The sequence below is a fragment of the Ceratotherium simum genome, chromosome 38, assembly GCF_057802395.1.
Source record: "Ceratotherium simum simum isolate JZ-2026a chromosome 38, ASM5780239v1, whole genome shotgun sequence".
Lineage (NCBI taxonomy): Eukaryota > Metazoa > Chordata > Mammalia > Perissodactyla > Rhinocerotidae > Ceratotherium > Ceratotherium simum.
The window spans coordinates 16,846,235-16,990,413 of record NC_141937.1 but is presented as its reverse complement, the minus strand read 5'-3'; the positions used below and the strand labels follow the sequence as shown (position 1 = coordinate 16,990,413).

Below are 144,179 nucleotides of genomic sequence, written 5' to 3'. Positions count from 1 at the left end.
GAACCCGGGCCACTGAAGTGGAACATGCTGAGCTGAACACTAGGCCACCAGGGCTGGCCATGGTTGGTATTTTTTATTTTACCTTCCTCTACTCTCTAATCAGGGTGAATATATTGGTGATAGGCCATTTACCAGTTTCAGTGTAAATTAGGAATCTTTAATTCATGATTCAATTCAACTCAACAAAGATTTAGGACCAGGAGAAGGGAGTTAACATTGCAGGACCCCTGCAACGTGTCAACCACAATGCTCCCTTAAGCTCCATAGTGGGAGGGTGGAGCCTGCAAGGGCAGATAGTCTGTCCTCCAGCTCCCTGGCAGCCAGGCAGTGAGCTTGTGGCCTGAGTGAGCTGACCAGATGCTTTCAGGGATCTTGAATTGGAAGGCGAGGGCCCCAGTGCAGGGAGAGTCAAGGATTACTCACAGCAGCAGTGTGGAGCCAGTGCCCAGAGGGGCAGGCATGGCGTCCTAAGCAGAATGTTCCTGTGGGTGATCCTGGCTGGGCCTGGCCTGGTCCCTGTGGTTTGTAAGCCTGGCTCTCCAGCCCTCCCATCGATCCTGAGAGACTCCTTTTCAACAGACTCTTTCTGCTAAATATGGCTTCTGATGTTTGTAGCTGAAAACCCAGCTGATGCAGCCAGTAAGAGGTAGAATCAGGGCTCAAATTGGGTCTCTGAAATACTGCAAATTCATTATTTACTCTTCTATAGCCAAAAGGGAATCTGAATGGCTGCCAGATGCTGTCCAGTTTAAGCCTTCATGGGAAATGGATTTACAAATAGATCAGAGTTCAAATAGATCAACAGTGATCACACACACACACGTATGTATTCACACACACACAGGTTTAAATAGATTGGCAAGTTTCCCCGAAACAACTTGGTTAAGATTTCTGTTGCTGGCTTTTCCAAAGGAGGAGAGCAGATCTAATATTTACTGAGTGGTTGTAAGCTCAAGAGGCATTGGGTGGGCTACAGAATAGAGTGTGTTGTTTAAAAATAGATATGGGAGTCAGATTTGATTTCACTCCTAGGTCTACTGTTTAATAGACCTTTGTGACTTTGGACAAGTTAACTATCTTCTTTGGACCTTAGTTTTCTTATCTGTAGAATGGGGATAATAAGTCCTATTTCATAGACATTTAAAACAGCACACACAAAGTGCCCAGCAGTGTCTGGCACATGGTAAGTGCTTAGCAAATGGAAGTTACTATTTTTATTTAAATACATTGCCTAGTTTAGTTCTACAGCAATGCTGGTAAGTGGGTATTTGACTTTTCTTGAATAAGTTTAGGAATCTTGTTGGCATAACCTCGTACCCCTTCTAGAAGGGAATGTGGGAGTGGGTGAGGAGCAAGTGTGGTGAGGAGGAAGCCAAACATGTCTTTATGAAAGTTCTGTTTGAGCCTAAAATGTCATCTGGGTTATCTGTTTTCAGTTTCGTTATTGAAGTTTTAGTCAACAGTTAACTTGACCTTTTCATTTTACTTGCCATAACACCCAAGACAAATTTAGATTTCAAAGAGGCTGCTATAAACCAAGGGCCCTCAGTACTTCATGACAAACCATAACACAGTTCTCCTGAGCTGGGTTAGCCATGTTACCCCTGGTCTCCTGACACTCAGGTGCAGGATACGCCAGGCGAGGCACAGCTCTGAGCATCCCGCTGTAGGATGCTGCTCCTGCGGTGTAGCAGGGACCACAGGCAGGTTTTGACCAGCACCAGCCAGAACAGCCCACTTCACCAGCAAAGTGCTGATGGCTTTGGAGGAAGCAACCAAATCCACTTAGAAAATAAGTCAATCAAAACATTCATTAATGAATACTTAATAGTCATCCACACTACATTCTATTACACAACGTACCATAGATGAAAAGACTTTGTCAGTGTGCTTAGCAAATAACAGGGATAAGGGAATGTTAAGTTCCCTTCTCCCTTTCTTTTTTTTTTTAAATGATCCTCTTTTATAATTTTATTTATTTATTTTTTCCCCCAAAGCCCCCGCAGATAGTTGTAGGTCATAGCTGCACATCCTTCTAGTTGCTGTATGTGGGACGTGGCCTCAGCATGGCCGGAGAAGCGGTGCATCAGTGCGCGCCCGGGATCCAAACCCCGGGCCCCCAGCAGCGGAGAGCGTGCACTTAACCGCTAAGCCACGGGGCCGGCCCTCCTCCTCCCTTTCTTATACAAACTCTTTTGGTGGCTTGTAAAAAATTTTCATCTGAATTAGTTTATATAATCTTCACAATGATTTTAAGAGATGTGTGTTGTTTTTAATCTCTGCCTCACAGAGGTGGAAATCTGGAATTTGGAAACAATTTTTCCAGGATTACGCTGTCTGGAAATGGTAGAGCAGGGCCTCAGACCCAAATATTTTGACATCAATCTTGTATTCACTCATTCCCCATCTGTGGATCATCTATCATGCCCCTGGACCTGGGCTGGGAACCGGGGACTCGTGTCTCGGCCATGGCCCCTGCCTGCAAGGAACTCACACTGGTTAGGAAGAGCCTTTCCTTTTTGCCATCCTGTCTGAGACAGCACCATTTATTTTTCTGGCCCTAATTAATGACCCATTCATATCCCAAGGCCAGAGGATGAATGGCTATATTCAGCTTTCCAATTTATGATAATTTTCTTTGGAAACCAACCAGTTTGGGTCTCCATTTCCATCTGCCCACACACTTTCCAGTTAAACCTCCTAGTGTGGAACATGGAAACATTTCTCACAAGGCCCCAGAGAGGGGCATTTCAGGAGTCTGTGACACTCTGGCTCTCTTCGGTCTGGGAAACAGAGGGGGAGATGCCCCAGTCAATGCACACCCAACTGTTGGGTTTTTTCTTTCTGTTTTTAGTTTGTTTTATTTCTTTTGTAAGACAAACCTGGGTTTGCTGCTTACCTGGCAAGAGAGACAACTACTTCAACCGACGCTGGTAGCATCTCAGAGGGGTAGGGGTAAAGCTGGATATTTATTGAGACTTTGAAGATGAGTTTAATGTAAGTCTCTAAGTCTTGCACTGCTTTGCTCTGTTAGGATTGTGTTACTGTTTTAAAACTTGAGAAATGTTGCCTTGAGAAGAAAAGTCTTCGAAAACCCTTTTAAGGTTTGGGGCTGTTGTCCAGTTCTTCTTCTGGCCGAGTGGCAACATAATGAGTCCAGAGAAGTCTGGCTGTGGAACATATGGACCAAGACACCAGTGACTGTCTATGAGCATGTGTGGCCACTTTGATTTTTCTTAGTTCACTACTACTTCCCAATTTATTCCAAGGACAAAAACCTCCTTTCCACCCCACTCTTCAGCAGGTGGAACTTCTGGGAGCATCATATACATGACACATTAATAATCATGCCAATCACAGTAATGCCAATAGCCCACATTTATTTACCCCTGACTCTGTGCAGGGAACTGGGCTAAGCACCTCACATGGATTCCTCTCATTAAGCTTCATAACAATGCTGTGAGGGGGGTACTGTTTATTCTTTTTTTGTGTGTGTGAGGAAGATCAGCCCTGTGCTAACATCTGCCAATCCTCCTCTTTTTTTTTTTTTTTTTTGCTGAAGACGACTGGCCCTGTGCTAACATCCGTGCCCATCTTCCTCCATTTTATATGGGACGCCACCACAGCATGGCTTGCCAAGCGGTGCGTCGGTGCGCACGCGGGATCCGAACCGGCGAACCCCGGGCTGCCGCAGCGAGCATGCGCACTTAACCACTTGCGCCACCTGCCGACCCCTCTATTCTTATTTATAAATTGGGATAATGAAACTTACTGAGGTTAGGTACTGGGACAAGGTGTTAAGTACTGCTGGGGCCAGAATTCAAGCCAAGGCTCTCCGAGCCCAAAGCCTTCACTGTTATTCTGTAGAAGCTCTCTTTCCTTTTAAAATATATTGTTCTTACAATTCATTTCTCTAAAGCAATATCCACGTGTTTGCCCACAAGGGAGAAGACTGACTCTCTGGGGACAGAACTCCTCTCTTCTTTCAATCTGGCAGGAGTCTAACTTTCATCCATGTCTAAGTGATTAGGTAGATCCTCCCGCTCCGCGGGGTGGAGGCCGCCCCACTTTTGTGCTGTTCTGCCTGGTTTCCTGATTTGCCTGGGAAGCCTCCCAGGTGAGAACGGTTTCCCCGGTAGCTGACAGCCCACCCACTGGCCCCTCTGCCAGAGTGAATCAATGGTTTTGTGACTCTTGGTTTCTTGAAGGTGTTTCTCTTGGGATATTCCCAACTCCTCTGATGCATATTATGACAAATTAGTGATGAGGAAGACACTTCCTTGGGCTAGAAGGAATGAATATTTAGATAAATAAGAGAAAATTGTCCAGCCGCCCCGTGGCTTACCGGTTAAGTGCGCGCGCTCCGCTACTGGCGGCCCGGGTTCGGATCCCAGGCGCGCACCAACGCAGCGTTTCTCCGGCCATGCTGAGGCCGCGTCCCACATACAGCAACTAGAAGGATGTGCAGCTATGATATACAACTATCTACTGAGGCTTTGGGGAAAAAAAAAAAAGGAGGAGGATTGGCAATAGATGTTAGCTCGAGCCAGTTTTCCTCAGCAAAAAGAGGAGGATTAGCGCGGATGTTAGCTCAGGGCCGATCTTCCTCACAAAAAAAAAAAAAAGAAAACTGTCAACCTAAATGGTGGCTGCCATAGAGTAGGAGGATTTTGAGCAACTCGTTCATTTATTTTCCTGGCTTTAGGCAGACATTGCTAATTGTTCCAGATAGATGAAATTCTACCAGTTTAACAAGATCCTAGAGAAGGAGATTCCACTGTTCCCTGTAACAGCTGGGTGATTATTTCTAATAGCTAATCAAATCCCGCAACTAGGAATCTGGACTTCATTTCTAGTTATTTTTCCTAGGGAGAGATGGAGGAAGGATTACCCACTTGATAGAGGGGGGGTCACACTTGCTCTGCTTTATTGTCCTAGGAACAGGGAATGCAGTGGAGGAAAGGACTCGCTGGCCTTCATGGAATGGTGGAAGGTGAGGGGAGAAGTAAGCCCCAAGTTCAAGCTCAGAAAGTGGGGGGCCAAGTCCCAGAGATCAGGAACCGTGACCATAGAACTTCTGGAATCTCCGTGAATGTTCTGTGTAGCTAGTGCCTGTTTTCCCATGGTGAAAACACTTTATAAAGACAGGCTCTATACACTTGCTTCCTGGGCAGCAAACAAGATGAGGAGGAGGTAGCAGGGTGATGATGGAATTGACTTAGGGGACTGGGGGAGAGACCAGCTCTGGGGGCAGTGTGAGAGGGGGCTGCTCTGTCAGAAGAGGATACAGGCTGAGTCCCGGCCACCTGAACTGACAAAGAGGTGAAAGCGAAGGGAGTGATTCAGGGTCTCAGAAAGAATCCTGACATACACAGTAGAAAGACTCCAGGAGAGCTGCTATGAACCCTAGCAGGGTCTCTAACACACCCGTAAACTGTGAGTTAAGTTCACGGCATCCTGACCTACCCCTGGTAAAGTCACACCTCCTCCTGAATTGTGGCTTTTTCATTCTTTTTGTCTGTTCTAGTCAAAGACTGTTATTTTATAAGGAAAGAAAAAAGCGGGGGGAAGAAGAGGAAACAGAGTTCTTGGAACAGGTGCACCTTAAAGGTGTTGCTTTGGGAACAGAGGCTTTCAATTTAGAAGGAAATTTTCTATAGAGTGTATTCTTTTTGTTCCCTGTTTTTTCTTTGCGATACAACATACAAAAGTACAAATTTTGACACATGTTTATCTCCGTGGAACCACCACCCAGGTTAAAATCAGTGTTTTCAGCAGTCAGAAGGCTTCATCACACCCCTTCCTAGACAATATCCCTCCCCTCCGGGGGTCACCTCTTCCATCACCATTGATTCCTTTTCGCCTCTTCTTTAGCTTCACATGAATAGGATCACACAGTATGTTCTCGTGCACGACTGGTTTCTTTTGTTTTCATAATGATTACAAGAGTCATCCCGTTGTGTGTACCTGTAGCTGGTTCTTTTTTGAAACAGTGAGTAGTATTCCTCTGCATGACTATACTACAATTTTGCCATCTGTACCAACCACCCTACTGTTGATGGATATTTGGGCTGGTTTCCAGCAGAAAAGCTATCAGTAAAGCTGCTATGAACTTTCTTAACTTTTTATTTATTTATTTATTTATTTATTTATTTATTTATTTATTTATTTTAGTGAGGAAGATTGGCCCTGAGCTCACATCTGTTGCCAATCTTCCTCTTTTTTTTTTTTTTTTTTTTTTGCTTGAAGAAGATTGTCCCTGAGCTAACATCTGTGCCAGTCTTCCTCTATTTTATATATGGGGCGCTGACACAGCATGGCTTGATGAGTGGTGCACAGGTCTGCGCCCGGGATCCAAACCCGCAAACCCCAGGCTGCCAAAGCAGAATGCATGAACTTAACCACTACGTCACCAGGCTGGCCCATCTTATCTTTGAATATTGACTTTTCTTATGAAATTTCAGATGTGTTTCCTAGAAAACATTTTGAGCTTGATGAGTCATGTGAAACAGGAAACATTTCACTGAAGGCCTCCACACGTAAAGGGCAATGATAGTTTCAAATCGCATCATTCTTGTAAGTAAATCATAACATTGTAAAGCAGAGCCTCTGCTCTTTGGCACACAGGCAGAAGCGTTCATAGCAGTGTTTTTCATATTGCAGACTGGGAACCATAATGTGCTGTAAAGTAAAAAAACAATTTTTTACAAAACAGAAAACAAGAGAAAAACAAATTTTTTTTAGGACTTCTGTCTCAGTGATATGTACACGTGTTTTCTGGGTTGCGAGGATAAAGGGAAAATTGTGCCAAACCTCGTCAGGGACAGAACCCTGAGTGTGATGGAATTCACAACCTCTTTCCGGGAAGAAATTAGCTTTCCAGATAAAACACTGAAGTGATTTTTTGATGAATTTAATGAGATTAAGAGTTGCTCAAGGAAACTGGTTACCTACCCACCCACTTAACTATCAGTGAATATCGGTCAAGAATCTAATAACCTTTACTCAAACAATTATTTTCTTTTAGTAATTAGTCTAACCATAACCATCTTCTTTTTCTATAAAATATCCCCACTACAAATAAATCTTTGAATGGCCTACCACAGGCCTTTTCCTTTGCAGCAAGATTGTAAAAATAACTTCAAAATGTGTTCATAATTAGATTGATGAAAAGTTTCCTTAAAACTATGTAAAATATGTTTCTTTCTGTAGGTCACGGTCAAAAAAGTCTGAAAGTCATTGATTTAAAGGGGACAGGACAGTGGCTGACTGATGGGACAGAACACATGGGACTCAGTAGTTTTCCAGATTTGATGCCAGATCTCTGCAGTGGTCAGAAGCAGGGTTAGAGTGGCTCTCTCATCCCCAGATGACACCATCAGGAGGCGACACCAGGTGAGGGGCTCACCAAGGGAGTTGCAGCTGGGCACACAGATGAGGCAAACGATGCATGCCAGGATGTCACCTCTGGGACAGGTGGGCTGCGTGGGTGGGCTGAGCAGCCTCAGACAGAGCTGACTGGTGTGGCCAACAGGTGGGGGCAGGGTCTGAAGGGCAGAGAGCGAGAAGCTGGAGTCTACAACAGCCATTGGGGTAATTGTCCGTGGGTCTTGTGTCTTCTCGGATGTCCTGGCCACAGCAAGCAGCATCTTGTGGCCTCACTAGATGGTGAGATCCATGAAGGCAGGAAATTACCTGTCTTGCTATACGATATGTCTCCTAGCACGTAGTGGGTATGCAATAATCACCTGTAGAATGAATGAATGTGACCTTTCTGTCACCCAGGGGTCCTGATGTGTCTCCCTCTACCCAGAAGTCCTCTCTGTGCTTCCTCAGACAAGTCAGGGCCCAGCCCAGAGCTGGCTGGCGATTGATCTCCCTGGTTCCTGGGATTCCACATTACCTGCTTCTTTCCCAAAGGGCCCGGGGCTAGTGTCTGACAGGTGGGCTTTTGACCAGAGCCCCCAAAATATGTGATTACCTGGACCCTATTTCCAGGGACTTTGTGAAAGCTGCTAGCTCTTAGTGTGACCAGTCAGAGGAAGAAGGAAATTAACAGAGAGAAAATGAAAGCATAGATGATTATTATAAACAGGACAGAACATGAAGGAAGAAGAGAGTGCATTTACTGTATCAATGAACAGTGAATGAAATATTAGATGAGAAAATTCCTGAAAATGACTGAAGATACCTTAAAATTCTATAAAAGGGCTCATTAGGTGATATATATTGAATTGCTTGCCTGATATATACATTTTGAAATCATGAATTTTAGAATATAAAATCTAAAATAAACCGTGTTGCATCTCTCTTAGGGTGTTAACTCTGCTGGAAGCAATTTTACCTGGGTTATAAAAATAGGCTAGTACTAAATATTCCAAAAAGTATGTCGTCGTCTTTCCTTTCTCCACATAGTTGAATGTTTAAAAGCGTGTTGATCATTTTGTTTCTTTACGCACTTGTTTCTGTTGTATCTTAGCTTGGTTTCCACAAAAAGCAGAAGCTGAACGAAAGGCTTATGTATGAGGATTTTATCAGGGAGTCTGATCCTGGGGAAAGAGGGAAGGCTGTATTATTGAGTTGCCTGCAGCACTGGTCACAGTCTCTGGATATTGTGGGACCGCCTGACAAGCTATGTGAAATGCATCTCAGGACTGTCCATCAGGGGAAGCAAAGGGAAAAGACTGTCCACCAAATTCTGTTCCCCGTAGATCATAGGCTTGTCCTGTAAGGTGTTAAGTCCCCCGTCTTCCAGGTTGGGCGGGTGCGGGCACCAAGTGGGTCCCCAAGGCATCCCACTCTGTAGCGTCAACAGAGAGGCGCTGGTTTGGGTGGTGAGATCCTCGAGGTGGAGGTCTGGCTGCACCAGGTGACACTGACAGGAGCTGTCCCAGAGCTTGTGTCCAGTGGAGGCTGAAATGAGAGGTAAGGCTGAGGGGACGCAAGTGGTAAATGAGAGATGCCCAGCACAGATGGTGAAGCACTGACACCACACAAGACAATATTTTGGTCAGCGGGATAGAAAATGAGAATATTAGGCATTGGCTTCAGCCTCCCTGGTTTTTTCTAGTAGTGATCTTAGTAAAGTCTTTTTAACATCTCTGCTCAAAGCTAGAAAAAAGAATGCGAAGTCGCAGTCTTGTGAAGATTCACCAACGGACCTCAATTTTGAATGGTATCCAATAATGGTGCCCCACCAGGCACGTGTTCTTCCCAAGAGATCCTATCCATGCCCTGGATATCTGTATGATTCCAACTCCAACTTTCCAGTTCAGCCTCTCTTCTGAGCTAAAGGTCCATTTACTTTATTACCTTGAAGAATCTTCCCTTGGGAACTTTGAATATATCCTATCAAGACAGGAATCAACACGTACATCTTAGAAGCTCTGTCATTTGCCATGTCTCAGTTTATGTGCTGCCAACATTTGGAAGAAGAGTTTAAAATTCAATCATGCAAAGTAAGCAAAAACCAGACAAATGATCGAGTTTGTCTCTCTTTGTTCACGTGTTTCGGCATCACAGAAAAATAGCCAGGAACTAGAAATTCAAGGAAAGGTGCCTTATGAACTTTCAATGAAACTCCAATCAGGTAACATATTTTCTCACCATACTACTTTATGAAAACCAGACAAACAAATACACTGGGTATATTGTGAGCTACAGTTCTAAAATACAATATAGTCCAGAGTTGTTCCTTTGTAGATTTCTTCCCCACAATCAGCTTTCCAGGATGTTATAAAATCTCCTTCTTTTAGTCTTACAAATGGAACCTACAGGGCCAGAACTAGAGGGAGTCATCTCTGACTCTTCCCTTTCCTCTCCCCTTCATTCCTTCCCCACTGCCAACCAGCTGTGAAATCCTGTCACTGCGTCTTCTTAGTGTCTTCAAGTCTGTCCCCTCTTTTGTGTTCCCTGAGATGTCTTAGTTCAGGCCCTCATCTCCTCTTGTCTGGGCTGTGGTCACAAATGGCCTCCCAACTTGTCTCCTTGCCTTCAGTGTTCTCTTCCACCAGTCCTCTGGGAAGACTTCACCGACTGTCCAGAGACTAGAGATGACATGAGGAGTCACACGATGTGGTGATTCTCAACCAACAAAATAAAGAAATCGTCTAGGTGGTGTTTATAACAATTCCCCAGATTGGCTCTTGCTTGTTCTCCAAGTCCACCAGTAAGCATGACGTGATCCCTGCTCCTCTTCCCTACCGTGGTTTATCCACCTGTGACCTCCTGGGAGGGGGGTTCTTGAACACTCGGTACTGATCTCAATCTCCCTTAAGCAAGTGTTTACGACGTGCTGCAGCCGTGACTGGATGTATGTATTTGGTCATGGTTGGAGGTCTGGAGGTGACGTTGGACCTACAACACAGAACATTCTTCACAAACACCGCAGGAAGGCGCACACCAAGAAGACAGTCACTGTCCAGCTGGGCTTCCTGGCTCTTAGCCTGGCCATGATTTCCTGTCTCACTTGCTGGAAGGGAAAAAAAGACGATTTTGAGCAAACTCCCTAGGGAGAGGGAAAAGTTAATTGAGTGACTGTTGGAAAGCATTGTTTGAAAGTTTGAAAACTACTGACCTAGAATAGCCCTGTACTTTACAACATGTAAACTATCCCCTAATGTTGTAGTAATAAGGGTTTCCCATGGGCCAGCTGTGTTCAATCTTGTGAGAGATATAGAACATATAAGACATAGTCCCGTCAACTGCTACTTACACACATGGACCATAAGTATAAGGTCAGAAGACCAAGTGCTGATTTGTATGGGGCAGAGATGGAGTCTGTGAGAGAAGGAGTTTTTATAACATCCTGGAAAGCTCATTGTGGGAAAAAAATCTACAAAGGAACCACTCTGTCCTTATATCGTATTTTAGAACTGTAGCTCACAATATTTCCAGTGCATTTGTTTGTCTGGTTTTCATAAAGTAGTATGGTGAGAAAATATGTTACCTGATTGGAGTTTCATTGAAAGTTCACAAGGCACTTGTAATTCTAATTCCCGCCTATTTTTCTGTGATGCCGAAAAATGTGAACAAAGAGAGACAAACTCAATCATCTGTCTGGTTTTTGCTTACTTTGCATGATTGAATTTTAAACTCTTCTTCCAAATGTTGGCAGCACATAAATGGAGACATGGCAAATGATAGAGGTTCTAATCATGGGTTAATGAAAGCTGTAAGGAAATAATCATGGACATGTTGCTTTCTGCCAGTGTTTACTATATGACACTGAGATTAATGTTATTTTAATTAGAACCATCACTGTGGCCTCAATTTCTTTAATGATTGCCAGGTTCAATCCATTTCCCATTTCACAGCTCTGAATGAGTTCCACTCTTTGTTAATATTTGCATATTTCAGAGGTTGGGTTTTTCTTTCTTTATGCAAGAGGAATTTTTCCTTTTGTTTCATGTTTAAGATATTTAACTTATTGGTTTGATGAAAAACTGAACAGAAATAACATTTATGATCACGCCTCCTTAGGTTGAATGGACTCATTTGACTTAGGGTAAAACTTTCCAATATCTAACAAGAACGATTTATTCTTAAGACAAATCTTTGATGATTTCTTCAGTTAGGTCAAACTCAACACGTCTGTTATGGGCTGAATTGTTTCCCTCCAACACGTACACTGAAGCCCTAACCCCCAGGATCTCAGAATATGACTATCTTTGGAGATAGAGCCTTTAAAGAAGTGACTAAGAAAAAACAAGGCCATTAGGGCTGGCTCTAATTCAAGCTGATTGGTGTCCTTGTAAGAAGAGGAAATTTGGGCACACAAAGAGACACCATGGATGGGCACAGAGGAAACACCAAGTGAAGATACAGCAAAAACGTGTCCATCTGTAAGCCAAGGAGAAAGGTCTCGGGAGAAACCAAACATACGGACACCTTGATCTTGGATTTCTAGCCTCCAGAACTGTGAGGAAATAGATTTCTATTGTGTAAGCCATCCAATCTTTGGTATTTTCTTATGGCTGCCCTAGCAAACTAATACAACATCCAAAATCAAATTTATTATTTCCCTGTCCAAACCCACTCATTCTGTGCAGAGGCATTTGCTGCTCACTGAATATCCATGTAATTCTCCCCGAAAGCCCTGCCCACCTGCAGTGAGGTGGGCCCATGCACTGGTTCTGATCTGTGGGCAACAACAGTCTTATCCCCTGTCACAGTGACCAAGGAGGCTCCTGTCCCCGGGGTGTAGCTCCAACATGGTGGAGCTTTCATCAGGTCCCTGGGAGGCTGAGTGGAGCAAAACCTCCCACCAACCAGTAAGGTACGTCTCCCAGGTGAGAAATAATTCATGACTGTATTAAGCCTGGGATTTGGGGGGTTTAAATTATTTCTTCAGCTTAACCTTCTTTATCATGACCAGCACAATTTCCATCCTCTTAGTTCACCAAGGAGTGTAACTTAGCCATATATCCGGACTCCGCTCACTTCATAATGTCACATCTGACAGGTCATTGGTCCTTTCCATTCGTCCTTTGCAACATTTCACAGATCTGTCCCTACTTTCCAGTCACAGAGCTGCCACAGTTGTCTCCCTAAACAAAAGATGATGACGATGATGATGATGTTCCAGTGCCTCACATATATGAAGTCATTTAATCTCATAACCTACGATCCAGGTACTATTATCATCCCCTTTTTCAGATGAAGAAATTGAGGTACAGAGAGTTTAAGTAACTTGTTCAAGTTCACACAGCTGGTAAGTGGCAGAGCTGCAGCTTGAACCTTGTCAATATGATTTCCATGGTTTCGAATATATTCATGGCATTGACGACCCTTCAAGTTCTAGTCCCAGTGTACCCTCTCAATCTCTTCTCCCATCAAGGACAACGCTCTACCCCTGACCACTTCCAACCTTTCACTATAGTTCCAGTCTAGATTGTTTCTGTTGTCCAAACAATTCCTGCATTTGCCAACCTGTGTTTTATTGCTCAAACTCCTCCACCAGAATTGCTCTATTTCCCATTCCATCTGCCCCTTGGCCCTATCAATCAACATCCTGTGTATCCTGCAATGCCCCACTCATTGGCCACCTCTTCTGGTGGGACACCATTTTGGGTCATATTCATTCAGCACTCCCATAACCCCCTGCGATACTTCCCTGGGGGCACTCATGGTTCACTTATTTGTGTATGTGTCTATCTCTCTCCCTAAAAGATAAGCCCCCTGAGCACTGGGCCCATGATTTCTTTGTCTTTAGATCTCCTCTGAAAGTAATGAGCATAGTGCATTGTGCATAATCATTGGGTTATAAATGTTTTTTTTTTTCTTTATTTCTTTCTTTATTTTTTTTGTGTGTGAGGAAGATCGGCCCTGAGCTAACTTCTGCCAATCCTCCTCCTTTTTTTGCTGAGGAAGACTGATCGTGGGCTAACATCCATGCCCATCTTCCTCCACTTTATATGGGACGCCGCCACAGCATGGCTTGACAAGCCATGTGTTGGTGCGCGCCTGGGATCCGAACCAGCGAACCCCTGGCAGCCACAGCAGAGCGCGTGCACTTAACCGCTTGCACCACCGGGCCGGCCCTGGGTTATAAATGTTGATTGCAATTAATTGAAAGGAAATTTTCTTGACTGCTTTGCTAATTAACAGAAGATAATAATGTTACCCCTTCTCACTTTAGCCACCATGGCTTAGAATTTCCAATCACTCTGTGTGAAAGTGACTTTGTTAACATCAGAACATGTTTTCTTCATTCCTCTATCCGCTCTCATTTCTCTGAGTTTGGTGCTCTCTCTTCTCATCGTTGTCATGTTAGCAAATTGCTCCTTTGGTCTTTATATTAGAACTGAATTTCACTGGATTTCAATTGTTTCTTAGCTTTGATTTATTGATTAAGGGCAGTCTTTTATCCTGGTGGTACTTTCCAGCATGTGGTAATACATGTTCCAGGCAGTTGAAAGCAAAGAGAAGGATGGTGTTCCTGCCTCTCTTCTTCCTGCAAGTCTCACCTTTGAGCATTTCATGAGCACTTAGCCCTCTTCTCTTGGGAATGGGCAGAAAGCTGAAAGGAAAGTGAAGTTCGGTCACTTCTGCCACAAGTATTTCTGGTTCAAATGCAGCATGGATTTGAAACTTGAACAAAATTTGATTTTCTGAGGATTTCACTTGATCATTTTCCCCAAGAACGTATTTGTGTTAATCGTGTTCCTACACAGGCATGCATTTTCCATGGTATGGCAGCCATGCTCCAAGATGGCTTCCAATGATCTTCACCTCTCAGTATTCATGCTTTTGTGTTGTTCCCTCCCACACTAAATAGGGGAGTAATTTTGTGTAAACAGGAGGATATTGCAGCAGTGACAGGGTGTGAGTTCCAAGGCTGGATTATAAAAGACATTGTGGATTCCATTTTGCTGTATTGGATCACTGTCTCTGGGGGAAGCCAGCCTCCAGGTTGGGAGGACCTGGAGCAATCCTACAGAGAGGTCTACATGGCAATGAATTGAGGCCTCCTGCCAACAGCCAGTACCAACTTGACAGTCATGTAAGTGAACCATCTTGGAAGTACATGCTCCATCCCTAGCTAAGCCTTCAGATGATTGTAGCCCAAACTGACATCTTGATTTTAATTCATGAGAGACTGAAGCTGGATCTGCTTGGCCAAGCTGCTTCCAAAATCCTGACCTACAGAATCTGTGTGAGATGATACATGTTATATTTGTTTTAAGTCACTAAGTTTGAGGTAATTTGCTGTGTAGCTATAAATAACTAATAAACATGGCACACGAAGTTTGATTTTACTGGTTCTTTGTAAATCCATAGTCTTGTGTTTTCAGTTCGAACAATATTTTTGGCAATATATAGAGTATGACTCTTTGTATAGTAGAAGTAAAAATCCATGGTACACAAGGAAAAATCACACTGGTTGGTCAGATGCTCAGCGTAGAGAGATTACCTCAGTTTCCCGCCTCAGTTGTGCCGGGATCTCAGGCACTGCCCCAAGACATGTTCCCCTTGCCTCTCCACCCCAAGACTCCTTTGCTCCCCTCCTCAGCCACCCTCACCCCTCTCACAGGTGCACCAGAACTGCCAGCAGGACTCAGAGGCACCCACCAACCTCCAGGTCAACATGGACCTTCACACTTCTGACATTTACCACCGTGCCTGACTGCTCTGATGGGGATGCCGCGACTCTGAAGATATTTGTGAAATATTTTCATCAATTCTAGAAGGAGAGACAAGATGCTGTGAAACTGCTACAAGTGCAAAATCACCAAAGAGGCCAAATCTTCTTTTGGCAACTAAAAGAAGGGACCAACAGCAGCGCAGTCTGTGTTACACTGGGAGGAGAGAACATGAGTCATTCATTACTTTAATAGAATGAACTACCTCCAGACGCAGACAACCCATGTGAGGGACCTCCTTGACACCATTACCTGAAGGAACGGGTGAAACCACCAGAACTAACTTGCAAAGACAGGGTTCCAGATTCTGACCTGGCAGAGTATCTCTTTGACAAGTACTTCTGGAGACAGCCACAACTAGAGTCAGATTGATACCGAACCTCTTAATCTCAAGTTCATGCGCAGTAAACCAATCACTGAGCCATCGGCGCTTGGAGATGGAGAAAGGTTTTATTCCAATTGGCCAAAATGAGAAGGCTTTGAGAAGGCGGGAGGATGGGTTCTCTCAAATCTGCCTTAACAAGAAAAGAAAGCAGGAGGGTCTTATAGAGCTAACGGCTTGGCAGGAAGAGTGTCAGAGAAACAAAGGGGTAATCTGTGCTCCAGAGAAGCCCTTGGGCAATCTCACTTCTGGGCATCAATGGCAGCTGGGGGCTGGTCATCCAGCCAACACAACCTCCCTGAAGGCATTCTCTTTCTTCTGCAAAACAAGCTCACAAATCCTTGCGACCCCTGAGTCACCCCTCAGGTTAAACAAGAAAACTTATCGAATATCTGCAGTAACCCTCAGGCACCTGGCTTCAAGGTCATGGGCTGCTTCCCTCTGGCCTTGAAAATGGTGGCCTCACCCACTCCTTCGTGTTTCAGAAGGTGCCTCTGGCCACCTGGAGAATTCTGCATCACCTGCCTGAGATACTGAATCTTTCCCCTCTCCTCTCCCTCTCTCCGTCATCTACCCTCCTCTTCTACACTCTTACAATTCTAAATAGTGCATTTGAGACACTTAGTTAATTAGTGGAAATTCTGCATTGCTTTATAGGCAAGGAGTATGGAAAACACTGCATAAAAGTCTATAAGGATTAATTCTATTACTTGAGAAAGATAAAAACTGAAATAAATGTATTAAGCGTATACTTGTTTTCTATAAAATGTTTAAGAACATCAGTCATCTCTAACTTAAATATTTGCTGTGGATCTACACCACTTAGAGAGAAATGAAAGGTAAAATCTGCGTGGTTAACATAGTCAGTGTTCAAAACCATACTGGGTAATTTAGGCAAGAAAATATACTTCATCTAGTTTGATTAAATCTGCAAGATACCGTAGCTGCCAAATTTTCACTTGGCTCCATACTACACAGATAGATTTTTTGAAAGATATTATCAATAATTCCAGTACAAAGATACATACAACACCTGCCACTTCCCACCTCAAATCCCTTAGGGCTTTAGCTTACTGACGCTTCTGTCATATGAACAGGTCAGACTTGGCTAAGAGTCCATTGACAGTAGCCTTTGGGGTCTGAAGCAATCCTGGTAACTTGTCTGAGCCCCAGGGTCTAAGGGATGACAGAGGGTTCCAGTCCTTTTAGGTCTTTGTGGAAGCTCAGGTCTTCCCTGATGTTCACAGTCAACTCCAGGCCTACCTATGGGGCAGGTGAGCTGTTTTCCCCCGCAGCTCCTGTCTTGTCTTCCCTGGTCCCTCAGGGCTGGCCCACCCAGACTGGCTCCAGGTAACACAGGACATTCTGGGAAACAATGGTGTCTGACTGCCTTTTCCTATTCAGACCGTCCATCAGGTGTTTTACAAAGTAGTCCCCCAGCCCACCCCACCCATACCGCAACAAGAGCTGTCGTGTTATTGAAACTGCTGTGGGCACTTCCTGGAAACGTGGCATTCATCAAACAGAAACCCACAAGGAGAAGTTTGAACAAATTCTACAAGTGTTTGCTCCTCTTGGGGCTGCCAGGGGTGGAGAGTGCTTTGTGCCTCTTGCCCTTGGAGAGATGCTGGGGGCTGCCCAGCTGGCCGACTCTAACTCACAATCAGGAGTCCCACTGCTCCACAGGGAAGGTCCGGAAGGGAACACCATTCTCCAAGAGGACAATCCCTCAACCAGGGCCGAAAGGCCATAATTGTGACCAGTTCCCTACTGAGGCCTGGACCCCAAGGGACAGCCTTGGGCAAACTCTGAAGTGTGTGGGGGGGCTTGTCTTCTTGGTCTCCCTTCTTGGAGGCCTCTCTCCCCTGGCATACTCTTTCTAGGTTTTCTCCTCCTCTCCTCTCACCATCTCTCTTCCACAGGTCACCCCCTTCTCACTCCTGGTCCCCAATTACCCAGGCCAACTGGCTTCATCCGGGGCCAGCTTCCCCTCTGCCAGTTAAGACCCTCTAGGCTTCACCTTCTCACCTTTTCCTCTAGGCTTGTAATCCAATAAGGTCTTCCCCACCATGTGCCAGTCAAAAAGACCCTGGCACCTCCATGGCCTTTCTGCTTTTGAGGGAGCACAGCCCAAGAGGCTCTGTACGCACATGTTAACAGTCACAGCTTCCTGTAATCCAGTAGTGACTATGGAGGGACAAAGTGCAGCCTTGTGGAGCTGACATCACTGTGGGTCGACTGTGGGAACCATCTCTAGGGCAGGATAGGTCCTGCAGAGGTAACCCTCAGATGAGACAAAGCTGGCACACTGCAGCTCACAAGTAAATAGGGCTTACAAATGTCTTTTGTTTTGCTTGTGTAGTTTTCTTAAATTCTTATTTAGTTGTCAACGTTTTAAAACTGGAAGACTTTGGGGCCAGCCTGGTGGCATAGTTGTTAAGTTCGCACATACCACTTCAGTGGCTTGGGGTTCACAGGTTCAGATCCTGGGTGCAGACCTACGCGCCACTTATCGAGCCATGCTGTGGCAGGCGTCTCACAAATAAAATAGCAGAAGATGGGCACAGATGTTAGCTCAAGGTCAATCTTCCTCAGGAAAAAGAGGAGGATTGGCAACAGATGTTAATTCAGGGCCAATCTTCCTCACCAAAAAAAAAAAAAAAAGTGGGAGATTTCATGTTAAAAAAAATCTGTATTTCTGGATTCTCTTGAAAACCTGAAGAGGTGGCCATGTGGGGCCTGACTAGATCTTGGCAGACTTGAAGAATGTCCCTGTGTTTAATATGCAAATAGGCGAGCTGTACTCCCTTCCTCAGGGGCCTGAGGCCCACAGGCTGGGGATGGCCTTGCTGGTGGAGACAGGGTGTCCCTGGGCCCCTAGGTAACTGGTGCGAGTTTGAAGGAAGTAAGAGTCAGGATTCTCTGCTCAGAACCTACATGCCTGGAGTCAAAAGAAGGTGACAAATGTTTAAGTGACAAACTTACACCTGAATAAACATGGTTTCACAATGAAGCTGATGTCAACACTCCTAAACAACTCAAGGGCTGTATTGCTCAAAGAGGTTCTCAGAGGTCAAGGAAAATCAGTTCTGGGGAGATGGGGGGTGGAGTTCAGGGCAGGCCTCAGGGAAATGTGACCTGTGCAACCTATGCAGTCACACAGGGCCCATCCTTGGACGAATCTCAAGCTTGGTTTAATGCTCTGCTGATGTAGTCTTGAAATTATCGACAATCTTTGAACAAGGGTCCCACTGTTTCATTTTGCACTATGCACCCTCCCCAAATTATGTAGCCAGTCCTGGCAGAGCTTGACAGAAGCAGGACTTCCTACCTCACCAAGGAGATATTTTTGAGATTGGATGCTTTCAAGAGACGTGAAATGCTGATGGATGCCCTGTAGCTCTGGTGCTCTGAGCAGAGAGTAATTTCATGTAATATTGTGCTGATCAGTGAACTTAGAGAATCTGGTTAATTGATGATAGAGCTCCTAGGAGAATGTGGGAACAACTTAACCTATTGTTAAGTGACCAGAAAGCTAGTGCTGTCTCAAGGAGTGTGAAACTAGCACCTTCTCTGCTGTGAGATATTTTGCAGACTGTTGGATGGGCCCACCAGAGCCAGCTAGGACCACGTGTGGAGAAACGCTGGTATGAAGCTGCAGTTCCTCACAGCCTTCACATCAAGTACATGCTTCAGATCCCTCTGGAGAGTAATTTACTCAGGGTTGCTACTTTCATTTCAAAGAAATACAGTCTAAATATCAATCTGCCACAGCTTTAACCCAACCAAATGCTTTGAGAACTTAAACTAGCAAAATGGAATATTTCTGCAGGTGTATTATATTTGAGTCTTTTGCTAAATTTTCTAGTTCCTATATGGTCTTTATAGTAATTAAAAAGTGACTTAGTAGGTTGTTATGGGTTGAATTGAACTGTACCTCAGAATGTGACCTTATTGAGAAATAGGGTCATTGTGGATGTAACGAGTTAAGATGAGGTCATACTGGAAGACAGTGGATGCTTACTCCAAAGTGACAGGTGTCCTTAGAAGAAGAGGGGACACACAGATACCCGTGGGGAGACAGCCATGTGATGATGATGGAGAAAAAGACTGAAGCTCTGCAGGGGTGAGCTGAGCGACGTCAAGGCTTGACAGCCACCCCCAGCAGCTGGGAGAGGCAAGGAAGGATTCTTCCCGCACTCAGAGCAGGTGGGGCTCTGTGGTGCCTTGATTTTGGATTTCTAGCCTCCAAAGCTGTGAGAGAATAAATCTCTAATGTTTTAGGCCGCCTTGTTTGTTACAGCTGCCCTAGGAAACGAACGCATAGGTATTCCTCAAATATATATATTTCTTTTTGGGTAAGTCTAGTTCTTTCTGGATGCCTACATTTAGAATTTTTAAAAAGAAGCACCCTATATTTTTGGATATCTGGATCTCATTTTAAGTAGACATCAGTATTTTTCATGGATACTGTCATACATTGTACTATAGCTCTACACAGTGGTTCTAAAGTAGTCTGTGAGTATTATGTTAAAAAAATAGCTGTCATTAATGAGTGTGTAACTATTACAGTGAATGTGCCAGAACCCTGGAACGTAATCATGGGTAGCATCATTTTTGTCTCTTAAATTTCTCTGCGAGCCGAATCCTGTCCCCTGCTCTAAAGGAAAGAACTAGAAGCTTTTCTGATCATTTTCAGAGTTTTTCTGATCAATTTCAGTTGACCAGGCTCAACCCAGTGATTAATAGGCTCAGATAGGTATAATATCAAAGCTTGAACCTTCTCCAAAGTTTCTTTTCTTCTGTAGGTATGGCCTGCAACAGGCTAAGAATCTGCCAGGCCTGGCCGTGATGCTGGTGGGGAGGATGGGGAGTGTGGGGTGGGCTTTGTCTCCCTCTGTCTCCACTCAGGACTTCTGGACTCCTCCTCAATCAGCTACCTAGATGTTGAGTCCTCCAGGGTTGGAGTTCAGGGCCGGGAGAGGAGGTCTGGGAAGCAGGAAAGTTGGTTTTTCATGATTAAAATGGCAGCCACACCCTTGTTCATGTTCATAGCTATGTTTTCTTCTTAGATCCCATCACCTTCTACCATACTTTATATTTTACTTATTTGCTACATTTATCATTTGTTTTCTGTCTCCTCCCACTAGTATATAAGCTCTGCAAAGACAGAATCTTTGTTTTGTTCACTAACGTACCCCAAGCTCCTAGAAGAGTGTCCATTGGACATTTGCTGAAGGAATGAATGAATGGAACAAAAAGATATGCCTCACCTTTCAGGGCTTGGCAGGTTTGGAAAGCTCATTGTTTTTTCCTTGTGCCTTTTTGTGAGTGGTGGGAGTCTCCCTTCCCCCAGCCCAGTCCCAAACTCCCATCACTAGGGTCTCTCACTTGCAGCTCTTTCATGGGGGTGAAACGGTTCTGTTGACTCTGGTCAGTTGCAGCTCTATGGCCCCCTCACCAGAAAGTGCTTCTTTAGCTGCTTTATGCTGAGATTCCTGAACCCTCCTTGGGGGCCCTTACATCAGGATCCATGACCACCTTTCGCCTCGGCTCTCTCCCAGCCACACCTGGTTCTCACTGGTGCTCCTCTTTTGGCTCATGGGAAATGCTCATGCTTTCTTGACAAACTCTGGGAGAGTGGCCAGTCCCCATGCATCCTCCTCTTCTTGCTTTGCTAGCCCAATGGCCAGCCCAGGGGCTCTGTCAGATTCCCGGGGCCTAAGTCAGGCACTAGCCCACCGTGTTCCCAAGTGCTACGTGAAGCCCAGCCCCTCGGGGATCTAACATCAGGGGCCAAGGACCTTCAACTTGCCCCCTTGGGGATGGGTAAACGGGACTGTCAGCAACCACTCTGCCCCCTAACTCCTCCCAATTAATAAACTTAGTGTGAGAGAGGGGTTTGAGAATTGCGTGATCCCTGCCCCCATTTCCTTTTGGCAGGTCTTACATGCTACATGGTAGTCTAACCCCCTACTTTAGCCTGTGGGATCTATTGTCATTTGGAGTCTCAGTGAAACGTGGTTTGATTCCTGTTACCAGGGCTTACTCTGTACCAGACCTCATGTTAATCTCTCTATAATATAGAATCTAAGGGCATGATCTCATGTAATCCTTACGACATCTCTGTGAGATACATTTATTCTTGTACCCATTTTACTGAGGCTAAGAGAATTTAATATCTTGCCCAGATCAACCAGCTACTAAGTGACGTAGCCCAGATTCAAATCCAGGTCTATCTGACTCTAGGTCCTAATATAGTTACTACGATACTTAAGATTTTTGTCAGTTTTTATTTGTCCAGAAAAGCCCTAAAAACAGAACTTTAAAATATTAACTAAAAGTGTTCCTATAGCCTATATTGTTCAGAATGGTACGTCTTTATTGAAAGTGGGAAATAGGGTTCAGGGTTTATCCACAATCCCACAACTCATTGTGTGGCAGAGACTTCTAATGGCCCATCAAACCCTGTGTTCTCCTTTACTCCCTGGGCACATAGCTCAACTCAATATCCCAGCTCCCCTCGAATTAGGAGTGGCCCATGGGACAGAGTCTTACCCAGCAGAATGTGATGTGTGCCACTTCCTGGCCTGCTCTTTGAAAACCTACCCCATGCTATCTGCCAGGCTTTCCTCCTTCTGAAAACTTGATTTGATTGATCAACACCCAGGACCACCTTGAAATTCATGAGTTGAAGATGGCAGAGGTTTCATGAGCCTGGGTCTCTCTTTTTTTTTCCTCCCAAAAGCCCCAGTGCATGGTTGTATATCCTAGCTGTAAGTCCTTCTAGTTCTTCTATGTGAGCCACAGCCACAGCATGGCAACTGACAGATGCGGGGGGGTGTGGTTCCATGACCGGGAAATGAACCCGGACCACCGAATCGGTGAGAGCACTAAACTTTAACCACTAGGCCATCAGGGCTGGCTCAGCCTGGATCTCTTTTTATTTTTTTTATTTTATTTTATTTTATTTTTTAATTTTATTTATTTATTTATTTTCCCCCCAAAGCCCCAGTAGATAGTTGTATGTCATAGCTGCACGTCCTTCTAGTTGCTGTGTGTGGGACGCAGCCTCAGCATGGCTAGAGAAGCGGCCCGTGGATGCACGCCCAGGATCCGAACCCGGGCCGCCAGCATCGGAGCACACGCACTTAACCGCTAGGCCACGGGGCTGGCCCTGGATCTCTTTTTAAATGACATGGAGGAGGGCTACCATGGAGGAGGGCTGTTCATCTATGCAAAGTTAATAGGTGAGCATAGAATAAACTTCTATAGTGGTGGAGACATTACATATTTTGGGTCTTCACCATAGCTGTTAGCTATTCTTTTTTCTTCTTTTTTTTTTTTTTTAATGAATTGTGTGAATTGTTTTATTTTATTTATTTATTTATTTATTTATTTATTTATTTATTTATTTATTTATTTATTTTGTGAAGAAGACCGGCTCTGAGCCAACATCCATTGCCAATCCTCCTCCTTTTTTCTCCCCAAAGCCCCAGCAGACAGCTGCATGCCACAGTTGCATATCCCTCTAGTCGCTGCACGTGGGATGTGGCCTCAGCATGGCCAGAGAAGCGGTGCGTCGGTGCGTGCTGGGGATCCGAACCCGGGCCGCCAGTAGCAGAGCGCAAGTACCCAACTGCTAAGCCACGGGGCCGGCCCGTTGTTAGCTATTCTAATGAACACATACTGTGTTACTGATACGTAAGCAGACGCATAAGCAAAGCATGTGGCTCGTGGGCCAGATGGAGGTAAGTGTCACATAAAATCCATGCATGATATTTATTCCCAGGAAAATAAATGTATTGATTAAAGTTTTTCTGAATAATTTTAAGGTAAAATTCAATGCCATTTAATGGCACTGGGAGGTGTCCCGGGGGCAGTTTAAGGAGTCCATAAATAAACACGATCCACATATCATCTCGACCACATCAGGTAAATGATCCCCATTAGCAAAACTCTCTCAATCCCATTCTGATTTCTCATGTGCACTCAGAAAATTTACTAACACCTCCAGGAGGTTTGGCAAAAGGAAGTCGTCAGTCTTGATCCTACAAATAGAACCATCGCTGCTGTCCTCTTGTTTCTCCGTTTAAAATTTAATTTCAATTCTGGCCATTCTAACCATGTCCAGGGGGAATGTGGCGTCTGGAGAGATAGCTATTTAAGCAAACAAACAGTTCAACTTTTAATTTTTTTAATTTTTTTATTTATTTTTTGTGTGTGTGAGGAAGACCAGCCCTGAGCTAACATCTGCCAATCCTCCTCTTTTTGCTGAGGAAGACCGGCCCTGAGCTAACATCCGTGCCCATCTTCCTCCACTTTATATGGGACGCCACCACAGCAGGGCCTGACAAGTGGTGCGCTGGTGCGTGCCCGGGATCCGAACCGGCGAACCCCGGGCCGGGAGCACGCACACTTAACCGCTTGCACCACCAGGCCGGCCCCACAGCTTTTTAAATAAGCTAAATTAATTTATTGGCAGACACTAACTGTCCCCCTTAGGAAGACAAGCCGGAATTCTGGGTCCTTCGCAATTACGCTGTGATTCGCACCTTGTTCCTGAGGTGTTACATTGCAAAGGATTCCCTGTACTTGCCTGGCTCAGGGGAGAAGGCATTGAGTAAGTGAGAGCTTGCTGATTCTGAACATCAGCTTTATGAAGGAGGCTGTGGGGTGTCAGAATCACGGGTTTGGAAGAACGTGAGTGGGCCGTGACCAGGAAGAGTTTTTCCTGCTGAAACTCAGTGGTGCCTCTTCGTCTCAGTGCGATGGCCGGATGTGGTACTTGCACACAGTGGGTACTTTATAAACATTTGCTGGAGGAGTGTCTTTTCATGAGACGTGGCATAGCATAGGAGGCTACACTGGCTGGCTCTGTCCCTTACCAGCTGTGTGATTTTAGGCAAGTTACTTAACCTCTCTGTTTCCATTGTCTCATCTACAAAATGATGAGTTGCTGCGAGGATTAAATAGCTAGGAGATGTGAAAGCAGCAATTATGACAGTAGCCGGCATTTACTAGGGTTATATAAGTGACGCTACTGTTATTACAGTAGGAGTATTAATATTCTCCTTGAATACTTTCAGATTGTTGAAGTGATTCCCGATGTTTCTTTCCTAATAAACTGAGTAGAAAAGGATGGAAGAGTTACAGCTTATCACGATGGCATTTTTAGGTTCAAATAGCATTTGGTATTTAAATATCTTTATGTTTTTTAAAAATTAACATATGTAGTCACGTATTTATTCATTAAATCTACTGCCAAACACCATGTTAGGTACTAGGAATACCAACTAATATGACAAGCCAAATCATTCTTTGTTTTTCTTCTGTGATTTTATAATCTAAACCCTGTTGGTTCAAAACCATTTCTTTCACCCCACAAATTTCCTGAAACCACTTTGACTATATAGCTTAAATCGATAAACTTTTATAAGCTCGTCCTTCCTTGCAGGATCCTTTTCTAACATTCTTTGCTCTACTAATTAGGTACTGGGTCCAGTTTCCATTAATTAAATCAACAGACACTCAGTTGCATTGGTATAAGAATGAATAATTCCACTTGTTTTTAAAGATGAGATATATGTGTTTTGTTTGTTTGTTTTTGTGAGGAAGATCAGCCCTGAGCTAACATCTGTGCTAATCCTCCTCTTTTTGCTGAGGAAGACTGGCTCTGAGCTAACATCTATTGCCAATCCTCCTCCTTTTTCTCCCCAAAGCCCCAGTAGATAGTTGTGTGTCATAGTTGCACATCCTTCTAGTTGCTGTATGTGGGACGTGGCCTCAGCATGGCCAGAGAAGCGGTGCGTCAGTGCGCACCCAGGATTGAACCCGGGCAGCCAGTAGCGGAGCGCTCGCACCTAACCACTAAGCCTAGGGGCCGGCCCAAAGATCAGATTTATTTGAAAAAAACATTTGAACAATATTACTCCTAATTCTAAGTGTGCTATTTTGTATTCATTTCTTTTTTTCTCCTAGAAAATGAAAAACAGGAAACATTGCAACATGATAGCATAGTTCACCCTTTATCATGGTAGGATAATTCAACACTTCAACACTGCACAGTAGCAGTGATTGTGGGAGCCACTGACTAGAATGTGGGTGCTGAGGCTATGAGCCCTGGACGTGCCTCCAGCGGGGCTGGCAGTAGGTGGCAGACAACTCTAGTGCCCGGTGGCATTCTGCCTTGCGGAGACTGTGCATTGCCTCAGAGCCCAACTCCAGAGTGCGAAGTGGCACCTGTGAAGCAACATGATGAGCGGCCATTTGAGATGAAACTTCCTTTCCACGCCAATTCTACAGGAGACCACACTTAGCAGCCAGTACCCACTTACCTTTCAAGACTCTGTATTAGTTTCTAGGGCTGGTGTGACAAAGTACCACAAACTGAGTGGCTGAAAACAGCAGAAATTTATTCTCCCGGGGCGGCCCCGTGGCTTAGCAGTTAAGTGCGCGCGCTCCGCTACTGGCGGCCTGGGTTCGGATCCCGGGCGCGCACCGACGCACCGCTTCCGTCATGCTGAGGCCGCGTCCCACATACAGCAACTAGAAGGACATGCAGCTATGACCTACAACTATCCGCTGGGGCTTTGGGGGAAAAAAAGGAGGAGGATTGGCAATAGATGTTAGCTCAGAGCCAGTCTTCCTCAGCAAAAAGAGAAGGATAAGCACGGATGTTAGCTCAGGGCTGATCTTCCTCACAAAAAAAAAAAAAAAAAAGAAATTTATTCTCCCACAGTTCTGGAGGCTCAAAGCCCCAAAATCAAGGTGTGGCAGGGCCACACTCTCTCTGAAGGCTCCAGACAAGGATCTTTCCTTGCCTCTTCTAGCTTGTGATGGCAGCCACCAATCCCTGGCATTCCTTGGCTTGTAGACGCATCACTCCAATCTCTGCCTCCGTCACCACACAGAGTTCTCCCTGTCTCTTCACGCTGTCTTCCTCTGTGCATGTCTGCGTCCCTGTGTCTCTTTTCTTCTTACCAGTCATGTTGGATTAAGAGCCCACTCTACCTCATCCTATGACCTCCTCTTAACTAATTACACCTGCAGTGATCCTATTTCCAAACACAGCCACATTCTGAGGTTCCAGGAAGGACATGAATTTTGGAGGGTGAGGACACTATTCAACCCAGTACAGACTCTTTGCCTTCTGTCATTGTCATACAACTGGTTTATCCCAGTCAACAGCTGTCACCTTGGTCCTAGGGAGAGAAAGAGGGCTGGCAGTGTGGAGAGAGAGGGTAGGAGCCATGTACCAGGGGAAAGGCTTGTCAGAAGCTCTGCCAGCAAAGGGCAGTGAGGGAGGCCAGGGCACTGGGAGCGTGCACCTGGGGGAGACAGGGGCCCTGGAGATTAGGAAGAGGACACACATCACCCACTCACAGCTTGGCTCACAGCCTGGAACCAACCCACAACTGCATTCCAGGATTACAACCACAGACAGCCCAGCTCACCTCCCTATGTGTGGGGTCTGGCTTGTTCCTTGCCCAGCCTGACTGATTTTTGAGGACAAAACAGGGGACCCCCAGTACAGTAGGTAAATTAGATTCCTACCCCATGTCCCCGAAAGACTCCACATTTTCTGGTTCACTAGAATCATGAATTTACCAGAACTTTTATTTTCTGAAATAACGGCTGTGAACACAATCACAGTCCTACGATATGTGCAGTGACAGGTTTGGAAGTACCTTGAGGCTTCTCTTCATTCATTATGATCACAGCATTTCTGGGCTTTTCTCTACACAACCTCGTTCTAAGTGTTCAGACAGCCAAAGGGCATCTGTGGAATTTTTAATAATTTTCTCCCTCTGGGTTGCGCAGTTGGGGCAGAGGAGGTTAATGCCATTTATTGCTTATTCTACAGCTCATTGCTTTGCTGTCTACACTGAGGATGTTATGGACACTTACTGCTGGATTTATTTCCTGGCTGTAGCATTATTATTGTACCACGACATGCAATGTTATAATTTGGTCTGTTTTTCCAATAGTTATGTATGTAGCATAGTACAGTTTATTTTTCTGTTTTCTTAAATAGGAAAGCTGGAAAGAAATACCATTCTCTACTTTCTCAACATATTCTAATTCCTAAGATCAACGTAATTCCCTACACAAAGATCTGACAGACTATATTCTTAAGTTTGAGTTTTTTCTAATTAGGTAATTAGCTTTCTTGGTAGTATGATCTATTTACTTATTTATACAATTACATAACCATAGCTGATCTCTTTATTACTCTATAATCGAGGTGTTTTTGTCTGTCCACAAAGATCTACTGGTTTTATATTTCAAAACAGTTGCCAAATTGCTTCAGCAGTTTCAAATTGGACAATGAAATTCACACTGTGATTGAATAGCACATTTCTACAGAAAATGACATATTTGATGAAGCATTTATGGGGCAGTAGATGATGATGATTCTGAGGTTTTTGTGGAGGAAAGCCACAGAGGAGACAATAGTTAGTGGGAAAGAAGGCTGAGAAGAGAGGGCAGTGTTTGGGGAGTACTTTTGTCACACAAAAGATTGTCCCCAAATGGTCTGGGACGATGGTCCTCAACCCTAGCAGCATGGCAGAATCAAACCACGAATTTTAAACAGCACCAATGCCCAGGTCTGGCCCCCAGAGACTTTGACTTCATTGATGTGGGGTGGGCCCAGTGTCAGATGTGCATCCCGTGTGGCAGGGAACATGGAACTGAACATCTAGCAGATGTCATATATAATTGCCAGCTGATTTCAGAAGCTCTCAGTTCTCAAAGTAGAGAAGGGGAAAGGAAAAAGTGTCTTCATCAGTAAAACAAACCTTGGCTACTCCAAATTTGGAGCTGGAGATCCTTGTGAGGGGTGGGCTCAAGGTCCTCTGAGGCTGACTGTCCCCTGAGGCTCTCTCACAATGACCCCAGGCTTCACCAAGAAAAGCTAGAATGGAATGAGAAGGGAGGCTGTGAACCCCAAACCCTGCAGCCCCTGCCCTAAACACACAGCCCTGCCTTGAAGGCCCTGTGTAGAACTGAGAGGAGGCTGGGACATTCTAATAAGATTTCACTTAACAACTAGGCCAACAGACAAAAAATAAGATCCCAGCTTCACTGCCCATAAAACCTCAAGGTGGAGGAAAGGGTCCCTTAGCTTCTCCGGAGCTTGGTTTCCTTATCTTTCAAATGAGCATAATAATGAACCTGATAGCAAGATTATCATGCAGGGTGGTGAGAAAATTTAATGAAATAGCATTTAAAATAAAGTATCTGACACATAACAAGCATCAGGGATGGGTAGCTTTTGGTATTCATAGACCCGAACTATTATAAATGGGTCATCTACTCCATATAAGACTAGGTCAGAACCTGCCAGCCCTTGCTGTGGGTCCACTTCCCCGTGAGGACACCTACAAGCACCGTTAGGCCTAGACATCACCTCAGAGTCTAATCATCAGGCCAAAGAAAAATTGCTTCTCTCACCTCCCCTGGCAGTGCCTAAGGAGTTCGGCTTCTGGAAGAACCTTCCAGTTCTCCAGATAATGGACACTGAGAATGTCAGGCCCTTCATGGATACCCAGCCCTCTGAAAACTGGGATGGAGTCCGTTGTAACACAATGCAACACACTCAACACAATGCAATGGTCCCACCAGTCATGAGAGACACATACAAAAACAGGGAGGTGGATTTTTAAGGAAGAATTCTCGCGCCATCCTCCATAGCACAGGGTGTGCAAATAGTGTGTCAGCTACGCTGCCTCGTCAGAAGGTGAACATCTTTCTGGGTCATTAGGATGGGCTCTATGTTTATCAAAGACTTCCAGAAGGGGAAATTAAAACCAGTGCCTCACTCTCTCAAGCTGGAGGGCAATGCCCAATTATTATTGCTATTATTATCGCTACTAAATTTATAAGCCATTCATAATTACAAAATGGTACCTGCAGCACTGTGCTTTGCAGAGTGTGGTTCCTGAACCGGCGCCAGTTGGTGAGCTGTTTGTTTCTGGGCCATGGCGAGGTAAGCACAGAACTCGAGAGGAAATGATCAGAAAGTTGTAGAGACATTTGGCATTGTCATGGGACCAGTGGTAGAGACTAGTGTCAGAGGACAGAGTTTAGACCAGCCTGCCTGTTGTCAGACTCGCTTGGTGTGACAAAGGTGGCACAAGCTACAGACCAGTTGTGCACCACAGGGCCGTGCCAGGTTCACAACGATCTGGGGAAAAACAAAGCTGGTGCCTCTTCCCCGGTGGCTGGAGGTGGTGGCCTTCAGAATCATTCCTACTTTTGCAGATGCAAAAAAATGGCAGAGGTGGGGTGAGATGATGACCTTCTGATGGCAGAGACGGGTAAGAGTAGAGATACAGCAACAATTTGATTTTACACCCAGTTCCTCAGCCACTGTTTCATAACAGCCTCAAACACACAAGGTGTTGAAAAGCTGAAACTAAGTACTGGAGGCAAAGATGATTAGAGAGCCAGCTCATGTGTGGGACTTTGGAGAACTGGGTAGCAATTGTTTCTTTTGTTTACTATGGAAACAGTAAAAACCCACGGAGCGTCTCAGTAGAGGGAAGAAGTGTGACTTCCTATGATTTAAAAGAACAACCACCACCAGATTGGGCCCACACTGAGGAGAGCTGAAGGAGATTTGTATTTTTATATATTCGCATTGGAAAATCCAGAAAAGAAATGTGTCCAGCCAGAGTGGAGAAGTTTCACTCATTCACTATTTTGGGGCACCTCCACGTGGTAAGCACTCTTCTTGGTCCTCAGAATACAAACTCCAGTTGGCCACGTCCTCGTCTTCAAGAGTTTACAGACTAGTGGGAGGGACAGATGACCTACAAGACTCCTCTGTCGACAACGAGATGCCTTGTGCTGCTGTTTAGGAAGTGGAGACACCAAGATGAATGGGGTCCTCGCCTTCATAAAGCTTGCGTTCTGATGGGAGAGTGAGACAGTTACAAATACATATATCATTTTCAAGTGAGGTGAGGGATAGAGGATACAGAGAGAAGGCCTGTCTGAGGAGGTGACATTTGAGTAGAGACTTGATCACAGAAAGGCTTGACAGGTGATGTGATGGCGAGAGAAATGGTGGCCAATGGGCAAACATGAGAATGACACCTAGGTAGGAAACTGGGAAGAGCTTAGTCAGGGAGGCGAGCCCCTGAGCTGATCCTGGAGGGGTGTGACAGGTTAGCCTGACACCACAGGGAACTGGGAGGGGAGGTTGTAGGCACAGGAACAGGCAAAAGGAGACGGGGAATGTTCCATATTGGGGAACTCTAAGTTCAGTAAGATGTTGGGCAGAGTGATGTGGGTGCGTGAATGGAGGTGGGAGGGGAGCGTTTGAGGCCAGATTCAATCCAGGCAGTTGGATTCGGGGTTTGTGTTGGTAACCACCATAATATACTTGTCCTCAAGCTGGAGACTCTACCAGTCCCTAATGGGCTTCTGATCTTCATGCTCTAGGCACCCCACCATTTCCTGAGGGAGCGTAGAGGTCCAGCAAAGGAGCTTCTCAATGTCCAAAATATTCTACTTTTTTAGTTCTTTTGTGGCACTTACAGAAGGATCGTACACATGACATATGTCAGCCATTTTGGGTCAAAATTGTTTACCAGAACACCTAATAACTTAGTAATGACAGAAAGAGAGTGCCAGGGAAATAAATAACCAGCCTGAAGTGTGCCATTAAGACTCAGGAGAGCCAGGATTGGCACTCAGAGGCTCAATTCTGGCTGACAGCAGTGTTTTTCAAACTCTGGGTTGCAACCTTTAGTGCATTGGGAAATCAATTTAGTAGATTGTGAGCAGCATTCTTTAAAAATAATGAAACAGAACAGAAGAGAATAGAACATGTCAGAGTGTATCACGTGTAATGTGGGTGAGTTATGTGTGTGGATATATATTTGGGTCATGACATAAAATGTATTTCTTATTGTGGTTTGTGCTAAAAAATGTTTGAAAAATACTCAGCGAGAGCCTCATTTACTGTGCTGACCATACACGGCCAAAAAAATATCCACTGTACCATTTTGTTCTCTAATGAATTGACATAGGTGTGCATTTGTGGACTTTAAACATATTTGCAAAGGGCACTGGCACTAAACGTGGGCTACCTGTAGATTGGACGCTTGGACCTGAAATCTGCTCTGGCTCATAATTGGAAGAGTCTGTGGCAGGTAGACGGTAGGTTTCAAAGTGGAGGCTTCAGCAGGAGACAAAATCACCTGGCGAGAGTCTGTGAATGAGCAAAGAGCAGAGGGTAGAACCTGGGAAACCATTTACCTGTAAGGCAGGGATGTAGGAAAAGGAGCTCACAAAACCCACTGCGATGGAATAGACAAAGAGATGGGAGGAAAACCAGGAGGGTATTGGCGTGGGAGCCAAGAGAGGAGAGAGTCTGAAGAGCAGGGAAGGTTCGAGACTGCCAAATGTGGCAAGAGGTCAAGTTAGATAAGAGCTGAAAAGCGCACATTGAATTGAACTACGTGGAGCTCGCTGGAGACCTTGGTTGGTGCCTCCAGTCAAGTGGTGACAGCTGGACTGCAGAGGGCTGAGTGGAGAGAGGAGAAGACAGAGATGGGGGAATGGGCAACTCTTCCAAAATGTTTGGCAGTGAAAGTGGGAGGGCAAGATGCCATCGACTGGACAGGGGATAACTGGCTCCTTTAGAAACAAATTCGACCCTAGTTTTACAGAAAAAGACAGAATATTCCACTTGCTAAGCTTATGGGAAGGCACAGGAATATTTAATCTTTGTTAGAAGGGATGGGGTGAAGCTATGGATTTCCCCCCGAATTTTCATCATCTTTGAACAGTCAGGTAAGAATTTCTGTTAATCGTTGAAACAAAATTTGAGATTTGTGACAATGACTGCTGTTGCTCTGGTTCTGTATGCAAGTAATGGCTAAGCCTATTTTGGGATTATGATTCCAAGTTGTAGTGTATGATACAATTGAAGGCCCAACATTAGGAGGAGAAAAAAAAGAGAATGAAACAGTAGCCAAAAGAAAAACTACATGGATAGCCTGTTAGCAACACCGCTGCCAACACTCTAGAAAGAATAATGCAAGAATGGACTGTATTCTGACAACTGAAAATGCTGTGGGTAACTGATAGAATCACAAAGGACAGATTAAATTACTTCTTCTGATAGGATGACAACCAGCCTTGAAATTGATTTTGATTTGTCTTTTTGATTTATCAAATCTTTGAGAGAATTTGGATGTAGGCTCCTTATCACTGACATGTATTACTCAAGATACAAATTCTGTGTTGAGGATTGTGGGCCTTGGGGACTGTAATTATCACAGTCTTGAGGTAGATTACCAGATATTGCATAATTATTGCGACATCTAGTCTTTAAGGAGTAAGGAAATTTGCATCTGGGTATAAACATTTGTATTTGATCCTTGTTTCCCTGGGGAGTGGAGAAAGTCTTGGGACCCCTGATTAAGTCACCTTGTCTAACAACCTTTGGGCATAAAGATTGTTTTCAGAGATGAAGGACCTATATAATTCTTAAAACTGGCCCCAAATCAAAGAGCAAGTAGAAAATGTCCACGTTAAGAAAACACAAAGCTAGGTAGAAAGGATATTGACAAATGAAACTTCCTTAGGCTGCTCTCTCATCAGGGAGCAATTGCCTTAAGGTAAAAGTTCATCTCTTGTGTTCTAGAAAATTCTTAGACCATTCAATTCACTAAAAACTATTCATGTTTGTGATTAACCAGTATTTTAAAATACTTGTCTAGGGCCTGGACCCGTGGCGTAGAGGTTAGGTTCGCGCACTCCACTTTGGCGGCCCGGGGTTCGCAGGTTCAGATCCTGGGTGTGCACTGATGTACCGCTTTTCAAGCCATGCTGTGGCGGCATCCCATATAAAGCAGAGGAAGATGGGCACGGATGTCAGCCCAGGGCTGATCTTCCTCACACAAAAAAAAACAACATGTCTAAATGAGTTAGATATGAAAGTGTTTTGCTTTGAACAAATATAAACATTGGTCTTGTGGATAAGAAATATCATTGGGAGCCAGCTCTGATGGCCTAGTGGTTAAAGTTGAGCATGCTCCACTTCAGTGGCCCAGGTTCATTTCCCGGTCACAGAATCACACCACCCATCTGTCAGTAGCCATGCTGTGGTGGCGGCTCACATAGAAGAACTAGAAGGTCTTACGAGTATATACAACCATGTACTGGGGTTTTGGGGAGAAAAAAAATAAAAAAAAGAGGAAGATTGACAACAGATGTTAGCTCAGGGTGAATCCTGCCCTGCAAAAAAAAAAAAAGAAATATCATTGGTTTTGCTGAATTTAAATAGTCATCTATGTGAAAGGGCCTCTGGCCTGGGGAGAATTCCCTTTTCCTCAAATATTTTGTCTCCAGTTTTTAAAATCTACAATGACAGTATTTCTACTGTTTGTCGAGATTTGAACTTGCGTTTTAATTATTCAAACATGGAGTTAAGTGTGTGTGTGTGTGTTTGTGGTGGGGTTGGGGGCTATGGAGTTCATTTCAAATGTAAATTATGTCCTGGGTGGAACAAGGAGATTTAGAGGAAGAGGAACTCTCCTTACAATTCAACTCCTAAATGTAAGGCAAGGTAACGAAGCATTTGGGCATCTGAATGTCAGTGTACCTGTGGAAAGAGACCGAAGCCTCATTGGCTATTTTTCTACAAGTTAAGATGCCTAAAATCCTAAATTTCTTCTTAATGTCTCTTAGTACTTGTCATTTTTGAAGTCGTAAGTGAAAGCTGAGTTTTAAGCACGAAGGAAAAAGCATCCTATGCAGTGAGAAAAAATTGACACAAGAATTTCTCAGAGAGAACTTAGTGAATTTTTATAAATCCTTTGAAGTTATTCTTGAATGACTGAATTCATTGTCCAAAGACTCAAAGGAAGGAGCTGGAATTTCGCACTTTTTGCTATGCTCCTGGATCACAGGCACTATTTTCAAAATAATTGGTATAGCCAGGTCCCAGTGCCAGAATGAGGCAGAGATTTTATATAGTTTCTCCTTTGTTATCCAAAATTTTAGTTGTTTTTATTATTATTGATTGAAACCCTCCTGATTAGTTCAGTTGGTTAAAACTGGTGCTGGCTAACTTGGATATGTGCCCCATGTCTGGAAAAGGACAAGCTTACCCTGTGGGGGAAGACTATTGTTAACCGCCCCCCACCCCCCTCCTCCTGGACTACAGAGTCCCATCTTTTTTTTTTTTTTTTAATAATTTTATTTATTTATTTATTTTCCCCCCAAAGCCCCATTAGATAGCTGTATGTCATAGCTGCACATTCTTCTAGTTGCTGTATGTGGGACGCGGCCTCAGCATGGCCGGAGAAGCGGTGCGTCGGTGCGCGCCCGGGATCCGAGCCCGGGCCGCCAGCAGTGGAGCGCGGGCACTTAACCGCTAAGCCACGGGGCCGGCCCCACAGAGTCCCATCTTGTTGCTGCACAAAAATGGGGTTCTCCTACCGGATGCACATAAACAAGTCAATTAAAGAAGTTAGCTTTATTCTGCGAGATCGACCTGCAGGGAAACAGCGAGTGTGTGCCCTCAGATCTGTCTCCCGAATTCAGGATTTGGGGTGAAATTTAAGAGGTTGGGGAGAACAGGCTTGCATGTGGAAACACGGTGGACAGGTTTTGGTTGGTGGGCTTCAAGCATTTATGGTAAAGTTCCAAACATTTATGATAAGGTTCAAAACATTTATGATAAGGTTCTAAACATTTATGGTAAGGTGAGGTTGGAAGTTTAACACCAGATCTTCCTGAATGATGGACCCCTCACTTCTGATAAGAGTGACTTTTAAGTGCCAGTCACGTCCTAGTCCTTTGGTTCCATGGGGAGGAGAATATTTTCAGGTCAAGATTTCTTCTTCTGCACATGCTCTGGCTATGCGACTTTGCACATTTTCTGAAAGAGTTTCTCAATCACTCTGTTGATAAGAGATGGGGTCAGTTGAACTGGCTCTAAATGGGTCTGTGATTACAATCTTGCTGAGGCGCTGACCCTCTTGGCTATGTGTTCCACTGACCCTCTTGGCTATGTGTTCCGAGTTTAAAATGATCTATGATGCCCCAAGGCAGGAGTGGGTGGAAGTGATGTGGAGAATGGTCATCAATCTCTAGGGGCCAATCATGGTAGTTGTATCTTCCTCCTGTCTGTGAAAGGCTGGTGAGAAATCTACCTTTTTAAGGACAGCTGGCCTCTTCCACCGGGCAGAGATGTTTTAGCCTTGATCCTCTTCTTATTACGACAGAGGTCCAAGGCCCACACCAGCCACCCTATTTCGCACAATCCCCACTAGATCCTTTCCTTTCCCACTTCAAGGCTGAACCTGTCCTGACGACGGGCTTCAGGCATGCAACACTTTGGGAAAATCCCTCCTCAGTTGCTGGAAAACCCCAAATGAAGGAACAAAGCCAGCCATAAATCTGGGTGGAGCAGACTTGGGCACCGGTTGATTTGCAGAGCCGGAAGAGTCAGGAGACAGCTACTGAGTACTTCATTTATTTTCCCTGTCTTTATAGCTGTGGGTCTAGAATCCCACCCAGAATCCTCTCCACCATAGAAAGTGTTCAGAGGAAATTGACTTGATTATCTACTTCATCTCTGAGAAACTTCTTTGAGTAGCTGCCAGTAACCTTTACCAGCTTTTTAAAAAGAAGTTCATAAAAGCTAACTGTGTTTGAGCATCTTTGTGGTTTCTTTCAGTTGCCTGAACAGAAATACATTATGTACAACAGAAATATATTAATGTCTCTCTATAATTTTATACACATACACATGCAGTTTTCCGTGTGTAACTGCCTTCCCCATCTCTTTGCCCTAAATAATAAGCGCATTCATTTGTAATTCTTCTTGGCTGCATGATATTTTTAAACTAGAGTCAGTCAATGCAGTCGTTTTCCCGGTAAAAAGAGGTTGTTTGGAAACGTTATTGAGAGAGGAAAGCGGGCTAGGCACGGAATGCTGTACTAGAAATAGAAGACCAGTAAACCGGCACCGACCCTCTTAGAGAAATGTTTGCTGTCTGGATGTCCCCAGCCCTTTAGCCCAGCGATGATCAAGCGTTCTGCCCTTTAGATACAAAGATATCTTAATGCTCTGCCTATGAATAAACAGACACTTTGTAAGGAGAGGAAAACTGGTCTGAAGAGAATTTCTCAGGCGCGGTGATTGCCTGATTGCCCAAACATCGCCTCATCAATTTCTCTCACAATCCTAGAGAGGAAGTGGCAGGAATAGAAACGTGGTTTTGGAGCGGTGGGGTGGTGCCGGGTGGGGAGGAGACACTTCCTCGCTATCCGAGGAGACTGTAGGGCGAGGAAAACCTTCGTGAGGAACCTGCGGAGTGGTCCCTCCCCGTCCCCTTCCCGGCGGTCCCCTGTCCCCAGCGTCGCCGAGCCGTGGCCGCGGGAGGCGGCGGGTTCAGTGCGCTTCGGGACTGCGAGAGGAAACGCGATTCCTCGTCTCCGGAGGAGAGGACACGGTCCCCGGCGCAGAGGACCACCCCTGGCACCAGACCCACGCCAGTCCTCTCTGGTGTATGCACGCTGGCAACCGCGCGTGTGTACGCGCACACATTCCTGCCTCCGCGCGCAACTCCCACGCCCGGGGCCGCCTGTCTGCCAGGCGCCAGACCCGCCTCTCTTGGGCTGGAACGAGAGGGTCCTCCGCTGCGTCCTTAAGGCTGCGGTCCCCGCCCCTCCCTTCTCCCCGCCCTCCCCGGCCCGCCCTCCTCGGTGTCGCGGCGGCTCCTCCCGACCTCCCCAAGAGGCGGGCGGCCGGGCGTGCGCGGCGCGCGGAGCAGGTGCCGGCGAGCCCGTCGCATGCCGCTGCCGGGCCCGAGGTGGTAGCGGCGCCGGGCGCGCTCCGCCCGCCCCTCCTCCGGGCCGCATCGGGCTCCGGCGCGCGCGGGGACATGTCGGTGGCGACGGGCAGCAGCGAGGCGGCCGGTGGGGCCGGCGGCGGCGGCGCGCGGGTTTTCTTCCAGAGCCCCCGGGGCGGCGCCGGCGGCAGCCCGGGTTCGAGCAGCGGCTCAGGCTCCTCCCGGGAGGACTCGGCGCCCGTGGCCACGGCGGCCGCTGCCGGGCAGGTTCAGCCGCAGCCGCAGCAGCAGCGGCGCCACCAGCAGGGAAAAGTGACAGTGAAATACGATCGTAAGGAGCTTCGGAAGCGGCTGGTGCTGGAGGAATGGATCGTGGAGCAGCTGGGTCAGCTATACGGCTGCGAGGTACCTGGGCGCGGGGCGGGTGGGTCGGGGGCACCCTTCGCGGCTCTGTGCTCACACCGGAATTCTCCAGGGTTCCAGCGCCCGGGTGCGCACCACCCTGACTCCTGGGGACTCAGCGCTGGGAGCGAGGCGCGGCGCGTTCTCTCTCCACGGTGCCCTCTGGCGCCGGGGCGCAGAGATTGGGACGCCCCTGCCTGGGTTCCCCTGCCGGGTGCCCGGAGAGCGGCGGGCCCCCTTGATGGCCCTGGGGAGAGTTAGGTCTTTCTACGCGCAGTGCTTTTCTCGAAGCCCCGGGCGCCTCTAGGCTCCAGCTGCAGCTACACCAAGCGGGGCCCGGAGGGGCTCAGCCAGCTGCACTTAACCCGACGAGAACAGCACTCACTGCTGGGCTCCTGGCAGCCCCGATTTTTGTGGCGAGGGAGCAGGGAAGGGACCTGAAAGCTGCTTAACGGAGAGGAGAGGTTCTAGGAATCTCAGAGGCCCCCTCGGTTCCTGAGATTCTACATCAGTATCATGAGATGAACGCTTTCCCCTTTCCAGCCAGCCCCGACGCGTGCCCCCATCATTCGTCCTTGCATTTACCAAAGCTGCACGCGTGGGGCTTTGTTGAAGCAGCTTGCTTTTTTCCTGCCCAGCCTCAGTTACTCCCTTTGATGGGCGCAGAAGAGAACCTTGGGCAACCTCCAAGGGTGCCGGGGTGGAAGGAAGAAGGAAGGTAGCGCGAGTGGTGTGCGGGATGCCCAGAATCCACCAGCTCTCCCTCCGCCACGACACTGTGACTTCCCACAGTTCAGGGGCTAGGGTTGTACACAAGTCTGACTGACGTGTGTACATTTGATGTAAGGAGCAATATTTAGAATAAGCTGTAACAAATGTATGCTAGAAAAATGACCGAAGCCAACATATCACTTATGAGAGTCTTTAATAACAGTAATTCTAAATGAACTATTCTATTTCTCTTAACGGAGTGGAGTTTGGAAAGGGTGGAAGACTGAAGAGGATTAATAATTAAGAACATGGCTTCTAAGTCGAAGCTAGGTTGTATCCATACAACTGTTGCGCTCTTCAGCAAAAATGAAAGCCAGATGAACTCACTGGCTTGGGGTGTTCTGTATTTCACACGTTTTATGGCCTATTATGAATACATGTTTTCCTTAACATTCTCATCTCGCAAGGCAAGAGCATGCTCATTATGGGCTACTGGTGAATGATTATGATACAATGAAGCTTGACTATGTGACTAATGGCCTTGTAAAAATATATTGTTTCTCCAGCCCTTATAAAAAGCCATTTTAATTGCATAAATAAAAACTGGCCAAATTAGGAAGTGTTCATGGGATTTTTTTAATAGAAAGTTGGTGAAACTCGTTAAAGAAGCAATGTATTTGATTTAGATGGGATTACTGTTGGATGGATGGCTGTGTTTAGTCTTGCCTCTGTAGAAGCCAATTAATTTTTGTTTATTTCATACTGACCTTTATACTCCATTTTGCATTTGGAGAAGATTTGAGTTAATAGAAAAACTATTGTGGAAATTAACAATGCTTTAGGAATGCTCCTTTTCTGGAAGGCTAATTAGATGTAGCTTGAGAAACTAGAAAAGATCCAGCCCCTCAGCAAGTTGGCAAATCACATATTTTAAAAATTGTTCAGAATACTTGGGGGAAAAAGGGAAGGCTGAATCCTCTCTGTATTGAACATGTAGATTAGGTACATCTTTTAAACAGTAAACATGAGCTTGAATTTTTTCCTTGTACTTCTCTCATTTTAGAATTTCTAAGGTATAGCAACAGCTATAATTAGAGATTTGGAAGAAAGGTTTTATGGTGAAATGATACAAGATGCTATAGGCTGCCCGCCTGTCATTAAAATGTGGCAAGTATTTCTCTTCAAGTTGTCTGTTCTGTCATTTTAGGTTGAAGGAATATAAATCATGGACAAGGTTGTTGGAAATTTGTAATTGCTAGGCTGATGGTACACCACGTAATAATAAAAAGCATGTCTACTAACAAGTAGCCATATAAAGGATTGTCTTCTTCCCTGTATTTCTCCACTGGTAGGCTCTATTTTTAGCTTGGGTTCTCTGGTCTGATAGCTTCAAGTATTTCAGCCTCTCGTTTGTAAATCGAGAAGGACCCACCCTGGCTTATGGGTCTGAAACTCATGAATATAAAGGTTAGGAAATGTCCTTTATTCACTTAAAATTGATAATGTTTTCAAATGTTTGTTGCATGAAATTGACACAGAAAGCTGGTTTGCCAGACTCCAAACCAGCCGGAGTCCGGAGCTATCTGCCAAGTTAGGAGAGAAGATGAGCAATGTATTTAATTTCAGAACTTGTGTCAGGCAGGTCAGCATTTGGATGACCAGTCCTTTTCGGAATAGAAAGTGATCTTTTGGAGTGGCCTGACGCATGATATTTATTTATTTATTTATTTATTTTTGCGCGCCGGGGCTCCGAACCCGGGCTGCAAGCAGCGGAGTGCGTGCACTTAACCGCTAAGCCACGGGCCGGCCCTGAAGCATGATATTTAAAATTAGAAAGGAGTGGAAAGAAATTCACAGAATAACCTCCCGACTGTGGTCTTATCTAGAAATTTGCTGTGACCAATCAGTTTTGCAGGGAGAATAAGATGAAGACAGCACTTGTGGAGTACTTACTATATACCATGTGCTGTTCTAGAAACTATGTGTGCACGAATTCATTTTTCTCTACAACAACCCTATGAAGAGGGTGCTGTTATTATCTCTGTTTTACAGATGTTGAAACTGAGACCCAGAGAGATTAAGAGGCTTTCTCAGGTTCATATAGCTGGTGAATGGCAGGGTGGGGGGAAGGGGTATAAACCCAGAGAATGTGGCTCTCTGCACGTTCTAACCACCAGGCCTGCCTTTAGCTTTGCCGAGTCTCATGCAACAGAACAGATGGAGGCCCTCACAGCATATGTCTAAATATTTAAAAATAATGAATTTAGCTAACGAGCATTTCTATAAAATTTATTCTACCCGCTTACCTTGGCAACGATGTCTTCACAATGGCCTTGGAGGCTAGGTTTGAATTTTGAATTGTCAGACTTCCCAGGGCTCAGAGCTGGATTTCTGTTGGGAGAATCTTCCCCTGGCCCAGGGCCTGCTTCCCATCGCTCCCCACTCGTGTGTGGTACAGCCCCACCTGGTGAAGGGCAGTGTGTCCACTTGCATGTCCAATCTCTGCCCACACTCTCTGCCACCCTTTAATCATGCCTCTGGCTCAGACCAGTGGGAGGACAGATCTGGGAGGAGCCTGTTCATACTCTGGAAGCGGCTTGGTATTTGATCACAGAATTCTGGGGACCTGGAGCGTAGCCTGAAACCAGACGGAGGGGGGCCGGTTCTGGATGGGTGGATCCACTTTGTCCCAGGATCTCTGCAGGAAGACGGGTGTGGCAGGAGTGGGGCCCAGGCCTGTGGTTCCTCTTAGTCTAAGACTAGTATCCTTACACACCACATCATACAGCCTTTTGGATACACAGATAAATGTTTTTATAGCTTCTAAAATGATTAGTTGGGTTTATAGTTATTTTCCATTCATCTTCTTGTACAGGTAGTTAAATTTTCAGCTAGGAATTTGGTTATAATGGAGCTGTTAGTTCCATCTACATCCACATTTAAAATTTTCTGTTAAGACATTTTCATATCTCTTCCAAACCCTGACAGTTTTAAGAGCATTTGAAATCTGGCATAGTGTCAACTTTGACAAGTATTGCAAGATGATTTACTGGATAAGTCATATCAATTTTTACCATCTTTCCCGGCATCAAGATAACATCTGTACTTTCAGTTTTGCAATTTGATTTGCTTTGGAAAGAAAAGCCTGTTGTTAACCTCAAGTCATTGAAACGCCCATAGCAGCCTGGCCATAAACAGACTTGTGCACCAGTGGTGTTTCCTGGTTATCCTGAATGTCCATTTAGGAGGGCTTTCCCTTTGCTGCAGCTATCTGCATTTTAAAAAGTAGTGTCTGGCATATTATACATTTTCATGTTTCCTGACTCCCTATCGTCCTCATTCTGTACATCAGTATTTTAAAAAATTTTTTGATGGTGACCCTGGAAAGAAATACCCTTGAGACTGCTGCCTGATACCTACACAGACACGTGGATATTTGAAAACAGAGATTCACATAGCACCACTTAACACTACTAGGTATGCGAAAGAAAAAATTACCAAGGTAATATAAAATATGACTTTATTAAAGTTTAAATACAATATTCTGTTCTATTTCATATTCCAAAATTGCTGGTTGTGACCTTCTAAGTTGATTTTATAACACATTTTGGATTATGACCTGCAATTTAAAAAATACTGCTCCCTGAAATATGTCAAAGACAAATACTGTATGATCTCACTTACATGTGGAATCTAAAAAAAAAAACAACCAGGCTCATAGATACAGAAAACAGATTGGTGGTTGCCAGAGGTGGGAGCTGGAGGGGTGGACGAAATGGATGAAGGGGGTCCAAAGGTACAAACTTCCCAGTTATAAGATAAATAAGTCCCAGGGGTGTAATGTACAGCATGGTGACTACAGGTGATAATAGTGTATTTGAATGTTGCTAAGAGAGTGAATCTTAAAAGTTCTCATCACAAGAAAAAAATTCAGTAACTATGTATGGTGATGGATGTTAATTAGACTTATTTTGGTGGTCATTTCACAATATATACAAATACCGAATCATTATGTTGTACGCCTGAAACTATCATAATGTTGTATGTTAATTATATATCAATTAAAAAAATGCTGTTCCAGAAAGGGAAAAGCCTAAACATATGTAATAGAATTAGCTGACACGTATCTAGTGCTTTCTATGTATCAGGCACGGTTTGTGTAATCCTAGTAACAACCTCTGATAGTCCCATTTTGTGGATGTGGAAACTGAGGTACAGAGAAGTCAAGAAGTTGCCCAGGGCCCTCAGGTGGGCCGTGGCAGAGTAGGGCTATGTCCAGGAGGTCAGATGCACCTTAACCACTGCACTGTACTGCTTCCCGACAAGGGACAGAGCCTGGCACCGTCTATGAGCCCCCATGTAACAAAACCAGTGGGTTTGTTCTTGTACCTGGATCAGGCCTCTTGTTTTAAGTTCAGGTCCTTGCTTTGTCTATAGATTCTCCCTCTGCAGCATCAAATGACCCCATGTACCTACTTTGTTAGTATCTTGCCTGGAAGGTAGAAACTACTGCTTAGAACTCAGTTTGTGGATTATGCGGTGAATCCCCATTTGTTTAGGAATTTGAGCATGAATAGGCTTTTGAATAAAACTGCTCTTTATTTTTTTAAATCTCCATCAACTCAATCTGTAAAATATTAAGGGGTAAATTAAACGTGTTAAAAGTCTATGAGGGGCCTGCCCGTGGCTTAGCGGTTAAGTGCGCGCGCTCCGCTGCTGGCGGCCCGGGATCCCGGGCGCGCACCCACGCCACGGCTTCTCCGGCCATGCTGAGGCCGCGTCCCACATGCGGCAACTAGAAAGATGTGCGGCTATGACATGCAACTCTCTACTGGGGCTTTGGGGGGAAAAAATAAATAAATAAAATCTTAAAAAAAAAAAAGTCTATGAATAAAAGAATTCTAAATTGCCAAAGGAAATTCTAAACTGTACTCAACACATTTCCCTTTGGAACAAGAGGTAGGGAAATTTGGTAGGGGGACAGTGGGTAAAGAAGAAAGACTGTGAGGCCAGAAGAAGCTGAAGTCAGATCGCGGCCCCAGCATTTAGCAGTAGTTGGAGATTAGGCAATTTCCTTAACCTCTCCGAGCCTGCCTTTCTCCCTGTGTTTAAGGGCATCCTCCGGACCTCTTTGCAAGGTTGTTACCAGGACCGAATGGGTAAGACACAGAAAGTGGTAGGTGGTACACAGTGGGTGTGGATATTGTTCAACAGCGTTGTAATTTGAACCATAACCAGCCACTAACTGTTGGTCATTCTCCACGATGTGGGGAGAGGACAGGAGAGGGAAGAAAACAAGGTATTCACATCTATTTGGTGGTAGAATTTGGAGAAGGATGTGTGGGTACTTTGAGGTCAGAGATGTTGCTGTGTGTTTGAACTTGAACAAGGGTAAATATTCTCTCTATCATTCCCCTTTTTCCTAGTGCCTTCCTTATTCAGGAACTTCCTGTGGATTTTCATATATGTGTAGTGAAGTTAATCTTCAACAATTTGAATGCAAGACTGTCTTACTTTTCTTTGTGTATGTCGTAGTAGAGCACAGTTCTTCACCCACTAAGCATTTGTTTGAATGGATGAAAAATGGGTCAGTCTTCAGAAAACCTTTTAAAAGTCATCTGTGTTTTAGATGGAATTAGTTGGTGGTGTTTCTTTATTTTAGTCATGGCTAGGAAAAAAATTGATCTATAGTTTTGTTACAATAATCCATGTCATACTCTTGCATCATTACTATTTTATTTCAACATTGTTGAAAAATACACCCACCTTCATTGACTTATTTGCTCCAAACAGGAATTTGAAGACAGTAGTGGCAGCTAATCGATTTTTAAGCTTAGAGTGAGGGACTTCTTTAGAAGATTTAATCTTCTCTGAGTCTCCTGTCCTCTCTTTTTTTCTTTTGTGCCTGCTGACACACTAGTTCTGCCTCTGTCGTCTCTGACATGAGTTTGCTTCCCATGTCTTCTGTTTTTTTTTTTTTTTTTTTTTGCTGAGGAAGACTCGCCCTGAGCTAACATCTGTTGCCAATCTTCCTCTTTTTTTTGCTTGAGGAAGATTCAAAGACTCACCCTGAGCTAACATCTGTGCCAGTCTTCCTCTATTTTGTATGTGGGTCACTGCCACAGGATGGCTGACAAGTGGTGTAGGTCCGCGCCTGGGATCTGAACCTGTGTACCTGGGCTGCCGAAGCAGAACGTTCTGAACTTTAACCATTATGCCACAGGGCCAGCCCACGGTGTCTTCTGTTTTTCTCCCACCTTTGAAACAACCTGGCTCCATGTGGCATGCCTTGCCTAGCTCCCAGCTCTCCTCCAGGAGCGTCTCTTTCTAGATGGAGGGAAGAATGAAGTTTGAAATGTTTTGTTTTCCATGTGGCACGTGCACTGTGGTCGTGATTTCATTTTCTAGTTCACTCTCTGTCTCTTGTTTCCTGCACCTCCCTATTTCAAATCTTCACTTGTCTTTTTAAGGCACTTTGTCTGTTATCTCCCCTCCCCCCTCAGCCAGTGTCCTTGCAGCCGCCTCCTGTTCAGGCCACCTCCCAGGCACTTCTTCCCTTAATTCCCCTCCTGTCTTGGCTGCGTTTTCAACCTGTCCCCTGCACCCCACATATACACGAGTTGAAGTCTTTCTGTTCTCTTAACAACAATCCCCTACCACAAAAACGCTTCCGTTTCTTAATCCTGTATCCCCTCTGGTTGCCACTCTTTCTCCTTCCCTCATAGTCTGTTTCTCCAGAACGTTCTCGACCCATCTCACACACTGTCCACCACAGTGTGATGTCCACTCCACCAGGGCTTCCCTGAGGACCTTGTTGTTTCTCAATCCAGTGGATTTGTTGGGTCTTTATTTTGCTTGGCCTTCTGCGGTATTAGATGCCCTTCACCATTTCCTTGGGAAGCCTTTGGCTTCTGAGGCGGTCCTCTCTCCGGTTCTCATCCTGTTCTCTGCTCTCCCAGCCTCCCTTCTGGATTTTCTTTCTCTGCCCACCTCTTCAGTGCTGATGGTGCACAGGGTCTGCCTTTGGGCTCCTGCTCTGTCTTTTGGTTTTTTTCACTCCTGCATGGTCCGTCTGGGTGATAGGAATATCCACGTGCCTTCAGTTGCTATCCATATGCTGACAATTCTGCAATCTATATTTTTAGCCCAGATCTGTTTTCTGAGCATCAGACACATTCAGAGAGTTTTGAAACTGACAACTCCACTTAGATGCCCCATGGCAACCTCATATTCAACTGGTCTGAAAATGAGTTTCTTATCTTCCTCTGCAAACCTACTCCTCTTCCTCAGTCCCTCCCTGAATGGCAGACGAAGCTCTCCACAGATGTCCCCGCCGAAGATTACGCTAGCACCTTCTCTCTTGCCTCTCCCTGGCTGGTCACACCCAGTAGTCACGAAGTCTTGTTGATGCTTGCTCCTTATAGCTCTGGAATCCTATTACTTTACTTCTCACCACCTCTGCTCTAGTCCAGTGCCTTATAATTTCTCACCTGTATTGTAGCAACAGACACTTTAGTCTCCTTTCCCTCACATTACTCCCACTCCTAGTACTAGTGCTCCTGTGACTACTACCAGCCTCGACTCTTGCTGCTGTTATTACTATGACCTCTGTCACTAACAGAGCTCCCAGGTGAGGGCTAGGTGGTTTATACATTTTATCTCCTACACTCAGTCCTCACAGTACCTTTATGAGGTGGGTGGTATTATCTTCATTTCTTCGTGTTATAGAAGAAGAAACTGAGATCAGAGGAGTTATTACTTGTCCTTGTCCAAGGTCATGCTGACTCCAAAGTCAGGTAGCCACGATGCTACCATTGCTCCTGGCAGCCACATTTATTAAGTTCTTACTGCATACTCCGTCCTTCTTGAGCTCTCATTTAATCTTTGCAGGGATTAATTAACTCGGCAAGTAGGTGAAGAAAGTGAGGTACAGAGAGCTTGAGCGACAGGCCCTGGTCTGAGGCCACTTCACTGTCAAGTGGCAGAGTCAGGAGTGGACCCCTGTCTCTGGTTCTGGGCTGGGCTCCTCTGAGCCCTCCCCTCCAGATCTCCCCCACCACAGTGCTTCAGAGCCACCTCCACACTGCCCGAGTGATTCTAAAATCCAGACCGGGTCTTGGTATTCCCCCAGCCTTCAGGATGAAGCATGAGCATTTTAGCCCGAAACAAGGCTCAGGGGCTTGCCCTGCCCACCTTTCTAGTCTTATCTCTTATCACTGCCCCCCATCCCTGCTGCTTCAGTTATCAACCGAGATCCTAATGCAGGGCGGGCAGGAACCCATTCGTTCTTACTTCTCCCTCTGCCAGATCATCTCTCCCTCCCTCGCCCACCTGTCTCCCTGTTCTTCAGTCTCACCTTGTGGTACCTCCTCCAGGAAGGCTCTCAGACACAGGAGTCACCGGCAGGCTGGCCGACAGGTCTTTCCTGGCTTGTGCTTACCCCGTTCTTGGCACCCTGTCTGTAGTCCTGTCTCCCACCCTTGCTGCAGCTTCCAGAGGGCAGAATCTGTGATCTCTGCAGCCCCAGCGCCTCTCGGGCTCCTGGCCTCACTCAGGCGTCCCGTACCTGGCTGTGGAGTGAGTGAGACAGATTCTGGCCCTCAAGGGCAGTTGGCAGCATCTCCTTGTGCTCTGCTTTCAGAAACACACACCCCAGATTAACTGCATTGATGTAATTTGGCTCTGCCTGTATTAAAACCTGCTCTTGCATCCGTGACTTGAAGTTTTGGTTTTTTTTCATGGCTATGAATTCTACCTTTGTAGTCCTTTGAATCTGTGAACTAAAAGGAAGTTGTCATGGAATAAAGCAGAGAGGCACCGGTGATGAAAATCTTCAAAGGAAGTCATCAGAGGTGACTGCCATTCTTCTCTGTCATTTTAATTTTTAGTATGTACAGGAATCCTATTTTATTTGCATAGTAATTGTTCATTTCTTTGGGAGTGAAAATGTGTGCTGGGCTAGGACGTGGTGAGTGCTTTTTCATCAGCAGATAAGATTTAGAGCAACAGGCTCACACAAGTCTTGATAGAACAAGGAATGAAAGCCAGGATTACTGCCTCTGCTTAAAAGTCTGGGCCAATAAATTCGCACCAGCACTTAGTCAGCACTGGCAGTCTGGAAATCTGTTCCACTGTGTAAAAATTTAGAAAAAAGAAGAGACCAGACGGTAGACAAGTTTCTAAAGCATCACTTTATGGTTGAGGAAAAAATGATCAAAGAAGAGTTTTTCCTTTTTGAAAGAATCCTTTTTGAAAGCTGTGGAAGGAACTGTGGAGGGCAGGAATATTCATTCATTCATTCATTCAGTAGGTATTTACATAGATAAGAAAAGGGGAACAAGAAGACTTCGTCCTTTTAAACTGTGTAAGAGACAAAGTACAAAAGTAAAGGAGCCCTTTCCATTCTAGAAGAATGGAAGTGTCCATAGGATTGAAAGCCTTTGAGGCCAAGACTGTCTCCTGTTCACAGTTGTGTTAGTGTATTCAATACATTGATTACTACGGAGTGTTGGTATATCTCTTGCATTACTCAAAGCCTGTTTTCGGGAAAGGCTATGATACATTCATTGACTTTATAATGTAAATGACTAAAAACCCTTGAATTATCTTTTCTTTTAGTAGGAAGTAAGGTCTTAAGTAAGAGAAAGTAATCTCTTAACAGCTGCACTTTGGGAATTAATAAAACCAGGACAGGCTGCATGATTTGTGGGCAGTGGGACCTTGTTGGCAGCTATGAAATCTACGAAATCAAAACCTGTGCATTGCTTCCAGTAGGATGTTGTGGGGAGGGCCCTGGCCTGACAAACTGTTCTAGCCGGCGGCTGCTTAACCAGCTACGTGACCTTGGCAAGTCGTATTCACTAGAGACAGAGACTTTCGTTTTTGGGGTTTCTTTCCTCATCTGAAAAAAATGAGGGAGGCATAGGGCTTTCAAGCTCCAGCCTTTAGAGATCCTATGATAAAGCTGGCCGTGCACTGGAGAAAGTGAGATTCATCAAGAGAGGGTGACATTGAAAGTGCTAATAGAAGGGTCTTTCCCTCTCAACACAAACCTGAGACTAGAATTAGACTAGTTCACCAACAGATCATCTGATTTACATAGCTAATTTCCTGTAGCTAAAGTGGGAGTGTATCCATCCTCTCCTTGGCATCATCTCTTGTGCGATGTGATTTGGTGGGAATGTAAGGATCCGACAGAGAAGACTTTTTTTTAAAAAATTATTTTATTGAGGTCATGTTGGCTTATAACATTGTGTAAATTTCAGGTGTACATTATTATATTTCAGTTTCTGTGTAGACTGCGTCGTGTTCACCACCAATAGTCTAGTTTCTATCCACCACCAAACACATGTGCCCCTTTACCACTTTCCCCCTCCCCCCACCCCCTTCCCCTCTGGTAAACTTTTTTTTAAATCCTCCTTACACCCTCCAGCACGTCCTCCCCACTGTTGGCTTCCAAGTTAAATTTGAAATTTGACAGTACAGATATTCATAGCTACTGTATCTGCTTTTTTTTTTTTTGCATTTAATTGGGTTAACCTTTAAGAAGAGCTGGCATATTTGATTTAAACATTTTAGGCATATAATTGTTGGAGGGCCTTTCCTATTCTTATTTTGCATCCTTTATCCTGGCAGCTCATAATTAACTAATGCTGGTATTTATTTAACTTGAGGCAGGTTTGTTTTGAGATATAAAACGAGGATCTGAGAAGGAAAATTGCAGCAGCTTTAGGAAATAAAATTTTAAAAAGGTGAAGGGTACAAATTAGCCTAAATAAGAGGCTGAATAAATTTGGATTAAACAAATTAATTTTCCCTGAGGAATTTATTCCCAGAATGTCACTTTATAGTTAGTTTTAGAACTAACATGACAGGACAGAAAAAAGAAATTAAGATTTTTCATGGACTGTTCTAGTCAGAAGTAGAAAGCAGAATTTATTGCTCTTTATAATATTTGTTTATTTTGTATGATGATAGAATCCATAAAGAGATCCATTAGATAATCCCATTCAATCCACCCAAAAGCTCTGTGATGTAAGTACTTATCTCATTTTTACAAGGAGAAAACTGAGGCTCAGATGCCCAAATTTAAATTGCCAGTAAGAAGAGGAGGAAACTCCGACTTGGAAACAGTCAGTTTCACGTCCCTCCCCTAGATCATTTCCATGTGTTCTAACATGTTTGATCCATACACCGGGCAAGGGTTTTCTGCTTAATACATTTTCAAATATGTTTCATCTTAGTTGAACAATTTACAGGATTCCATTACAGTTTTTTCCATTATTTCTTGGATGAACCTTTACAGGATTCAGCTATTTCTTTACAAAAATTCAAATCCATTGGTTCTCAAGTGTGTATATCACAGCAAATGTGCCACTTATTTCTTTGATTTGCACAAGTAGTTAGTATTGGAGCACTTACTCTCCATCTACCCACTTAAATGAAATTTTGAGGTTAAAAGTTAGAAACTCACTTTAAATAAGCCATAGCATACAGAGTGGCTAATTCATCCTACATATTTGAAAGTACCAGATAGTACCGTTGACGTGATAGAAGTAAAGAAATGTTGCTTCTTATAAATAAAATATGAAAAACCCTTAGCAACTTCTTATGCTTCTGCTAAAGGATGTTTTTATCCAGAGCTGCTGTAGTTGCTCATCTGTTAATATCTTTTATATTTTATATGTCAGTCGTACAACTGACATACCTGCTTCATTTGTTTCTGCAAATATTAACTGAATCAAGTCTGTTTCAAGCCAAGTAGGTAAGGTGTTGTGTTTTCAGATTGGTAAAGATGGCTTTTCTGCTTAGTTCTTGGAAGCAAATCCTCTCCATAACAATCCTAATTAGTCAACCGGTTTTTCTCCTGTGTGTGATGGGGCGTGGCAGCTCTCTGACAAGTCAAAAGAAAATGAGTCATTGATTTGGTGCTAAAACATGATTATGCTTGCTTGAATGAAAACACCCTACAAACATTACAACTGAAGAAATAACATGTACCATCTCTGGTAGACAAGTGCCTTTTGTTAAGCAAAAATATTCCATTTCTTCGTCAAACCCCAGATGGTTCAGCATTTAGTAATCTTTATGCCAGAAGCATCTAGGTAAACAGACAGACCATCACCTAACCTAGCCTGAGGCTTTAAAAGCATTTAGCTGCCAGTCGTGTCTCAGACCTCTGGGATAGTCTTATGTTAAACTTTGGAGAGAGAGTGGGCTGCGTTTAATAAGTGATAGCTCCGGAGGTTGAGTTAACTCATGACTCTAAAGAAGAAGAAAATGAGGAACTAGTTTATCATTGACACCTTACTATAAATTGACTTGCATGAAACAATTTAAAACTGTGAAGGAGGGCAAAGAAGAAGATGCAGAGAATGTATAAAACATTTAGTAACATGAAATTCAGTCTCAAGCCAGCCTTATGACTAAGACACTGACCCCACCCCCGCACCCCACCCCCTCTCCTCCGCAGGTGCAAGGCTGTGCACTCTGAGCCGGGAAGTTGGGTGTGGGCCAGAACCTCACCTTCTCAAGGAATTCAGGCTCCCATCTTTCTCCCTCTGGCCCCGCTTTACAAAATGAAAACAAACTGAAAAGTTCCTAGATAGGGCTTCTTACTGGTGGTAGGAAATAGATTGTCTCCTTTCAGAGATCCCTATTGGTTGTGACCACGTGTTCTTTTTACATCCTTCATGCCTTGCATTATAAGACAGACCCTCCCTTCTCCCTGGGGTAGGAGTGGGCTTGGTCTGCTGGATTGGATGAGGCAGCCCCCCCACCTGCATTCATTCACAGAGTGGTTATGAGTTGTCATCCTTGGCTGCCTTTAATTTTCCCTTTTAAATGATACAGCCCTCTCAGGGATGTTTTCAAGATTAATAATGTTAAAAATCATCCCAAGGAAAGCCTAGGATATTTATGAAAGCACCATTAGCAACATCTATAATCTTTTTGCCATAATTAATTCTACCTTGTTAATATATATATTCAAATTAAAGGTACATTCTTTGAGCAAAAAGAGATCAGAGGCTTTTGGAGTTTTTTTATTTTAGATTTTTTTTTTTTTGGTGGGGTTTAGGCTAGGCTTTGAAAATTTTGGTCATGCACACGCCAGGTTTTATGAATACAGAATAATGTAGTCAGTACCTCAGAATGAAAAATCTACTTGGGTTGCTTCAAGAGAATTACCAACTTGGAACATGACCTATATCACATTTGAGTTAAGTAATAACAGATAAAATGCATTCTGGATAAAAATCTTTTTCATAGGATATCTATTATATGTGCTTAGAAATAAGACTGCAAAGATACATAATAAATATTAATAGTGCTTCTTTAGTATCATTATGTGTAATTTATATTTTATTGATCTGTTTTGTACGATGAATATGTATTCCTTTTATCAGAGAAGAACTCTAAAGTTATGTTTAAAAACAGGTGGGCGAAGTACCCACTCTGTTTGTTCCATTAAGGAAAGGGCTCCCCTCCTCTGCAATGACATGATCTCTTGCCCGTCACAGGCTTTACAATGTTAAGAGCAGCTTTCGTAGTGTTTTGCCTTCTCTTCTTTTTGAGGTAGCCAGGCAGTTTTTATTTTTAATCGCAAATAATTAAGGGGAAAAAAGAAGCCAACAAGTTTGCTCACAGTAGATTCTTTACATTTTCAGAAAAAATAGTGATAATGCTTTTGGAAATTAGGGTGTCTTTATCTTTTTGAGTGGAAAGACCATCTCCAGTGAGGATGGTCCCACCATCCACAAGACAGAAGCAAAGTTAGAAGGAAGATGGGGTCATCCTTTACCTTCTCTCAGCAGCCCATCCCTTCCGGCTGCTCAGGAAGGGACTTGCTTCTTCTGCATCTTCAGCCTTTCCTTCCTTTCAAAAAAGTTATAGAGCTGTTCACTTAAGATCTGTGCGTTTCATGGTATGTAAATTACACCTCAATAAAGGACCAGAACACACATACGCAGAACTTGCCCTCTCTCTCCTCCTCTCTTTGGCCAGATTTGACAGAGAGCTTGTCTATACTCTTTATCCTCATTGTGTCACCTTCTGCTCCCCTCTCAGCCCACTGCTGTGTTGCTCGTCTCTCCTCCCCGCCAAGAGGGCTTACGCCCTCCATGTTGCTCAGCCCCAGAGGCTCAGCTTAGTCCTTGCCTTTAGTGCCCTCAGCAGTGCTGGACTGCCCTGCTTTCCAGAGGCGCTCTGTCTATCATCCATCCGTCAGCATCGTGCCATCCATCTGTCCCTCCTTCCAATATCCATCCACCAGACCCTCCATCCACCTTCTGCCAGGTCCACTTTCTTTTCTTTTCTTTTTTTTTTTTTAACAAATAAACTATTTTTTAGATGGTTTTAGATTTACAGGAAAATTACAAAGATAGTAGAGATCCCATATACTTCTCAACCAGTTTCACCCGTTAGTAACATTGTAAACTAGCATGGTACGTTTGTTACAATTAATGAGCCAGTATTCATACATTATTAACTAAAATCCACACTTTCTTCAGATTCCTTAGTTTTCACCTAGTGTCCTTTTTTTGTTCCAGGATTCCATCCAGGAGACCACATTACGTTTAGTGGTCACGTCTCCTTAGACGCCTCTGGGCTGTGACGGTTTCTCAGACTCTCCTTGTTTTGAATGATCTTGACAATTGTGTGGAGTTCTGTTTGTGTATTTTGTAGAATGTCCCTCAAATGGGATTTGTCGATGTTTTTCTCGTGATTAGATTGGGTTTATGGGCTTTGGGGAGGAAGACCACAGAGAGGCCCCTCTTATCACATCCTGTCAAGGAGCATGCTCTCAACATGACTTATCACTGTTGATGATAGCCTTGACCACTGACTGAGGTAGTGTCTGTCAGCTTTATCCATTGTAAAGTTAATCCCGCTCCCTCTTTCCAAACTGTGTTCTTTGGAAGGAAATCTCGATGTGCAGTCCATACCTAAGGGAGGGAGAGTTATGTTCTACCTCCTTGTGACTCTACGTAATTTATGTGGAATTCTTCTGCGTGAGAGATTTGTCTCTTCTCCCCATTTGTTTATTTAGTCAATAATTTAGTTACATCAGTATGGACTTGTGTGATATTTATTATGTACTTTGGGTTATAATTCAATTCTTCTGTATTTACTTTGTTGCTCAAATTATTCCAACTTTGGCCATTGGGAGCTGTTTCAATTGGTCCTTTGTCCATTTGACATACTCCCATCACTCTGTGTGTGTTTATGTGTTTAACACTTCCTTACTTTCTGGCACTACAAGATGTTCCAGGTTCATCTTGTTTATTTCTTGTCCCGGGTCTAGAATCAGCCATTTCTCCAAGGAGCCTTGGTTCCTTTTATTGTAGAATGGTGTTAGAAACCAAGACATGGAGGCTTGGTGTGCTGGTTGCTACTGGGATGTCATTGTTTCTAGGGTTTCTCAGCTGACAGCTAGGAAATATATGTGTGTATGTTAACCTGTGTGTATACACATATCTAGAAATATTTCTATCTGTAACCACCAGTATCTATATTAAGAGAAACGTTGAGTTCAAGGTGATGTCTCCAACTATAATCCATTACCACATTGTTCATTGCAGCCTCCTTCCTTTGCCCATCTGTAGACTCTCACTCCAGTAGCCAAAAACCTGTGGTTCCTACCACCTGCCATCCATTCACTTAATCATTCAATTGTAGTATACATGTATAGCAGTATCAGAATCGTTAACCCATACCCCTGTGGAAAACAACTTTATCAGTTAGAGTGCAGTGCTTCTGTGCAGTTCCTTTTACATTTAGTCTTACAGACTCCACTCATTTCTAGACTTAGGTCAACACCTTTTCCACATACCTCCTCAGTGAGGTTGTTTCATACATTTGTAATATAGTTAGATTGTTTTGTCACATTCTACATTCCATCTTGGGATCCTGCAGTCTCCTAAATGACTTTTTAAAAAATTGCATACATAAGGTTTATTCTTTGTGCTGTCAAGTTCTATGGATTTTGACAAATGCATAGTGTCACATATCCACGCTTATGGTATCATGTAGAATTCATTACCCTAAAGAATCTCCTGTACTTCACTCGTTCAACCCTCCCCGCTTCCCGCCGAGCCCCTGACAACCACTGATCTTTTTACCATTGCCATAGTTCTGCCTTTTCTAGAAACTATGGAACCATATAGTATGTAACCTTTTCAGACTGGCTTCTTTTACTAGCAATATGCGTTTAAGATTCATCTATGTCTTTTTGTGACTTGATAGCTCATTTCTTTTTACAGCTGAATAATATTCCATTGCATAAATGTGTCACAGTTTGTTTGGCCATTTGGCTATTGAAGGACATCTTGGTTGCTTCCAGTTTTTGGCAATTATGAATAAAGCTGGTATAAACATTTGCAGGCAGGTGCTTGTATGGATATAAGTTTCCAATCAGTTGGGTCAATGTACCAGGTGCACTTTTAAGTACTGGAGATACAGCAGTGAGCCAGAGAAGCAAAATCCCTCTGCTCTAAAAACAAACACATGAGTAAACCCAAATGGTTTCAGCTCCTGAGAAATGCTATGAAAGAAATAAAACACGCAATGGCATAAAGACGGAATGACTGTGGCCAGGTGGGTGGGACCAGGAAGGGCCTCTCTGAGGAAGTTTGTCACGTTCGAACCTGGACCTTCGTGATGAGAGATGACAGCAGCTGTGCAAAGACCCAGGAAGATGAGCTTTCCCACAGTGGGCTCAGTTAATGCTAAGACCCTGAGGGAGGATGGACCTTGACATGGTCGAGGGACTAAGGACAGCAGGAAATGTGAGGTGAGATCATGAATGAGAGTATTTTTTTAAACACTTTTTCTTGTAGTATAACATAGAAAGTACACAAATCCTAAGTGTACAGGTTGATAAATGTTCTCAAATTGAACCCACCATGTAACCACCATCCAGATCAAGAAATGGAATAGCACTACAGGAGTCCCTGCCATGCCCTCTTTCCATCATCATTAGCCTCCCACCCCACTCCAGGGTAATCTGATTGACTTTGCTTCTTTTAGAATTTTTATGTCTGTTTCTTTTGTTCAACATTAAGTGTGTGAGATGCATCCAATTGAAGTTCGTTTTACTTGCTATATAGTATTCCATGTGTGAATGCGTAACAATTGTTTTTTATCCATTCTGCTTTTGATGGGCATTTGGGAGGTTTCCATTTGGGGACTATTCTGAACTGAGCTGCTAGGAACATTATTATCCGTGTGTTTTGGTGAACATATGTCTGCATTTCTCTTGGGTTATATTCATAGCGGTGAAATTGCTGGCTTATACTTCGCTAGATATTCTCATATGATTTTCCTAAGTAGTTATACTGACCTACATTCCCACTGCAATACGCGAAGTTTCCAGTTGTTTCACATTCTCGCCAACATTCGGTATTTTCTTTTTCATTTTAACCATCTGTTAGGTATACGGTGGTATTGCACTGTGGTTTTAATTTGCATATATGAGGACTAATGAAGTCTGGCCCCTTTTCATATGTTTATTGGCCCTTCGGGAATCCTCTTTTTGAAGTGCTTGTTCAACTCTTCTGTCCGCTAAAAAATCAAAGGAAATTTCAGGTTGGGTTGTCTGTCTTCTTCTCACTGATTTTTATATATCCTGGATACTAAACTTTATATATCCTAGATATTAGTCTTTTGTCAGAAATACATGTTGGAAGTATTTTCTCCCACTTTGTGAGCTGACTTTTTCGTTCTCTTAATGGTATCTTTTGATGAACAGAAGTTCTTATTCTTAATATTGTCCAATTTATCAGTTTTTTTCCTTTATAGTTAGTGCATTTTGCATCCTGTTTAAGAAATATTCATCTGCTCCAAGGTCATGAAGATGTTCTCTTATGTTATCTTTTGGATCCTTCCTTGTTTTACCTTTTATATTTAGATGTCATCTATCTGAAATTGATTTTTGTGTCTGGTATAATGTAGGGATCAAGATTCATTTTTTCCACTTGGACATCCAGTTGACCCAGCACCATTCAATGAAAAAATCATCCTCTCCCCACCGCACTGTAATCACAAACCAGAGGACCTTGTGTGGTGGGTCTATTATAGATTCTGGTGAGCGTGTTTTAATGTTGGATGGGGCCTTCCCGTCGTGCTCACTCTCCTCCATCTCTGTTTCCTGGCACAATGGCCCGTGCGCTGTAAATGGTCAATAAATATCAGCTAGTTGATGGACAGGTCTGAACTTGCCTGTAGGAAAGAGAATTTGAAATCCCTAGGCTCGGGCTCAAAGAAAAGATACTCAGATTTCATTGTAGAGAAGACTTTGAGTAGTTAATTATATTTCTTCAACAGCCCCAAATATGGTTTTGGACTAGTCCTGCTGGCCAGAGTCCTAGGGAAGGCCCGTCAAGTTCAGATGCCCCACTTAGTAGTACTCCATCTATTCAACCTGCCAGCTAGCCACCCAACAAATATTTGTTATGGGCCTACTATGTGCCAGGCATAAAGTAGAAGAACTATGAAATAATGAAATTCTTTGCAGAGTTTCTATTTTTAGTTTTAGAACATTTGTTGTTTCTTTCTTTGCAAGTTAAACGCTCAGTGCAAGGAGGGTAATTTTTGGGATTTTCTTCTATTTCTGGGATAGCTTTGTTGTTCTATTATAGTTATTTAAAATTTTTTGTGTGACAGTTCTGGGTAAACAAGCAACAGGCCTAAGAATTAGAGCTTTTATGTTGCTATCAGAATATTTTAAAACAAACAAAACCCTACAAAAGAAAAGAGATTTTAAAAAAAACAATTTTTAAAAACACATTATTTCATCCAGCAGATTCAGCGAGAGGTTAAATACTTTTCTTGTTTTCAGAATTTGGTGCCAGCCCAAAGACCACATTCAGAGAAATAGAGACATGCATTTTCAGGAGGTTGGTGTTGTGCTCAGGAGGGGCCCGTCACTGTTGTCACATGAAATTCCATTCAAGTGAGTCATGTGCCGAGCGCTGCTATTGCTCTTGGTACCTGTCCACTGGAGGACCTGTCCATTGATGGCTTCTCCCCAACCGCCAGCTTGCTCGGTTATACCAGAGCCCCGGTTCATGTCACAAGGCCTCTCTGCTCCTTGTCACCCTCTGGGATGTGAATGAAGAGAGGTGGGGTGGGCAGATGCCCTGAGCTAGGGCCAGCCCCCAGTGTCAGCTGCTGGAGGTGGGGCTGCCTCCACCAGCACTTCCTTGTCCACTGCTGCCTGTTTCTGGTGGTTTCCAGTTCCAGCTGCTCAGAGCCCTTTGTGGACACTGGGAGCAACAGCCATGGAGCTGGGCCGTGGCCAGCTCTGCCCTCTGTCTCAGGGAAAGGAAATAGACTGGCAAGAGATCAGACTGTCTGTGCTACCAACTATCACTTACATGACAGACCTACATGATTTGCTTTCTTATTTAGTCGGTGTTGGCTCTGTCTTCTTTATTGTTCAGTTTGTCTCAAGTGACTGTTTGATATATTTAGTGAAACCTCACCTGTCTGGAGGCCGCTAATTCTGCCACCTCAGCCATTTGGAACATAGCAAAGAACCTAAAAGAAAGCATAATGGGTAACTTGGAGAAGCTAGGGAGCTGTCCTGGAGTTTATGTTCATTCTTTGTTGGAGAGAGCCTTCGGCTGTTCCTAGAGCTTGTTGGCTCTTATTTTAGCCACAATTCTAACAAGTTTGGTTTTCTGACTTCTTAGTTCACTGTGAGCTAGAAGCAACAAACGAAGCTGCTAGATATAAGTACTGGGAGAACATGTAGAAGCGACAGCTGACAGCCTGACACTGAGAGGGTTGACAGAGAAGCTATAAAAAGCTCAGAGGACTGAGCCATCTTATATAAGGCACAGGGAGCTCTACGCTCAGCAGTAGAGCGGCTGATCACAGGGCTGACCTGAGTCATTAAGAAAATATTTAATTATATTGGTAACCTCTGCTTCAGAAGGCAGGAGTATTACAGTGTAATACATGAGTAATACATTTGGAGAGATTTTCAGAGAAAGAGTTTAAATGTTGGTTATCTGAAATAATTTGCTTATATAGAGCCATTATTTTCAGGATACTAAATAAATAATTCTCCCTTTCTCTCTCCTTGTCTTCCCTTCTCTCTTCCTCTTTCTCTCTTCTTCCTCTGTCCTTCCTCTTACTTTCTTCCTTCCCTTTCTCTACCCGCTTCCCCTCCACACTCCCCTGTCCCCCACTTCCTTTCTCACCTTGCTTTCTCATCTTACTGCTTTCTCTTCCCGCTTCACTTTCTCTCCTCTCTCCCTCTGCCTTCACCTCCCAACGCATTCTCCTTTGTCTTTGTCTTTGAAGGACACAAATACCCAGTGGGTTGCTGGTGAATGTTTAACAACTGGCTTTCGGGGAGAAAACCCCTGTGACTTATAGCATCTTCCCATTTCCTTGGTGAGGTAAACACTCCCTCCTGCTTGATTTCAGGCTAGCCTTGTGAAGTCACTGCACGTGGAGCAGGAAATAGTATTTCCTCCATAGGGATATGATAGATGAAAGCAACCTCGAGAGCGTAGATAAGAGTGAAATGTAATAAACTTATTAGAAAGTGATGAGTTTTGAGTATTCATTAACTTTGTTTTAATTATTATTAATTTACTTGTATGTTTATATAGTTTAATTTTGAATAATGACTGTGTTTAACAGCTGGTTTGTAAAATTCCTGAAAACTTAATGGTCATCTCTCGTTAGCTGGTATAAGCTGGCTGCAATACAGCATCGCACGTACCTACCACCTATAGCTGAGGGATGCTCTGTAATTTTATTTGCACTCTCAACATTCTAAACTCTTTAAGAGAATCCCAGAAGCTCACAGTTAAAAGATACCCTAGAGATCATCTATTCTGACCTCTCTGCCTTACACATTAATTCCATTTATAGCCTGGTAAAAGAATATTCCAGGGCTTCTGCTGGTCAGATTTCTCGTGTCCCCATACACCATCCATGATTGACGCACACAGTTGAAAGTTAACGGACTTTCCTCATGCTCCAAACCAGGAGTGGAATTTAATCTCTTTCTCCTGTTGCCCTCTAATTTCACTCTCATGAAAACAACCCGATGCCTGATTTCGTCATTTAGCGCAAGACGTATTTTATTTGTAGGGATTGATTTAAAGGCCACTAAACCATGTCATTAAGTAAAATCAACAAATGTTTATTAGCACTTATTATGTAGTCATTATTCAGAATCTCTTCTATTTTTGGCTGAAGAACTTATTTTACTTATTCATCACCCGTCTATAAAGGACATTCATTATATAGGTTTTATTTAACCAGTATATGTTCATTATCTGGTATATTCATCCATAGGTATATATATATAACATATAAATGTATATATATTCATTATATGGTACTTTTGACATTCAGAACTAACCGTTCAAGTTACTATAGATAGGAAATATTTGATTCCCTTAGTAGACTAGACAGCTTTCTAGAAGATCTCTCTCACCCTGGGTGTTGGTGCTTTAAGTAAAGCACCAACACTGTATTTTTGTGTGTGTTTGTTAATGCAGCAGACCACACCCGGCCTGCTATGCTAGGCCCCATGGGATGGTGGGAAGAACACAGCCAGCAGAGCAAGGCAGACTGAAGCCTAAAGCCCAGCTCTGCTGCTCACTAGCTCGTGATTATTCTTCATTTGCACTGTTGAGAACTGATGTTATGGGTATTTTTTTCTTTCCTTAGGAAGCCTTGGTTTATTATGGGCCTCAAAATAGAAGCTCCTTAGTCTGAAGATAAAGTTCTTTGGAAATGCCCTCTGACACCTCTCCTGGTGGGCAAAGTTGCTGTAAGAGGGGGCAGTGGGAGTGTGGGGGACTGTAACTGGGGTGGGGAGATGGGCTCATGACAGGGAATGTGAGCATGTAACTTGAGCGGATAGCGCAGCCACTCCATGTCCCTAAGAGGCGAGATTTGTCCAGATTCATCACATGGCTGGATGTGGGCACGAGGTCATGCTCTCACCTGTCAGGTTTGGGCCCCTCCTCGGTCTTCCCATCAACCATATTGCTGTCTAGGTTACTCCATCAGCTCATCGCCTTAGTTCCAAACCAGTACTTGCCCTGGCTTCCCTCCTTTTATTGATGATGTGATCTGTCGGCCAAAAAGATCTGGAGTTTTAGGTTTTTTTTAAATTTTGAAATAATTTTAGATTTATGGAAGAGTTGCAAAGATAATGCTGAGTTTTCCCATAACCCCTTCACCCGGCTTCCCCTAATGTTAACATCTTATAACCTGGTACATTTATCAAAACTAAGAAATCAACATCGGTACAACACTAATAGCTAAATACAGTCTTTATTCAGATTTCGCTGGTTTTCTCACTAATGTCCCTTTTCTATTCCAGGACCTGAGCCAGGATATCACTTTGCATTTAGTGGAATTTGTTTTTGGCTCCTTCTCTCATATCTCATATCCCTCCCACTCTTCCAGCCACCTAATCCAGTCCCTTACACCTGCCCTTCTTTTCCATTCCTGTGACAAGTGCTGGGACCCAGCCCCTTGCCACTCCCAGGAGGACCCTGGCACATTATTATTGGACTTCTGTCCCCAGATTCTCTCACTTTCTTGCGAGCTGCCCGGAGCTGCCCAGATGAATCATCATAAAAATGACTCCTCTCAGGTGGCTCAAATCTCTCCCTGAATAAAAGCTGAGCTCCCTACAGCCCCCTTTCTAACCTTTCAGCGTCATCTTGCACCACTTTTCAACTTCAACTCTCTTCTGCAGACAGATGGATCTCCTGTCTCCTTTTCACTGCTTAATATCTCACAACTGCTAACGTTGAGTCCTGCTGTGTGCAGGAACTGTGTTAAGCAACTTACATGCTTTATCTTAGTCTTCAGGACCGTACCTATAAGGGGGACCAAGTAGGAAACAGAGGCACAAAGAGGGTTAGGTAATTGGCCACAGGTACACAGCTAGCATGTGGTTGAACAAGGATTGAGACTGAGGCCATCTGACTGCAGACCTTAGGTTCTTAAACCCCCCTGTCTCATCTTAAATTCAAGATGGCCCCATGAGTTTTGCTCATGCCATTCCCAATATTCTCCTTCCCCAAACCCTCCCTCTCTGTCAGTTAGGATCCTATCCATTCTCCAAAGCCCAACTCAGATCTCATCTCCATGACGTTTTTCATTTTCGGCTAAAATCAATCTGCTTACTCAGCAATTCTTAGTATTTATAAATCAATTAAAAATAAATGCTATAGCATCACTCAGCTGGCACTTTATCTATGCTGCCTGTGGTGTGGTTTCTTATGCATATACATCTTATCTTCCTAATTCGACTATAACCTCCCTGAGGGTAGGAACTTTGGTTTATCATATATTATGTCCTCCAAAAAGTCCAACAGATATTCAATAAATGTGTTTTAAATAAGTGTGATTTCCTGGAGTACCGTTTGATAATAAATAGTGAAGGGAGTGTTTCTTTTTTGGTCTCATTCTATCTGAGACATACTACCAATAGCTTGAACGTTGCTTTTGGTGCTGCTATGGCATTTAATCCCTGTTGAGCAAATAATAATACCAAAAACAATAAGAATAGTAACTCACACGGTGCTTACTACATGCTGGGCTCTATTCTCAGGCCTTCCCCACATCAACTCTTCATCTTCTTAACAGACCTTTGAGGTGGGTGCAGTCACTAGGCCCATTTTAAAAGGCTGGATGGAAACCAGGCACAGAGAGGTTCAGTAACTCACCGAGAACCACAAGTAGCTGGTGGGACTGAAAGGATTGACCCTTTGCTTCAATGGGGTCTTTGAAGCAGCAGAGGTCACAGGTGGACACAGAACTCACCTTCTCTTTTTTGTGAAGTCAGAGTGGTCATTTACTAAGGATACAGAACTTTGATGTGTTAAGTATATTTTGGGGCATGTGAGTTCATTAATATTGTGAGCCTTCATAAATATTTAACTCCTTGCTCTTTATGACTGCTTAGTAATTTCCTTGTAAAGTATTACTTCAACAATCAAAAGCACAAATAAAGACAAGCTCTGAGCGTGGAGCTTGTGAGAGCATCTCTAACTGCAAGGAAGTTGCTCTGACGTTTCCTGGGTGGTGGTTTGGCACCCCCAGGACGGGGGGTAGGTAATTACCAGATGCTTACTTTGTGTGCTTTCCCTGTTCAGTGCTTAATCATTTTACAGCATAACGTAATCATGACGTATGGCTTTTGACTCTGCTAGGTTGAAGGCTGTGTTTTTCTTAGCAGGATTAGTTAAAATGAAACCTGGATGTCATACCGCTGGATTGTTTGGGCAAGTACAGTTCAAACCACAAGCACGGCATAACCTGTGATATTTGTAACTGCTATTTGGTTTGCCCAGCTTAATTGTTGCAATGGTTCTAGGACTTTCTGAAGTTCTCTTTCCTGTAACAAGATCTCTAAACCTGCCACACCTAAGTCACGAGTTACTCTACTAAAGAAGAATTCAGCACTCCACTGGGGGTATTTAGAACACGGGCCCGACATGGCCTGTGTTCTTTTTCTTTTCTTGATTGATTACCTGGCTTTTTTGGAGGAAGGGGTTCTCATGATTGGGTGAACAGGAGGGACCCTGTCCGGTCCCACTAGGTGAGGGAGTGTGGGTGTAGGGGGTAGACCCTATGGGATGCTTGCAGTCTGGCTAGTCTGGACAGGCCAGCCCCGGAGGCCATCTCCATCTCTACAGGGGTGCCCGTGGCCTCCTTGTATTACCAAGCTAGAAATGCTCCTAAATATCAATCTTGAGGCAGGATGCCCACGGTACAATTTGTGTCTGGCTCCATTGGCAACTCCCTCTTGTCTTGTTTCCTGCTTTGAGACAGTATCTTTCGTTTTAAACTGAACTTTCCCCTTGATTGTGTGTCTTAGTGCCAAAGGGACAACAGAAAAACAACACCCTGCTTCTGTCTATGCTGTCTTATTTAAAATGCCCGTCAGTTCAGGGATCAATAAATGTGAGAACTTTGAGGTTCATTTGAAAGAATTTTTCTTTGTCTAATTCGCCATCTACTTCTTTCTACTGATATTTTGGTGAATTGGTGGATTGGTGTCTCAGGAGCTGGTAGAGCTTTTGTGATCATCTTCAACAAGTCCACATCCAAACACATCCCTTTCAGATCATAGATGTGAGAGTTTTCTTTTACGCTGTTGTTGGGAGTGAGGCCCACGAAAGGGTAGGTCCCTGTCATCACCACAGGTGTCTGGGTGTAGCGGAGGACGTGAAGGAGTGGCTGAATCAGAATGCTGGGCGCTGTGTGGGGGACCCCGCGGGCAAGGCGTTGGGTTTTATGTTGACTGCTGAGGCCGCCTAGGGAAGTGGGAAGAAAGATCCGGAAGAACAGCCAGTTATTTGAGGCAAGTCTCCCCGAGCAAGTGATCTGGCCGCCTCCAGTGTGTCAGCTAGCCTGTCTCCCTCTACCTTCTGGCTTCCTGTGTTCCTGACTCCATGTCCTGTTTGCTGCCTTCCTTTTACCAGAAATTCTAATATCCATGTTTTCCCAGCCTGCAAACTTGACCCTAGTTCCTGACAGCTATCTTGCTGGATAGTCTTGTTGTAGATGTTTTTGATGCTTTGTTGCCCTCTGAACAGGATTAAGCTAGTCTTAACACTCAGCAGAAAGGGCGCAGGCCTTTCCCCCTACGCGGTGTGTTGGTCAGAAAGGGAATGAGCTTCTGCTTCAAGAGATACATCTCGACGGTTCCAGAAGAAATAAGATATACTGCTTCTCTACCTGTTGTCTCTGTAAAGCGATCTGGGGAGAAGAGGGAAAATGAAGTGATAGTTTGGTTCCAAATATTGGTCTTACTTAATGGAGCTTTGGGCCAGGTTTATATCGGGAAGGGAACTATCTTGGTAGATAAGAAGTGACAGTTCTGGCCAGTGTGACCGAGGACTGAACCTTGTCTGTTGACAGCAGGGCGGGTAGACACAGGGTCGTGTGTGGAGTGTCTGAGGGCTGTGGAGCTTTCGCGAAGGGGCCGTGGTTTCATGCTGAGCCGTGCCTTCTCTCTCCTTTCCCTGCTGCATTCCTGTCCTTCTTGTCTGGGTAGAGGGAGGTAGAGGGCAGGTAGGTGAGAGTTACTGTAATTGGGCCAATGGGACCTGAACAACCACAGCGGCTGGAGCTGCCCAGTGACTCTCCAGTGAGTAGATGGGGGACAGGCCTCACCGCGAGGCCCTGTCTGTAGGCGAGGAAGATGGGCTTCTCTTTGCTGTCTATGTCTTCCCTCTTTGCTGTGTAGTTAGCCCTGGCTGTGGTATAAACATTGTCCAGTTGCTCATTGGTCTGTCTTACATCACTCGTGAACGTGCTTTCCCCACACAGCTGAGTGCTGGGAACATAATCTCCTAGAGGGCTTTGTGTGTGTCTCCTGGCACCTGGGTGGCCCCTCACCACCACCTGCAGATACCATGGGGCTTTTGTGCAGAGGCTTTGCGCCCTCCTAGTCTATCTGCATCCTGTGATCAGGAGCTGGCACCATGTTGGAAAGGTTTACAGCGACCAGTCTTTGGCCCACCCGGGAGCTGTGACTGGAGGTCTGCATCTAAGGGTCCAGCTGGTCTGTCTGATAACCCAGCCCATGTGGGAGGCTTGAGGAAACTGAGTGTGGGCAGAGGAGCATGTTGGGGGTCACAGGGACAATGGAAGCCCTCTGTGGGCTGACGGGGAGGGGCAAGACCAGCTGGAGAATCTGGAGACTCTGGGCTACAGTTGGAGGGTACGGGGGTTACAGCAGGTGGACATTTGGTATTCTCTTAAGCTGCACGACCAGCCTGGGAAGTTCAGTTCTTCAATTTAAGTAAAGCCAAGATGATTGATTTATAGACCTAAGTATCTCCACCGAAGAGGTGACTGTGTGTGTGTCTGACTGAAGCACAGTCACAGATGCATTATCTTGACTGGTTTGTTTCCTCTTTCGTTTTCTGGAATCATTAAAGATAAAATTGCTCCTGGCTTTCAAGATTATCACGGTGATACAAAATGCTGTATCAGAAATACTGAAGAAGGTCTTTATGCTATCGGTTATTGTGTTGCTATGAGTGGAAGTGATAATCTAAGATGAGGAGATAGCTGCCTTTGGTTTGCCTCCAGTATCCTGACCTTGAGGAGATGTGGAGGCATCAGCTATGCTCTCTGATAGCAGATTTTCAAATCTCACAGGTGACTCACTTCTTCATCCACGGGGAAGGAAGAAAATGAGATCCGTGTACCACTTGGATGACTGGCTCACAAAGAAGGATGCTGTAGGCGAAGCAGGCTCTCCAGGGAGAGTCAGCCAGCTGTGCTCGTTAGCTTTCTTGACTCTCTCTGGTACTATGAGTACAGCAGTCCTTTTCAAAGCTCTGCTCTACTTCCTGAAATACCCTCCCAGCCCACTTCCTCCTGGGAGGAAGGGAGGCCTGAGAGTAGAGCTAGTGTGGGGAGGTGTGGGCAGGGGTACAAGGAGGAAAAACACTGCCGGCCGCGGAGGCCTTTATCCTCACAGTGTGGGGAACAGACTGCCCAGGTGCGGAGAATCCCAGGAGGTGTCTAGACTTGGGGGCCTGGCCACACAGCCCTGTCGTTTTAGATGGAAACTAACTGCAAATTTGCCCTTTGTCAGCATCTGAATCCTTAAATATGCATGTCATGTTAAACCTCTGTCATTGGTTCATGGGCTATTAAAAATAATTGGTATTATTCATGATGATGCTTTTATATATGTGAAATGAAACAACCTTATTATTTTTTAGTGTGGTTGTGATGAACCTCAGGAGTAACACCTGCATAGACTAAGTGAGAAAGAAGAAAGTTTGAGTCCTAACGGTGCCACATACTGAATGTGTGACCTTGGGGAAATTACTTAGCCTCTCTGTTCTTCAGATTCCTCATCTGTAGAATCGGGGATTCCTCATCTGTAGCAAAAGGGATAATGTGAGAATTAACTGAGGTGATCCATGTAAGAAGGTGTTTAGCACAGTATTTGGTAGATAGAAAAGCTCTCAGTCAATGTTAGCTATGATTATATTTGAGACAAAGTAGGATAGACTGATACAAGTCATGGCTTCCCCTCTAGCTGTGTTACTGTGGGCGAATAACTGAACCTCTCTCTCTCTCTCGGAGCCTCAGTTTCTTCATCTGTAAAATGGGGATATTAGTCCCACCTACGTGAAAGGGTTGTCATGAGAGCTACACATGATAGTGTTTGGGGAAAGTGCTTGATTGAAATATAAGTACTTCAGAGTGTAAGACAGGGTAGTTTTATATTTCATCCAGCATTGCACAAGGAACTCTAGATGTGTCGATAAATCTCATGAGCTCTCAGTTTGGCTTGGGCTGTTTTCTCTGATGTAAATGTTGTCACAGCCGTGCAAGCCCTTCTTGGAAGAGTTGTGTTAGGCGTGTGTCTGGAAGACCTCCGTCTGGTCACTTCTGTAGGTGACACAGGAGAAGCAGTCTGAGCAAGCTCTTTGAGAACATGTGGCATGGACATAAGAGTGACACCAGGATGATTTTGCAGAGATGTAGGATTGTCGCCATTGTGGCTGGGGGCAGGTTGATGAAGTGTGAAAGCCTGAGGTTTGCATTTGAAGGAAGCCTGAATGCAGAGCCTGGATGTAGAGCTGTTCTTTTGGAGAGAGGCGTTTTCCCTGCTGAATGGTGGTCCTGGCCCGTATCATCAGATCTAAGAGGGGCTGTGCTTGAAATAAGAGATGACTCAGTGCCAATCTGCATCATCCCCAGAAAAATTAGTCCATGTTCACATTCTTCTCACAGTGCATGGGGAATAAGGGCAGAATGTCGAAGTTTAGGTTTAGTTGGGTGAGAGGAAGTTAGAGAAACTATAGCTTCTCCTTTAGGAACTAATGATCAGATTTAAATTAAGTAGTAATGATATACATATATATATATTTTTTTTTTTTTCCTTTTTTTGCCAAGGAAGATTTGCTCTGAGCTAACATCTGTGCCAATCTTCCTCTATTTTGTATGTGGCTTGCCACCACAGCATGGCTGACAAGTGGTGTAGGTCCGTGCCTGGGATCTGAACCCTTGAACTCGGGCCACCAAAGCAGATCACGCCAAACTTAACCACGACACCATGGGGCCGGCCCCAGTGATACATTTTTTAAAAAAGTGAAATCAAGTTGGCCTGCGTTCAGAAGTGCAATTTTTATTCCACCTCCTTTCACATATTTATCGTTAAACAGCTGACTGCTTCCGGGGTGGCTGGCATTTTAGGAGATATTCTTGTTCAGGATTGCCTCGCCTGGTGTGGAACTGAGCCCCGCTCTGGGAGTTATTAGTCTAGGGTGCTTCTCAGGGAGGGGAGCAGTGGTGGGCATTTTCCCTTTCCTCCTGCTTTAGGATCCGGGTTGTCCTGAGAAGAGAAATGTTAACAGTACAGTAGAACATTTTTAAAATCCTGTCTTGAATATTTAACTGTTCATTGTCAGTGTTCTCTTCACTTAGACTCTGTTTCCTGTTTCCCTGGGTATCTGACTCTCAAATTAAAAAATGGTTTCTTGCACATAATGGTTTTCTTGCTTATACCTTAATTAGGAAAAATGTCACATTTGAGCCTAGCCTTCTTGTTGGTGGCGATAATAGGATGCTTTGTCCTCCGCCTTAACGGTGCCATGCTGGAGAGCTGGGCTACCGAGGTTTGCGCATTCTGTGGGAGCCGTCTTTCTGACAAACAGCACACTTTGTGTGCATCTTTGTTAAGATTTTTCATTAACATGACTTGATTTGTTTTTGATTAGGGGCTATGACCGGTTTTCTTTTTCATTGCTTCTCTAATTTGAGACTTGAAATAAAATCACTTTGTGCAGTGAACGGTTGGCAGTATGTTGATCCCTTTCTTCTTCCAAAGCGAGAGGACGTGGGAAATAGGGTGCGGGATAGACTAAGAATTAGTTGTTTGGCAATGCTGAATGTGACATGGGCTCTACAGCTAACTAGCTTGGTGTAAACAATATTAAAGAAAAAGAAAACTTAATCTTGTCATTTCACTAAAGTCAGCCGTTTTCACCTGATTGGTTTGGGTGTATAGATCTTCTATGGTAAGCAATAGAACAATTTTAGTTAGCATGGTGGCCAAGGGCACGCATTCTACGTCCAGACCTGCTGGATTTGAAGCTGGCTCCATCACTTCCAAGCTGTTTACCTTGGGGCAAGTTATTCCGCTTCTCTATTTGCCCAACTGTAAAATGGGGATAATAAAGGTGTGTACCTACCTTATAGGGTCATTGTGAGGATTAGATGAGATGATTCTTGTAAGGTGTACAGCATAGAGCCTGTCACTAGTAAGCACTCTATCCTTGTAAAGCTTCATAAATACTCATTGAAAACCACAAATATTCTGTTGGTTTGCAGATTATATCTTTCATGATTATTGCGGTGTTTAGATGTTTCACATTTGAAAGAGAGTGATTTTTTTTTCTTAATGAGTTATCCTGGACTATTACCAAGCAACTCTGGCTAATGTTAGTCGTAAATTTCACTTGAATTTTCTGTACTAGTTAATCCTAAAATTATAAAAAGGAAAATGAGTTGGTGCAAACGGGTTTATAAATTCAACTTTCTCGACTGTGACAGAAAGGAAATAGAATGAAAAATAAAATACATTTTGTCTTAGGAAGTCAGGGAAGTTCAGTATTCAGAAAAATGCTTCCGAGGGCTGGCCCCGTGGCATAGCGGTTAAGCGCGTGCATTCCGCTGTTGGCGGCCCGGGTTCGGATCCCTGGCACGCGCCGACGCACCGCTGTCAGGCCACGCCGTGGCGGCGTCCCATATAAAGTGGAGGAGGATGGGCACAGATGTTAGCCCAGGGCCAGTCTTCCTCAGCAAAAAGAGGAGGATTGGCATGGATGTTAGCTCAGGGCTGATCTTCCTCACAAAAAAAAGAAAAATGCTTCCAAATGTTGCAGTACATGGAGAGTTATTACAAACCTACCGAGTATTGGTTTTGTAGGGGAGGAAGAACTATTCCTTTACCCTCTAGGTCCTTCTGGCTGGTGTAAGAATTAAATTGACATGAGACAGAATAACAGGAGAGAATCAAACAAATTTAATAACATGTATACGTGGGAGAAACCCAGGAAAACTGAGTGCTTGCCAAAAGGGTCAAAACCACCACCTTAAATACCATCTTTAGTTAAAGACAAAGGAGGATGTTAGGGGTAGTGGTTTGGGGCTGCAAAGGGGAGGAAGGCAATTTACATGGAGATGGAAAAGCGAATGTTTGGTAAAGAAGTGTTTGCTGGGCCATCTATAGACAATGAGACCCGAGACAGAATTTTGATAAAAATGGGTCTAGCAAGGTTCTTCCCAGTCTGTTGCACCTGGAGTTATCTATGGTGATAGCTCTTTCCTGGGACAGGCCTGCTATCTTCAATTCTTTTAGGCAATTAGAGAAAACGTAACTTGACAAAAAAGTTTCTTTCTGAGTCTTTTTTTTCCTTAAAAACAATCAAGACAAACAGACACATTTTGGGGTGGCCAATTCGGATGCCTATAGTTTCTACCTGAATCACTAAACTGAAATTTCTTGAGATGAGTAAGTAAAACACAGAAAAGTTTCAAGGACTTATGTCAAATCTCACATTGATGCAAACATTTATCAGCCAATATTTTAAACATCTGAGAAAAGTGGAAGAGACTTGCTAGGGTGCAATGCTCACTTTGTGACTGTTCACATATTTTGCAAGTTTTGAGTGGTCTCCTTTGATGTCAGCCCAGTGATTCTTCTGGCTTTTTCAAAGCAGGATTAGTTGTCAGAACTTGTTGAGCTGAATTGGGCAGGTTAAATATCATTTTCTTCTTTGACATAGATGGACTCAGAAGTTAATGTCTGGGCTCTCTGGTGACTACTTTGCAGGTGTAGTCACACGTCCCAGAGCAGGAAACACTGCACCTGGTGAACAGGTATCCCACATCGAGTGTGATGTTCACACAGGAGGGGCTCGGTATTTTCCCTGTCATGTCTTTGGGTTGAGGCAGCCCTTATGTGGCGTATGGAAGGGCTGTCCCACTCACTGACACCTCCTGATTTCTCTTGGATGGGCACATCTGGCCACCTCCTGGTGAACATGGATGCCCATCCCTTTGTCCCCTCCCCCACTGTACCCTCTTTATGACCATATGCTGAGATTTGCCATTACTTACATTTTGGGGACAGCACTTTTTTTTTTTTTTTTTTTTTTGGTGAGGAAGATTGGCCCTGAGCTAATATCTGTGCCAATCTTCTGCTATTTTTTATCTACACTGTGTGTGGGTTGCTGCCTCAGCATGGCTTGATGAGGGGTGTAGGTCTGTGTCCAGGATCTGAACCTGTGAACCTGGGCCGCCAAAGTGGAGTGCGTGAACTTAACCACTATGCCACCAGGCCGGCCCTGGGACGGCACTTTTAAAGTGTATTTTGAGCTTCTTTCTACCAGAGCTGTGGATAAGTGACCCCTGTTTTGCCCCCCGGGGGACCCTCTCTCCCAGTTCATGTCTGTTTTCTCTACTCGGAATGAAAGGCTCCTTGGGAGCAGCCGAGGCATCCATTTATTAACTGTTGTATCCCAGAGCGTACAACAGTACCTTGCACATGGCAGCCGCCTCAAAAGATTTGTGAAAGAGTTAAAGAATGAGTGAGTTTATGTCATTGAGCAAACCAAAGCTGGGTGTGCATGGCACAGCTGAGATGCGCACCATTGTGAGTTTATGTCTTGACTCATCCATTGGGGGTGGGCATGACTAATTCCCCCTCATAACCTTGTTACTCGTGGCTGGGCAGCCATACCATCTATTGTTGGATCTTGGCTATCACATTCTGTTACAGATCTTTCCTTCTTTTAATTCCAGATTATTATTAACCGTACCTAATTTCTAATGTACGTATTCTCATTTCCCCCTCTCAGCTTAGCTGGGTTGCTTTGGGCAAGTTAGTCAGCTTCTTTCTGTATCGCTTTCCTTGTCTATAAAATGACAGCGATGGTACTGTCTATCCTGCAGGGTGGTTGTGAGGAGGAAAGGAGTTAATGTACGTGAAGCACTTAGAGAAAAGTGCCTATCAGTAGTCAGCTCTGATCACTAATAGTCACTGTAGTGTCACATGCACATGCAGAGCTGCTCCTGAGGCCTCGTGCCATCTCTCCTTTACTCTTGGCCTTTCCAACTTCCTCACTGATCTCCTGACTTTGCTCACCTTGCCACGGGGACTTTCCCCACAGCAACCATAGGAATTTTCTAGCAACGGTCCACTGTATCCCTAGCACGTAGCCCAGTGGCTGACAATTCATATCAACAAGGAACTGCTGATTGCAAGATGCTGGGGTTCCCTGCCTAGCCCTGCTGGTAGGTATGGGGCTCAGGGCTCCAGAGACTGAAGGCTACTATTGCATAATCCTTCTGCAGCCTCCTAATCTGTCATAGGAACTTGATGATCATTTATAATTCCGATGATCAGTGATGAATTAGCTCAGTGTATCCGACAAGACAGGCTAGGTCACGTTGTGGTCAAGAGCCAAAATTTCAGTGGCTGAAAACAACAAAGTTGTATTTCTCACTCCTGCCTATGTATCAGATGTTGGCTGACATGGGAGTTGTGCTTCTCCTTGTCACTCGGGGACCCAGGCCCATGAGGCTCCGTCTAGACACGTGCTTCCATGATTAGCAAGGTCAAAGGCCTCGTGAGGCACCCTTTGGCTCTTAAAGCTCCCACCAGGAAGGGCATACGTCACTTCCACCTCCCAGATTATTGGCCAAAGCAAGTCAGACTCCACGTCCAACTTCAGAGGGAGCAGCAAAGCACAGACCTACCCTTTACCAGGAAGGAGCCACCAGAGTATTTGTGACCAGGGAGAGAGATTTTGCTGATAAATGGAGTACTACCTAATTATTAGTCACTCCTCAAAAGGATTATTCCTTGCCGCATCTCCACCTTCATTTTAAATAATCATTTTATTTACTCAAGGAGAAAAGACATTAATCCCAGGAAGCCTAACAAAAGGGGTTTTTCTTTGTGACGGCCTTCCAAAGCCCTCAGAGGTCATTTTTCCTCCACTTGAAGGCAATGACTCTGCTGTCTGTCTGAAGAGCAAATGTCCTATGTAATGTGGAGCCAGGCCTCAAAGAGGAATGTTTCACATGAAAAGCCCCTCAGTGAGTTCGATTATTTTATTGGACTTTTGCTCGGCCCTTCATGTGTTCAGGGTTTCTGCGGCCTTTCATCCTGGCTCATACGTGGGCTTGTCCTTGTATGGATAAACTCCACGTCAAGCACACCTGCTTTGATAATCTAAGTAGGAAGCGTAACCCCCCTGTGCTCAGCACTGAGCTAGGAGCTGGGGTTCTCTGGTTGTATGGTAGAGTGGTTCATAGACAAAAAGATGGTGGCTTGAGAGAAGGAGAAGCAAAGGGGAGTGTTGTGCTTGAGAATAAGGGGAGAGTTAGGCCACCTGAGACAGCACAGAGCGGGGGGCCTCTCCCAGGCGAGGACTGGAAGGTACGAGAAGGTGGCTAGCCTGAGGTGAAAAGGAGGGGTATGGTCAGGAAGTGGTTACAGGCCAGCATGGCTGCCCCGAGGCATGAGGCGAAGCTGGAGGCATTGGTGGGGTCAGACCATGAGAACCTTGTGAGCCAAGACAGAATTTCGAGTTTAGTCAGGAGCCATTGAAGCCGGGGAGTGAGGTGGTCAGATTTGTGATTTCTTTTTGACTATTACAGCGTTTATTTAACCAAAAAAGTTCAATATGAAATCTGCGTGGCCTGATTTTCATATCACAGTAAAACAGGTGCTGTGGAGAGGGGACGTGTGGAAGCAAGAGACTTCTGTGGCGAGCACAGACGTTGTTTATACTGGTTCCAAGGCTTCTCACACGGGGACACTATCCCTTCGTCTTCCACCATCCAATGTTGTTCTGTTGCCCTCTTGCTGCCATCTCCACGCATTCATCTATTGAAAGATTGGCAAAGGGATCAAATCTCCACAATATTCCGTGCGCGTGTAGGCCACCATTTAATTTCAGTGTTAACTTCTTGTCCATAAGTTTTTTCATCTTGAGGGGGTAAGCTTTGCTCCTTGTGTCTACTTGGCGAACTTAAAGAAGGCTTGAAATGAAATTTCTTGAATTTGTTTTTAAGTTATACTTGATTTATTCATTATTTTTTATTTTTTACATGCTTTACTTCTTGGTATTGAAGCTGGGTACCTGAAGGTTACTGTAAATATTCCATAAGAACATGATTACCCTTCGACTTTGTTCTCAAAACAGACACAGATGAAAAGAAGTTAAATCTTGTTAATTTGCTGTTTTCTTGTTTAACCTGAGGGGTGACAGCAGGGTTGCAAGGATTTATGAGCTTGTTTTGCAGAAGAAAAAGAATGACTTTAAGGAAGTTACCATCAACCAGATAACCAGCCCCCAGCTGCCATTGATGCTGTTGATGCCCAGCAGTCTGGTTGCCCAAGGGCTTATCTAGTGTGAAAGAAACACAGATTTCCCCTTTGTTTCTCTGAAACTCCTCCTCCCAAGCCCCTTAGCTCTATAAAGACACCCCCCCCCCCCCGGGCTTTCTTCTCTTGCTGAGGTGGATTTGAGAGAGCCTATCCTCCTGCCTTCCCATTTGGCAAATTTGAATACACCTTTCTCCGTCTCCAAGCACAGTGTCTCAGTGATTGGCCTATTGCACATCGGGCGCATGAACTTGAGATTAAGAGGTTTGGTATCAGAATGATTTATAGTTCCAGAAATAATGACTCTGCAATATTTCTGTTTTAAACCTAAAGTTATATTTTACCCTGAATAACCACATTTAAATCTGATCCTTTCCAATATTTTTCACGTACATGGAAAATTCAACAATGTGAGAAAACCAAAGTAGAATATTATACTCTAACATAAATCAGTCACTATGGAGAGAGATCTGTTTATTATCAAGGTTTGTTTATATCATTAGGTGATCACTACAGTTTGTTGTCTTATCAAAATTTAACTTTGCATGTATGCACTTAAAGCATTATGGGTTTCTAATTTAGAGCAGATTAATCTACTTCAGATTTTGCTGGCTTTATGGTGAAATAATATATTTACTTGAATCTGTCTTCTTTTGGTAATAGCTTAATTAGATGGTCAGACAAATGTTTATACAACACATTCTAAAACTATAAATTTTCTTCCTTAATGGTTGAAGGCAGATGAGAATTTTGAAAAGACCCATGTGGCTGCTGCGTGGGGAGGGGGCTGGGGAGGCATGCCCAAGGTCAGGAGAGAGTTAGGAGGCAAGAGGGGGCATACAGCCTGGACCAAGGTGTGGGCTGCAGGGATGAGAGGGGAGGACTTGCCATTGGATGGGTGTGCTGTCCAGCAAGAAGGCAACAGTGTTCCTTTACTCAGGGCCCACTGTCCTGGTGGGTAAGAGAACCTGGGAAGTGAGAAGAGAGACATCAGAAGCATGATTGGTGGTGAACAGAATAAAGGGAGCTACCTTCAATTGAGGTGTTTTAATTACCCTTTGTTAGCTCACTAAATTCCCCTTCTTCTGAGTCATTTTCCCTGGGTATAACTGAAATCAATCCTTGAGGGTCTGTGCAATCCCATTTCCCCCAAAGTGCCAGATGAAGAGTGATACTTTTAAACTGTTTGAATCTACTCTGCATCCCCCACCATGTGCTTCTTAATAAATTTCTTTCTGTTGACACAGAGCCAGCTCAGACAGAGGTCATAATGCAATAGAGCAGATTGCAGTGTTCTTTGATGACTTAATTGACATCCTCATCCCATTTTTCGTGGTCACTTTTATTAGATTTGAGAGAGACTCTGGTCTCTTGATTGGATAAGGAAGACACTTGGGTGTCCCTGATTGAATTCAGCAAACGTTCTGGTACCCTTATGGAGGACTGGGGAAATACTTGCCTCTCATCTGCAATATATTATCAAACCATCTTTTATGTTAGAGGCATTTCTGGTGACGGCTAAGCTCATCATGTTGATGTTCATTGTTTTAGCTTTTCTTTTAGTAGGAACATTTTCTGACCTCACATTTTAGGGATGCTCCCATTTGGAACCTTTAAAACCTTTCTTCAGACCAAGATAGAGTGTTTTATTATCAAGTGCACGTCTGGGTAGGGTTTGAAAGCCATAGACACTTCAACAACAACAAACACAGTTTGGAATCTTAATCCTGGTGTTACCAAACCAGGCTCATTTTGCCCGCAGCACAATATAGCAATCACTGAGACAAGGTGTTTGCAGCAGAGAAAGGGTTTATTCACAAGTCAGCCAAGTGAGGAGATGGGAGAACAAATCTGCCTTCTCGAAAACGGGGCTTAGGGATATTTATGGGATAAAGGGGCAGGATGGTCTGAAGTGTGGGAGTAGATAATTGGAGGTGAGGAATCGATGATCTGTGCAAGTGTAATCAAGCTTCATGGCTCTTCGTAGGATGCATACTGACAAAATGGTGGTGTGAGCATGAGCTGAGGTTGGAGTTTTCAGCCCCGATGTCAAAGGATCACCTTTCATTCATCCATGCAGGCCCAGTTGATGAGTCAGTAGTCTTTACCAGCCTGACCTGGACAAGGAGTCGACTCCCAGTTCCTGAAAAACTTAAGCATCTGTTACCATGGTGACCAAGGTGTCAGAGATGCTCTCTATAGGGCGGGCTTTAGTAATGCATTATCTAACTACTTTTACAAACAATTAACTGAGTATAGTTAAAGCAAGTTGGCCCCTGGTTTCACTGGCTGCTTCTATACCAAATCCAACAGCTACCACCCCCTTCCTCCTAGTTGTTTGAATTGAGTCACACAGAACTGTTCTGGGTTGTAACTCCCTACTCCCCTCAACACAGAACACCTCCAGGAATCTACTGGAAGGCAAAGGCTGAGATGGTTACTGTTCAGCAAGGCCTTCCAGGCTCTTAGCCTGGCCTTGATTCCCCATCTCACTTGCAGGTTAAAGGGGGAAAAAGATGGTTTTGGTCAGACTACCTTTGGGTCAAGCTGCCTGACCCAGGACAAATCATGGAACCTCTCGAAGTCTTCATTTCCTCACTTGTAATAATAGCACTCACTACGAGGGTTGAGATGAGAAGTAATTCAACTCTTGGTTGCAAAAGTTACAGGCACAGTGCCTGGCACAGTAAAAAGTCAATGGACATAATAGTCTCTATTCTGGGGCTTTACTGATCCTCAGAGGGTGTAGATCAGGTGGTTGCTGAGCAGTCTTCTGGACAGAGGCCAGTAACCCTTAAAACTGTGTAATGAAACTTATATTTTGAGCTCTGTAAACAAAGGCATCACCCAGGTACGGTAAAGAATTTGAATCAGCAGTAATCTTTTCTCTGGGCTGGGTCCACTATTGACTTCCTCAGACTCCCCCTCTCGTTGGTGAAGCACTTACTATAATGCAGGCACTGTGTTAGGCAAAGGACGTGCTATTTAATCCTTGAGACAGCCCAGTGAGGTAGGTTCTGTTATTATGTATTCCCATTTGTGGATGAGGAAATTGAGGTGCAGAGAGGTTAGATCACAGAGCTGGGACATTGGCAGAACTGGGACCAGAACTCTGGTCTGCTCAGCTTAAAGTCTGTGTTCTGAAATACTGTTCCTGCTTGAAAGAAAAGGTGGTGTTGGGTTTGAGAAATATTCCTTTGAGAGCAAATATTTCATGGTGTGTCAACAGTGTGCAAGGTGATGGGTGAGGTCCACTGAAAAGGGACCTGCTTTAACTGTCCCCAGTGATGCTGTTACTTATTTTGGAGGAAAAGAGAGAGCTAGCCAAACTTTTTTTATCTAAGATGCTGGTTTCCTGATCTCTTGCAAAAGACTTCTGCATTCACTTGTTCGTTCTTCCCACCCTTCCTGGACCCACTATGCAGTCATGCCGACTAACTACATATGGGCCCTACCACTTACACTACGTTTGTCTGGTCCATCCATACTCCCATTTTCCCGGATGATAAGTTCATTCTCCAGCACCTCCTCCACTAGCCTCATCTCAGCTGATGACCTTGCTCCTGTTTCATTGAGAAAAGAGACCATTGGAGGGAGCTTCTGCAAGTTCCCCCGTGCCCCGGCCTGCATCTGCACCCATGCGCCCAGGGACACCGCTCCTCTCTTACAGTGGATGAACTGCCTGCGTCCCAAGCAAGGGACTCTCACTTGTGCAATGGACTCCATCCTTCTTGTCCACTCAGGGGTATTGCTCTGGTAATTTCTCCTCACTCTCATGCATCTCCATAATTTCCCTCTCTGTCTCTGCTGGATCATTCTCATCAGAGTATAGACATGCTATTATTTCTTCATTCTTAAAAAAATCCTAAAATCCCTTCTTGACCGCACTTCCTCCTCTAGTTAGCACTCCTTTTCCTTTTCTTCGAAACAAAACTCCTTGAAAAAGTTTTCTGTGTCCTTGAACACCAAACCCAGTCCCAACCCCCCTTTGTCTCTTGAACAGACTCTGGGTTTCTGCTCCAACACTGCACCAACGCTGTTCTTGTTAGTGACTGTGACTTCCGTGTTGCTTGATCCAACGACCCATTCTCAGTCCTCATCTCACTTGGAGGATGTGACACAGTGGATCCGTTCCACCTCCTTAAAACATATTCTTCTTCCTCTGGCTTCCCAGGCACCAAACTCTTCCCATTCTCTTTGCTGGTTCTCCCATGTCTTTCTAATTTCTACACATTGGAGGCCTCGGGGTTTTGCCCTCACACCTCTGCCATCTCTCGGGGTTCTTATTTAGTCTCATGGCTTAAAATGCCATATATAGACTTGTGAATCCCAAATTCAAATTTCAAGTCTGGACCCCTCTGCCGGACTTCAACATCTCCACTTGGATGCCCAGGAGGGAGCTCAGCCCTAATATGTTCAAAACCAAGCTATGATCTTGAGCTCTGTCTTTCTGCTAACTGCTCTTCCTACCCATCGTGCTCATCTCAGCAGTGGTAGCTCCATCCTAACAGTTACTCAAGGCAGAAACCTTGGAGTCATCCTATCCCTGCATCCTATATTCAGTTAGTCAGCAAATCCCCTTGGCTCTCCCTTCAAAATAGACCCAGAGTCTGCCTTCCTCTACCATGGTCCGTACCACCAGCTTCTCTTGCCTGGATTATTTTAGTAGCTTCCACCTGCTCTCCCTTCTTCCTCCTTCGTCCCTACCACTTTATTCACACACAACCTAGAGTGATCCTATTAATGCAAGTCAAATTATATATGTGTCTTTACATTATCTATAAGGTCCGCATGGTCTGACCACCCCCCCATTGTCTCTCTGATCTTCCTCCTCTTGCCCCTTCACTCACTCTGCCCCCCCCACTAGACTCCTCGCTCTTGAATATGCCATATGTGTTTCCTCCTCAGGGCTTTGCAACTTGCTGTTCCCTCTGCCTGGAACATCCTTCCCCTGGGTATCTGCGTGGCTCACTCCCTCACCTCCTTCAGGGCTTTACTCACAATGAACTTCCCACGATCCACTTTTTTTGGAATTGCAACACCCTCAACACTTCCTATCTCCCTTCTCTGCTTTCATTTTCCTTATGGCACTTATCTCTCTCTAATGTTATTTTGCATGTCTACATTCCAGGGGGGCAAGGATGTTGTCTATTTTATTTCCTACTCTATCCCCAGTACCTGGAACAATGCCTGGTGTTTAGAAGGCACTCAATAAATATCTGTGGAATGAATTTATCCACCAAGCGTTTGTTTATTTTAACTAGGTGCAAAGAACAGTACTTAGAACTGGGAGGCACACAAAATAAATCAGATGTGTGTAATGTTCTCAGAGTGTTCTCAATAGTATGACAGAAAAGATGTGTGCGGAACACCTACCTTTAGAATCATTAAGTGCCGTAGCAATATGAGACTTTACAAGAGAGAGACCGTACCCTTCCAGCTGTTCCAGAAGGAAATGGTTTCAGGCATTAGAGTGGTCTTGAGCTGGGATGTGAGGTGTAGATGGGGGCAGAAGAGCATTCCAGGTGTGGACGGCCACGTGCACGGAGGTGTGGACGGCCACGTGCATGGAGGCGAGAGCTTTCAGACTCTCTGTGGGGAGTGAGTCACTTGGTTTGGCACTTCCATTTGTTTGTTTCTAAGTGTTCTGTTTGTGAAGTGCAGTGTCTCCCAGAGGGGTACTGATTGCCCTACCTGGGGTCCTCACAAGGCGTAGAAATTTAGTGCTTGAGATTCGATGGGCTGCAGGTTTAGGCTGATCCATTTTGACTTTTCTCATGCATTTTGTGGACTTGATTTGGATACTGGCTGCTCTGTGTAGTTATTTAATTGTCTCTAAGACCGGGCCCAGATTATTCATATTGTTCTTGAGTGTGCTACAGGATGACGTGGACACAGTGGCACTCTCGGTCGGCCTTTTAGTGGAAAGGAGATGGACCCGGAAATATTCTGAGTGCTCAGTTCTCTCTTTCTGCACGTCTCTTTTCTTAGTCTCTTCTTTATCTGTGTAGACTGCCCCTGGCAGATATGGGCCAGGCTTTGATTCATGGCGAGAAGGAACCTTAGCAGTAACCAAGTCCTGTGTTTCCCAAACTTGCTGCTTATCACAGTCATCTGGGGAGCTTTTAAAAGCCACTCCAGGCCCGCTTAATCAGCATCTCCAGAGACAGGCCCAGGAATCAATATTTAAAAAAAAAAAAAAAAAAAAAAAGAGCAGACTCTGATCTGGAGGAGAGAGGACACTCTCCATCAGCCTCTGCTGGGTCATTCGGATCTGGAATGTCCTTCCAAGGCTCTGATTTTGAACAGCAGTTCTTGATAATAGTTCGCTCCCCATTTCCTTCAACTGCCATTCCTGTGATGTGGCTCCTCACCCCACTGTGCCAACCCTCCTTACCCTGGCTCTCATCCAGTTCTTCCACGGACATTTATTGAATGCCTGATGTGGGCATGGTTTGTTTTTTTTTTTTTTTGGTGGGGAAGATCAGCTCTGAGCTAACGTCCATGCCAATCCTCCTCTTTTTGCTGAGGAAGACCGGCCCTGAGCTAACATCTATTGCCAATCCTCCTCCTTTTTTTTTTTTTTAAATGTTATCTTTTCTTTTTTTCTTTCTTTTTTTTTTTTTTTGTGAGGAAGATCAGCCCTGAGCTAACATCCACGCTAATCCTCCTCTTTTTTTTTTTTTTTTGCTGAGGAAGATCAGCTCTGAGCTAACATCTATTGCCAATCCTCCTCCTTTTTTTTTTTTCTGCCCAAAGCCCCAGTGGATAGTTGTATGTTATAGTTGCACATCCCTCTAGTTGCTGTATGTGGGACATGGCCTCAGCATGGCCAGAGAAGCGGTGCGTTGGTGCGCGCCCGGGATCCGAACCTGGGCCGCCAGTAGCGGAGCGTGCGCACTTAACCGCTAAGCCATGGGGCCAGCCCCCTCCTCCTTTTTTTCCCCCCTTTTTCTCCCCAAAGCCCCAGTAGATAGTTGTATGTCATAGTTGCACATCCTTCTAGTTGCTGTATGTGGAACGCCGCCTCAGCATGGCTGAACAAGCGGCATGTTGGTGTGCGCTCAGGATCCGAACCTGGCCCGCCAGCAGCAGAGCGCATGCACTCAACCGCTAAGCCACGGGGCCGGCATGGTTTTCTTATCTCCTCTTTTCCTCCAAATCCCTCTACCATTTCAACTCCCGTTCCATTATCCCAGGGAATGGTTACTCAACCAATTCATAATCCTTCTGAGGATCTAGCACAGCCTGAGCCGGGATTTATCTTTGTATTGCACGCCACTGTTTGTTTTCTGTTTAAAGAATGTGTACAAAATGTACCATCAGCAGGATCTTTAAGTGGTGTGTGCAACTTAGTGAAGGGACCCAAATAATGTTCGGACACAATTTGTATGTCAATTACAAATCATTCTTTTCCATTAATTAAAGGAAGAACTCTCCAATTGTCTACCAGGCAACAGTTTATTATCCTAGGACGGTTTTTTGAATATTGCTTTAAAATGATGAAATAACTTTTCATTTAAAATATTTTACATTTCATTAAATTACCTTGGCCTCTCCTCACTCTGAAATTACTAACCCTTTTACCCGGAAGGAGGCTGGCTACTCTTGCCTCAGCTCACCTTTAGCACAAACGGTTCTGCCATTTGTTAACCTGATAAAATGCCTGGCTTGGCTGGCCGTGAGATGTAAAAGATGCTCTTATAATTTGTTCCATAATTTAAGACCCTGTTTTGTTTACTTAAATTGCTGGTGATAGATGTTGGCTATTCTTTAGCATCTCAATGAGTCAAGGGGAAGTCCGCTTAAGTAGTTATGCAGGTTGAATGCAGTTATTGACATGCAATTTAAAGGTGAGATTGAGCCAGTTCATAAATATAACAGTTGATCAAAGAGGCTCTCTGTCTGGGATGAATCGATCAATGAAGGCAAGCGTTATAAAAAGAATATATGTCCACTTTTCCTCTGGACTTCCTTTACTTACATATCTAGGGCAGTTGCTATTTATAGCCTTTCTTATATGAACTGGCATGACTATCTTATCTGCAATTCTGGGTTAATTGCAAGAGGAAATTAAGTACCCATGCAATTATATGAGTTCCTCTTACTCTTAACTTGAATATTCTAGAAAATGTGTTTAATGGTAGTTTTAGGCCTAAACGTTTTATTTGGGAGAGAGCTTCAATTTATTCACTCAATAAAAAATTTCACTCTGCATGTATGTGGGTTGGATACCATGCTATCAATGGGGGTTATAAAAATAAATGAAACACAGTCCCTGTCCTCAAGGAGCTCTCAGTGTGCCAGTGGAGACAACAGATACACGTCTTGATGGGTTTTAACGTGCTAGTGACCATGATGAAATTTAATGTGCCCATGACCACAGAGCTGTGGGAGGCCAGAGGATGGGAGATCCAGGTGCTGATGCAGTGTGAGGTTGTGGGCAGTGGTCAGCCCGAGTGGCCTTCCCTCCATCTCCTGATGTGCATTGGATACCGAGAATGGAAGGCCTGAGACCCTTCAGCCTGGTCATTGTCTGGGCTGAAGAACCTGTCTCAGTGAGTGGAAAAGTGGGTTCTCCTGTCCTGTGTCATAGACACTGAGAATTATAGTGCTAGTAGACCCTCCATTTCTAACTAGGAGTACCACCAGAGCCTTCAGAAGGAAATCCTCACAACATACTGTCGTTATGCCTGCCGAACTACAAACTGGGCTGCTTGGAACAGCCTAGAGGCTGGCAACGATTTATGGTCATCGGGGACAGCTGGGCAGTCATAAATCTTCAACCTTGCTTGCCTTTAAAACAACTGAGTTAGCTTGCTAGAGCAAAGGGCCATTGGGACTCAAAATAAATGAGTCAGTCACTCAACAGATAATTCTGGAGTGCCCACTAGGTGTGAAGCATTCTGTTTCCTCTTTCATTTATGTCAATATTTAGCAGAATAGGAACAAGGCCTCAGATTCTTGAATCTAATTTCCGTTCTAAGGACTTTTTTTGTTTTTAAAACTGCAAGGTTGTTTTGAGTATGTCATCTTCAATCCACACTATTGCCTGCTCAGGAGAAAATAAATAAAGCTTTGGGGGAAAGATTCAACCATTCAGCACCTCTTTCTGGGAATAAAAACATAGATTGGCATAAGGAACTGCCCTCTTGTTATTTGCCGTGAATTTTTTTCTTTGAAAAAGAAAGTAGTTCAGTCAATTCATTGGTTGGAATTAAAGGTCAAGCATGGCACCCCCTTCTCTGTTTCCATCTGCCGTTACTGTTGATCTCAAATGAGTGTCTGTTCCAGGAGCAAAAGTAACAGATGTTGGTGAGATAATAATTTGCTGTCTTACTAGTTGAAGCTTACTTTGTGACTGTATCAGAATAACAAAATTGGAGTTTTTGGAATTATTGGAATTTTATCATATGCCACTTGCCTGGAGTCTAAGGTGAAAGTCTATCATAATCAGGTTGACAGCATTTTGGAAGACAGAGGAGAACTTCCGGGTAGAAGGAAGGCCTGGGTACCCTTCCCTCCCCACCCCTGCACATACACCTAGCCTTCCACCCACCACTGACGAAGCCTTGAACTTCTGCTACTTGCTTCCTCCCTTTAGTTTCCAGACACATAACCTTGGGGAATGACTCAAATCTCAATCCTTGAAGGACTACAGAAGGGTTACAAGGATTATCAGCCAAACTTGCCTTCCTCTGGCCTCAGAGGGATAGAGGGTGGGGAGTATTTTTGTGGGAGAAGAGAAAGCTAGGGGAGGAGCCCTGTGTAAGAGGCTCAGCTCCAGCCTGATGAATTTAAACTGGACCTTCTGCAGGTCCACACCCCGTGAAGCTGACCGTCTAGTTCCTGGTGTTGTCTAGGAAGTTACACCGTGGGCCTCGTACTCTTCAGCAGTCACTCCCAGAGGACGCACTGGTGGGTCTCTGCCTCCACAAGGCACTGGACTTGCACGTAGAAGACACCAAGTGTTTGAATGGAATTTCATGTTCATCGCTTGCCTGGGATCTGTGAGATTAGCGAGAAAGGGGCAGGTGGCCTGAAAGTTAAAGGGCTGTTTGAATAGGTTGGCAAATTGCTGGTTTCCTGACTGTTCTGGGATGTCTGGTGGTGAGTAGCCGGGTGGCTGAAGCCTTGCTTTCCATTGTGGAGGCAATCTGTCTCTGACGTCTGTCCTCTGATTGCCACAGTCGATGAAGAGGAGGACTGGGTTAGGGGTCTTGTGTGCCCCTGTTCTGGCTGCACCATTGTCAGATGATCTCCCTCCCCAGGGAGAGGGGGCTGCTCCTTGGTACAGGGTGTGTGAATGACTCAGTGCCCCGGCCAGAACTTCCTTTACCTTTGGCCTTTTCACTCATCTTGTTTCATCCTGTGTTTAAGACCTGTACAATTACAAAAGCTGTGGAAGATGGGTTTTTTGACTCATTTTCAAAATGGAGGCCCCAGCAGGAGCTGAGAAACACTCAGTTGAGCTCAGCAATGCCATGTGTTCGCAGAGGGTCTCAGGAGAAGCAAAGACGAGCAGAGGCAGAGCAACGGTGGCCTGGGGCGGGGAGAGACCCTCTGGGGCCCCTGATTTAGTCAGGACAGCACAGCTGGCTCTCACTTATGCCACAGAGCTTCCACAGCCAAGCAGCCGTGTTCCATCTGCCTCTGTCAGCGTTATCTGGGTACAGTTTTGTCTTAGCCCCAACTGCAGGTGGGCATCTTATGTCTTGTCGATCCTTGAATCCTCAGTACCCAGGACAGTGCCCAGCCTGCAGTAGGCAACCAATACCGAAGAATGAAGGTTCTAAAAGGGGCATGGAAATCAGGGACCACACATAAGGAGTAGCTTTTCCTTTTCTTGTAGTCACTATTTGTAATGGAATGGCTTTCCTTACTTAAAAGACACTCAAAGAACATGAAAACACTAATTTGAAAAGATATATGTATCCCTATGATTATTACACCAATATTCACAGTAGCCCAGGTGTGGAAGCAACCCAAGTGCCCATCAACGGATGAATGGATAAAGAAGATGTAGTATATATCCACAATGGAATACTACTGAGCCATAAAGAAGAGGAAATCATGCCATTTGCGACAACATGGATGGACCTTGAGGGTATTATGCTAAGCAAAATAAGTCAGACGGAGAAAGACAAATACCATATGATTTCACTCATATGTGGAAGATAAACAAACAAACACATAGATACAGAGAACAGATTGGTGGTTACCAGAGGGGAAGGAGGTGGGGGGAAGGCAAAAGGGGTAGAGGGGCCCATATGTACGGTGACGGATGGAAACTAGACTATTGGTGGTGAACACGATGCAGTCTATACGGTAGCCGAAATATAATGATGTACACCTGAAACTTACACAGTGTTATAAACCAGTGTGACCTCAATAAAATAAATAAATGAAAGACACTCAAACCTGCTGAGGCAGTGGTTTGCGCACTTTACTTGGCTTGCGAATCCCCTGTGGCTCCCGTTACAGATGGAGACTCCTGAGCTCCTCCCTACATATTAGGGTCCAGTGGTGCCGAGGGGTGTGGCCAAGAACCTGCATTTTCACGGGGGGCTTCTGGGGCAGTTATTTTTGAATCATGACTTGAGGAAAAGCACGCCAAACTTCTGGCTAAGAAGTGCTCTGGAAAGAGGCTCTCCGAGTGGAGAACCAGCAGTTGGAGAGGGAACTCTGGCTCATTCCGCTGCTTCTGTCAAACACTTAGGGCTTTTCACAGTTTGATTCCTTTTGTACCACTCACGTCCCCCAGGTACACTTTAAAATTCTCTCCAAGTCCCCTTTAAATATTCAGTGACATGACTGAAACCAGTTGACATTTTAACAATTGAGTACTTTTATAGGAGAACCACAAAAAACTCCTGGACATACATTTAGAAACCAGCTAAGTTTCCAAAGTATCAGATCTTCAATAAACTCTATTTTGGCCTCAGGAGACTGGCGATGCATCACAGCCACCCCTCATGGCTTCAGGATCCTACTTACTTGCTTCTATGAACAGCTGCATTTTTTCCCTCCCCTGTAATCTGGAACCCTTCCCTACCCAAGTCTATAGACTTCGCCTTATCCTTTGCACCCTAAGGTATCTGTCCAGTTCCTGTTTCCAGTCTGGGGAGCCCTCCCTTCCCACTGTGAGTGGTGGGTAGTGGTGACCGGTCTCTTGGTCCAGCCCCTGGCTCCCCGCCCCTTTGGACCATCCCCTCAGGTGCAGACGTGGCAGCCTCTGTAACAGCCCAGAGAACAGCAATATTTAAATCAACCATCTCCACCATATTTGCAACAGGTGAAGCCCATGCCTCCAGCTGGGGGTTTAGCACTTCCTCAGAAATGATTCGTTATTCCCAGTCTTGCCCTAAAACCCTGAGTCTATTCAAGTATACCTCACAAAGGGTTGTGGTCCACGGAAACGAAGAGTTGCCTCGTGGGTTTCCGATCGCTCTGGGTGCCTTGGCTGCTTCTGATGTGTCGGGTGCCTGGAGCCATGGCGGTGCTGGAGGGCTCCCTGGCTGCCACCCCCACACTCCTGAGAGGGCTGCTCCCAAAGTCACTGACATCAAAGGGGAGAAATCTTTGCCCCAGCAGTGCTGCGTCCTGAAAGGCACAGAGCACACGTTGGCATAGTCCATACGTGTTAGGGTTGGATTGTCTGGGTTTGAAACTAAGCCATCAATACTCCAACGCTCCTTCTGTAAAATAGAGATAATAATAATACCCCACTCAGTGAATTGTTCATTCTTTAATTCAAAAAATGATTATCAAGGGCTTATGATGTGCCAGCACTGCTCTATGGACTTACAGTTTAGGGAGGGAGACCAACAAATGTGAAATTTTGTCTGTGTGGTAAATGCAACAAAGGAGAGGTGCATGGTGTTAGGAATGCATTTTCAGGGATGGAGAGGTCGACCCTCTCACAAGGGAGACCAAGGAAGGTTTTCCTTAGGAAGTGATTGCTGACATGAGATAGTGAGAAGAGCATATGCAGCATGTGCAAAGGCCCTGTGGAGGCCTGAGTGGGGAGCGTGATGAGGGATTGCAAAGAGGCCAGGGGCCTGGCACCCAGAGCCATGTAGGATGTGTTAAGAATTTTGGTCTTGAGAGCAGTAGGAAGCCACTGAAGAGTTCTCAGCGGGCAATGACAGATTTGCGTTCTTAAAGTTGCTACCCTGGCTGCAGGGTGGAAACGGGGTTAGAGAGGCAGTGAGAGTGGATGTGTGGAAGCCGTTAGGAGATTCCAGTAATGACTTAGGCAAGAGATGATTTAGTTTAGACTTGAGAGAAGTGGCAGTGGTAAAAGTGCAGATCCAGGAGACAGTTAAGCCATAGAATTGATAGACTTAGTGATGGATTAGATGGTGGGGACAGAGGAGGAGTCAAGTGGTGAGGTGTCCTCGGGTAGTCGCCTTGCCTGCACGGAGTAAGCAATCATTAAATGTAAATTATTATGATAATTATTTACAAAGCAGCACTTTCTTTGGTCTGCACATTTCACATGGAAGCTCTGGTGAAATTCCTTTTTGTGGCTGGCCTGTCTCCCTAAGACTGGAATTTGACCAAAGGCAGTTGGGCCCACGTGCCTGGGGTCCTGTCCTCTGACCCCAGTGTGGCCCTTGGACCAAGCATGAGCTCCTCTCTCCCTTCCCATTGGATGTTGTGAGGGAGGTAATGAACGGAACATCCAGCAAGTTCTCCTCCTCAGGCAGAACATCCCTGGTAGGGGACCCCAAGCCCTCACCTGTGCCCCGACTCTGGCCGCGCAGGGAGAGGGGCTGTCTGGCTCCTGCCTGCTTCCCCAGACTGGGCCCACACCTCCATGCTCCAGGCTTTCTTGGGCCTTAGCTTTGCTTCTCTCTCTCGTTTGCTTTCTCCACTGTTCTCAGGGTTGGCACATGCTGTGGTCTTGTCAGTGGTACCCCTGGCTTCTTTCAACACAGGGTTGGACTCTCCACTCGGGCAGAGCGGGCTTTCCTGAGTCAGCAGCTCCTTTCCTGCTGGACAGCCACCAGCATCCCCCACTCCGGGAGCTTCCCCCTGGTGCCCTCCCACACACGCCCTAATTTCGAGGTGGAGCTCAGGGCCCGGATGTTCAGTTGGCTGAACGTCCAGCTGACGCACACTGGGGACTTTTTACACATCTCTACATTGTAATAAGGATCAGCACGGCCGTTAGCAGGAGGGTCAGCCTCCCACATTACTGTATGTTGTCACCACCAAAACAATAGTCTTTTAAAAAAATTATTAACGGACTTTATTTTTTAGAACAGTTTTAGGTTTATGGAAAAATTAGGCAGAAAGTACAGAGTTCCCATAAACCCACTCACTGTCCCCACCCCTCCCCCTGTTTCTCCTGTGATTAACTTCTAGTATTAGTCTGGTGTATTTATTACAATTGGTGAGCCAATATTGATACATTATTATTAACCGAAGTCCATAGTTTACATCAGGGTTCACTCTTGGTGTTGGACCTTCTGTGGGATTTGATAATAATGACATGTGTCCACCACTACAGTGTCATACAGAATAATTTCAGTGCCCTAAAAATGCCATGTGGCCTGCTATTCATTCTTCCTTTCCCCAAACCCTTGGACAACCACTTATCTTTTTACTGTCTCCATAGTTTTGCCTTTTCCAGAATGTTCTATAGTTGGAATCATACAGTATGTAGCCTTTTCAGAGGGGCTTCTTTCAAGGTTTCCCCATGTCTTTTCGTGGCTTGATAGCTCATTTCAACAGTAGTCTTTCAAATTGCAAGGGCGCCGTGCCTGCTGGTCTGCACCTGGAGGTCTCCGTATGGGAATCAGTTTGTCTCTTCCAAGTGGCATTTCCACATCATCTTCTCAGCCTTCTGTGCACCTGTCAATCCTCAGCACATTTGGCCAGAGCCGATTTAGGAGACTTCCCAAGACAGGAGGTGGAAAATGTCTGGATTCAGTGCTCTGTGTTCAGGAAATCTAACACCAGGCTGACCCCGGATGCCCATCAGAGTGAGTCAGCCCTGAGCAGTGTGGTAAAGGTGGTGTGGAAGAACTGCCTAGAAGGCAGAACTGGGCTGTGACAGACTTCGAGCTATTGTTCCCTTTGTGACACCATGTGGATACATTGAGGATTTCTAGCCTAAAGAGTTCTGCTTGGCCCCTAAGCAGTTTTACTAAAAAAGGTGGCTGTGGACCATCTTCTGTCAGAGGTCAGCTCTGGCCAGATCAGTAAATGGATGAGAAGCAGGACATAGCCAAGTGTGACTTCTTAGAGACCGGCTGGATGGCCGTTGTCTCTTGCTTTCCTTGGGTGACACCAGCTCTCTCCTTTGGGACACTCCTTTATTCCTTCTTCCCCGGTGTCCTTATCCGTTGCCTGCAGCCCGGGACCAATTGGAGCTCATTGCCTGGTTTCCTCGTCCATATTCTTGAGCTACCTGGTCTCTCCTGGCTTTTTATGATGTACATCCTAATGTCTGTGTCCACCAGCTCCCTCGGTACCCGCTTGGGCGCTTGCGCACGGTGTTCATTGTGACACGGGTGCTGCCGTGAGAGCTGAGGGTCTGGAGGGGAGACACTGCTGTATTCAGCACAGGGGCCATGACGATGGTGGCGGCCGGTGGCCACTGTAGCCAGAGCCTTTAGGACATCCTCACTGTCCTCGATTATGCCATGGCTAAGAAGCTGTCCTTGCCGTCTTGATGAACTGCCTCAGCCATCACTTATCTTCAGATACCTTATTAGGGGCAACCTCTTGCTTTTCTCGTCCCTTCGGCACTGTTAACGACCAGCTGTGCGTGTTTAGTGTTCGTAGGCAGAAATGCAGAGCCAAGTGTTATTGTTTCCAGAAAGCACTGCGTCTGGAGATTTTTGCTTACATTTTCTTTTCTTTTTTTTTTTTCCTTTTAATCCTTGTGGTTTTGAACAAGTTGGTAACGTGTTAGGTCTTTACTTGCAATTTTCAGGCATCAGGAGTGAAAGATTCCCTGGAGGAGATATTTGCGTTGAATTTTTTTTTTTTTAAGAGGAATCAACTGATCAGACGTGCCCAGTCCAGTTGGCACTTTGAGGTCATGCTAACATGTGTTGAGTTTGTCCTGCATGCCCAGCCACCATCATGCCAGCTTTTTATCCAGCCCCGAGAATTAGATATTTGTCCGCATTTCACAGGCATGGGAAATCAGGGTTAGGAGGGGGCATTACCCTGCCCCAGCTCACACAGGTTGTAAGTGGCGGAGATGGATTTCAGCCTGGGCCTGTCTCTCTCCAAACTCAGTGCCCGGGCGCATCACCACCCAGCCCCCGGCCCACGGGGTCTCATCTGTGCTGAGAAGCGGGGCAGCCTAGGGCAAATGCCGGGAGGACTGAGGGTTTGGTCGCTGGATTCCCATTCTGCATCCTGTTCACCCAAACTTCCTGGGGTTCTACTATCACAGAAGGAAGTGGCCTCCTGAGCCATTGAGACCGAGGGTGGGACATATAACACCACTTCTGCCCTGAGTCTGAGTCTTTTTTTTTTCTTGCCTGAGGAAGCTAAGCCCTGAGCTAACATCTGTTGCCAATCTTCCTCTTTTTCCTTGAGGAAGATTCGCCCTGAGCTAACATCTGTGCCAATCCTCCTCTATTTTGTTAATTTGTTAATTTGTTTGTTTATTTATTTTTCCCCCAAAGCCCCACTAGATAGTTGTATGTCATAACTGCACATCCTTCTAGTTGCTGTATGTGGGACGTGGCCTCAGCATGGCCGGAGAAGCGGTGCGTCAGTGCGCGCCTGGGATCTGAACCCGGGCCGCCAGTAGCGGAGCACGCGCACTTAACTGCTAAGCCACGGGGCCGGCCCACCTCCTCTATTTTGTATGTGGGTCGCCGCCACAGCATGGTTGACCAATGGTGTAGATCTGCTTCAGATATCTGAACCCTTGAACCTGGGCCACCGAAGCGGAGCAGGCTGAACTTAACCACTACGCCATGGGGCCAGTTTTTTTTTTAAACCATGTCAGAAGAGCTATGATTATCTCTCCAGAGATATTCATTTGTTAAAACGAGTTGCTAATGTCGGGTTTTAGGAAGGGCAGGGAATTGAGGGGTGGAGGCTCACACCCGTCTTCACACCCACCTGCTGCTTCTGCTCAGTAGGTGTATGCTTGATACCTGCACCTTGCAACATGCTCTAGCTCAGCCAGCCTCACTAACTGATTCAGCTACAGATATATCATCTATATCTGCATCATTTATGCATATGTAAATATGCAGATATTTGAGAACTGGACCAGCAGTGACCCAAATAAGAACAGAATATACTTTGTGCTGCCGCCGCCCCAGTCTATAAACCACTGTCATCTCTTACCAGGTTATTTCTGTGGCCTCATAAGTTCTCCTGCTTATGCGCTCGCCTCCCACAGCCCATGCTTCACAGAGCAGCCAGGGTGACCCTTTTTAAAAGATAATCAGATTACGCCACCCCTGTGCTCAAACCCCGGTGGCTTTCTCTCACCCAGGGGACAAGCCAGAGTCTTTACAGGGGCCCCACCCCAACTCCACTGTAGTGACCCTGGGATCCTTGTAGCTTCTTAGACGCACCTGGGCACCTGCTGCTCCCTCTCAGTGTTCTTCCCTCAGATATGGACGTGGCTTCTGCCCTCACCTTCCTCAAGTCTTTTATTCAGATATTTCTCTCACCACTCCAACCACCCCATTTAAAATGCCAGCCCTCCTATTATTCCCTGTCTCTCTCTTCTGCCTATTTTTTCTCTAAAATATTTATCACTATTTGCTGCACAATTTATTAGTTATGTCTTTATTGTGTCTTCCCTATTGGGGTTTAATCTCCACCAGAGCAAGGATTTTTGTCAGTTGTTTATTCTTTATCCTTGGTGTCTAGAAAGTGCCTGGAAGATAGGGGGACTCAGTAAATAGCTGTGGCATGGATTTGCCTGGTGCCCCTGATGTAGATGTGCCTAGTTCTAGAATACTCTCACATGACTAGTAATGTGAATCTTTATATCTTGTTTTATATTGTTGATGGTTAGGGCAGTGGTTCTCAGCTGGGCTGCTGTGACACGAGGAGGTGTCACAAGTAATTTGTTTATTGACAAGAGTGCAAGTACCAAAAAAGCTAGTGAACTATCAAAAGATGAAAACATATTCTAGGGGGTTTGTCAAATGATGTCCGTCTTGCTCACTCATGTCACAGTGTGTTTTCTTGAATAGGAGGAAAGGGTGGCACTCCGTGGGGGGGTGATGGGGGACGGCAACGTGTCCTGTGGCTTTTGTCTTCCCTGCTATGGCTGTCGTTTGTGTGTGCCCTGAGTGTTCCAGAAATGAGTCTTAGCTGTGGGGTGTGCAGGACAAGGGAGGGCCAGACCTCTCTCCTGGGTGGGAAAGACAGCAGCCTCTGTGGATATTATTTAAAACATCCCTTCACTTTACCGTGGGATCAAGTTCGGTCAGGCTGTTTTGATTTTTTTAAAGGAGGATTTTGGGGGATTTTGCTGTTTGGCTCTGAACAAGCTTCAGCCATTGGAGGTTGTGTTAACTTTTAAAACAAGTGTGTATCAGGGACATGGGATCATACCATTTGTGAAGGGTGTTGAAACTGGAGTGACCTACGCTTGTTTACCCCATTTTAGTTCTGTTTGAGGCCTTAGTTGAGGTGATCCCACCCCAGCCCCTCTGAATGGCCGGGTCGCCTGTGCAGATGTGTGCCCGTCAGGCACTGCGCCTGTGCCCTTATTAAAATAGGCTCATCTCCACTCCTTTCACTCAGCTTCCCAGCTCTTTGCTCTTCACTTCCTGGCCTCCCAGGTACCCTCCTCACTCTTGATTTTAGTAGAGGCGTACCTCAGAGCTATTGTGGGTTTGGTTCCAGACCACTGCAATAAAGCAAATATTACGTTAGAGCAAGTCTCATAATTGTTTTGGTTTCCCAGTGCATATAAAAGTTATGTTTACATTATACTGTAGTGTATTAAGTGTGCAATAGCATTATGTCTAAAAAAACAATGTACATACCTCAATTAAAAAATACTTCATTGCTAAATAATGCTAACCATCATTCTGAGCCTTTAGCAAGTTGTAATCTTTTTGCTGGTGGAGGGTCTTGCCCTCCACACAATATCTATTATGCGCAATAAAGCAAAGTGCAATAAAATGAGGCATGCCCATACATGCCCTCTGGCCTTCATGATCCACACCTACAGGTGACATTCCTACTTTATTTCTTTGTTTTGCTGGAGCACTTCTTCCTGAAATGGGAGGTAAATATATTAAGACATAAGACCTGATGCGTCTTAAAATGCCTGTGGTTTTTCTCTGAGTTGACAGTTTGCAGGGCACATAGGCATCCAGGTTGGAAATCGTTTCGCCTCAGGATTTTGGAATCATTGCTCTCTTGGCTTCCAGCTCATAGCACTGCTGTTGGATGCCTGATAACACTGATTCTCTGACCTTCTGTGTGTGGCCTGTTTCTGTCTGAGAACTTCCAGGATCTCTCCTCCGTCCCCGAGGTTCTGATGTTCCACAGTGATGTGCTGTAGGGTAGGCTGGGCTCCTTCGTAAGTGGGAAAAATTTCTTGCAGATTCCAGGGCTGATTTAAACATTTACTATTATAATATTACCACTTAATTACCACTCCTAATATGTACCACTTAAAACCAAGTATAAACTCCTTAGGCTTATGGTTCTTCCAATTATAAAACCAAATCAAAATTGCAAATTAAACATAAAGTACCCAACCAACAGAGCTTACACGTGCAGCATGAGTTTACTGTGATGGGTGACGTCATTCCCTTTGTGACAGGAAGAAGGTATAGATTGCCGCAGCTCAGTGTCCCTTGAGTGATGGCTTCTGGCTTCACCTGGTGTGAATAAGCCACTTATGTATTAAATCCACCCTCTGGCCTTTTTCTCATTAGCCCATAACAGTTAACATAATTCTGCTTGATGCCAGTGTGTAACTACAGAGCCAACTTGTTATAGGATGATCATCTAGACGATTCTTAGAATGAATATGCTTGCTTACAGAAATTTTTTGGATTGTCATTAAAATGAAAGCATGAAATGTAAATATTTTCATGGCAAACTCACATAATCCCTAGGATTCAATTTGCCTCTAGTCTTTTTATGTTCTTCCCAGGCCAGTTTCCCCCGCAGGCTCATAGAAAGGTGAGCTCTCAGGCCGTCCCCCCTCCCGGTCCTCCTGCTGCCCCACACTCCTCCCCCGGCTGCCACAAGGTTCACGGTACCCTAGTCCCATGGCAGTTCACATCCCTATTTCGAGATGGAGGCTACAGAGAACTGTGAGCCCCTGTCACTTTCAGGGAGCTGTTAAGCTGTGTCATAGAACGTGAAAACCACAATCCATTTTCAAGCTGATTTAGCTTGAGCATTCCTGCCGCCTTCACTGTTGTGGAGAGAGACGTGTTTGTATTTTTTAAAGGCTGACACCACACTTGACAGCGTTCATGGGTACATTTTCTGGCTAGTTAGAAGTGTGCGTGCCTGTGATATGCCGTGAGTGTGCGCGCGCGCACGTGTGTGGTGTGTGTTTTCACCACAGAGCGACTGTGTTTCGGGCACCTGCCTCAGTTGCGTTACTGCATCCTGGTGCCTGAGCTGGTTGTAGGCCCGGGCTGCAGGTTCTGCCTGCACGAGAGGGCAGTGTGTCCCTGTGCGGTGGCAGAGTGGGGATGTAGCTTCTGCTCACAGGTTGGGGGGAGGGACGCTGGAGGTGGCTTAACTCTGAACTGCTGGTTAGTTTGTGAAATGGCGTCAAGGTCCCCAGGTGTGTTCGCTAATATAGCATCTTTCTCCAAAACCTCTCGGGGCTCGAAGCCTGCATCGTCCCTTTACCTTCTCCTTTCCCTCATCCCACATCCAGTTCATCTCCAGATTCCATCTGTTTTTCCCTCCCTATTTATCACTTTTTGTTCCTGCCACAACTTGTATTCAAGCCCTGTTACCTCACACAGGATGAGCATATTCGCCTCTCAGCAGCCTCCTCCCCTTCTCCCTGCCTCCCCCTTGCCCGGGGCCCTGCAGCTGGCCCAGCTTTCTCTTCTGGCATTTCCAATCCTTGCTCTGAAGCCCTCAGTGGCTACAGTCTCTGCAGGATGAGAAGACACTGGCAGCCCACGGGCAAATGGGTTTTATTTGTCCTTCATAATATTTTAAAGAATTTTTAACCAACTTAAAAAAATTGGGATATCTTTACATTAAAAATCTGTATTTTCAACTTTTCCTGAAAACGTGGAAAATCTGGCAGCACCGAGCACATATTCCTAAAAGGTTACAATACATGGGAGTGTTACCACACAAAATTAGGGTTCTCCTGCCCAATGCGCATAAATGGCCAATTAACTACCGGATCAGCCTTTGGGAAAAGAGATCAGCTTTATTCTGCGAGATTGCCCTGCAGGGAGACAGGGGGCATGTGCTCTCAGATCTGTGTCCCTGATTCAGGATTTGGGGTGAAATCTAAGAGGTTAGGGAGAACAGGCTGACACGTGGAAATGCTGGCAGGACAGGTTTTGATTGGTGGGCTTCAGGCATTCGTGGTAAGGTTCTAAACATTTATGACAGGGTTCTAAACATTTTTGATGAGGTGGTGACTTCATCAAAAGGAAGGAATTTTAACACCAGATCTTCCTAAATGACAGACCCCTCGCTTCTGATAAGGTTCCGACTTTCAAGTTCTGGTCGTGTCCTGGTTCCTGGGTTCCACGGGGAGGAGGATCTTTGGTTCCACAGTCATTTCAGGTCAACATTCCCTCTTCTGCGCATGCTCTGGCTATGTGACTTTACAGATTTTCTGAAAGACAGTTCTTAATTACTCTGTTGATAAGAGATGAGGTCAGCTGAACTGGTCCTGAAGGGCCTGCAGTTACAGGAATAGAGTGTTCTCTGCTGCCTTTCCTTGGAGCTTGTTTTCTCCAATTTGCCACACTCCCCACTACTCCTTATAGCATACCAGGTGCCTCAGCTCTCATTTCTGTTACCTGTCTGGCCTCCATAGGCATTAATATTTGCAGCCCAGAGCTGTCTGACTCCCAGGCCAAGGACCTTTCTATACCCCATGTTTAGAATACACCTGTATTTTTGCCTCCTGTGTACCGTTTTGCCTCTTGTGCGTGCTCTCCCTCCTGCTCCCTCCCACTGTAAACCTGTCCAAATCCTGCCATCCCACAAAGCCAGATTACCTTCCCTCTCCTCTGTGAAACCCTTCCTGCCTGACCCAGGTGGGAGTTCTCCCTCTCCTTAACTACTAAAGCACTTTGGGTTTCTTTCTCTCTTTGGTGCCGTTGTGTGTTGTTTCTGTGCTTAGACTGACAGCCCATCCAGTTCAGGACGCACGGTGTCTGACATGCAATGCCTTGTATACAGTGGGTTCTCAGCAGATGTACCACCAGAAAGACGCATAGAAATGATCAAGGGCCTCGTTCTGTGGGTACCAACAGGAGGGCCTCTGACTAAATGTGGGATCATGTTAGGTGGTGCCTCACAAGAGATTGTTTCACTTCTTGTCACCAGAGCCAATATCGGGATCTATCTTTAGTGTCGGGAAAATTCCCCAACAACTCAACTCTGGTACACCACAGCGGGCCGTGGGTATAGTCACTTCCTTGTAAGTGATTTGATCTCTCACTGAGGTTATTCAGTGATGGTGTTTGAAGACCAACATAGAGAAGAAAGAGCTAAAGAGAACTTCAGTTGAATTTAGAATATTTCCATACCCCTCATTAAAAATATTAAATACTATATATACACAGGATTCTTTGCTTCCCAGGACTCTCCCACGTGCACCTCCATGGCCTGTATCTCTGTGTCCTTCTCATCTGGGCTTTGGTTTCAGCATCACCCGCATTCAGAACATACCCCTGCTCCACTCCCAGCATGCACCCTGAGCTCCTCGGAGCCCCTGATAGGTACGGGTGGGGGTAATGAGAAATGTCATAGGTTGGTAGAAAGTGCTAGAAAGTGCAGACACCTAAGGACTGTTAGAATTACTCAGTCGGGGAATCCTTAGTTTGCATCAGTTTTCCCACTTGGAAAGCCAAGCCCAGGGTTTCCCAGCCACACGCCCTTGGGGAGTGGCAGTGACTTTGCGATGATGCTGGGCCTTTTCTTTACTTCTGTCAAGCTCCTTTGAGGGGGGAGGGGGCTTTGCCTCCCAGCGTCTCATCCAGAGGATGAGTGGACTCGAGCGCAGCCCTGTCAATAGGATGAAAGATTCTGCATCTGTGCTGTCCCGTGCAGTAGCCACTCACCACAGGTGGCTATTGAGCGCTTGAAATGTGGCTAATGTGACTGAGGAACTGAATTCTTAATTGTATTTCACTTCAGTGAATTTAAATTGAAATACCTCATGTGGTTACCACATTGCACCAGGCAGATCTCCAGGGTCCAGGAAAATAGGTCAAATGCAGTCAGAGCCTGAGGGAGAGGAGAGCCCTGTGCAGTGGTAATGAGAGTTTACCTAATTGCTGATGCCTTCTGCGTGGGTGGGACTCTGCATCGCTTCCTACACAAGTCAAAGCCCCTTTCACCAAATTTGGCAGGAATTCAAAGCTGAATAATGTTTGCAGGGAAACCTATTGTGCTGTTCTGGGGAAAGCATTATTTACTTATGACTCTCTTATTTCCTTTAAAAATAGCAGGCACGGGAGCTCCCCTTGGCTGTGATTCCTTGAGCAGTTTCTAGTACAGCCTGCTTCCTCTGCTAGATTTCATTAACCCAACACAAATATATGCTGGTGTCCACACCCAGTATAAATACTGAACCCAAATGATGGTTTCAGGGGAAGAGTGGGGAAACTTACATAGCAGGAGGCTGTGTTGACTATTACACAGATTGAAACTTGTGGGTTTATCTCTTGGTTTTTCTTGAAAAGTGGCAGCTGAAACTATGAGTGTTTTTATTTAAAGACCTTGTATTTAACCTTTTATTTAAAGGTTATTAAAAACACACCGTGCTGTGGACCTCGATGAATTAATCTCAAGCCACATTGGCCAGAACCTGCGCGCAGCGTTCTCCCAGCTCTGCTCTAGAGGCCAGATAGCCATCGCTCCAACATCCACTGGCCTGGGGAGGGTCCGTGCATGATTCATCCACTGTGGCTTCCCAGCTCCCTTATGTGTTCCTGTTCCTGGGTCCCAATGGTTTTGTAATCTAGTGACTTTCTTTGTTGGTGTTTCGGTCCCCGCCAGTCTTTTCACTGTGCAGTCTGGCAAGCCCTTGAAAGACGTACAGCTGTTTGTGGTTCCCTAAATGACACCCATTCTCTCACCATAGTCTCCTTGCTTCTGGGATTTCAAATACACACAAACAGAGGAAGTCAGGCCCAGGCAGCGTCCGGGGAGAGAGAACGCCAGCACGGCGGAGGGGAAGCGGTGGTGGGGGAGGCTGGTACTATGGAGGGAAGTGGCACACACATCCAGTGTGGTCTTTCCCAGCGTCCTGACGGCAGGGTGCAGCTGTGGGATCCTCCCAGCATCCTTTGCCCCATGGAGGCCGAATCTGTACCCACCTCCCTGCTCTGCCCCCAGAGGGGCTTAAAAATGGCATCTCATGTGAAACAGCAGCTCAGGACCAGTCTGAGGACAGACTGACTGGATGAAAGCATGGGAAGGATGGATTCTAGTGAAAAAACAGCAGCCCAGTCACATCTAATCGGAGGGCAGTGGTACCTGTGTTCATTGCCTCTTGTAGATTGAGTCTCCAAGGCCTGGCAGATGCCATCGAATATTCTCATAGCCAGATACACACCCCCACCCCTGTATTGCTTTTCTGACGTCCTGAGAACCTAGGTGATCACGTTTTAATTTTATTCCTGTCACTATGCTCCAGCAAGGAGCAGTCACTCCCAGTTCTGAGGTCATTAGAATTTTCTAAGGAGATACGCTTTTTTCATCTCTTGTTAGTATTATTATTAAATTTTTTAAAAGAGATTTTAACCTTAATAAGACTAAGGATGTTAAAATTTCCCATCTGTGTTAGGTTCAATTTTCCTTCTGTTTTATCTGAGCTTTTCAATATGGATTGCATATCTTACAATAATAAAGAAATAATAATCGGTACTCTAGCAATCTTAGCCATGTACCAGGTACTATTCTAAGAATTTGATATAAATTAGCTAATTTGAACCACATACCAACCTTATGAGGTAGTTGTTGTTTACTCTCCCATTCTTATAGGTGAGGACACTGAGATCAGAGAGGTTAAGAAACTTGCCCAGAGTCACACAGCGAGTTAGTGGCAGAGCTAGCCTGTGACCCAGGCTGCCCAGCTTGAGAGCCCGCACTCCAAGTAGAAGAAAGTCAGCCTTCAGCCTTATTCTCGTCAAACAGTTGAACTTCCAATTTCTATATCATCGGGTTTGTTAATAGGTAAATTATAATTAAGTATAAATGTAAAAATCATATTGATGAATATAAAGCTCTTCCATCGAGTAGAACTTCCCAGAAGAGACATAAAACACCCACATTGATAAATACTGGTTTTGGAGTCGATTATCCCACTGAACACCCGATCAAAGGATCTAAACAGAAATTCTCTGCAGGAGCAGGAATACACCACTCGGGGTTCACCAGAGAGTTGTTCTGGAACTCTTTGTGCCCATCGAGGACCTGCCCTCGGGAGCTACTGTTACTGAGGGTGGTTGAGAAGGAAAGTCACACTCCTGTGTTTCTCCTTTATTCTCACACTATTACCACACTCACAACACGGCAACACCAGATGTGTGGGTTTTCCACACATCAAGCAGTTCTCTTGGGCACCAGCTGGGTGTCCTATAATTCAGCTCAATTCCTCCTGAAATTAGTGGATGCCACAAGTTAAGGCTCAGTCCCACCAGACTGCCCTCACTTCAGATGCCATCACAAGTCCCGGGTTGTCACCTGTATTTCTGATCTATCAGCTATAATCAGGGTTCCCATGACCCTTTCCATGGGTTTGACGCTTTGCTAGAATAGCTCACAGAACTTAGGGAAATACTTACTTATGTTTATTAGTTTATTACAAAGGATATAGTAAAGGATGCAGATGAACAGCAGATGAAGAGATACGTGGGGTGAGGTCCGGAAGGGTCCCAAGCACAGGAGCTTCTGTCCCTGTGGAGTTGGGGTGCGCCACGCTCCCGGCATATAGATGTGTTCACCAACCCGGAAGCTCCCTGAACCCCATACTATTGGGATTTTTATGGAGGCTTCCTCACATAGGCTTGATTGACCAGTGACTCCATTTCTAGCTCCTCTCCCCTTCTGGGAGGATAGGGGGTGGGGTGGAAAGTTCCAAGCTTCTAATTGTGGCTTGGTCTTTCTGGTGACCAGCCCCCATCCAGGAACCCACCCAGAGTCACCTGATTAGAACAAGAGACGCTCCTATGACCCAGGAAATTCTAAGGGCCTTAGGAGCTCTGTGTCAGGAATGAGGGGCAGAGACCAATATATATATTTCTTATTATTTCACAGTCATGTATCATATTCCTCAGTTACCTCAAAACATTTGAGTCCTCTTTTGTGTTGGAACTGGAAAAAAAAATGATTGAGCACTATTACTTAGTAAATGCATTTTACTAGAAAGGAAATACTCGCAAAGTCAGCCTTGCCCCTGAAGACCAGACGACACAGCTGGCACAGAGAGGCTAAGCCCAGGTGAGCGCACAGGTGCGGCCCCCAGGGATCTCTCTCCAGCTTTTGCAGACACTCCTCACTGTCCTGAGGCTCAGAGGACTGGAGAGCAGGTGACTCCTGATGGGAAGGCGAATGCAAAACTACAGCGCTCTCTTACATTGTCTTTTTATTTCCACGTACTCAGAAGTATGGGGAAGGTCAGATAACAGGAGAAACGAGAGGAAGCCGAGGTTGGAGGTACAGATTCCAAATTAGCGAGGTCTTGCACCACATTCCATCTGGACTTTCTTGCCTTTCTTTTCTGGATTGGGTGTCTTTGGCTGCAGGAATTTAAACTCAGCTTACGCTGGCTGAAACAATAAAAGAGGTTTACTTGAGGGTAGGGGGCTTCAGAGATGGTTTGACTCAGTGACGTTTTCCAGAACTCTCTTTTCTTATTTCTCCCTACTCTGCCCACCCTGAGTCAGACTCGCTCCCTTCATGGTTGCATGACGGCTGCCAGCAGTTTCCAGGCTAAGAGCTTCCTCAGCCGCTCTCAGTCCAGAGGGAGTGAGCAGGCATGCTTCTGTTGCAAGAGCTTCTTTTCCCAGAGCCCCCACTGGTCTCAGTTGGATCACAGGTCTTCTCTTGAGTTAGTAACCGGGGCTGGAGCTGGGGCGATGCTGACCCAGTGCCCCCTCTCAGAAACCCACAGTGGAATCAGATTTTCCTCAGATGCAGAGCCCGGAGGGGAGGTGCCCAAACCGCCAGATACAGATTGGGTAGATAATGGGTAGGAAATTGCAACTCTCACTGCTCTTTCTAGAATCTACCAGTCCCCCATTGTATACCCAGAATTGCAGTTTTCTGCCAGAAAACAGAAAATTGTCATTTTTGAAAATATTACTTTTTACTGCTTTGTGACTCTTAAATCTCCTTTGCTCCCCATTCTGTCTCCCTTCCTTCCCCCTCCCTCCTCCTCTTCCTTTTTCTTCTGTTTTCCCCTTTTTTTTCTTTCTCCTTCCTTCTCCTCCTTTCCCCCTCTTCCTCCTAATTCCTCCCTCTCTTTCCGCCCTTAATTGTCAACACCCCTTAATTGATGATCTAGTCATTTATTTAATTCAACTAAATTAGTTTGCTACAATGTGGTTTCTCACTAAATAGAATGCCTTCACGTTTGCCCCCCAGGAAGAAGAAATGCCAGAGGTAGAAATTGACATTGATGATCTTCTTGATGCAGACAGTGAAGAAGAGAGAGCTTTAAAATTACGGGTAAGCAGCTTTCAAAATCTAGAACCCTCCGCTCATGGATGCTTGAATCCACTTGGGTCTCCAGAACTTGGCATACACAGATTCTGCTCTATGGCTGTGTTGGCACCAAGACTTGGGCAATGGCAGTTTGCAGAGAGGAAAGCAATGAGACGCTAAGTATTCACCCTCATAAACTACATCTCTGATGATAAAGCCGTTCTTGACTATAGTCAGTTCTCGAAGCCCCTTATGAATATGAGTTTTCTCCAGCCTCATCTTCTTGGGAGAGAGAGCTGGTTCTCTCTCCAGAGATCCACTTGCCAGAGGAGGAAAGATGTCCCACAGTAGTCTGAGAAGGAGAGGGGCCAAGCTAGAGCGGAATGGATGCCAGCAATTTCAGGGCTAAGAGTATCCTCAGCCCAAGGACAATCTAAGCCTAGGACTCTGGTCTCCCAGTTGTGGATTATATCATTCATGAAATTAATTTCTAGAAAGATTGTTTACAACATAATTCTGTTTAATAAAATATCTTTTACAAGAGTATGCTCAACTGATAAGCATTCTAGTACAACAGTGGATGTTGCAGTGTCTCATGTTTCCTTAGTCCAGAGTAATAAAATATTTATTTCCCTTCCCACAAGAGGCCAAATTTATCATCTTAAAATCTGCATTTGGGAGTTTCTAAAACCAATTAATCTTTGACCTACCATTGTTCTTAATGTTCGCTGATAATTACTGTTAATGGCTATTGGTTATCACCAATGGCAAATGATCGCTAAAGGCAATTAAAAGGCACATTTTAATGTATTAATGTGTTTAATGTGTTAATAATTACTAGCGTCCTTTGCGTGGTGAACAGTCTTAGTGTAATGATTCTCTCTTGGTGGTGAATTTAGTTGGGAGATGATAGCATCCTAGTTATGAAAGTTACAAAAAAAATAAAGCAGGCACCAGTTCTACAGAAAATGTGATGACATAAAAGTTTTATTGAAATTGAGAATTTGAAAGTGGCTTTAGCTGCCATGAGCTCACTCCCTCTGGTTCTCAGGTGAGGACACTGAAGCCTGCAGAGGTGTGACAAGCTGGTTTGTGGCTGAATCACAGCCCGGCTCCTCACTCTCCATGCTAGTGTGATTGTCACCATCTCTCACAGGCTGTCTCCATTTAAGTATATCCAGAGTATTATTAACAGTTGGCAACCCAAAGGAAAGGGGTGTGTGTGCGCGCACGTGCATGTGTGTGTTCTGAAGAGTGCAAGGCATTCCTGCGCATGAAATGTACAACCTTTTGTATCTTCAGATGACCAACAAACACTGAAATAAAGTGTGGTTCTAGACAGTCAGTATGAAATCTTGATTTACCATTTTAGAATAATACTCTAAAGATGAAATGATTTTTAACTTCACTTTTAAAATGATATTGAATTTTAAAATAATGAAACGTCTGTGTATTTCATTCCAGGAAGCTCTCGTAGACTGCTACAAACCAACAGAGGTAAACAAATCACTTTTCCTAAGTGTTGTGTTTGAATTGGTTTTTATTAAGTCAATTTGTCTATTTTTAAAGCCAAACCACAATAAGTGGGTTTGATTATATACATACTAAGTAGCAATTATTATTCGTAAGTGAAGCACATATGTTTGAACAGTACTAACTTCCTTTTTTGTAAGTCTAAACGTGTCTGTTTCTGGAAGGCTTAAACCTAATGGAATTGAGTGTGTTGCTTGCTTTTATATAAAAGCCAAACTTCAAACATAATTGTGAGAGAGTTTGGAATCATTTTAATAAAAGTTTTACATTTATAACTGGAGACTACATTCTATTAGTGTATAGGTATGTATTTTTAAAAAGCTTAAAGCCAATTCTGTTGTTCAGAATTGAACGATTGCCTTTATTGGAAGAAGAAATTTTATGCTTTGTTTGGATATTTAGCAAGTGTGTAAATATTAATGTAAAAAACAGTGGATATTAGTTTGATTAGACCAAAGCATTTAATGTTTACTCTAATGACCGAAAGCACAAAGTGTAGAAATTATTTGGATCAGTTATGAAAATGTTGGTAGAAGAGGTACTTTCAGTTTGTTCCTGTGATAAATCAGAGAAATTAGAAGATCTGTCAGATGTTTTGAAGTCTATTTGCAACATCAAAGCAATGGTGGTAGGACTTCTGTTTTTTGAAGTGATATAATTACAAAGTGAGAGGAAAGCATGCTTTTAAAAAAGTGTGTAGGGCCGGCCCCGTGGCTTAGCGGTTAAGTGCGCGCGCTCCGCTGCTGGCGGCCTGGGTTCGGATCCCGGGCGCGCACCGCCGCACCGCTTCTCCAGCCATGCTGAGGCCGCGTCCCACATACGGCAACTGGAAGGATGTGCAGCTGTGACATACAACTATCTACTGGGGCTTTGGGGGGAAAAATAAATAAATAAAATCTTTAAAAAAGTGTGTAAAATTTAAATGACTAGGGTGTTTTATGATCGTTTGGTCTGAGGCCAGTTGCTTCTTTGAGCTTTATTCTTACAATCTCCAGTTTTCCTTTATATTGATTACGTCTTGCAGTCACAGAGACTTTTAATTTTAATTTTAGTTATTAAAATATATTTTTTAATCAATGTAATACATTTTCATAGTTTTGAAAGCTCAAAATACTGTTAGGTTTATAAAGAAAAAGTAGCAGTGCCTTCCCCCCACCTCCCCGAGGTGCTCCTCCCTTGAGGTATATATTTTATATTTATATATTATGTTTATGTATTTTTATACAACAACACTTTGGGCTGTTTCCTTGCTATTTACTCTTGTATTCCTAAATATGCATTTACTACTCTTTTTTTGTCATTTATTGACTTGAGGGAAAATATGATAGCTCTCTTATTCTCCACACAATTCATTCCCCTACATCCCCTCAATGAAGTGATTTAATAGTGTTTTAACCTTAGTCAAGGTTAATAATATTATGATTTAAACAAGTATTTTTCACTGCCTAGCCAAACAGTGAAATATGACCATGCCTTCCTTCTTGTATAGCCCTTTGTTTTTCTTGGAGTTGATGACTACCTTGTCATTTATTTTATCTAGTACCTATTGATATTTCTTGTGGAACTCTCCAGTATCTTTGTCAAACATGTAATATATTTTCTGTATGCTCAAACACATCATTACCATCCCCCCATCCCAGACTTTCCTCCTGGAGCCCCTATGCAACAATCTGGAGAAGTTATTCTCTGGGTCTACTGAGTAGCTACTGTCCTGAGAGTTCTGTTCGCTGCTGTCCTATGTTAGATACTTTGTTTCTTAAATCCCAGTCCTCCTCATTTTAGTTAGAGTACATCATCCAGTAGCTTTTTGGTAATTGAGGCATAGAACTTTTGAATCCTTGCATTTCTGAAAATGTATCTTGATCAATAGTTTGGATGATGTGGAATTCTAGGATAAAATTCATTGTTAAAACTCAATTTTAAAGGCATTATTCTATTGTATTACTTCTATTGTTAAGAAGTCTGATGCCATTTCCATTCTCAGACCTTTGCATGTGACCTATTTTTTTCCCTTCCATTAACTTTTAGGATTATCTCCATATTTTGAAATTTTACAATGATATGCTCTAGTGTGGATTTTTTTCTTTTCTTATGCTGGGTACTTTGTATTTAGTCTGAAGATTTATATCCTTCAGTTTTTCAAAAAAATATCTTTTATTATTTTTATTGATTTCTTCTTCGGTATTGTATATTTCTGGCTCTCCTGTTATTTAGACGTTACTTCTTCTGGATGGAGCCTCTAATTTCTTGTCTTTTCCCTTTTGTTTTCCATCCCCTTGATCTTTTATTCTGCTTTCTGAAAGATTTCTTTGACTTTATCTTCTAGACTTTTTACTGATATTTTTAAATTTCATCTGTCTTATTTTTAATATCCAAGAGCCCTTTTTAAATCTCTGTTCACTTTGTTTTAATATTTCTTCTTATTTCCCAGATGCATTTGATTCTTTTCTCTCTTTGAGGATGTTAATCAAATTTTTATTGTCTTTATTTTTGTTTTTAAGATTATTCTGCTTTCTGCATTGTCTCTGTTTTCTCTGAATCCCACCTTTTTTCTGTCTATTTTGGTCTGTCTTTACTGATTTTTGGCAGTGTACCCATATTTGAGTGTTAGGAGCCAGTAAGCTGATTGGGATCTGTGTGTGTGAGCACAGCTTGTCCATTGCTGGGTCTCACTATGGAGTGACCAGGTTGCAAATCTGATTTTTTTTGTGTTGTGTGTGTATGGAGCAGGGGGACTCCTCAAACTGTCACTGTTTGGATGTCTTCGTCTTCTTCTCTGGGGAGATGTGTGTTTTTTTAAGAGTTTGACCCTCTGAACTCCTACCTGAGCATTGATAGGCTGACTTCAGGCTTTCTGGAAGCAAGGATAGGAAGGAGGCAGGAAACCTCCCCATTTAGTTCTTTTAGCAATAGTTAAATAGTTAGTTTGGAAATTAATATGAGTTAAAACAATTAGATATTTGGCGAGCAAAGTCAAATTGTTGTGAAGGGTTAGACAAGAATAGTAGGATTGTAGTGAAGAAAGGTGGTGGATGACCGGCCCTGTGGCTTAGCAGTTAAGTGTGCACGCTCCGCTGCTGGCGGCCCGGGTTCGGATCCCGGGCGCACACCGATGCACCGCTTGTCCGGCCATGCTGAGGCTGCGTCCCACATACAGCAACTAGAAGGATGTGCAACTATGACATACAACTATCAACTGGGGCTTTGGGGGCGGAAAATAAATAAATAAAATCTTTAAAAAAAAAAAAAGAAAGGTGGTGGATTATGCCAATGAATTAACACATGATATGGGAGTGGGAGGGTTGCTCCTGAGAGTAGATCCGGACTGGTAGGTATAGACGTGCCGTTTATTCACGTCATCATTCCCATTTCTTCAGTTCTCCTCCTAGGTGGAGAAATTTATGTTTTGGTTATTTAGGTGGGGAAGATTAGATCTGCATGAGTCTTCTTCTCCTCCCAGTCTTTACAGTATCCAGGGAGCAAAATATTTACACTTGTTAACAGCCATGTAGTTAAATAAATATGGTGGGTCTTGCCTCCCTGGAATAAAATATTCCTCATGTGGTTTCTGTAAGGAGGCTTATGAGATGAAAGGATATAGAATTTGAATGTTCTTCAGAGTTCCAAAGGAAGAAAGAAGGAACAGACACTGGAGTTTACAAGGGAACATCTCCGTGTTCTTTGTTTAGCTCATAGTTTCTACGAATGGAAATGGTGTAAAATGCTGAGGAATTTCAGTCAAGTTCATATCTATTAAAGGATCATTTCAGAAATGGTTGGATAGTTTTGCCTTTGAGCTTATTATGTCAATAAGAAACAGATTTTACTGGCTCCTGGATTATGATGATAAAAATAGTAGCTTATATTTTTCCAGAGTTCTATCGTTCACATGCAGTAACAAGCATTGTCTTATTTAACCCTCACAATCATCTCTTGGCTAGCTGTGAGCAGAGGGACCAGGACTCAGCCCTGAGTTTCTGACATCTGATCTTGTCCTCTTTCTCTCCATCCTGCCAGTCTTCCTAAGCTACTTGGCTCTGCAAGACATTTAGGACACCAAAGGACTTTGTCCTATCTTAATGAAATGCCTAAAAATTAATGATGTTCTTTTTTAAGTAGCCTTCTCTGGAGGTGCTATTTTTTGATCAGAAGACTTTTACATACAATTATTATTCCACTTTGAAGTTAAAAATGTAAAGAAGACGTCTTTGCTGATTCAGGTGCGTTTATTTATGGTTTCATTGCAGAGGCAGGGTGGGCGTTGGAAAGAGTGGACTTTGAGTCCAGAGTCTTATGCCAGCACCAGCACTAAATGTGTGTGACTTTAAGCAATTTTCTCAACCTCTTTGAGCCTCCATTTCCTCCTCTATAAAATGGAGGTAAATAATAACCACCTCTCTGGGTTTTAGTAACGATTATTTGCAATGATAGTAATTTTAGTGAAAGTAACAATAATAATAATAGATCAGTAATTACTAAGCACATGCCAGGCACCAATCTAAGTACATCACATGTATTAACTTGTTTCATCTTCACAACAAAGTTATGAGGTTGACGCTACAGTCATGTGTTGCTTAACGACGGGGATACATTCCGAGCAATGAGTCATTAAGTGATTTCGTAGTTGTGCGAACATCATAGAGTGTGCTTACACAAACCTAGATGGTACAGCCTACTACACACCTAGGCTATATGGTACTAACCTTATGGGATCACTTGTCATATATGTGGTCCATCCATCGCTGACCGAAACATCATTACGTGGCACATGACTATATTTTTACCAGTTAATGAATTTGAGACATAGAAAGGCTATGTAATTTGCCTAAGGTGACATGGTTAATAAGTGGAGAAGTCAGGGCATGTATGAAAGCACATAACATAAAGCTTGGCACATGCTAGTCGAGTCTGTTTCTATATAAGGTAATGCTTCTCCATTACATATTAACTATGCAAAATGCCCAAATTCACCAATGATGATATTCTTGAATTATGCAATATGAAGAGTAGATTTTAAAGAATCTGCTAATTTCGTAGAAGTGATGTTGGTTTTGGGGTGTCACATACTTCAGGTCCATGGTTTCATCCTATGTGGATCCCTGGCTAATAAGAAAAGGACTGTGTTTCCCCATTTTGATTCATATTCCAAACTGTGGACCCTTGACATGTAAATCTTTCCTGACTTGGACCCTTCAAAACACAGCAATATAATTACGGTCACCACACTAATGTCTGAGTGATTGGTCAGTAAGAATGGTGTTTTAATTTTTTCCCCTGGAGTAAATTTCTGATGTAATTGATATTAAAATAGAGATGATTTTAGGGTAGAAAAAGAATGTTTCTGTGTAATCCCAGAAGGAAAGGAGTAATTTTCTTTTGGCTGCCACTTGGATTTGAGTGACCAGTAGTGACAGCCTAGGGGACATTGTAGAAATCAGAGGTGGGGTATTGGGGCCAGTTAGCCATGCTAGGGAGGAGCTTCGTTTCCTATTTCTCACTCTTACTTTGCATGGTTTTCAAATATTAAGATCACACACTGGGACGTACTGGAATGGTGGGCAGAAAATGCATTTAATATGGGCTCGAGGGCATCTGTCTTGCCATCTGTTAGGGGAGTCCAATCAATGGACTTTTTAGAATCTCTTTTTATAGTGGAAGGTGGCTGTGCCATTGCTTTCTGATAAACATCAGATTTTTCTTCCTGTGCATTTATTTCATTTTTGTGAAATAGAGGTTGTAGTATTACTTATCATTTTGGCAATCAAAGCCTGTAAGTTGATATGCCTCAGGGTTCATGCCGGATGACGAAGCCTGCAAGTAGGTGGTGAGAGAGGCATTTCCGTGTCTCAGTAATCTGCTGGGTCATGGCAATGTCGTGGCCACGTGATGGTACAGGAAAGGGATGTCTGATCGTGGTTTGCAAAGAAAAATTGACCAGTGTTTTGGGAAAGGTAGGCCTGTTTTGTTGTTCCTTTTGTGTTGACGGTAGAAAGGCAGAATCTTCTCTTGCTGCCGTGTCGTGGAGCTGCATCTCACTTTTCCGGCAGGCTGTGGTGGTGGCCGTTGTCAACTCATCCTGCTCCCGTCAGCAATCTATCCATTTAGCATTTTAACCTGTTGTTGAAAATATTGTTCAGTTTATGTATACATGGAAGTACTCAGGGCCCCTGTTCATTGAGCTGACTGCAGTGGAGTGAAAATATAAACTGGATATTTACAACACAGAGAGGCTGTGTCGGCAGTGGGAAGAGACATGGCTTGGCATTTTGCTATTGGTTTTTTATTCATTTGCCCAACAAATGTTTATTGAACATCTGTGTGCCTGTAACTAGTCTAGGGACTTAGATAAAGCAGTGAAGCTGTATGTACATCCATTTTAAAATCTGTTACAAAGCCAAGGTTAACTGTGATGAGAATTTAAGTGCTCAAAGAATATTAAAATAGGAATAAAAGAACAGAAATGCCAGGGTGTCAGCTTATCCCATGGTTCTCTAAGTTAGGAACCAAATTGCTTAATGGATTGTGATGTTAGGGGATCTGTACTTGCTAGAGAAAGCCGAGGAAGCCACCATTTCACTCCAGTTTAATGGATCTGAGTGTCTGCACGCAGGGGAACCTTTTCATCTGGTCTCTCATGGGGTTTCCTCAAAAAAGACTGCAATTTGGGGGTGGGATGAGGAATGGAGCTTGAATGCTAGATTAAGCAGTTGAAAGGCACCCTTTCAAAGCTGTCATGTTCAGAACAGTGTTTCTGAGTAGTGAGAGAATTGTGAGCTTTCAAAGAAACACCAGAATTGCTGAAAATGACATTTTAGTGCTTGTAGCCGTTGGCTATGAAAGCCTTCTTATGTTTCAGTGTAATTAGGCAAGTAAGTAATAAAGGATTGGGATTTATGAACCAGAAAGATGAGTGACTTTATCAAAAGGATTTTGGTCTGGTATACCAGTTGCTCAGACACTTTCCTGAGGGTTCTCTATGTACCAGGCCACCTCTGCCCAGGACAAAAGAGCCAGGATGCACTAGAGCTGGTATTGGAACCCACATGTGAGTCCAGATCCTGTGCCCTGTCTACTTCTCACTGCCTCGCTCTGACTTCTTACTAGGTGAGCGTGAGCTCCACTGTGGAATATTTATAAATCTGATTAAGATGGTCTTCATTGGGGAAAATCAACCCAGAAATGTTAGGTAAGCTTGCGAAAGATGTGCAGTCACGCAGCAAAACTCTGCACTGATTTTCTGGTCTTTATTCAGCACTCTTTGCAAAGTTAGGGAACAGTCCACAAGACCGTCCTCACTTCTGACACCAGTTACAAGTTCAGGGATCCCCAAGACCATACTCATGTTTGATAATTTGCGAGAAAGACCCTCAGAGCTCACTGAAAGTTGTTGTACCCGTGGTTTTGGTTTATTACGGTCAAAGGCTACAGACTAAAATCAGCCAAGGGAAGGGATGCGTGGGACAGAGTCCAGGAAAGTTCCAAGTGCAGAGCCTCCAGCTGCCCTTCCCAGTGGAGCCCTGGACGGGAGCCCTGGACGGGAGCCCTGGACGGGAGCCCTGGACCGTGTTGATTCTCTCATCTATGGTATGTGACAATATGCATACAGGGAAGCTCACCTGAGCCTGGATGTCCAGAGTTTTTACTGGGACTCGGTCACATAGACATGGTTGACTGCCCACATGGCTGATCTCAGTCTCCAGCCCCTTGGGGTATTGAAATGATACCACATGATACAAAGCCCCCACCCTAAATCACATTGCGAGACTCTCTGGCCTGGCCCAAGGCCCCCAGGTAAACAAAGATATTTTTCTTTTTTTTTTTTTGGTGAGGAAGATTAGCCCTGAGCTAACATCCATGGCCAATCCTCCTCTTTTTGCTGAGGAAGATTGGCCGTGGGCTAACATCTGTGCCCATCTCCCTCTACTTTACATGTGGGACGCCTGCCACAGCATGGCTTGATAAGTGGTGCGTAGGTCCGCGCCCAGGATCTGAACCTGCGAACCCTGGGCTGCCAAAGCGTAGTGCACAAACTTAACCACTACACCACCAGGCCGGCCCCCAAAGATACTTTTACCAAGCAGGACTTTCCAAAAGCTTAGAGCTCACCTCCCAGGAGCTGAGGGCAAAGACCAGACCTCTTTTTGGGCAAGGTTAAATTCCTTACTACACACTCTTGGAGGCAAGATAACCATGAGAATAGCGATAACGATGATGACAACGATAATCGTGATGCAGTATAAGGAAGGAAGAAGGAGATGCTGTTATAGGAAGAGCCACGTAGGTCTTGCCTGAGGATACTTTTTCCCTCCGTAATTAATGATTATTATTTTTTTAAAAGATGTGATAGAGGAGGTACCAGCTTTAATGGGGAGTGGACCTTTAAGTGGTTGGCATTTTCGAATGATTGATTGTGACTTTATGCCCTTTTCTTTTTTCATTAAATTCAGAAGGAATGATCATGTTTTAAAAGCTGATCAAACTTGCGTTATAAACAGCTCCACATTCTCTTCTTATGTTTAGACTTATCTGGACAGAAGAAAGACTATGAGCTCAAGGCCACTTGACACATGACTTTAGGATTTCTAGATCTTTAGCAAAGGGAGTCACAACCACAAACGAATCTCAGATAGCTTGGAAAGGGTTTCCTTTCACTTCAACAAGATTCAGGTGTTTGTAGCAAATAATACTCTCCCTCATGGATAATGGGACCTTTGATGAAATGACTTTAGTTTTCTTAGTGATTATAAAGTGGGAGATTATAACTATGCTGAATTTACTCCACTGATTATTATTTACTGTGGTTGGATTATTTATATGGATTTTATTTTACGTTGAATTGTTAAGTGTACAGATTCTGAGAAACCTATTAGTAATGAAAGAAGAATTAAATGCCGGTAAAGCTGCATAGGGTGAGGGTAAATGACCTGCTCTGCTGCATACAAATAAAGGTGAGAATTTGAGTACAAAATAAGTCTAAAAGCAGTGGTCTGAATCTCTAAAATAGATTCTTGGGACTGCTCTCACCAGCAGAACAAATTAATCTTTAAAGGCAGATAGTCAAGAAAATAAATGGACAAAGTAATGTCAGTGGTTTTAAGTTAAAGGAGAGAGAGGAAAAAAAACAACCAGGATGCAGTTAAGACCTTCAGGAATTTATGTTGGCAGAAGTGATTATAACAACAGTAGGCACAAACCTTCACCCATAACAGATTCATAAGCCTCTTTTCAGATAGTGACAAATAGGATCTGTTCCTGTGTGCCCTGCCAGCAAATGAACCTCTCTAAAGATAAACAACACTGCTCCACCCCCTAAAAAAAGAGCAGGGAAATTACATATTTTAGTGATGAGTGATGTTGGTGCTTGTGGTATGGAATAATGCCTGTGGCTGCAGGGAGCAAATTTCAGTGTCACACAGGGCTGGGGGGACACTGAAGCTGTCCATCAGTGCTGATTCACTGCCTGCATACAAATGTCTGGCCTCTTGTGTGACTTGAATATTTAAGCCAATAGAAGGTTACAGTGTGATTTTTAAATTCTTAGCTGGTTGTTTGGGTGAGGACATTTCGCCATTTGGAACTGTTCTCAGGTGTTGCCATCATGTTCTAAAAGAGACACATATGACCCTTCCATTGCCCTCACTTATCTAAACTTCGGTGGATCTGGAAGTTCTTCTTGCCATCCACCTGATCACACCTTGCCTGAATCCCACGTCATCTGTCAAATATCAGGCTTTTTGGAACAAGTGTCAGGTAGCTATGTAAAACTTGTGCAAGTTGACGTGGTTTGCTGTCATCTGGCAGTGAGACTCAGAACCGGGATCAGATGGCCCCTGCGAATATGCATTTTTAAGGAAATGATTGGTGCATTGATTGGGGTGACAGAGGAGACAACATACAGGAGAGTGTGTTGTCAACAACACACTGACCCGTGTGGATCCCAGCCTTCAGAATCCTCACCTGCTGTTTCTCTCTTCACCCTGCCCTGCGTAAGGGGTTGATGATATTTTGGGGGAAAGCAGGCTGAGCATCCAGAGTTCTGCTGGGCCCCCTTTATTGGAGCTTGCATGGTCTTCATAATTACACCTACTATGATTGGTGATGCCATTTTTAAACATTACTTTCAAAAGTCCTTTTGTCAGGAAATACTTCTAATCAGAGGGCTACTGCGTAACATCCATTTATCTTATTTCTCTTTTTAAATGACTCGAAATGCTTGAAAGAATGCCAGAAGGGCAGTTTATGCACAAAGCAGCGATTTGCAATAACACTGTGGTTTCTCCTTTTCCTACTTTCTGATGGATCCACCTTGGTTAAAGCAGCACAGTATCATCAATGAGCGTCACAGATGGATCACTTTGAGTGACCAGGGAGGGGCCCCAGACACCTGGCTATGGTGATGATTACAAAATGTGTGTCCATCTGCTGCCTCTGGCGCAGGCCAGAGCAGGTGGGAGGGAGTGGAAGCTGAAAGCCACGGGGCCCAGGAGGGATCAGGGGGACGAGAACTCAGAGTCGAGCGTGGCCACCGCAAAGCCATGCCCCGTGACAGTGCCACACGGCTGAAACTCCAGAGCGAGGAAGGACCTTCTGTTTTCATGGCTGTTGCCGGATCCCCTCAGAAACGTGCTTTCCCTTTTCTCTTGCTAGACGTCTCTCATAAATCAGGTGGCTGCGTGTTATATAAAGTCAAGTCTGCAAAGTCACTGGGAATGTTTCTTTTCTTTCTATTGCTTCTTTGATCCCTTTCTCCCATATGTGTGTGCGTGTGTGTGCATGTGTGTATGAGCATCCTAGGCTCCACCCTTCCCCAAATGCTTCTTGTCTTCCCTACCTCCCCGAGGTCTGCTAGATTTCCAGTGCTTGAAGGAGAACGTCTGGAACCTCCTCCATGGTAGCAGGGGCCAATTGATACTTTGTACAATGCCGCCCTCCCCCATGCAATTGATACACGAAGATTCCAGTGTCTCCTCTCTCTGCCCCTTCACTTTAACGCCACAGTTGTATGAATTAATTGGTTCCTGTGCGTCCTCCTTTACTTTGTAAACCTTTGCTGAGCACCTCCTGTACAGTAAGCGCTGTCCTAGGAAAACAAAGAGGAATAGGACTTTTGCAACCAAGTAGGAGTGACAAATATGCACATGGATTATCTTTTTTGTGTGTGTGTGAGGAAGATCAGCCCTGAGCTAACATCCATGCCAATCCTCCTCTTTTTGCTGAGGAAGACTGGCTCTGAGCTAACATCTATTGCCAATCCTCCTCCCTTTTTCCCCTTTTTCTCTCCAAAGCCCCAGTAGATAGTTGCATGTCATAGTTGCATGTCCTTCTAGTTGCTGTATGTGGGACGCGGCCTCAGCATGGCTGGCACCCAACCACTAAGCCACGGGGCCAGCCCCCTGCACATGGATTATCTTGCATGCTTTATACCTATCTAAATAATATTTTGCAAGTTTTCTTCTTTAGCTTGCTTATTGTGTCCAACATTAGATTTCTGAGATTTGTCCGTGTTGATACAGGAGGCTCGAGTTCATTCATTTTCATTGCTGTATAGCATTCCTGAGTATTAATATACTGTAATATATTTATCCATTCTTCTGTTGATACTCACTTAGGTTGTGTCCAGTTTTTTTATTATTATGAACAGTGATGCAGTAAAATAACTTCTTGACCTATTGCCTGTGTACAAGAGTTTCTCCAAGAAATATACCAAGAAATGGAATTGCTCTTAAGTGGTTACACCAGCTTGCATGCCCCCCAGCAAGAGTTAAGAATTCCCTTTTAACCTCATCATCTCCACACCTGGTATTGCCAACCTTTAAAATTTTTGCTTATCTGATGACATCTCATTGTTTTAATATACCTTTTCCTGACTGCTAGCTAGTAAGGTTGAGGAGGTTTTTTTCCCTATGTGCTTATTGGCTGTTCATGTTTACTTCTCTGGGAATTTCCATTTCAAATCCTTCGTCCAGGGGCCAGCCCGGTGGCGCAAGCAGTTAAGTGCGTGCGTGCCGCTTTGACTGCCCGGGGTTCACGGGTTCGGATCCTGGGCACGCACCGATGCACTGCTTGTCATGCCATGCTGTGGCGGCGTCCCATATAAGGTAGAGGAAGATGGGCACGGATGTTAGCTCAGGGCTGATCTTCCTCATACACACACAAAAAAATCCTTTGTCCACTTTTCTTTTGACTTGTTTGTGTTTTCCTTGTTGATTTGCCAGAGTTATTTACATATTGTGGATGACAATCCTTGGACGTTTATGTGGTTGCAAATGTATTTTCACAAACTCTGGAGCTTATTTTCACTTGTGTTGTCTTTTGTGTACAGAAGTCTTCAATTTTAATGAAGTCAAATTTATCAGTGACATCTTTGATGACGTGCTTTTTAAAAAATCCCATCTAAGAAACCTTTTACTATTCCAGTGTCTTAAAGATGGTCTCCTTACATTTTGCTTTAAAACTTTTCACTTTTACTTTTTATACCCAGGTATTCAAACCGCGTTGAATTTATTTCTGTGTATGGTATGAAATAGGGATCTAATTTTATGTTTTGCCATATTGTCCAGTACCATTTTTTGAGCAATCAGTCCCTCCTTACTGCACTGATATGTAATCGTCTTGGGTTTTATGTCAAATTTCCCTAATACGTAGGACCTGCTTCTGGCTATTTGTCTATCCCTGCACACTGTCACGATTACCAGGGCTTTATAATCAGTTCATAGTAAGGGCAAGGTGAACTCACAATTTTATTATTCATAGTATCTTGCCTATTCTTAAATATTTATATTTTGATGAGAATTGCATTAAATTTATAGATTAATTTGGAGAGAAATGAGATCTATATGATGGTTTGTTCATCATATAGAAACTGTGAATGGAAACTGTGAATTCCTGAGGGGGAGGAACAGGTTTGAGGAAGAGATTGGTAACAATGAGTTCAATTTTGGTCATTTTGAGACTGAAGTGCCCACGGGACATCCCTTTGGAGGTCTCTGGGAGCCACGGGAAATGCAGGCCTGGATCTCAGGGGTGAAGGCAGAGCTAGAGATGAGATCTAAGAGTCACTGGTATGAGGGTAGTGGCCAGCTGGGAGACAGTGCCTCGAGGAGGCCTGGAACCAAGCTTTGGAGAATGCCAGCATTTAATCAGCAGGTTGTGGGCAGAGGTAGGTGGCCAACAAAGGGGAGTGAAGAATAGAGACCAGAGACTTATTTAGAGAAGTGAAGGACAATGGACAAGTTCCTCAAAAAAAAGGAGTATCTTATCACTATACACACTCACTAGAATAGCTGAAAACTAAAAAGGCTGACAACACCGAGCATTGGCAAGGATGTGGAACAGCTGGAACTCTCATATCCTGCTGGTGGGAATGTAAAATGGTACAACCACTTTAGAAAACTGTTTGGGGGTTTCGTAAAAAGTTAAACATACAATTAGACAACACAGCCATTGCATTGCTACATATTTACCCAAACAAAACAAAAAAATATGACCACACAAATACTTGTACAGGTATATTCATGGCAGCTTTATTCACAGTGGTCAAAAACTCGAAACAACCCAAATGTCCATCAGGAGATGAATGGATAAACAAATTGTGGTATATCCATACAAGAGAATACTACTCAGCCATATAAAGGACCGAACTACTCATACACACAAGATATTGGTGCATCTCAGAATCATTAAATTGAGTAACAGAAGCCAAGCAAGAAGAGCACATAGTGAATGATGGTGTTTACATAAAATGCAAACTAATTTATTGTGGCAGAAAATTGGAGCTGGGGACCGAGAGAAGGTGAGCTGTAAAGGGAGACGAGAAATCTCTTGGGAGTGATGGAAATGTTCTGACCTTTAAATAGATACAGTTTATTGTTCATAAATTACTCCTCAATAAAAGTGATAACAAGAAAAAAGAAAGAAGGAAAAAAAGGTGTCCTTAGCAGCGTCAAATGAAGAGACATCGTAAGTCACCATATTAAGAAACTAGAAGGAAAAAAAAAACCTCTATGATCATGTCAACAGATGCATAAAAAGCATTTGACAAAATCCAACATCTATTCCTGAGAAAAAACACTCTCAGCAGCTAGGAAGAGAAGGGAACCTCCTAAATTTGATAACGAACATCTGTAAAGAAACCTACAGGTAACACCCTTAGTGATGAAAGATCAGGACATGATCAGGATGTCCACTCTCACCATTTTTATTCAGCATCGTATTTGAGCTTTTAGCCAGTACAGTTAGGCAATAAAAAGAAATAAAGGCATCCAAATTGGAAAGGAAGAAGTAAAATTGGCTTTCTTCATAGACAATATAATTATCTATGTAGAAAATCCAATAGAGTCTATAAGAAAGCTACTAGAATTATTAATAAGTGCTTTCAGGATACAAGATAAATATATGAAAATTGATTGTATTTCTATATATGCTGGCAACAAACAATTGGAAATTGAAATAAAAATATACCATTTATAATAACATCAACAATATTAAATACTTAGGAATAAATCCAACAAAAGATGTGTAATATCTGTACACTGAAAACTATAAAATATTGCTGAGAAGATTCATTTTTGTTAAGATATCAATTCTCGAGCCAGCCCTGATGGCCTAGTGGTTCAAGTTCAGCGCTCACCACTTTGGCAGCCTGGGTTCGTTTGCCAGTCACAGAACCACACCACCCGTCTGTCAGTCGCCATGCTGTGGGGGCGGCTCACATAGAAGAACTAGAAGGACCTACAACTAGAATATACAACTATGTACTGCAGCTTTGGGGAGGAAAAACAAAGAGGAAGATTAGCAACAGATATTAGCTCAGGGCAAATCTTTCCCTGCAGAAAAAAAAAAAAAGATATCAGTTCTCCACAAATTGATCTACAGATTTGATGCAATCTCAATCGAAACTCCAGCAGATTTTTTTTGGAGAAATTTACAAGCTGACTCTAAAGGTCTTAAGGAAATTTAAAGGACCTAGAATAGCCAAAACAATTTTTAAAACGATCAACGTGGCAACTCAGCTTTTGGTGGTGAACATGATGTAGTCTACACAGAAGTCAAAATATAATGATGTACGACTGAAATTTATATAATGTTACAAACCAGTGTGACCTCAATATATATAAAAAAAATAATTTTTTTTTTAAATTACTCAGGAAAAAAAAAGATCAACAAAGTTGGCAGACTAACATTACCTGATTTCGGGACTTATTATAAATCTATACTTATCAAGCTAGTGTGGTATGGTGTAAAGATAGACAAACAGATAGATCAGTGATTCAGCCATTGCAATCCTAGGTTATTTACCCAAAAGAAATGGAAGCATATTCCATACAAAGACTTTTACATGAACGTTTTTGGCAACTTTATTTGTAATAGCCCCAAACTATAATCAACCCAAATTTCCATCAACAGGCGAATGGATAAACAAATTGTGTACTTCTAAGCAGTGGAATGCTACTCAGTAATAAAAAAAGGAATGAACTATTAACCCATGCAACAATATGGCTGAGTCTCAAAATAATTATGCCAAGTGAAAGAAGCCGGACTAAAAAGTACACAGTGTTATGATTCCATTTATATAAGTCTAGAAAATACATTAATAGTGACAGTGTTTTCCTGGGGAGGAGACGAGCAAGGGGAGGAGAGAGGGATTGCTAAGGGGCATGAAGAAACTTCTGGAGGAATTAGATATATCCATTATTTTGATTGTATAGATGGTACGCTTGTGGTGGCTCTATACTTTAAATATGTGCAGTTTATGGCATGTCAATTATACTTTAAATAAAACTGTTTACAAAACAAAAAGTCACTGGGAACCTTTCACTGGTGGGAACTTGCATCCCAACCATTCTACTAAAACGTCTCCCATCCCGGACTCAATGGCCTCTTTCTTCCCAATCTAATGGCTTGGTTTCTCTCTTTGACTTACTTAACCTCTCATAGCACTTGACTTCGTTGAGCACCTCTTCCTTCTAGAAACACTTTCTTCTCTTGGCTTCTTAACGGCACCCTCTCTTGTGATTTCCTCCTATCTCATTGGTTTCTCTTTTTCAGTCTCCTTCGCTGGCTCCAACACTTCTACCAGACCTCGCTTGTTAGAGAGCCTCTCGTCTTGGTCTTTGGCTTTCTTTTCCTCTCTATTTACACGTTCCTCCAAGGTTTTCTCATCTAATCCTGTAATTCAAAGCATGGTTGTCTGCGCTGTCCAATAGAATTTCCTAAGATGATGGAAATATTCTGTATCTACATTGTCCAATATGGTGTCCACCAGCTATAAGGGGCTGTTGAGTACTTGAAATGTGGCTAGTGTGACTAAGGAACTAAATTTTAGATTTCATTTATTTTAATTAATCTAAAATTAAATAGCCACCTGTAGTTATTGGCTACTATACTGAATGGCCCAGGTCTAGATCAGTGTGTTTATAAACAATGGGTGGTAACCCCTTACCTGGTTGTGACCTGTGTTTTTTCAAAATACAATAGAAAATATCAAGAGGTATTACCTATAGGAAGAGTTACATATTTTCACAAAAATTTCTGTTTCGGTCTTGTATCTCTGTCTACTAGGTTGCTATAAGTATGTGTGGGTCACATGTAGTATTTTAGCTTTTAGTTTGTTCCTTTAGTTGAAAGCCACTGATCTAGATGTTGGTGATGCCCATATCTATGCCTTTAGCCATGAGCTGAGACCCAAAGTCATATTATCTGTCTTCTTGATAGCTCCCCTCAAGTGTCTAGTGGGCATCTCATGTCTATAAACCTGTTTTATTTTGGGTTTTTTCCTCCTGTTATCCCATCTCAACAAATGGCAACACCTTTCTTCAGGTGTTCTTCTGATGAGAACAGTGACCTTAATTCCTTTCCTTCCTGTCCCCGCTCCTCGCTGCACCCTACCCGCACATTCAGTCCAGCAAGGTCTGTTGGCTCTGCCTCTGAAATGGATCCCAAATCTACCCCCTTATTTCCATTTCTGTTTCCCTCAACTTACTCCAAGACCCCCCTCCCTTGCCTGGACCCCTGCAACAGCTCCAGACTGGTCTCTCCTTCAGTCTTGTCTTCATAAAACCTCTTCTCCACACAGCCACCAGAGGGATCTTTTAAAAACCCAAATCAGATGATGTTGCTCTCCTACTTAAAAGCTGCTGGTGGTTTCCACTGCACTGAGAATGATCTCTCATAGTCTTACTGTGGCCAACAAGGCCCTGGTGAACTGGTGCTAACACCTCCAGCATGGCTCTCACCATGCTTGCATTGGCCTTACTGCATCAGGAATGCCCACTTTCTTGCTTGTTTCTCTGCAAGGCCTCTGCTTGTGTGCATAACACAAAGCCCCAGGTCTTCTCCAAGCTGGCCTCTCTTTGTTAATTCAGGTCACAACTCAGATTCCATCTCCTCAAAGGCGCAGACCTTCTCTGACTAAATTAGTGTCCCCAGCCCAAGTCTGGGTGATTGGTTTGGGAAGTAAATGAGATATGTTGTTACTTACATAGAGTACTTTTGCGTCATATGAACCAAGAGCCATCCATCAGTATTTTTGATTAGAGATCCTTGAATATTCTTTGAGAATCATCTGTAATCAACAAAATCTTTCTGATGCAAGTAGTGTTGTCAAGTTTCTATCTGAAGAATATTGATCTTGCTATTTTTTAAGTTACTCAGCTGAGCCCTCTTATGCAAATTTAATGAACCGTTTAAAATATAGTGAATACAGTATATTAAGTTATAGACATATAAATTATTTTAATATAAAATTTAAAATTAAAGTTTTTCATTAGTGTTAATATATCATAAATACGAGATGTTATTTAAACTTTTTAATCACTGAGATTTATGCACATCATGATCAATTTTTTGAGAAAATTTGATTTAAATTACCAAATTACTTTTGTCTTAAAGAAGAAAGATCTATAGTTTAGGGTAGATTATTCCTTATATGATTTTAGTCTTTATTTTTATAATGATCTTAATGAAAAATGTTATTAAAATAGTGCAGAAAAATGACCAGAGTTTTTTTTGTGTGTGTGTGAGGAAGATCGGCCCTGAGCTAACATCTGCCAATCCTCCTCTTTTTTTTTTTTTTTTTTTGCTGAGGAAGACTGGCCCTGGGCTAACATCCATGCCCATCTTCCTCTACTCTATATGGGATGCTGCCACAGCATGGCCTGACAAGCGGTGCGTCTGTGCGCGCCCGCGCCCAGGATCAGAACCGGTGAACCCCAGGCCGCCACAGCGGAGCGCACGCACTTAACTGCTTGAGCCACTGAGCCGGCCCCAGGATTTGTAATTCTGGCCTTTGCTTTAAAAAAAAAAAAAGAAATCTACACTCTAGTGCTGAAACTTGTCACAGCAGCCATTTGAGTGACAGATTCCAAAAACAGCAAAAATTGAAATTGATGTGCAATATACCATGTATTGTTTTAACCACATGGTAGAAGGGGCAATAGGAAATGCATTTGACTTTTCAAAATGAAAAGTGAATATAAGTGGGAAAATTTTTCATTATTTTATCCTAGAAAATTCTTTAAATGAGATAAAATACCGTTCAGAAAATTAAAATAGGGCCTCATTTTACTTCACATATATTCCATTCTGTCCAAGTTCAGAAATGGTGGTGATTAAAATGTTTCTGTCCTTTGATCCACTTCTGCTCTCCAAAGGGAATAATCCAAATTGCAGACAAAGATTTATGCACAAAGATGTCAATTGTGGCATTGTTTATAATTTTGAAAAGCTGGGAACCAACCAAAACTCCAGTGATGGGGGGAATTAAACAGACTGTAGAAAATCCATACTATAAAGGATTGTAAAACCATTACAATTAATTTTTAGAAGCACTTTAATGTTGTGGAAAAAAGCTTCAACATAATGCTAAGTGAAAAAAAAGATATATTTATACAGTGTGATCTTAATTAGGTAAAAATAATTTCCGTAGAAGAAAATAAGTTAATAATGGTTCATTCTGAGGAGTAACTGTTGGAGGTTTGTATTTTCCACATTTTCTAGAAAAAGCACATATTACTTTTATAATTGCAAAAAAGATTATTAAAAAAAGAAATTGTGGTGGCTAATAAACATTAAATATTTAAGCTTATTTTGTTTTAGAGCTGGAGCATAGTTTCAGGGATCACTTAGTCTGGGAGGTCACGACTAAGGGCTGTGATTGGTGGGGAGATTGAGAACAGAAGGCCATAATGGAGAGGAAAGTCTCTTAGTGCTTTTGCTCAGTCCTGTCATTGACTGACTGTCACTTGTTGATCAAAGAGTCTGACTGGCTGTCAGCTTTGTCTTTGCCACATATAAAATAGGAAGCCATGGTAATTATTTTCTAATAAATGTGACTTATTTTGTAGCCAAATATTTTAAAACATGAGGCAACAAGGAAAGATTTCTGATGGTATAAACTGGGAACCATTCTAGATTGTTCTTCAATCTTTGGGTTCTCATCCATGAATAGGTCATAGAAGCATTTTAGTGGGTCTCCCCCAGCATTACCTTTTAAATGAAATTAGAATGGAGTAGAAAATATAGAGTACATTGTGTGTGGTAAGTATTCATTCTTTAAATTTTTATTTCAGGAGTGTGTATGTACTGGACTGTAAATGTCAAATGTGTTTGTTTATTTAAACTATGATTTGCAGTCAAAAAAAAAGTCAAAAGACTCTTATTGTGCTCTAGACCTGTGGTTCTGAGTGAGATCCTGGGACCAGCAGCATAGGTATCATGTGGGAGCTTTTAGAAAAGCAAAGTCTCAGGCTCCACCCCAGACCTGCTGAATCAGAAACTCTGGGCGTGGGGCCCAGCACTCTGTGGTTTAATAAGTCCCCCTGGCGATTCTGATGCACACTCAAATGTGAGAGCCACTGGCTGGCCTTGCTATTCCAGGTGTGGTCCAGAGACTAACGCTGGCATCACCTGGCAGCTAGTTGGAAATGCAGAGTCTCAGGACCCAACCTGGAACTACTAAATCAGAATTGACACGCTTCCCGGGTGATTTGTATGCAGGTATTAAAGGTTTACTAAAGGTTGAGAAGCACTGCTCTGAACCACATATGCCTTCATGCCTTCAGGGGACAAGAAGATGATGTCTGTGAGTGAAGCCAGCCTGGTTTTCTCCTAAAGAGAGTATACCAGCAGAAGGCATTGTAGCGTGAAATTTGAACACTCTTCATTTGTCTAAATTTCCTGTATTGTACCAGTTGGGGTTAACACATCCAACCAAGCTCATCAACTAAGATTAACAGAAGTTGACAGAAGTTACTTCAAGCAGATTTTTAAACCCAAATTTGAACAGAGTGACCCCCTCCCTCATATTAACCTCTTCTGATCTCTTTTAGGAATTTATCAAGGAGCTGCTCTCTCGGATAAGAGGCATGAGGAAACTGAACCCCCCGCAGAAGAAGCCTGTATAATTCCAGCACACGGCAGAACTCTCCCGGAGACCAAGAAAGGGTCCTGGGATTTGGACTTCTCGAAGAGTTTTATTGAAGAAGAGTTGTCCTTATGAGCAACTTTTTTTTTGGCGGGAGGGAGTCTGTTAGACGTCAATTCAAGAGCGTTCCTTTTTTTGTGTTTAAAGGTTTTTGTTAGTGTAATATTTTAATAGCAAAGATCACGACTCTGATTTCAGCCCAATCTGGGATTATCAAACTAGGCAGATGTCCAAGGACGGGCTGGGCCAGGCAGCATTTTCTTTGAGAAATCAGATGTTTAGGACCTAAGTATACAGGGACGATGGTTTTTTACAACTGGTTGGTAACACTTTTTTCTTAAGTTGTACATTTGACTCAGATGTGGAATTTCTCATACTTGTATATATCTACACATGACTAAGTTAAAATGTAAATGTGAGTTTTATTTCACATGGATGGAATAAACTTGTCTTCGTCCTTCACTGGAGGTCACAGCACGTGTGTTTTCAAGAGGCCACTAGCTATTCTTCCTGTGCGTGCTGCTCACTTTCAGCATTCACTTAATGCACCAAAGTGAACGAGTTCAGCGTATCCGTTATTTTAATGAGCTACACTACAAACACGTTGAGTTGGTCAAGGGCTTATTTATGGACTTTATATTATTTCATTAGTTGGGATGCTTTGCCAGGTCATGTCTGATTGCCTCATTTGTGGTGTTTTAAAGTTTTATGAACCCTTAATTTGAAGAACTATTTGGATTTCTGGAGAAATGCCCACACTACCTGAGTGGTGTTTTGCAATGGGAAATGGAAGTGCTGTGTAGCAGTTAATTCTCTGCTTTCAATCAAATACTGTGTATTATTCTCTCTCCACGAACGCAGGTCATAAGGAAGTTAGCAGATTATATATCTTCCTCCTTAGAAGTAGATTCTGGTCACTTCTGTGCCTGGGTAGCATCCGACCAGAGGGGGAGAACTGAGGGTTGAGCGAGTACAGAGGTGAGAAGGTCTCGCCTTCTCTCAAGAAAGTTGATAGAAGAGCGTTTGCCAGTGCGGAAGCATGGTGGAGATTGCATTTCTGGCTTTGCTCACTGGCGTGTGGTGAGGACTCCGGCTCCTGGCCCTAATTGTGTACCCCGATCCACTTGCTTGCAGCTAGGTCTGGGGCACCTGCCCTGCCTCTCGAGGTTATATACCTTGGACAAGGATCAAAATTCAGATGGATGTGGGCGGAGGAAAAGATCAGAGTAGAAACTCTCCCTCTTCCAGGAGCCCCTGCTGCGTCCCCACAGAAACCCTACCTACCATAAGATGTCTCTAGGTGGCCCTGTCAGAGGACGGGGTCAGGCGTTTTATATCAAGGGTGCTCTGAACATATTTTATTTTTTAAAAGAACTATGTTTGTGAATTTTCTGTATACTGGCAAGCTTTGGAAAATGTATTTAATTTTGTAATGTTTACCAATGATTTATTTACAAGCTATTTACTCGAATAAATGGAGCTGCTTACAACCTGCTTACACATTTGCCTTGCAAAACACGTTAATGTGATGATTTTACTTTGTCACATGCTCTGCAGATGAGGGCACCAAACACCTATACCTAGCTTTGCATTTTCAAGGTATTTTCAGGTCCTGGCCCTCACCTGAAGCATCTTCAGACCAGGAGGTGAAAGCAAAGGAGCTGGACATATTCCTGGGTTGAGAAGGAAACAGAAGACAAGCTCTGTGCACTTGGCCCTGCCTGCCGTCTATCCACCACTCTCCCAGGCCATGCTCCTTTCATGTAATTAAAACTCCCTTTTACCCATGTAAATCCTCAAGAAGATTTCAGATTAATCAGATATTCCAATTATTGTTAGAATGCTATGTACCCTATGAGTACAGAAAAATACAGAATTTGCAAGACTTCTGTTAGGCTTGACCAGCCCAAGTTATGGTCTTCAGATGAAACAAGAATGAACTTTTCCTCCAAAGGCCTCTGATCCTTCCACGTAACACACTCCCACCTTCCCTCCCTTGCCTCGCTCAGGGTCTGAATGCCTCTGAGTGCACAAGGCACGAGCTTGGACCTCCTTCCTGACTCCCCATCCGTGCCCCCAACATACCTTGAGTCACCAAGTTCTTCCTCCATTAATACCTCTCAAATCTGTCCCTTGTTAAATCTTGCCTTGATTGCTGCCGCCATCTTGGAATTGGCCTCCCTGTGTCCAGTCTTGCCTCCTTCTGATCTAGTCTCCACCCAGTAGCCAGAATAATCTTTCCGAAAGACATCTCTGATCACTCCACCCTGTTAGTTAAAACACAAACCTCTCTGCATTCCTTACAAGGAATTGGTCCCTGCCTCTCCATCCTCATCTTTTGGCTTTGAGCTAATGTCTAGTCCTACTGAATTACTTGGGGTAACTGGAATGTTCTGTGTATTTTCTCCTCTGGGGCTTTTTTTTAGCAAAAACTATTGCCTCGGTCTGGAACACCCTTTCCAGCAACAGGCTCTATCTGGAGAGCGAGATTAGATCCCCTCCTAAGTGTGCCCACAGCTTCCAGTACTTACGCCATCATGGCATGCATCCACAGTATTATTACTCTCGGTTTACCTGTTTGTCTCTTCTGTTAGATTCAGGATCCTTGAGGATGGTACTGGGTCTTATAAATCAAGCACGTGGGCGTGTGCTTGGCCCACCAAAGGGATCAATATTTGCCAATTGAATAATAAGATAAAAGATTCTTCAAGAAAACTTCACTGTTTCCTAGCTAGGATAGTGGTTCTTAGACCTAAGTGTATGTTTGAATCATCTGGGAAGTTTTAAAAACAACTGAAGCCCAGACCCTGGGCCTGTCCAACTTCATCAGAACCTGTAGGAGCAGAGCCGAGACATTTTTTTCAAGGCCCCCAGATGGAGCATCATTGGCCCGCTGGGTCGTTCCTGTGTAGTCTGATGCATGCGTTTGACCTCAGCTCTCATGTTTATGTTTTTACAGCAGGTGGCAGCTATGACGTTAGCACATTGACCATTTCTCATTTTATTTTCTACTGGAGAGGAGTTAAAGCACAGCACTAGGAGAATGACTCCGAAGTATCCAACTTCTAGTTCAGTGCTCTCCTGAACATCGAGAAATCTAAGTTTAGACTTTATGGAGTGGCGTCCACTTACAACAATCATAATACTAATTCCCATTTATTTATCACGGTGCTAAGTGCTACATGCCTGATCTCATTTAATCCCAACATTAATCTTATGAGGTAGATTGCGTTATCCTCATTTTACAGATGAGAAAATAAACTCAGAAAGGTTAAGCATCTTACCTGAGATCACACCGTTACAGACCTGAGATTCAAACCCAGTTCCATTTGACTCCACACCTCTTGATCATTAGGCTTTCCTGCCTCTCACAGGGGGTTACTCTCAGTCCCACTCACAGGAGTGGAAGCCAGGCGCTGCATCTAAAGCAAGCCGGGCCCCTGAGCTGATGGGTGAGGGGGGGAGCCTCTGTGGTTGGAGGGGGTCCTTGGCTACCTGCCAGTTCTTCCTCAGTCCTGAGAAGCGAGGGGCTCCCTGCTCCCGAGCTGCAGGCCAGCCAAGCTCTGCACTGCTGCCCCTCCATTTCCAGGCTCTTCTTGCCTTCTTCCCGAACAAAAAATTCCTGGACTTGGCCTCTGCAATTGAGCAGGGAGGACCCTTCCATCAGTTTCCTGAGAAGACAGAATTGGGAGAAAGAGCAGCTCAGGATAATGTGGTTTTCAGTTCCTGTAACACACAGACATCTGATTTTCATTTACCACCTAGAGTCCCCAGGAAAGAGTGTATGCTGTGCAGAGTCCGTTTATCAACGATAGACGAGTATGTGATTATATCTGACTCTTGCCAAGAAGATGCAGTGGTTGGGAACATGAGCTCTCTTTGAACCACGACTACCATTTCACTGAGGGATACTGACTGAAGGGGCCACCGCCAAGAGCGAGCCAGTCTGGCCCAGGCAGTAGGCGCACACCTGGAGAAGAAGGTGGGAGAGCGTCTGGGAGATGACCCCTTCTCCTTTCATGCTGCAGGAGAGGCTGCAAGTGGGAGCCAGACATTTGCCCTATGGCTTAGATTTGTGCTAGACACTGCTCCACACCCAGCCCACTAGGATTGAGTTTGTCGTTCTTTTTGCTGTCCCCCCAGTGTTCCTCAGCAAGCCACCCAGGCCCAGAGCCAGCCCTTAGTGTGACCGACAGTTTGGAGAAAGGCAGGCTGCACAGCTGAGGGACACATCCCCACCCCCACCTCATTTTTGCTTCTGAGTCCAAGACCCTGGGGATGCTCTCTGCTTCTTGAGAACCTTCCCTGGTTTCAGCCACTTTGGGGGTGCTGTCCCACCCCCTGCCATCCTCCTTTCACCCCATCTTTGGTCACTAGACTCAGGACCCTTTAATGGCACCAATGGCCTAAGAGGACATGGGGGAAAGTATTGTGGATGGGGGACCCCTTTGTCTGTGGTCTGTCTAAATAAACAAAAGAACTCAGTGTATGCAGTTACTGGAACTTTGTGAAAACCATTTTCAAATTGGACACAGACAGGGACACCAGTAATTTTCCCCACCGCTTTCTCCTTACTTGAATTTATTTCATCCCAAATGATCCTAGAGAGTTATTACTAAGAGCTATGCCATTTCCTTTGGGATTCAGGATATCATTTACTGTGTGTTTGTAATTTGCCTGTGAAAAATTGGGTGGCTTCTCACAGTTTTCTATGAGTGAGAAGAAACTAACCAGACTTCATGGAGTTCCCTTCCACCCCCACTCAGACACAAGTGCCGGAAATGCTTCCCTTGTTAAGTGTTCTTACGCCACCGTGATGTATCTTGCCTGGGGAAGAATTTGATTTTATAAGACTGGGTAATTCTCTACCTCTCTTGGCTCTGTGGGTGGTCCCATCACAACACACCAGGCAGGCATTTTAATAGACTACTGATATTAAAAAACCTATAGGGCCGGCCCGGTGGCATAGCGGTTAAGTTCACACACTCCACTTCGGCAACCTGGGGTTTGCAGGTTCGGATCCCGGGCGTGGACTGATGCACGGCTTGTCAAGCCATGCTGTGGCAGCGTCCCATATATAAAAAAAAAAAAAAAAACAGAGGAAGATGGGCACAGATGTTAGCTCAGGGCCAATCTTCCTCACAAAAAAATTATAAACCTACAAATTAGGGCCTGGAAATCTGGTTTCCTGTTGTTTTCATTGGGTCCGTCGATAAATAAGACTAGATTTCTCTCTCGTACATATTTCCTTCAGCTTCAGGCTCTTTAAATAGAGTGTTAAATGACACTGCTGGGTGACATTCTTTGGGCTCACCTTGCTCTGGTGTATTCTAGAGATAGGTAGTCCTATTAAGCATATGGGGGTAAAAAAAATGCACTTTTAACAACATTGCTATATACACTTGAGCACGTTTATATACATATTTTTAATTCAGTGTTATGGTTTTTTGTTTGTTTGTTTTTTGTTTTTATTTTGTGAGGAAGATCAGCCCTGAGCTAACATCTGCCAATCCTCCTCTTTTTGCTGAGGAAGATTGGCCCTGGGCTAACATCCATGCCCATCTTTCTCTACTTTATATGGGACGCCGCCACAGCATGGCTTGCCAAACGGTGCTTCGGTGAGCGCCCGGAATCAGAACCGGTGAACCCCGGGCCGCCGCATCGGAGCGTGTGCACTTAACCACTTGCACCACTGGGCCGGCCCCTCAGTGTTATGGTTGTTGGGAGACCATTCTTACATGGGTCTCTCATATTTCTGCGTGTTTGTGAGCAGAAACTGCCTTAGTACCAGACAATTGTTTTCAAGTACGTTTGTATGTACAGCGAGCAGCATTGGAAGACAGGGATAGTCTCTCCCTCTAGAACAAAGAGTAGGCGAGCTTACTGCCTATTATAAAAGGTACAGTTCCCAGGGCGTGCCGGGTGGTGTAGTGGTTAAGTTTGAGCGCTCCACTTCGGTGACCCCAGGGTTTGCAGGTTCGGATCCCAGGCGGACCCATGCACTGCTTGTCAAGCCATGCTGTGGCAGCATCCCGTATAAAGTAGAGGAAGATGGGCACGGATGTTAGCCCAGGGCCAGTCTTCCTCAGCAAAAAGAGGAGGATTGGCAACAGATGTTAGCTCAGGGCTAATCTTCCTCACCAAAAAAAAAAAAAAGTTGCAGTTCCCTAAGTTCAGAGTTCTCTCTCCTGTAATGTGACGCACTGTGTGTGCAGCTGTCGCCTAGCCTTCCTTGCAACGCCCTGTGGGAACTGGCTTTCGGGAAATTGACACAAAAAATGTTGCTGCTCTGGCTACTGCTATTGCTGTGAGGCTGTGAGTCATAAACTGTCTTTTCTCTCTGACCCAGCAGTGTCCAGTCTTCTGCCAGCAGGCTAACTTGTCAGCTTGTAGTCGAGTCAAAGCTCAGACTTCGCACAAATCTCGACACTGGTCAGTCTTCTTGGTCTCTTTCAGTACGACGTGTATCATTTCTTATAACTAATAGATACTTTCTTATATTTAGACCCTAACTTGATTAATCATTTTCAACTATATAAGCTCAGTAGTTTCCTTTAAAGAGATTTCATGCCTGGAAATGGTTGTTCTGAAGACAGAATTTATTTTCACAAAAGGCACTTTCTTCCTCCTTGTTAGCAACAGAAAGGGAATGCTGTCCAGGGGAGATCAGGGAAATGGGCCAGGGGAGGGAGACACACCTAATTTCCAGAAAAATGACACCCTGGAGTGGGATGGAGAAGACAAAGAAATGGCAGTTTTTGCCTCACGTCTTTCTTTGTAAAATATATGCCTAAATAACCTGAGTAGTACATTACCACTTGCTATTTTGAAGTTCCCAAATTAAACTCCAAAAGCAGTTTTGTGACTGTAATTTATTTGCAGTATCACAGTCCACCTGGCGGTTGCTGAAACCAAAAATAGCCAATGAGCTGATGGACTCTCTGGTGCTCCCAGATTGGTTCTTGTCAGGTGACAAAGGGACCCATATAGAACGTAACCCAACACACCCTCTGGGTTACAAGTTGCTTGAGAGCAAGTGATTTACTATTTGCTTTTTCTATTGTTAGTAACAGGAAATGACTCCCTCGGTGCTGATTATATTCTTAAAAGGGGGGATGACTGACTCAAACTCCGTTTCTGATAGCTCATGGATAAAGGGACAAATAAGATAATTTACCTTTTTTAAGAAAATATTTTATAGCACTTAACGCAGCACCGCACTCTTTTCGGCTGTAATCCCAACATGGGGGACCAGTAGGTGCAATCTGCAGTGTAGGCTTTTATCACTTGAACAGAAGACCTCAAAACCTTAGAGAATCACCTCTATCAGAAATTACAGATGGGTGAGGAGTCAAAAAAAAACTCCCTGTTTGAAAAAGAAAAATAGCATAGTTTTTTTTTCTATATTTTATTTTCTGTTTCAAACATGTGTGCTTCTTTTAGAGCTGAGAACTCCCTACCTCTATATTCCAGCTAGGAGTGCTTAAAGCTGCAGCCCATGTAGGCTTAAGGGGTTCCTCAAAAGCTCTGGAACTTTGCAGGAGAGAGAGAAAGAAAGAGACACTGGATTGAGACAGTCACACACAGAGCAACAGAGAGATCGTGTGCCAAAGAGAGAGTGCCAGAAAGAAGAGAGTGGCAGAGAGGCATGAACATTTTGGGGAGGAAAGGCTATGCTATCTTTGGGTTCTCAAAATGTCCATACCTAGTACAGGTGAAGATCTAGGCCCGGAACTTGGGAGGCCACAGCCATGCAGGAAGCAAGGGTTGCCGGACATGCCAGAAAACTGGGGGCCAGCCCAGCCTTCCCTCCTCAGACTCAGACCTCCCCTGACTGGGTTTCCTAATCTCCTTGCTTTCCACCTCATACCCAGATGTCCTACCTTGCCTAATTCCTTCCACGGATAATAGCTTCTCCCCGAGAAGCTGCCCCGGGAGCAAGCAGCAGCCTGCCCAGCAGGGAAGCCTGGAATGGGGCCAGTCCGCCACCCCCTCACATGCACACAGTGGCTCATTCAGGAGGTGAGTTCCACCTCTCCTCCTTCTTCCACTTTCTGTGATGGGTTCCACCTAAGGGTTCTCACGATCGCAAGCCTTTGGTGTAGATTTACCGCCAACATGCCCAGTTTCACCGGTCTGCTTCAGCTGCCAACACCCTTTGCCTAACCAGCACACACCAGGTGCAGAAGACACCTGGAGAAATACCTCTCCTCACCCTAAGCCTCCTCCCATCCCCTTCAATCTTGTTTAGGTTATCAAACAAACACATTAAGATAAGCCTGTGGACACTGGTGTACAACACAGAGCAATGGGTGAAAGAAAACTCCATATGGATCATCCCATCCCCAGGAAAAATCAAGAAAGAGAAGGGTAAGAAGGCCACCTTGTTCCTCGACACACCACTTTTTCGTGCATTCTCTTGTTGTTTTGTAGATGTGCAAAGAAAGAAAGCTATTGTGTTATATTTGCGCTGGGAATTTAAATTCCATAAAATATTTTATAGCTTCTAGGAGGAGGTAAGCCCTTAATTGCCCTTTTTTGCGCATGTTTTATTGCGAGTCTCATTTAATCCAAAGTGCTGCTCCGTGATTGATGATTTTTATGTGGAAGAAACAGGAAAGATACTCCTTGATGCCACTATACAAATAGGCTGCACGTTGAATGTTAGGAGCAGAAATTTCCCTGGCTTAGGTACTCACTCACCTTTCCACTGCGTGAGATTAAGAATGACTCACCTGGGCCGGCCCCGTGGCTTAGCGGTTAAGTGCACGCGCTACACTGCTGGCGGCCCAGGTTCGGACCCTGGGCGCACACTGACGCACTGCTTCTCTGGCCATGCTGAGACCTCGTCCCACATACAGCAACTAGAAGGATGTGCAGCTATGACATACAACTATCTACTGGGGCTTTGGGGGAAATAAATAAATAAATAAATAAATTATTAAAAAAAAATAAAAGAATGACTCACCCATCCATATAAGGAACCAGACAAGGCCACATTTCTGATGAGCCTCAGAGCCTGAAGGCAGAAACCCTTTAAGAGCTGAAGTTCCTATTTTGTTGCCAACAACAAATATCAAACTTTGGTGTTCATTCCCTGTCCAGGGAAAAACAAGCAGAAATGAAGGATCTTAAAATCGTAACCAATCATCTCCCTCAGATACTAACTTCCTCACTAAGGGGGTCGTTATTTTCGTGTTGTCTGAGTTTTAGCGAAAAGTCCTTGGGGGTTCTTCGTTGGTAATTGGGGAAGTAAATGTTAATATCTGCTGAGGATTAGGAAAGAATGTTTTATCACTACCTACTCAGACGCTTATGTTGAATTGGCTGAGTTGGGAAGTTTCACTGGGATTCCACCCAAGGCTTCATAAAAGCTTTAAAATTACCTGTAGTTGTCAGAGGGAATTGTCTCCTCAAGAAGGTGGAGGAAGCTTGCGCACTATTCTGCAGTTCAGGTTTTTAAAACAGTGCTGCTGCTGCCTCTGTCTCCCCCCACCCCCACCACCCCATTTTAAACTGTGGCCCTGAGGCCAAGCTATAGGCCACTTAAAAGAAAGAGTCTTGGGGCTGGCCTAGTGGTGTAGTGGTTGAGTTCTCGCGCTGCGCTTCAGTGGTCTGGGGTTCGAGGGTCTGGATCCCGGTGCGGACATATGCACTGCTCATCAAGCCATGCTGTGGCAGGTGTCCCGCACTGCTCATCAAGCCATGCTGTGGCAGGTGTCCCGCATATAAAGTAGAGGAAGATGGGCACGGATGTTAGCTCAGGGCCAATCTGCCTCAGCAAAAAGAGGAGGATTGGCAATGGGTGTTAGCTCAGCGCTAATCTTCCTCACCAAAAAAAAAGAAGAAAGAATCCTATGGTAAATAAGCTTCCATCATTAGAGTGGTCGAGTTAGTAGGCACCTACTAGGATGGGGTTTCAGCAGCTGCAGGGGACCTCCTGCCGCCCTGGCCTCCTTCCCCTAGCATATCGCAATCCCCTCTCCCTACCTTTAACTAGCCCCCCACAGCCCTCACCCACCCAGAACCTTCCCCTCAATAAGGAATTTGACAAAAGCAAAGTTGATTAAAATTTAAGACCCCCATGAGGAGTATGTGCTAGTTAACTTGAAGGAAAAGGAATGTCTGACTGTGGCATCTCCGACACTAATGTGGCAGGGGGATTGCGGTATGCTGGGGGAAGGAGCTAGGGGCTCATCACGCTCCTAAGGAACTCAAAAGAATAGTTATCGACTTACTGCAGCTGGGAGGGCCACAAAACCTACAGAGTACGCATATCTCCTGGAGGGTGCATATCCAGCTGGGTTAGTTAATCAGGTCATTCAAAGTTACAATGTGGTTTCTTTTCTACAATATGGCTTCTCTTATGTCAACCTTGTGTTGAGCCAGTATCATAGCCAGAGGGCTTGTTTCTCTGAGAGAAAAGACGGATGGTCATTTGGAACCCAGTCTCCTGATCTGCAAATTGTGCCTGTGGGGAATGTGAAAAAACAGGACAAAAAGAGTTTGAAACTCCAGCAGGAGGGTTAGGATAGACCGTGAAAGTGCAAAGTGGTAAAAATATATCCATAAAGATATGTCGAAGAATTGCAGGGGAGGGGAATGGTTTCCTTCTGTAAAATGTTTAAGAAAAGGGCGGGTTTGTTTTTTCTCCCAGAATCGTCCAAAGCAGTGGAGACTAGAACAGGCCCAAGATGGCCCTTCTATTATGGATCTTGGATGACTCCATGCAGCATCCATTCAGCCTCTGCGTGTTCTGTCTGTCCAGCTCACAGGACTACATGCTGTCTGCATAGCTTTCCAAGGTCAAGCTACTTTCCCCTAGGGATGCTGTCATCATCACCAACCCCTCCCCTCCCCAGCAAGTGATGGTGACATCAGCTGCCTTTCCCTGAGTCTCACTGTGCTGGGGCTGTGCACTTGGATGCAAGTGGTACTTGCCTCATGAGGCTGCTGTTATTCCCGTTATATAGATAAGGAAACCGAGCCTTGGGGAGATTAAGTAGCCTGAGGTTGTACAGCCAGCAGATGATAAAGTTTCGATTTCAAGGCAGGCAATCTGATTACAAAGCCCATTCTGCTACACTGTATAGGTTGTGGTTATAGGTCGAACTAAGATTCCAAGTTAGGCAGTTATCTGTGCTAGGGAAGTAGGGGCCATCACATCTTTGGCTCCCATCTTGTGATATAGGCCTCCCAAAAAATCTATGGGCATCTGTCAATATCAGAAATAAAAAATAATAAAACTACATATGTATTGAGGCAGGCCCTAGGTGCTAGATTTAGTAGTCTGGGATTCTGGTTCATTGATCTGAGTATTTCCTTCACAGAACATTTCACTCAGTGCAAATATTATAAAAAATGGTTAAGTTCAGAACAGTACCCGAGGGGCTATGAGACCAAAGCTTCCAAGGGGTGAGGGGGGAAGGGTATGGTCTTTATTGTGACTCTCCTGTGGGCCTCCAGTGGGCTCTAGGAGGTTGATAGAGTGAAAAGAACACTTGGATCTGTCACAACCCAGCCTGGTGTCCTCGGGCAAGTGATTCTGTCTGGGCTTCAGTCTCTTTATCTGTAAAATTAAGAACATTTGCCTTGACTGTCTCACGGGGTAGAAAGGAGCAAAAGAGCAATTAATGTGAAAAGGTCTGGCACAGTGTAAACATCGACAGAAGCAAGGTAGTATGTTCGCTAGGTTGGAAGCTTGAGTAACTGCAAAGATGGCGTGCCAATCAATCAATCAATTGATCAATAGCACTGGGCTTGGAATCAGTCCTGCACACTAGTCCCAGCTCTGCTGCTAACTATGGGATTTCTGTGTTGCCTTAGCTGTCAGCTCATTACTTTCTTTATCTGTAAAGTGGGAAAGTGACAGAATTAGAGTTTATGTGTACGTAAGCATGTATGTTGTGTGGGATCAGAATTTGCCACCCCAAAATATCTCTCTTAAAAATGATTATTTTTAAGAACAAAAGCCTCTGAAAGAAACTTTGACCTTTCCCCAACTGCCTAAAAGAATTGAAGATAGCAGGCTTGTCCCAGGAAGGAGCTCTCACCATGGATAACGGCAGATGTGATAGACTGGGAGGAACTTTGCTAAGCCCATTTTTATCAAAGTTCTCTCTAGGGGCCCATTGTCTATAGACGGCCCAGCAAACACTTGTTTACCAAACATTTGCTTTTCCATCTCCAATGAATTGCCTTCCTCCCCTGGGAAGTCCCAAACCACTACCCCTAACATCCTCCTTTGTCCTTAGCTGAAGATGGTATATAAGATGGAGGCTTTGGCCATTTTGGCGAGTTGCTCAGTTTTCCTGAGTTTCTCCCATGCATAGGTTATTAAACTTTGTTTGATTTTCTCCTGTTATTCTGTCTCATGTCAATTTAATTCCTAGACCAGCCAGAAGAACCTAGAGGGCACAGGAATGGTTCTTCCTCCCCTACAATGTACATACAGCATCTTATTACTGTTCTATAATTAGAAAGATACTGCATGTGGTTAATTAGACTACTTTTCTTGCTCGTTTTCAGTTTGAAAAATAATGATCACTAGCCTGAAGGCCCTCCTTCTTCCTTCTTGGTCTGTTCCCATCATTCATCTGATTCTTCTAACCTACAGTGTGAAACCAGGGGAAGTGCAGTGGAGTTGACCGCACACCTTAAGGCTGCAAGGCCACAATTAGGAGATGTCTCCAGAAGCACGGCTGGAGCACCTGCCCGTCAGGGACAAGTGTCTGTACCCCAGAATTCTTAAGCTCTCGAATTCCATGGTTAGATGCTTGGAGGACCTGAAAAAACTTTTGTTTTGATCTTTTTTGTCTGTGTATTACACTTTCTACTTTTTAATATTGAAATGTGTTTGTATCATTTCTCCTTCTTGGGGTCATATTTGGCCAGAGGCTGGAGATGGCAGTTGAGCAAGAATCCCAAATCCAACAGCCATCCCAGCGGGCCAAATTATAGATGGGAAAATGGCCCTTCATACTGAGGGTACAAAGAAGGAAGAATTCACCTCACAAGGCACACATGTTTTTTCCAGCATCTCTCAGGGCCGATGTTTTTTAAATCAAGTACAAGGTTCTGGAAGATCATCTTTAATTAAACCTGCAGTCAGTCCCTCTAGGGCTTTGAGCTGTGTTCACCTCTTGCGTTATACACTCCAATTAGCAGAGTCCTTCCTCCTGGCTTCAAGCTTTTATTTGCAGGTCTCACATTCTCTGGCAGCTCCAATCTGTTTGATTCTTTCTGGAAGCATCATCTATACAATTTCTTCCCCTTCTGCCTTAGGTCACATCCTTTTATTTTCCCCAAAGTGTCTTTGTTGTGAGCCTGGCTAAGGGCAGAGCCTGCCCTGTCTCTTAAACCACCACCCCCTGCCCATCACCACCCGCTGGCTATCACTCCTGGCTCTTCCCCAGTCCGTCTCCACCTGTTCACTGTATTTTAATAAAGATGTTGACCAGCATTTCCTGCTGCTTCCAGGAAGAAGCTTACAGAAGCGAAGCTCCCTGCTGCCAGAAAAACCAAAGTATAAAAGGACTTATCAGGGCCGGCCCGTGGCTTAGCGGTTAAGTGCGCGCGCTCCGCTACTGGCGGCCCGGGTTCGGACCCTGGGCGCACACTGACGCACTGCTTCTCTGGCCATGCTGAGACCGCGTCCCACATACAGCAACTAGAAGGATGTGCAGCTATGACATACAACTATCTACTGGGGCTTTGGGGAGAAAAAAGGAGGCGGATTGGCAATAGATGTTAGCTCAGGGCTGGTCTTCCTCAGCAAAAAGAGGAGGATTAGCATGGATGTTAGCTCAGGGCTGATCTCCCTCACAAAAAAAACAAAACAAAACAAAAAAAAAGGCCTTAGAGAAGAGGTAGAGGAGCCTGCTCACCCTTCCCCCTAAAATGATTAGAAAAAGTCAGTTGATTTTTTAAATCGTCATCACTCAGTAAATTAACCTTTTTAAAAGGGACCAGAAAATGTAGACTTTCTTTCATGTGATCCACATGGTCACCCTTAAAGACTTCAGCTTCCTGGAATATCTGTTAAGAGCTATGTACTACTCAGCAGGAATTTAAAAAAGAAAACATTATAATAAAGTATTTCTAGTGTACAGAAAAATCTAGGGGATAGTATTGAAATACCTATATATATATATATCTGTATCTTTATCAATCTATCATCTATCTATTTGTTTGCTTGTCATTAAGCTTAATAAATGAAACATTGTAGAGCCAGCCCTGATGGCCTAGTGGTTAAAGTTTGGCACGTTCCACTTCGGCAGCTTGGCTTCAGTTCCCAGGCGCGGAATCACACCATGTGTCTGTCAGTAGCCGTGCTGTGGCAGGGGCTCACATAGAAGAACTAGAAGGACTTACAACTAGACTATACAACTACGTACTGGGGCTTTGGGGAGGAAAAAAAGAGAGAGTGTAAGATTGGCAACAGATGTTAGCTCAGAGCAAATATTCCCCAGCAAAAAAAAAAAAGACAGAAAACATTGCTGATAAAATTGAACATCTCTTTGTACCCCTTGCTGATCCATTCCTCTCCCTCTGTAGAGGTAACAATGAACCTGAATTTGATATTGACCCTTCCCATGCATGTCTCCATACTTTTACTACTTATGTAGGACCTATAAACAATACTACATTAAAACCTTCACATAGGGGCCTGCCCAGTGGCAGAAAGCAGTTAAGTGCGCGCGCTCCACTGCGGTGGCCCAGGGTTCGCCAGTTTGGATCCCGGGCACACGCTAATGCACCACTTGTCAGGCCATGCTGTGGCAGGCATCCCTTATAAAGTGGAGGGACATGGGCATGGATGTTAGCCCAGGGCCAGTCTTCCTCAGCAAAAATAAAAGAGGAGGATTGGCAGATGTTAGCTCAGGGCTGATCTTCCTCAGGGAAAAAAAAAAACTTCATATAAGTTGTATAATACTCTATGTATTTATTGGCAACATGCTTTTTACATGCAAGAATTTCCTGTGATAATAACAGTGGCTACTTCATTTCCTCTAAGGGAGGTGTCTATTCTCTCATGGATGGACGTTTAGGCCAGCCCTGAGTTTTAGCAATCACAAACACGGCTACAATGGACTCGCCACAAGAGCGGTCCTGTATGTGTGACAGTCTCTACGGGTGAGTCTTAAGATGATCAGGCAAGTTTGGGAAACTCCAGGGCAAACTTTTTCTGTAAAGAGCCGAATCATAAATATTTTAAGCTTTGTGGGCCACAGAGCTTTTGACAGGCTCTGTCACTCCCCTCCCCCACCACTTTCCTCACAACCCTATAAAAATATAAAAACCTCTCTTAACTCGAGAACCATACACAGCATGCTGACAGGATTAGGCCAACCTGCATGGTGCCCCGGCCCTGCTCTAGTGCTGCTGGGAATGAGGCTATTCACGTCTCTAATCCTGCTAGGTATTGTCAAATGCTCTGAGGTGAATTTGGAGAGCCACAAAATCTGTCACCTCCCCACTCTGCCTGTTAGTCCATGACAACTACCTTCCTTCTTTCCTTCCTTCTTCCCACCCTCCCTCCTTCCTTCCCTCTTTCTTTCTCCCCTTCCTTCCTTCCTTGACAACTACCTTCCTTCTTTCCTTCCTTCTTCCCACCCTCCCTCCTTCCTTCCCTCTTTCTTTCTCCCCTTCCTTCCTTCCTTCCTTCTGCTCTTTCTTTCTCCCTTCCTTCTTTTTGACATGCTGCTTCCACGAATGTTTTATCATTTCTCTACACTATGGAACTTCTTGCTTGAACTCAGATGTTTATAGATTACATTTGAGGAGCCGAGTGCCAGAGTCACTCTTTCTCTATAAAATTCTTAGAGAAAGAGGCTTATCCTGATGCTGGCCCTGACATCAGTTCCCCTACATTAAACCTAGAATATTTGGGGTTAAAACCAAAAGCACTCATCCTCTTTCCCTGCTTCTAAGTTACATTCATATGTACTATTGGCTTTTTTAAACCTTTGTATCCCTGAAGTTCACAAGGCAGATAGAAGTACTAATTGTTAAAAGGCCAGGTGGCCTCAAGCTGGCCTCACACTGATATTTTGGCTAATCACCAGTTCTTGAGGTTTGTTACAGGGAAACTGATATCAAGAAGCTAAAGCTTCTTAGACCTCAACTCCTTGGCTTCCTGGCGCCAGACTTCGCCACCCGCCACGGAGACAGAGATGATTGGAGGACACCCACCTGCAATTCCCTTATCTCGCCATCCTCCTCCCTGCCAGCAGCCTCACAAGGCCATAAGCAGGCTGGGGGGAAAGTGCTGACCACGAGACCACAGGATCCCCCTCCCCACAAGCAGCCACACTCCACAACCTTTAAAACCCCTTGCCTACCATCTTTCTGGGAGATGGGACAAATCTGAGAGCTCTCATCTCCCGGCTGACATCACCCAAAATAAAAACTCTTTCCTTGCCCTAAGTCTGGTGTTCCAGTTTTCTTGGCCTCTCTAGTGTGGCAGGTAAAGAACCTGGGTATGTATCTGGTAATAATCCCACTTCCGGAAACCCATGTGTGGTCTGAGCAGGCAATATGGTGTGGGAACTGTTTCCTGCCTCTAGAACTTGAGCTCCAAAGCAGACGCCACTATGGGGACAAACAGGACAGACAGGGCTCGTTGGACACATCACCATCAACACAGTGGAATTACGTGATGTCCTTAATGTGCATGCTAATTAAGACTTCTGATTTTTATCATTATCTAGGGGTAAAAACCTATGGGGAATGGAGGTAATCCTGAAGGACAAAGAAGATATTAACACAGAACAGTCTTGAAAATACAAAAGAAAATCATGACAAGTCTTGAGCGGGTGAGCATGGATTCAGTATTTGTAGCAAAATGTATGGTGAGGAGTTTTGTGAGAAAATGGGGAAATCCCAGACCACGGGCAGTGGGGCTTCGAACAAGCTCACGCCAGTCACGCTGGACACTTGTTAAGTTAGAATTAAAACGTTAGAGGAATGGGTTGGCTCTGTTGGATTTGAGAAGAAAGCATTTTCTTCCCAGAATTTAATTGTTGGCCTGGATAAAACCTGGCCTGCTGGAAGACCAGGGAAATGCTGAATGGCTCTGTGGCCCTACCAGTGTGGTGCCACTTGGCTTTGTTAAAGACCCGTAAAGAGAAGGTGGGGGCGGAGGCTGCTGCCTGAACATCCGAGATGACGCCTGCTGAGTTCTCTGTAAAGCACGGGGTAGGAGCAAACTGGAAGTCATCCGGAGGCTCCCAGAGGAACTCAGCAAAACCAGCAGTTTGGCTTTCGTGTTGTGTAGACAAAGAGATAAATGGAGTGAGTCCCAGACACAGCGAGGAGGGCTGCTGCTGGGCAGTTTTGCAGCTGGCTTGTCCACGCCCTTCCCTCCTGCACCCCTGCATGCACGCACAGGGTGCCACGCTCACAAGCACACCGTCCACGTGGTTCCACTTGCATTCTGCACTCCGGATCTCCCCTGCCTTTTCCCATGTCTGCTAACCTACAAGGAGGCGTCAGCAAGGTGACACCACTCCTCCGGGTGACACCTCACCTAACGCAGCAAATGGCATTCACATCTCTGGAGTCCTCTGTGGTAGGCTGAGCAGTTCCCTCCCCACCTCTCAAATCACACGGTGGCCTGCTCAGCCAGGGCTTAGGGACAACCTGACTGACACAAGCTCTGTGTCGCCTCGGACAGCAGTTTCCCCGCAGGGCTGAGGAGCAGCCACACTGCCCGTCCCTTTTCCTGGTCATGTGTCTCCTAAGGAGATTGCAGGACTGTTGGGAAATATCTTCTTTCCTCTGTCTCTGCGCCAACAGGGAACTTACAGGCTGTGTCTGTCCTCCTCTGGCCTGCCCTCTCCCCCCCAACAAGGACAGCCCGTGGCAGCGTATTGATCACCTCCGTGACCTCCAGCCGCCTCCTTCTTTATCCGTTCCATCTGAAGCCTAGCACCCTTCTTTTACTGTCCCAGTATGACGCCAATTTTGCAAAGTCTGCCTATCATCTGTAAGAAATATGCCCTTGGATTTTAATAACCGAGAAGAGTGTGGCATTTTATGGTTTAAAAAGTGTTTTCATCTCTATCATTTGATATTCATACTAACTTGTGAAGGTGAGGCAAGTCTTATTGCTCCAGAAAAAAATCTTTATTATCACTGTAAGGATGAGGAATTTAAAGCTTGAAGAGAATTTCTGAGGAGAATTTTAGGCCTTCCAGAAATTTCTGAATTTCCAAAAGGTAGTAGGTGATGGATCTGGAACTCAGACCGAAATCGTCAACTCTTAACCCTGTGATTTTCAATTAGACTATTGCTTCAAGCAGTGTTCTCCAGAGGAACAGAACCAATAGGATACACACACATATACACACATGCATATACCTACACAAATGCATATGTGTATATATGTGCATACATATATATGTATGTGTGTGTATGAAATTTATTTTTTATAATTTTATTTATTTATTTATTTCCCCCCCCAAAGCCCCAGTAGATAGTTGTATGTCATAGCTGCACATCCTTCTAGTTGCTGTATGTGGGACGCAGGCTCAGCATGGCCGGAGAAGCGGTGCCTCGGTGCGCAACCGGAGTCCGAACCCGGGCCGCCAGCAGTGGAGCGCGGGCACTTAACCGCTAAGCCACGGGGCTGGCCCTGAAATTTCTTTTTTAACGAATTGCAGAATTATACATATATTATGTATAATATAATAAAGAATTATTATTATCTTAAAGAATTGGCTTATGTGATTGTAGGGATTGGCAAGTTCAAAATCTATTGCACGGACCACAGGCTGACAACTCCAGTAAGACTCAGTGCTGCAGTTTTGAGGCAGAATTTCTCTTCTCTGGGAAACTTCAGTTTTTGCTCTTAAGATCTTGAACTGGGGCCAGACCCAGGGCTTAGCGGTTAAGTGCACACGCTCCGCTACTGGTGGCCCGGGTTCAGATCCCGGGCGCTCACAGACGCACCGCTTCTCTGGCCATGCTGAGGCTGCGTCCCACATACAGCAACTAGAAGGATGTGCAACTGTGACATACAACTATCTACTGGGGCTTTGGGGAGAAAAAGGGAAAAAAAGGAGGAGGATTGGCAATAGATGTTAGCTCAGAGCCGGTCTTCCTCAGCAAAGAGAGGAGGATTGGCATGGACGTTAGCTCAGGGCTGATCTTCCTCACAAAAAAAAAAAAAAAAAAAGATCTTGAACTGATTAAATGAGCCCTACCCACATTATCTAAATTGACCTCCTTTATTTACTGTCAACTGATTGTGGAAGTTAACCACAGCTACAAAATATCTTCTCAGCACACCTAGATTACTGTTTGATTAAAAAACTGGGTACTATAGCCCAGCCAAGGTGACACATAAAACTAACCATCGCAACTGTATTATAGAAATCCTTCTAGTATAAGTCTGAATTTTCTGGAGGGCAGAACTAAGAGTTAGACAGCGGGAGGAAAATGAAACTGAAGATTTATGCAACAGCCTGTGTTCCATAGACGATGTGTCCCCTGCAGGCTGGGTCTGCATTAGCTCCTGCTGTGGACCCCGGCACCCTGAATAATGCCTGGCCATGACAGGCCATCAGTTAGGATGTACGGAAGGAATATGTGCACACACTCCTTGTTATCTCAGAGATGCTGATCGTGGAATTAACCATATCTTGTAAAACTGGGGGTTTCCAAGTCTTTCCAGCCATAGGAGGTGTGTTCTGGAGCCTGACTGCCAACGATTGAATCATGGCATTCCCACCTACTAGCTGTGCCACCTTAGGCAAGCAACTAAACCTCTCTGACCTATTTTCCTCATTTGAAAAATGGGGGTGGTAATTATATCTACTACATAGGGTTGTTGTGTAAATTATACGAGTTAATACATGTGAAGTGCTCGACTCAGTGCCTGGCACATAGAAATAGCCAATAAATATTGGCTGTTCTTTCTACTATTGTTTACACATCTACCCTAGATTCTTTTGCTTTGAGCCCCACATTCTTCACTCCTGGTAAGTCCAGCGTTCTACAAATTCTTCTTCCCCAAACATTTCTTAGATTCCCAGGCTACCACTGTTAATTGTGCACATCGGAGGCTGTATGATATTTAAGTAATTGGTAGGATATCACCTAATGGAAGAGAATCCCTACAAATTAAAATAATCAAGAATGGCCTAGTATATTAGTTTGCTAGAGCTGCCATAGCAAAATACCACAAACGGGGAGGCTTAAACAGAAATTTATTCTCTCGTAGTTCAGTGGGACAGAAGTCCAAGATCAAGGCAGGGTTGGTTTCTTCTGAGGGCTGGGAGGGAGAATCTGTTCCATGCCTCTCTCCTAGCTTCCGGTACCTTAGCCTCAAGTGTTGCATGGCTTGTAGATGGCTGTCCTCTCCCCGTGTCTTCACAATGTCATTGTCTTCTTTCTATGTGTGTTTGCCGCTGTGTCCAAATTTCCCCTTCTTTGAGGACACCGGTCATGTTGGATTAGGGTCTACCCTAATGACTTCATCTTACCTTGATCA

The 144,179-nt window shown here is 44.3% G+C and overlaps 1 protein-coding gene across 2 annotated transcripts; it reads left to right on the top strand.

The window, feature by feature from the left end:
• Positions 1–37,337: 37,337 nt before the first annotated feature.
• On the top strand, positions 37,338–125,180 carry PPP1R14C (protein phosphatase 1 regulatory inhibitor subunit 14C). Of its 2 annotated transcripts, XM_087425146.1 has the most exons (5): positions 37,338–37,754; positions 101,668–101,751; positions 103,192–103,224; positions 107,380–107,480; positions 123,588–123,668. In XM_087425146.1, exons 1-4 carry the CDS (start codon positions 37,443–37,445, stop codon positions 107,455–107,457), a joined length of 507 nt encoding a protein of 168 aa, XP_087281272.1. In that variant the 5' UTR covers positions 37,338–37,442; the 3' UTR covers positions 107,458–107,480; positions 123,588–123,668. The 2 variants fall into 2 exon arrangements, with proteins under 2 accessions (XP_087281272.1, XP_014650948.2); XM_014795462.2 differs by lacking the exon at positions 107,380–107,480 and having other exon boundaries at positions 37,353–37,754; positions 123,588–125,180.
• The last annotated feature ends 18,999 nt before the right edge of the window (positions 125,181–144,179 follow it).

What these genes read in the sequence shown, in the direction of transcription:
- PPP1R14C (XM_087425146.1), top strand. Translation starts at nt 37,443, where the DNA reads ATGTCGGTGGCGACGGGCAGCAGCGAGGCGGCCGGTGGGGCCGGCGGC. An exon ending in GTCAGCTATACGGCTGCGAG is followed by an intron (nt 37,755 to 101,667) that starts GTACCTGGGCGC and finishes TTTGCCCCCCAG; the next exon opens with GAAGAAGAAATGCCAGAGGT. An exon ending in AGAGAGCTTTAAAATTACGG is followed by an intron (nt 101,752 to 103,191) that starts GTAAGCAGCTTT and finishes ATTTCATTCCAG; the next exon opens with GAAGCTCTCGTAGACTGCTA.